This window comes from Passer montanus, unplaced genomic scaffold, assembly GCF_014805655.1.
Source record: "Passer montanus isolate IOZ18808 unplaced genomic scaffold, ASM1480565v1 scaffold47, whole genome shotgun sequence".
NCBI classification, from domain to species: domain Eukaryota; kingdom Metazoa; phylum Chordata; class Aves; order Passeriformes; family Passeridae; genus Passer; species Passer montanus.
The window spans coordinates 2007271-2148144 of record NW_024369596.1 but is presented as its reverse complement, the minus strand read 5'-3'; the positions used below and the strand labels follow the sequence as shown (position 1 = coordinate 2148144).

Here is a 140874-nt window from a genome sequence, read left to right as displayed (position 1 = left end):
TCCCGAGTTCTGCATTCAGCTGAGGCACAGATGGAATAAGAACCTGCAAAAATGCAGCGGTGCTGCCTGTTTTGGGGCAGAATTTCAGAGATTTATTTAGTTTATCATCACGTTGATCAGGGAGACAACAGAAGATTTTCTTCCCTTTTGTTTGCTCCCCACACAAATGAGAGAAAAAGGAATGGCTGCATTTACACCCGGAGCCAATCTTTAAGGCACTGGTGTGGAAAATTGCATTGATACTTCCTCACTAAAATCATCAACTTTATTGAACAGCAGCAAAAGCTGCACATTTGCACGAGGCTTTTAAAAAGAAATCTTCATCTCCCCTCCCTGAGAAGCCAAACAGGACCTACAACAATTTTACCTGGATGTTTCCCAAGGATTTAATTGGAGGCCAATTTATTTGTTGGGGGCAGAGAAAAACTGATTGACCAAGGGGGTTTAAAACTGGAGGCAAGTTGAGTTTTGGAGGAAGGGATTTGATGGTTTACAGGGCTGGGTTTACAGGTGGGGTGTGGTGCTTTCCAAGCTGCCAAATTGAACTAAATAAACTAGAATGGAGTTAAACTTAACTTGATGGGAACCGTGAGACTGAAGCAGGTGTGAAAATTCAGAAGAAATTCAGATTGCTGTGGTGAGCTCACCTTGTTGTGCAGCGTCCCTCTGAGTGACCAAATCAATGGGAAATGGGATTTCCAATCCATCACGACAAAGAAACAGAATCTGGGAAATTAATCAGATCACAGGACAGGCATAACAGCAGCTGAAGCATTTTTATTGCCAATATTTCTTCGCTGCCAGCAGAAGAAGATCTCATCCCTTATCACAAAGTGTCTGGGCTTTTTAAAGGCCCAACAAGTTCCTTGAAAGCCACCCCTCATTCTCCTGCATTAATTCCGTGTTTCCCAGAGGTTTTCTGCTCTCCTCAGCCTTCTCCTCTAATGCTGTACATCAAGGCTTTAAGAGTTATTTATTTACAAATAATTCCACTTTCCTCTAAGTGGAATTATTTTAATTCACCCTAATTAAAATCCTAACCCTGGCAGGCTTTGCCTTTAGTTTTTAAATTAAAAGAAAATTCCTGAATCACTCCAGAACAGCCTTTTTTTTTTTTTTTTTCCCTTATCCGCACAGGTTTCTCCACTCAGGTAATCCTTAAAAAAAAAAAAATCATATGGCTTTGGCAATGCCTCTGCTCCAAAAAGTTCCCTTTCCTTCCGTGGGTTTCATGGGCTCAGAGGGATTTCTTCACCAAGAAGAGTCTTCTTGATGTAAAGGGGGGGAAAAGTGATGAAAAAGGAGAAAAGGGGAGCTCCTAGAAAGGCACAGCTCTGGCAGGGCTTTCATTTCAAGTCCAAGGGAGAACTCCCTGAGAGGGCTCCAGGAGCACCAGAGAGAGGGGCTGAGCCCAGGGAAGGGTGACAAATAATCCACGGGTCACGATGCCTCAGGTTTTGGCAGGGTGCAGCCCTGGCTGGGCTCTTGCACTGCCCAAGGTGCATGCATGGAGAAGATCCTTTGAATAAATCCCTGCTTTATTCTTTAGCTCTGTCCAGCCTCTCTTCTAGCTCAGCCTTCACAGGGCATCAGTCACAGCCTTCACTGAGCCCAGGTAAGTGTGAGAAATAACCCACTGCTCACCCCAACCTGCTAAACTGGAATTTCCCAGCTCCCCCTTCAGAGGGGCAGCAGCCACCCTGCACATCCAGTGGGAAAATTGTCTTTGTTCCCAGCCTGAAAGTGCCACATCCCACTCCTGCCCCCTCTCACCTGCCTCGGTGATTTCATTATTCACAGAGCGGAGCTCCAGCACTCCAATTAATCTCTGGGATTCTTTTCCTCCCAGTTCAGGCAAGTTACACCAGCACCATTGATTACGGTATTGATCACTGCATTCAGCACCTCACCCCAGCTCAGCCAGACCCAGCTCTGCTCTGCCTGCAGAGCCAGGGGCACAGGGCACCTCCAGCAGGGAGGTTTTTAATGCCCTCACAGTCTGGTCCTTCCTCATCCCCCTGAAAATGCACAAATCTGTGTTCTTTTCTCTCTTCTCTTTTCCCTTTTTTCTCTCTCCTCTCCTCTCCTCTCCTCTCCTCTCCTCTCCTCTCCCCCCTCACTTCCAGCTCTCCTCAGAGAACAGAGCAGGCACAAAGGCAGCTCGGGAAGGGCAGGACACATCCTTGTCAGAATCCTTGGTGTCAAAAATAGCTGCCTGCCCGTTCCTCCTCCCGCTTTGAGCTCGGTGACGATCACAGCTCGCTGTCCTCGGGATTTTCAGCGCCGTGTCCTTCCCTGCACAGCAGCTGGGGTGCTCCAGGGCCAGCCCCTTCCTCTCCCTCAGCCATCAGAGGGGATGCAGCAGTGCCCGGGCTGCAGATCAAAGAGCCCTTCATGGACCTGGCACCAGAGCCTTCCTTAGTGCCGGCCTTGCAGGGCTCGGGGAGCTCCTTGCAGCAGGGCAGGGGGAGTGAGGGGTGGCTGCTGCTGGAGGAGAGGGGTCAGGGCTCTTTGTGGGGTGCAGCTGAGCCCCTCACAAGTGAATTTGTGTTCATTTATGTTCTTTTATGTTCATTTTAGGGCAGAGCTGGTGGTTGGCTTTGCAGCTGTCCCTCCCTCCCTTTCCATCTTCTGCGCCTCCTTAAATCTGGGGGGTGAGCTCTGCCCAAACTTGCTCCTGTTTTATCCTCCCCTTTCTGAATCAAAAGCTGGATTTGCAGACCCTCAGGTGCTTATTTTTTCTGTTCTGTTCTTATTTTTTCCTTTGCTCCTCTGCACAATTCTGCTCCTGACTCACAGCAAGAGCCCCAGGTCACACCGTGGGGAGGTGACACAGGTGAGGTCACCTGGATTATCCTCCTGGTGGATCCCTGCCATTGATGCCGAGTTCCCAAGCAGCATTTGGAGCCTGAGGATTTGTTCCCCTCTCTAACCAGCCCTGCTGGCCCTGCAGACACAGCGTGGGTGCTCTGCAGCAGCCCCTGCTCAGAGCTTTGTCCTCTCTCTGCACGTGCTGCCCTCAAAAGCAGCAGCAGCCTCCCAGCTGAGCCCTGGCCTGTGCCTGCAGCCTGCCCAGGTGCAGGGAACACTTTTGGGACAAAATCTCAGCAGGCACCTGTTGAACATCCCTGATTCTTATGCTGAGGGCAGCAGAAGGGGTCAAAACCTGCAGCAGCTCCAGCTGGAAGGAGACAACCCCGGTGTTCTGCTGCCCTGAAAAGCTTCCAGCTCCTTCCTGACTGAAAATCCAGATTAATCCACACCCCCCGCAAGCTTTTTGGTCATTTGTCAACATCAGAAGGCAGGAGAGCCCTGAGGTGCTTTTCAGGTTCCCCCCGGTTTACTTTCTAAAGGGATCCCTCCCCTTGCCAGGCTCCTGCGTGGCAAATCCCCCCTTTGCCAGCTGCACTCGGAATTCTGGGCTTCAAAGCGATCCCAACACACTTTATTAAAAAATTGTCATCAAGGAAAACCCTCAGACCTGGGGGCACGGCAGATTCATAACATCAGTGACAATTTCTTGTTTCTTCAGTCTCTCATCTCGGGCTGTGTTGCCCACAGGGCTGACATCAGGTCTCTGGCGTGTACATAGATTTTCATTTAATCACTGCTGAAAAACAGCAAGGCTTTTCACACACTTTTAATGAAAACCACTCATCCTGGTGGCCAGCCAGGCACTATCTCTTCATCTCCCCTTGCTTTCAAGGGCAGGGGGGTGCAGTGCCAGAATTCTGGAGAGGCTCAGCCAGTCTGGGCCTCCTCACCTGGGGAGGACTACAGGTAATGCCCCAAAAGCATCACAAAATATCCCAATTTTGTAGAAAATCCCGCTCTTGGGGCAGCACAGATAAATTCCCGATAAAGAATTTAAATTGAATTCGAGAATTCTTTATTCTGGATAAAGAAATATATCCCTGCTGCTGGGATGTGGATGGAGGGAGCAGCACATGGCTGGGGGGGTTATAGGGAGCCCAGTCCTGCCAGCTGACCCCACAAAATAACCCCTCATTTTTTAGATATTTTATCCAGGTCTGTTCATGCCTCACATCTCAGGACAGGACAAAATCCCTGCACTTCCCAAAATGCCCCAGTGGCTTCCTGGTGCCTGTTGAATTCTGCACTGGACTTTGGCAGGAGCTGATTCCCATTTCAGCAGAAAAATTCCTACAGAATGCAGTAGGCAAAAAGTGCTGTAAATAATCACAAACCATAGAGCCTGTCAGAGGGGGAAAGGAGCAGAAATGAGAGGTAAAAAGCAAATGGGGGAGGTTGGGAACTGGAGAGCTTCAAGGTGGAAATCCAGGTCCAGGAGCTGCCAAGGAGGAGGTTAAATCCATAAACCCAGGCTCCCACTGAGGGAATCCAGCCCAGGGGAAGAGCAGGACACTGGGGAAAAAGAACAAAGAGAAATTCAAGATTCCCCTGATCTCTGAGCATTGATTTATCTGACCATAATTGTGAGGATAATTGCATTACAATTATTAAGACTCCAACTAAGACTTGGACCATTGAGCATCAGCTCAGCCAAATTATTTTTGCTTCTGTCCAGCTCTGTGTGCCATCATTTGCTGAGGTAAATGATCATGAATTCAGCAGCTCTGCAGGTTTTGGGAACATTCCTTCATCCAGAGGGCAGCCCTGGAGCCAGGAAAAGAACATCTCCTGGGATTAAAACACTGTTACCCCCCACCCAAATATTTTACAGCTTCATGCCTGACAGAAAAGACAAAAAAAGCCTGGGATGTCCTTCCAAGTGACACTGCAGGAGAGAGGGGAAACAGCAGGGACACGAGCCAAAACACTGACCAAATGTTTCCACTTTGTGTCAGGAAACAAAAACAAGTGTTGACAAATAAAAGCACAAGAGCTGGGCCGGGCAAGAGATTCTTCAACGTTTCCCTGTCTGGTTTTTGCTTTCTAATGTTGACACATGCAGAAAACAAACAAACAAAATAAAAAATCCTCCCTGCTGTGCCTGGATCTGGGAACACATCCCAGAGCCATGGAAGGAGCCAGCCCTTGGCTGTCACCAGGCACCAGCAGGGACACTGGGGACACTGGGGACGAGGCAGAGAGCTCTGCAGGGTCACTCTGACACCTCCAAGAGCCCCTTGTCACAGCTGTCCTGGCACCCTGGAAGGGGACAAGGGGTGCTGGGGACAGGGTGACCTCGCTGTGCCCTGGGGCAGTCAGGTCCCTCTGGCCCAAATTTGACTCAATCAGGAGCAAAAAGAGCTGAACTCGCCCTCAGCAGGAGGACAAACCCCTGGCAGTGACAGCAAAGCTGCCTTTTTTTGTGTTTGGGACACAAAAATGGGTCCTTTTCCCCCAAACCACTGCACTCTGGGTGCACACCATGCCAAGAAGTTGCCCCCATGCCCCAGCAGGGATGATTTCCCCATTTTCCAGTGTTCTCTTCACTGCACAATCACAGCAGATGGATCCACACTCTGCTCATAACTCATTAAAATGCCCCAAGAGCAGGAGAAGGTGTTAATGTGAGCTCGTTATCCAGACTGGCTCCCCGGCTAACCAAGAGGAGGTGAGGAGCAATCCCCATCCCAGAGCAGAGCTTTCCTCTCCTGTTCTTTCCTCTCCTGTTATCTCCTCTCCTTTCTTTCCTCTCCTGTCCTTCCCCTCCTCACCCAGCTGAGCAGATCACAGCCATCAGAGCAGAGGTGTGGAAAACATTAAATCTCAACCCAAAACGTTCATTTGGGCAGAGGATTTGGCCAATCCAGAGGAGCAGGAGCTGTCCCTCAGCCTCCATCCAGGGCAGAGCTGAGGGGGAAGGTTCAGACTCCTCTGCCTGGCAAAGTGAGATTGCTTTTGGCTGCGAGCACAGTAAAACATTTGCAGAACCAGCACAACCACCCCGAGCTGCCATCTGACTGTCTGGGGGGAACTGGGACAGCAAAATAGGAAGAGGAGAGGATGAGCAACAGCTCTTCCTCCTCAGAGCTGGCTCCAGCTCAGTCTGAGGGAGGAGTTTGTGGGGCTGCTGGAGCTTTAAATTACCGGGAATAAAATTGTGGTCCCAGAAATCAGCCCTGGGGGTGTGCTGTGATGGGCTTTGCTATTTGAGAGCTTTCCTTTCCAGGAGAAGCACGTTCAGCCACCCCATTCCACAGGTAATTCCACGTTTTAGCAGGATAATGACACCTGCAGCCTCTCCCTCAGCACAGGCTCTCCCTGAGCACCCAAACCCCTCCTGTGCTGGGCTAGACACGGCTGGAGTGAGCTAATGGTGCAGAAGTGATGGATACAGACACTGCTTATGTAAGGCTCATTTCTGGAGGAAACTCGGCTAAAAACAGCACTGAGGAGCTGTGTCTCCTTCCACACGCTCTGAGGTTAAATCAGCCCTGCTATAAAACATCCCTGGAACCCTTTTTCCTTCCCCAGGCTCAGCAGCACTACAGCCTCTCATCTCCAAGAGGAAAACATCTGGAGTGGAGAAACGATTCCCTCACGCCTCCCAAAGGACACTGCGACAGCAGCTCTTTATTCCAGGATAAAAACCCTCTCCAAAGTAATTAGCATGCCTCCAAAGTGGAGTAATTACTCTCCGGTGAAGTCACTTGTGTTGCAGAGGAGTGTGGCCGCGCTGTTCTGCGGGAGATGTTTGTCACCCCACGGAATGCCAAGCAGCTCCTTCCCCCTTGGAGGGAGGGCAGGTGGAATTAGGAAACCAGAGTTCTCCAGGAGATGCTGGAGCCCATTTCAGCCATCCACCACTTTCAAGGAAAATTCATTTTTCTGCTGTTTTATAACCGCTGGCGGGAATTCAAGGAGAAAGGTCAAATTCTTTCCCTGCCCCCTGAAGGAGAGACAACAGCTGGGCCCAGCTCAGGGAGCACCCAGAGGGAAGAGGATTTTTATGAACTCCCAACCATGCCCAGAGCCTCAGAAGAGCAGAATTTTACGAGGCACCAGAGACTCCACCAATAAATCCAATAAATCAGAAGGCTGAAGGAAAGCTGGCTGGGACTCTGCAGCTCCTGGAACTGCTTGTTCTCCAATAAAAGGACATGAAAGACAAAGTGATTCCTGAACACACAGCCCTGTGTGTGCTCCTGTGCAGAACAGCCACACCACGGGAGCTGCACAGCTTCTCCCTGCCAAAAAAAACCCCAAATCAGTGAAGGCAGAAGGGTTAACACAGAGCAAAACAGCCTGGGATGCTTTTCCTTTGGGCTGGGCATGTGCTGAAGCGTCCTGATCTATCTTTGGAGCTCCTCAGCATATTTGCTCAGCCGATTTGCATAGGCAAATATAAACTGTGCTCTCAAAAAATTGCTCAAGCAGAGTCGGGAGCAAATTAAACACTCAGGCTGAGGGGGAGGGAGAGGGAGTGAAAGAAAGTTGTAGCTCTCGTGTGCTCTGTTCCTGGAGCTGATCTGAAAGCAGAGAGACTTGCAAACATCAAGTACTGGGGGAAAACATGACAGGAGAGGCAGGCTCGGGGAAGGAGATGCACGAGTGGTTTATTCCTGCATATTTCCCAGCTAATGTGGAGAGCTGCAGCTGTCAGCACTGACAGGGATTGCATCTCGCTGAGGAGAAGCTCAAGGCATCAAAGCAGACACAGATCTTCCCAGGGCAGGGCATTCTGCTGATTTCCAGCCCAGCTTTGGCCGGCAGGGAGAATAAACTGTGCTGGTGCCAGCCTCAGAGGGCAGAGCTGTGTGGGCAGATGTGGAAACCCAGGGCACTGGGAATATTTCCCTGCCTGCTCTGGGGTGCCCTGACCCCCAGGGGAGCACTGACTTTTACCTTCATTCATTTAGTGTTGGGAAGGATGAAAGTTTGACAAGAAAGTCTCACTGATATGGGTCCTTGGCAGAAAGATTTTTGAATGTAGAAGCTGAAGAAGGAATAGAGATGGAAGCAAGTTTTGATATAGAAGGAAAGAATTGCTGAGCCAGTCTTACTGGCTAACCAAGGAGGCAAAGGGTATGTTAGTTAGGAGGGGTTTTTATCACTAGGGCAAAGGATAAACCCACCTCAATCACTTGGTGAGAAATTGAGGGTTCAGGATTCTTAGTATGCTGTGGATGGAGGGCACAGGTCCTGGGTTTCTTCTTCATGCTTCTTCTTCCTTCTTCTTCTTGGGTTTTGGGTGCATTTTGTAATTGGGCAGAAAAATCCACATTGCAGCTCTTTGGGATCAGTTATTGGGTTAAAAGGGAAAATAATCCAGGTGCCAGCACTTCCAGAGGAGCAGAGTGAGGAATCCTTTTTGTTCTGGGCATGTAACATTAGGAAACCTGTCAGCTTCCATTCCACTTGATGACTCGAGTAAATCTCTCTGTCTTTTTGTCTATTCCTGCTTTTCTTTCCTTTCTTTTATTGTGGTTTTTTTTTTTCCCTCTCCCCGAGAAGAAGTTGAGTGAAAAACGAGAAGCAAGGATTGCATTGTCAGACAGAAACACACACATGTAATGAATTGTAAGCTGCTTGACCCTTCCTGGGTATCGATTCTGCTCTTTAAGCATGGGCTGCTTTGCAGGAGCTGATAAAAGGCAAAAAAAAAGAAATCTGCCAAATAAAAATTGAACCCAGGATTTTCTTATTTGGAGCTGAAGCTTGTCACTGGCAGAGCTGCCTGAAACACCATAATACACTGCAATTTCTTCCCTCTCCCCAAACACCATTTTCTGTGTGCATGAGAAACTTGCCTGCTTTCATTTATCACACTTTTTTATCAGCAGGGAAAATGTAAATAATTGAGACCGTGAACAAAAAAAAACCACAAAAAAACCCCAACCCAGCATTCTAAAAAAAGTGTTTTGCTTTCTGGGATCCCATCTCCCATCAAAACCTTAAAGATGCTCATGAAATATTTTCACACACCAAAGAAGCATTTTTATGAGAAGACATATTTCGTGGAGAGAAAAAAAATAGAAAAAATTTGCATTTCTCCAACAGCTGCAGTAAATCCTTATCTTGCAGGGAGGAGAGGAGCACTAAGCTTTAAGCAGTTTCAGAAACACATCTTCATCTGCCATAAATCAACTTATTTCCACTGAAACAACAGATTTTGAGCCCAAATTCTGCTCCAGAAAGGAGTTCCAGGTGGCAATTTGGCTCCCTAATTTTGCAGAAATAAAGGAAGTTTTATAAGGGAAGTTTTCCTTGAAGCAAGCAGTGTTTTAAATCACCCTGGATAAACCCAGCAGCTCACACTCAAACCTGTCAGAGTTTCCATCAGTTATTCCCAAGAATTCCAAATGATTTGGAGCAGGTGAGGGAGCGTTTCTGGAACTCCTGTTTGGTGGATGGGGTTTGCAGCAGCAGGGAAGGACAGGTGCTCAAAAGAAAATAAAGGTGCTGAAAAGAAAATAAAGGTGCTCAAACAAAAGCCTTTCCAGGGAATTTTCCACATAGAGAAACATCATTTTTCCTCACAAACTCACCAGGCCAGATGAAAAAAAGACCAAAAAAACCCCCCAAAACCAACCAAAACCAAACCAAATCAGACGAGCAAACAAACAAAAACAAAACAAAACATTAAAAAAAAAAAAAATCACCAAACCCTTTATTTGGGAGTCTTGGGGCTGATGGGGACCAAGAAAACCCGCAGATTTATTTATTTGTTTTTTTATTTATTTATTCCAGCTTTATTCAGGAATCCTGGGGCTGATGGGGACCAGGAAAAGCTGCAGATTTATTTATTTATTTATTTATTTATTTATTTATTCCAGCTTTATTCGGGAATCCCGGGGCTGAAGGGGACCAGGAATACCCTCAGGGATGGGAAGGGAGCTCTCGGTCCTGCTGTGCCTCGGAGCCCCCAGCTGTACGAGGCATGGAATGACATTCCTGCTGCTCACCCCTCACCTGCCTGCCCCTCTGGGCACCCCGGGCACCCCTGGGTGCCTGCACAGCACCCTGGGCCACGGGGCACGGTGCAGAATTTAGATAAACCCCTCAATATTATCTATACAGAGCATGAGTTACCCCCATAAAACCCCCAGGGCGTTCAAAACCCAACAGCTGAATGTCACCTGAATGTCACCTGAATGTCACCTGAAGACACCTGAATGTCACCTGAAGAGGCTGGCACCCAAAGGGACAGACTGTCCTGCCTCCCCAGCATCCACAGCAAGCAGAGCCTGGCTAAAACTTAATCACTCTTATCAGGGAAATGGATCAAAACTTGGATAATGGCTCTCCTCAGACTCAGGAGCGAGATATTTTACAGAAGTGATTTGAAAATGCTCCTCATGATACAATTAAGGGATCAAGAACAAGTTAAGCTGGACTTTAATGGCTCTGAAGCAGTATCAGATGCATTAAGGCACCGAAATAATTCTGCATTGCGGCATCCTCGGGAGGTTCTGGCACACAGGGCCGGGTTCTGTCTGGTCAGTGTTTTAAAACAGGGCTGAAATTCCCTCAGCCAGGGATTTTACACCCTGTCAGGGTCTCCACAAGTCGCTGCCACCGTGGTTTTAGTGGTGACAAAGCTCTCACCTTCATTTGCAGGCCCCACAAATCCACCAGCAGCCTGGTGGCAAATTAAAGGGTGATATCAGTGAGCTTTGCTTTCCTTAATCCCTCTGAAAGATCCTTTAAAAGGACCTCGGGCATTAAATTCCTGGTTTAAATCAATCCTGGAATTTTTCAGCCTGCACCAAGCAAGGTAAAAGTTAAATATCCCAAAAAATTAAAAGTTTTTTTTTGTGGGGAACCTGGTGAAATTCTTCAGAAAAAGTGAGCAATATTGGCTGTCTTCATTTGTGGGGTGCTGGAATTTAAGAAAACTGGGATTAAACCTAAAAATCGGAGGCATCCCAAATTCCTCTGCTGCTTCCCAAAGCTCCTCCCTCCAACAGCAGCTGAAGATGCAGCATTTGGAGACCAGAGTGATTTAGAAATTGCCCCCATTTTTTATCTCTCTGATTCCTGAGCATAAGTCACATCCTGATTGAGGAGCGGATCAGATCTCAAATTATTTGTATTTTTTTCCCTGATTGAGGGTACATTTGTGGTGAAAGGAGCGCTGTGTGTTTTATTTACAACGCCGTGCCTGGCTCTGAGATTGCCCAAACCCAGTGATAAATTCCTGCTTTGTTCTCCTCACAGCATTTTCCTGCCTCTTTAGTGGGAGCTTTATGACTTTTTTTTTGGTGCAATATGAATTCGCCAGCCTATATATATGTATTCTTTTAATAATAAATACAATGTTTACAAGAATAAAACCTCCATCCCAGACAGAATTATGTTCCTGCACACGGATGGCAGAGCCAGAGGCTCCCAGCTCTTCCCAGGGGTGAGAACAGCAGCTCCAGGAATAAAAGCTGCCCTTTGGAGCTCACCCGGGAGCAGGTTTTGTTCTTAAAACACCTCCCAGGAGGAGAAGGGGGCACAGACAGGTCTCAAACACGAGGTTGGATGCATTAAAGCGTTCCTTGAGCTCTGACCTAAGAGTTTCTTTCCCAGTTTTGGTGCCAGATAAATTCCTGGTGAGAGCAGTTTTCCTTCAGTTTTGGTGTCAGATAAATTCCAGATGAGAGCAGGTTTTTGTGCCAGATAAATTCCAGGTGAGAGCAGGTTTTTTCCCCAAGTTTTGGTGCCAGATAAAATTCCAGGTGAGAGCAGTTTTCCTTCAGTTTTGGTGGCAGATAAATTCCAGGTGAAAGCAGGTTTTTATCCCAGTTTTGGTACCAGATAAATTCCCGGTGAGAGCAGGTTTTTTCCCCCAGTTTTGGTACCAGATAAAATTCCAGGTGAGAGCAGGTTTTTATCCCAGTTTTGGTGTCAGATAAATTCCAGGTGAGAGCAGGTTTTGGTGCCAGATAAATTCCTGGTGAGAGCAGGTTTTGCCCCAGTTTTGGTGGCAGATAAATTCCTGGTGAGAGCAGGTTTTATCCCAGTTTTGGTGGCAGATAAATTCCTGGTGAGAGCAGGTTTTGCCCCAGTTTTGGTGCCAGATAAATTCCTGGTGAGAGCAGGTTTTACCCCAGTTTTGGTGGCAGATAAATTCCAGTGTTCTTGGGGGCAGAGGGACACGTCCCTGCCAGGTGCAGAGCTCAGGGGCTGTTCCCTGTGCTGAAACCCAGCCAGGCTGCAGCCCCCAGAGCAGACAAAACCTCGACAACACTGTCACCCAGAGGGATCTCCAGCTCATCCAGCCCACAGCATTTCCATCCAGGAATTACCAGGCTGGGCAGATCTGAGCTCTCCTGAGTCACCATGGATTCCTCCAGATCTCTCACTGTGCAGTTCCACAGATCAAAAACCCCCAAAGCTTCTCCTTCTTACCATGTGGTTTGTGATTATTCACTTGGGGGTCAAATTAAATCCAGCTAATCCTCAGGGCTCCCAGGGTATTTTGCCATCAGCAACTCAGCACAGGGGAGGGGAGCAAAATGATTCCTTTTCTTTGTCCCTGGTCCTCCCAGAAATATCACAGCACTGAAGGGGATCAATGAGAATGTGCTGCTACACTTCCTTAGTGCTTTATTACAGGCACCAGGGTCCTGCTAAACAGCATAATAAAATATCAATAAACAGACTCTTTGCTGTAAAAGCTCCTTCTGCTGCTGCAGTTTCTCCACCTCGAGCAGGATTTCTGCAGCTGGGGACGTCTCAGGGCTGCTCTGGAAGGATGGGAGTGGGGAGATGGATGGATGGATGGATGAACTGATGGACTCAGGGCTGTGGGTTTTAGAGGCTGAAAGAGGAGAGGAAAAAATCACATCACCAGAGGAACGCTGATGCCCATGAAAATTGTTCTGGTTTCAGCCTCCAGCAGAAAGAGAAATCCCAAAATGTTCATTTGAGAGCAAGACAGATTCTCCTCACTCAACAGCAATCACAGAGAAAAAGAAACACAGCAACACCTTGGTTCCAGCTTTGAAACTGGGATTTTGGGGACTGTAGGTACAAAGGGAAGGGAATACATGTGCAGAAGTAGGGGGGGAAAAAAATATAAAAAGGCCCAAATGAATCATTGTGATCAAGCCCGGATAAAAGTGGGTTTTGATGATTGATGAAAAACGCCAGAATTTTCATTTTGGTAAAAAAGAAAGGCTTTGACCTTCCCCCAGAGCAGGAAATCCTCCCTCCATCCTGCTGCAGTTTTGATATCACCTTTCCTTCAGTGACGAGAATACCTGAGCAAAGCTGCTCTGCTGTGGGACGTGCAGGTACAGCACAGATCTGCTTTTTTAGGAGCAGCTTTTGGCTCAGGCAGGGCTGTGTGCCTGAACAATCCCTGCTGACCACGCTCTGTCCTCCAGCTTCCCCCGGGGCTCTGGCAGGGCACCTGATGAAGATGTCGTGTCTGACACGCAGCTATTATGCTGTTTACAAGAGATCTGTCACAGACAAGCGCCTGCTGTACAGGAGCCATCTCCTCCCCAGGCAGGGAGCAGAGGATGTCCCAAATTAGCTCCTGAGGATGGAGGAATTCCAACACCCCCAGCCACAAACTCAGCCAGGGAGCCGCGTCCCACAGCGAGTTTGGCTTGTGACCTGGACATTTTCTCTCCTTTCTGCTCCCCTTCCTTCTTTGTTTGGCTTCTGTGCCTTGCAGTTTATCCAATAATTCAGCTGGAGAGATGGCGAAATTCGGAGGGGAGGGGCAGGGGATGGCGAGGCTGAGAAATACCTGCTGGGAATGCTTTGGAAATCACCCAGAAGTGGGAATACATCATTATGGAGGGGACTGTTGGCGTGGAACGAGCAGACAGCAGCCTGATGGAGCGGCTGCAGTGCCAGCTCTCAGCTCTGTGGGCAGATCCCGGGAACTTTGGATGCCCAGCTTCCCATGGAACCCTTTCCCTGATCCCTTCATGCCAGGGCAGCAGCAATCCTGCAGGAATTCGGGTCATCCCTGGGGCCTCTCAGAATGCTGCAGAGGTGCCCACAGAAGGGGCTGGGGGGAGGCACGGGGTGGCACGAAGGGTTAATTCCTCTCATCATAAATTCAGCCTCCCGTAAATTCAATTCCGTGATGCTGCGCCTGTGACGTGAGTAAATCACAGCCATAAAGCAGGGCAGGGAGGCAGGAGCAGCGTGTGGAGGGAATGCCAATGCCCAGGGAGGCAGGGCCTTGTGCTGCTCCCCTCAGCAGGACAGGCACCCCGGGGTTGAGGGGCTCACAGGTCCCAGGACGAGGGAAGAAATGAATCTGACTCCATATTTTTTAGAAGGCTGTTTATATTATACTATATTATATTATATTATATTATATTAGTATTATGTTATATTATATTATGTTAATATTTATATTATATTATATTATATTTATATTATATTTAAATTATGTTATATTATGTTATATTTATTATATTATATTACATTATATTACGTTATATTATTTATATTATTTATATATTGTATTAATTATATCATATTGTACCATATATTAATTATATATCATATCATATCTCATATAATATCTTTTTACATTATTTTACATTCTATTATATTACATGATATTATATTATGCTATACTAAAGCTATACTAAACTATAGAGAGAAAGGAATGCATCAGAAGGCCAGGAAAGGAAAGAATTAATAATAAAAACTTGTGCCTGCTCAGAGCCTCACACAGCTGGACCATGATTTGTCATCAAGTAAAAACAATTCACGTGAGGCCAATCAAAGATGGACCTGTTGGTAAACCACCTCCAGAGCCCATTCTAGAGCCATAAGATTGTTTACATTTCTTTTCTGAGGCTTCTCAGGAGAAAATCCTACTGAAAGAATGTTCATGAAATATCACAGTAACACCGCTGGATCCACCAGCCTCACCCAAGGAAGTGGGCTCGGCTGAACGGGTTCAGTGGAAGAAACCAGCATGTCTCTCTCTTTCTCTCCATAAAAGCTGATGTTCCTCTTGTTTTCCTGACTGGATTTTCCCCAGAAGAGCCTGGACGCCTGCTGTACCTGGGTTGATGTTCCTCTTGTTTTCCTGACTGGATTTTCCCAGAAGAAGAGCATGGACACCTGCAATACTGGGCCTTCTTAATAAAGGCATTAAAAAGGAGAAAGATCTCCTGCCCATTTGTTTCATTCCCCACCCAGGTGACCTCCTCCAGGGCCACCTCCCCGTGGCCAGGGCGCTGCCTGGCCACCTCGTGTGTGGCTGCTGGCAGCACAACGTGACTCTGACCTGAGCTCACCTCCCTGTGCTGAGCAGAGGCTGAGCCAGCAGCGCCTTCTGGCAGCCCTGCAGGGAGCCTGGCAGCAGGGACAGCCTGCCCTGCCCTCTGTGCCCACTGCACCCCCTCTCTGGGTGCCCGCTTTGGGGTGTGACCCCTGTGCGTGGCCGTGCTGCTCCCCTGTCCCCTCCCAGGGTGGCTCTGTGGTCGCTGGTGCTGTCACTGCGCCTTGGCCCTGCTGCAAGTGAAGCTAATGCTGTGTGACACCGCACTCCCAGCACATCACACAGCCCAGACAGCACCAGCTGAGGCAGCTCCCTGCTCCCCAGCCTGGAAACTTCCAGCACCAGACACCTTTGTGTCCCTGCAAAGAGCTTTTCCAGCAGCGCAGGGGTTTTGTGAGGCAGCTGAAATCCTGTCACAGCCGTCGCCGCCTCTCTTTCTCCCCGGAGCAGGGTGACTAACACAGCTGCAGCCTGGGTCACAGGCTGATCCCTGCTCTGATCCAACAAACCACGAGTGGCAATGTTAGAGGAGATTCAGGAGCTCACTGCTTCCCCTTTGGGTGTGCGTGGCAAAAGCCATCAATAAGGTCTGGGTAAAAAATTCTGCCCTCCCCTCCTGCTTCTGTAGAAAAACTCATTTCAGCCCTGCAGGCTTCCTTTGGCTGTCTCCATCCCTCCTGTGCGCACAGAGACACGGAGCCACAGCCAGGCAGGGGCCCTTTCTATTTGCAGCCACTCAGTGACAAAATTCACCTCACCCAGAAACAGGGAGCAGCTCCTAAAACAACCCTTCCCCTCCAAAGCGGGCTCCCTGTCTGACTGACAGCTTGGGAAAGCTCCTAATTATGTCCCCTGGACACTTTGGAGGCCACCCACCCCAGAGCGTGCCGCGATGGCTCAGCGGCTGCACGGCCTCGTTTGTACTGATTTATATTGCAGAGCCAGCTCCAGCCTCATCAGCCTGGCCTGACCTAGATTTCCCTCTTGCATAGGTCAATAAAAACACAGCAAATAGAGCTAATCAGACGCCCAGGATGCACAGTTAATCCAGGCTGGCCCCGGCTGAACAGGAACACTGCAAACTCTGCTGTCAGAGAAAGGAGAGGATAAATCTTCCCCTAAACAGTCAAAGGGAATTGTAAAAAGAACATTCTGTTTCCAGGACAGATAATTCAGGAGGTTTGGTTTTGTTTTTTTTTTCTCTCTCTCAGCTTGCTTCCCTCTTGGTCTGGCTGCCTCTGGTGGATGCAGCACGAGCCTCCTTCCCCTGCAAGCAGCGAGCATCACTCCCTTCTCCACGCCGAGTTTATAAGCAATCACCAAAAGGGCATGAAGTCAGACAAAAAGCAAATGAAAAAAATGTGTGCAGCTGGCTCTGGAGTGTCCAAATAAACCCTGGGTAAATGCCAGGCTGCCTTAGTCACTGCAGGGAGCAGGGCGAGCTCCTTCCAGCCGTGCAGGGAGCGGGGCCGTGGCCACATCCAGGGGCTGGACATGCCATGGGCAGCACCCAGGGACACCCAGTGTCCCCCAGGAGCCACGTGTGTCCCCCACTGTCACCCCAGTCAGGACCCAGCACTGAATTTTGGCACAAGCAGTGTGTCAGGCGTGGTTTGTCTGGGCTCTGTGGTGACACACGGCTGTGAGGGCGACAGGGAGCTGACAGTGTCACCCACTGACAGCCACCCCTCCTCAGAGGTGACATCTGTGCTCAGACAGCCCCGTCACCGTGTGTGCCACCCCCGTTGTGGGGTGTGCAGGGAGCCCTGGCTGTGCCTGAACGTTGTGTCCCTCTGTGATCCCACTGGAAGTGTTCTGTGGGGAGGGATGTCCCTGGGATGTCACACTCCGGCGTCCTCACAGCTGGCCTGTGCTCTCCTCTTGTGGGAATAACAGCGGGATGTTATCCAGGCCATACAGAATGTGGGAATAACAGGGGGTATTATCCAGGCCATACAGACCATGGCAATAACAGGGATGTGCTATCCTGGCCATATAGATCATGACAAGAACAGGTATGTGCTATCCAGGCCATACAGACCATGGCAATAACAGGGATGTGCTATCCAGGCCATACAAATTATGGGAATAACAGGGATGTGCTCTCCAGACCAAATAACACCAATAAAATGCACCCAGCACACCCCTGTACAATAACACACAGTCTACAACCTCCTGAAAGGCTCTCCCTGAGCATTTCCAGCACTTTTCCCTCCCCAAAGCAGCCAAAATGTAGCACCAACCACAGAGCACACCTGCCAAGAGCTCCAGCCTTTTCCCTCTGCGGTTTAAATGCCAGCCTTGCTTTTATCCCTCTTTTCTCCTGGCTCTTTTTCGTGCCTGGAGTGAAGGAGCCCAGCCCTGAGTGATACAAGGGCATCTCTCATCAACGTGCTGATGCCACCTCTACCTGCTGATGATCACCACTGACAGTGGAACCTGCCAGAGCTCAGGGCTGGCTCTGCCTCGGGCTGAGGTCAAGTGCACATTTCCCCGGGAAAATTAATATTTGCTTTCTCCTGGCAGAGCGGGCAGGAGCTGGTGCCTCTGCCAGGGCTGTTCCCTTGCAGGGAGAGCCCAGCCTCCCTCCTGCAGCCACCACTGCTGGCCCCAGGCAGTCACTGCGGCGCTGCAGGCTCTTGGGAGCAGCCTCAGGAGGGCAGGCAAGGGGGCCAAGGTCACCCCGAGCAGGCTGGCACTGCGGTGCCAGCAGCCAGTGCCACTCCCAGGGGGATCAAAGCTGGCATGGACACACCAGCAGCGGTGAGGTCTCCGCTTGTGGACAGAGCTGTGATGCTCAAAGTGACCTCAAACCACCCTGGGAGAGAGCAGGGATCCCTGCAGGCACTGAGCAGCTGAAAAAGGAAACTCGTGGGGGAGAAACAGGGGAGAGACTGGGCTGGGCTGGGCTGGGCTGTATGGGGCCATGGGCTGTATGGGGCTGGGGGCTCTGTGGGGGCTCTGTGGGGCCATNNNNGGATGGGATGGGATGGGATGGGATGGGATGGGCTGGGATGGGCTGGGATGGGATGGGATGGGATGGGATGGGATGGGATGGGATGGGATGGGATGGGATGGGATGGGATGGGATGGGATGGGATGGGATGGGATGGGATGGGATGGGATGGGATGGGATGGGATGGGATGGGCTGAGCTGCCCCACGAGGGACTGTGGGGCAGTGTGGCTGGGTTTGAGTCACCCACGGAGCACTGCAGAACAGAGAGGGCTCAGCTGCACATTCTCTGAGCCCGGACCCACGGGACAGAACCACTCCCTGTGGGGACAGCCCGTACCTGTCACCAGACCTGCACGGAGGAGCAGCAGCTCTGCCTGCCCTCAGGAGATGCTCCCGAGTTTGAGCAGGGGAAAAGGCAGCTGCCCAAAGCTCCTCCTGGGAAATGAGCACCGAGAGAAGGCTGGGATGGCTGTGCTGCACTGCACCCATGTCCTGCTGAGCTGCTGCCAGGGCAGGGGGAAGGAGCAGGGATGGACACACAGAAATATGCTCATGTGTGTGTGTGTGAGCTCCCAGCACTCTCTGTGCAGCATGTGAGGGAATTTCCATGTAGGATCCCGGGAAACTGCAGCTCTGAGAGCTGGCCCTCGGCCTTTTGGGAAGAGCTGGGCACTCTCAGAGTCCCAGACTCCAGAGAGGGAGCGGTGCCATCCCAGCTGCGTGCAGGGACACGGCTTTCTCCAAAGAACTGTTTATTCAAAAGATTACAGCTCTTAATCTCAGCTGGGTAAGGCGAGGCTTATCAGCAAGGCTGTGCTCCTAAGCCAGCTGACGCACAAGCGAGTGGGACATGCCCGTGCAGAAAAGCTACAATGGAGCAGTGCTTGAGGTCACCGAGATACCTGGAGTTTATTTTTCCCCATGGGAAAGCAGAGCAAGGCCAGGCTCGGCGGCTCCCAGAGCCGAGTGACATCGCCGGGCGATTCCAGCACCCACCAGAGACCTGCCCTGCTCTCCTGCCCCGGGGAAACCCTGCTGGGGTGGACTCCAGCAAGGAATCAGCGTTCCCAGAGCCAGCTCCTCCCGCTGCCTGCTGGCCCTCCCCATCCCCGCGTCTCGGGCGCCGCAGCATGAGCGTGATGTGATGTGACACCTTCCCCCACACTTTGTTATAAATATCGTGTTTCACTGTAACTGTGTCTGACACCCCCTTGGAGGCATTTGCTCATGCTCGCAGCCGGGGTGCGGGCACGTGTGGAGCGGCCCTGGGGAGCGGCGGGGATGAGCTGCCCACCACCCATCCCTGTTCCCACCATCCCCTCCCTGTTCCCACCACCCATCCCTGGCCGTGCCCACCACCCCTCCCTGTTCCCATCACCCATCCCTGGCTGTGCTCACCATCCATCCATCCCTCTGCTCACCACTCGTGCCGCATGCCCACCATCCATCCATCCATCCATCCATCCATCCATCCATCCATCCATCCCTGTGCCCACCATCTATCCATCCTCGTGCCCACCATCCATCCATCCATCCATCCATCCATCCATCCATCCATCCATCCATCCCTGTGCCCACCATCTATCCATCCTCGTGCCCACCATCCATCCATCCATCCATCCATCCATCCATCCATCCATCCATCATCCATCCATCCATCCATCCATCCATCCATCCATCCATCCATCCATCCATCCATCCCCTCCCGTGCCCACCACGCCCAGCCCGTTCCCGGCCCAGCCGCCGCTCTCGGTGGTACCAGGCTGGTGCAGGGTGAGCCTGCAGTGGCCCAGCCCTGCTGGAGCACGGATTTCTCCCTTTCCTGGCTCCGGAGCAGAGGATGGAGCTCAGAGCTGCCCAGCCCGATGGCCGATGTTGATTTCGGTATTGCCCCGTCCCCCCCCGGCCCTGGCACCCCTGGGCAGCCTGGCAGTGCCTGTAGTTATAGGAAATGCCACTAGATGTCTGTCAGGGCCCTGCACATCGCCTGATGGGGACAGCCTGGCTAGGAGGGGACAGGGTACAAGCTGTGCCCATGTCGGTATCAGTGTCCCAGACAGGATTCCTGAGATTTTTTTGGTGGGAAAAACCTCGGTTTGCCATTTCACAAACTCTCGGAATGGGTTGGGTTGGGAGAGAGCTTAAAGATCATTGTGTTCCACCCCTGCCATGGGCAGGGACACCTTCCACTGTCCCAGGTTGCTCCAAGCTCAGTCCAGCCTGGATTTGAACACCTCCAGAGCATCCAGAACTTCTCTGGGCATTCATTTCCTTCTAAGAGGACATGCAAGCATGAACCTGTTCATTCCCTGGCAGGGTTCTCCTCCCTGCAAGGCACAGCAATCCCACTGGGATCCCGTGGCTCTGCTCCTGGAACTGCCCACGGCTCTGGGAGCAGAGGCCAAGCCTTGGATGTGCTGCCCAAAAACATCACCGAGGCTCCTTCCAGCCAAAGGGCAGCTGCAGCTTCATGGCCTCACCCCTCGGGTGTCTCTGCAGCAGATGCAGGGAAATTACCAGCACTGCTGCGAGGCAATTACTGCTCGAGCTGCTTGAGAAATGCCAGCTCTTTTTCAGAGGAAATTTGGGATGGAAATCATCTCTTTTTGTGTTTTGGGGAATTTGAGCTTCTTTGGTGCTCAAAAGAAAAGGATGGCAAACGTGCTTTTCTTAATACTGTTGATGTAAAAACACATTAAGGAAGCGCAAGGATAAAAAGAGGAGACTGTATTTTTGAGCATAAAGGAGAGTATTTTACATATTTTACTATTTTTTTATCTACAATTTTTTTTTTCTATTATGAAGGTATTTACGTTGCTCTGTAATAGAGGTTGAATAAAATCCTACCCAGTTTAGGTCCAGGTCTCTCCTGCAGAGGTCAGGATAGCACAGGAGCCTCTGCATTCAGGGCTGTCCCTCCCCACAGCCCAGCTCCAGACCAAAGGAATTGTGACAGTAATGGAGCACAAAAGCAAATTTCTTTCCCTTTTGCTTCACAGCTGACGGCCCAGGATGGGACCAAAGAGAAAACCCTGCTAAAACCTCCCGGAGAGGAGCTGGCTGAGTGCTGGAGGGGGAAAAAAGGCAAAAGGCAGTTAAAAAGTAATGGAGAGGACAGAAGGGAGAGATTCTTGGCTCCAAGAATCGGGGGTGTAAGGAGCACAAAGCATCTGGAAAGGCTCAGAAGTTGCGTCTGAAAAGCTCCCCTGGCTGATGTGTCAAGGAGCTTCCAATCGCCTTTCCAAAGCTCCCCTTCCCTGCGCCGCCTTTGTAATGGGTGGCTGTTCCTAATTATCTGTAAATGTTAAACGTTCTCTAATTCAATCAGAACAACTTGTTCGCAGATGGCAAACCCTTCATCTGCTCGGCTTTCGGCGGAGTCTCTGCCTCAAGAGCCATCGATGTCTCTTCCTTCCCGGAGGGGCTGGAGACACGCAGGAGAGGAGGGTGAGGGTTCCTGTTGGGGTGCAGGAGGAACCCCAGGTCTGTCCCGTCCCCCTGGCAGCTCTCACACCACCCCGAGCTCCTGTGGCACCCATCCTCCCTCCTGGGCAGGGCACTGCGGCCGCGAGGAAAGGATTGGGATGAAGGATGAGGGATGAGGGATGAGGGGGTGAGGGATTTGGGGTGAGGAATGAGGGACGAGGGATTCAGGGTGAGGGATGAGGGATTCGGGGTGAAGGATTTGGGATTTGGGGTGAGGAATGAGGGACGAGGGATTCAGGGTGAGGAATGAGGGATGAGGGGTGAGGGATGAGGGATTTGGGTGAAGGATTTGGGATTTGGGGTGAGGAATGAGGGATGAGGGATTCAGGGTGAGGGATTCGGGGTGAAGGATTTGGGATTTGGGGTGAGGAATGAGGGACGAGGGATTCAGGGTGAGGGATGAGGGATTCAGGGTGAGGAATGAGGGATGAGGGGTGAGGGGTGAGGGACTTGGCATTCAGGATTTGGGATTCAGGGTGATGGATGAGGAGTGAGGGATTCGGGGTGAGGGATGAGAATGAGGAATTCAGGGACTTGGGATTCAGGATTTGGGATTCAGGATGAAGGATTCAGGGTGAGGGATTTGGGGGTGAGGGATTTGGGATTTGGGATTCAGGGATTCAGGATTCGGGTGAGGGGTTCAGGGATTCAGAATTCAGGATTCAGGGTGAGGGATTTCGGGATTTGGGATTCGGGATCCTCCTCTCCCCGCTGCTGTGCTGCTCCTGGTCTCGTTCCCACCCTGCCACAGGTGCCCGGTGTGTCTTCCTGGATGCCGAGGCAGTTGTGGCACAGGCTGGCACTTCCCTCCCTCTGCCTGCCCGTGCTGTCCCCTCCAGGCCAGCTCCTGTCACGGCCGTGCCCCGCTGACGCTGATCCCCTCGGACTCCGCGTTCCTCCTCTCGTTTCTGCCGTGAGTGGCACATGCCAGCACTCTGTCCCTTCTCATTCCCTGCTCCTGGCCACAGTGCTTGTCCCCTTGCTGCTGTCCCAGTTTGATGGTCAGGGCAGCAAAGCCCTGCCCAGCACCCAGGAATGGCTGTGACAGGGACCCCAAATCAGGTGACAGGGATCCTAAATCAGATGTCCCCACTCCTGGCACTAAAATCTGTGATTTTCCCCACTCCTTACACTAAAATTCGTGATTTTTCCCACTCCTGACACTAAAATTTGTGATTTTTCCCACTCCTGACACTAGATTTTTCCCACTCCTGACACTAAAATTTATGATTGTCCCCACTCCTGACACTAAAATCTGTGATTTACGCCAGGGGCACGGGGACAAAGGAGGGGGCAGCCAGGTTTTCTCCTCACACCCAAGGGACACTCTTTGCTGCTGATTCCTAATGATTTATTGAAGCATCAACTCTTCCTCCCAGACCCAGAAAAGGGTCTCGCCTTTGATCAACCAGTGACTCACCATCTTGCAGCCGAGGTGATTTACGACAAGCGCGAGCTATTTCTGCTCATGCAAGGGGAGGAAAATAGGGCTCCTCATCAGCAGGAGGGTGGGAAGGAGGGAAAACAAGCCGCCCACGGGCCGTGAGGAGCCAGGGCTGGGCTGGGCTGCTCCCCCAGCAAAGGTGCTGTGGAAGGGAGGTGAGGGGGAGATTCTGACGTCTCACACAGATGGCTCCACGCCAGGATGGGAATAGAACAGCTCTGGGATGCTGGGTTGGATGCAGGGATGGGAGAGGGCTCTGTGAGCCGTGGGGCGCAGGGCCAGCATCGACAGACTGCTGAGCACAAGCCCTGAGCATCACTCCAGGCCTGAACCTGCTCTTTTCCATGCCTGTCTTTCCCTCCCTCACAATCTAATTGCTTCCAGATTAGCATTTTCTGGAAATTTTAAAAAAATTCATTTTTCCTTTGAAGATACGAAACTGAAATCCTTAAAGACCATTATACTTTTTCCATGGCAGTCCTAAAAGCTGGAGCATCACCTCCACCAACTCCCTGCCTCAAATTCCTATTTTTTTTTTTTTTAGCTAAAAGACCAGCCCCTTTCCAGGGAAGGAAGATGTCTGGTTGCTCAGGGTGCCAGCAGACTCACAGCTAACATTCAGCCACCGTGCAGAGCCACTGCTCCACCTCCTCCAACAACTGGCTGAGGAGAAGAAAAGTCATTAAAGTGTGTGTGATATTGGCTGGAAAAATCCTTGGGAAGGAGCTCCACGCAGAGCCCCAGTGGGCAGAGTGCTCGGCTGCTCAGGAGCAGTGATTAGGGAGAGTTTGTTAATGAAGCAGATTTTAGTGACTGAAGGCAAGTGGAGAGACAGGAGAGGGAGCAGAGTGTTCAGCACATGCTCTCATGTGGGCCTGCTGCAGCTGAGCTTCGGTGGCCATGAATCAGCCCAGTTCTGCCAGCTTTTATCCCCTGAGGTTGGACCCAGGGGATTTGGGGGTCCCTGAGGGCCACAGCACCATCCCACCCTCCTAAAACTGCCCAGCTCTGCCTGCTGCACATCCCAAAGCCCTGTGAGGGCATCCAGAGCTGCTTCCGAGCCAGAAAGGTTTGACTGACTTTTCCAAACTTGCCTTTTTATCCCTGCAATCCCTTTAAATGAGGGGGATCCCCGAGGCAGAGCAGAGGGATGCTGAGTGGAGCCCGGGCAGCCCTGCTGGGATGGAAATCAGCATCACCCCTGGGTACCGGTGGAACACGACCAATTCTCCCTGCCCGGGGCTCTGCTCCCAGCTCCCCGGGCCCTGTGGGAGAGATGGAAGGCTGGATCAGGGCTCTTAAAAAACCAAACACCATTTAATGCCAGTGTTTACAGGAGGATTGCACCCAAATGCAGCAAAAATGTGAGTTTTGTTCCCTCTTCTAACCTGTCATCCCTCCCCCATCTCGTTCCTTTCCTGCTCTTCAAAGTGTTGACACAGCCACCCAGGGAATTCCCATTTCCTGCAGCAGAATCCCAAATTTCCAGGTATGATTGTCTCCTTTTTTTTTTTTTTTCCCTAAGTGTTGCACAACAGGAAAAAGACTTCAGGGGAGTTTGTTAGCCCAAAAGCAAGACCAGGACGAGCCCTTCCCCCGAGATAACTCCCATCAGGTGATGAGAAACATTCCAAAGCCTTCAGACACTTCCCAGGGGATGCAGGCCCCCAGAGCTCAGCTTCCCAGACTTTATCTCCTGCCTTATCCCCATCTAATCTCCCTGCCCCTGCTGAATCAGCTGTGACAAGAGGAAATTAGATTTGCAGGGAGCAGGGCTGGGTGCTTTGGGAGAGACATCTCTCCTTCACGGAGGGGGAAATTGGGACACCCAAAGTTTCTGGGGTGAGGAGACCCCCGGAGCCAGGCGGTGCAGGAGCAGAAAACAGACACTGCAATCAGATCCTTCCCCGTGTCCTTCAGGCACCACCAGCTCGGCTTGGCAGGCTCTCCAAAATCCCTGCAGCGATTTCCCAGCGTTTTCCCAGCTATCCTCCATCAACCTGTGCCCACCCAGCCCCGCTGATCCCAGATAAAGCCCATTTAGCCAAGCCCCTTCCCATCCAGCCCTTCATCACCAGGGATCGATATCCTATATTGACTGAGCCGGGCCCAGCCATTAACGAGTTCATTTTCCATCACTTAGATGCAGATGGATTCCCTCAGGAGCCCCGGGGTCACCAAAGTTTCATTAACAGAGGCTGTAAAAGTATTTAAATACATTTAGAAGAATCACTTGACAAATGGAGTGAGCCCACAGCCCTGCTCCTCTCAGGTTATCTTGAAAGAGAAAAGAGACTTTTGCTGCCCACAGAAGGACAAAAAGCCCTTAACAGCTCGTCCCTGCCATTATCCATCCCCAACACTTCACCTCCACAAAGGTCCAATTTCCCCTTAATGCTCCAGATGGAAACCAGTTACTCATTTATCCCAGCACTGGGTTAAATGACTGGAAGGGTTTTGGCCTCCAAAATTCCCGTGTTTGGTGACAAACTGAGGCAGGAGGTGATGAAGGCTCAGCCTCTAATCTGGAGAGGTAGAATAGATACCATCGGCAGGCACTGGGAGATGTGAATTCTTGTCCCAAGTGTTTGTATCAGGGTAAAATAAAATGTAACCAAGCCCAACCTGGCCTTGAACACAGAAAATTCCATGAGAAAAAAAGGTATCAAAAATACAGGCTGAACTCAGGGGTCTCTTCCTGCTGCTAAAAGTTTTCTCCTTTCCACAAATCTGCAGAAAACATTGAATTTTAATCACCAAACTCTGTGGAGGTCCTGGCTTAGCTGTCCCCCCATGAGAACAGGATTTGGAACCCAGAAACGTCACCAAATTCCCACCAAAACCCCATGGAAATGCAGCCCTGCAGACAGTTTCCACTGTGAGCTCATTTTGTGTCAGAGAGCTGGAGCCACGCATTTGAAAAATTTGCAAACAGAAATTTAATGTGACATTTTTTGTCCCCGCTCGGGAGGAGATGACTCATTAAGTCACTTTGCAGCTCTTAGTGGGTGCCCACAGTGGCAGGGGCTCATGGCAAGTGGAAACAGAGTCACACTTAGGAGGGAGGGCAAATCAATCTGACTCCCCAAAATCCAAAACCTGCATGAATCCTTCTTCCTCATGGGAAGGGTCTAAAGTACCATTAATCCACTGATTTTATTTTTTCACCCCTTTTTTTATTACAAATAAACCCAAACTGCAGAGAGGAGTTAGGAGCAGAGGCTGGTGGAAAGTTTGCCATGAGGACTCATCCTCACTGCCAGGAAAAGCCACCCAGAGCTTCTGGAAAGGTCCCGTGATTTCCCTGGTGACCTCCTCCCTCCAGAACCTGCAGAAGAAAGCAGAAACTCATGGATGGAGAACAACGAGCCAGGAGGAGGGAGACGTTTGTCCCCTGGGACAGAGCAGCCACCCCATCCCACTGCCCCCCGTGCAGTCACTCCAGGCTGACAGAAACATTCCCCTTGGAGTCCCTCCAAATTCCCACTGCTAACTGCTCAGACTGCAGCAAAACCCCTCTGAATAGACACCAGGCAGGCCCAGTTGGCATTCACAAAACAAGCCTGGGAGGGGGATTAGTCTGGGCTCACCAGATAAAACCCCTTCCCTTCCTGGGGTGGAGGAGGAACGTGCACAGGAAACCCCCAGAGCCTCCCCACAGGAGATCCATGGGTGCTCCAAGGTAAACTCAGCCTTTAGCACTCATATCTCTGTTTATCAAGCATTAAAGCTGCCAGACTCGGGGATGATAAATCAGCATCTCTGGGATGTGCTGATTCCCACCTGGCCTGGTGGATGGGGGCAGAGGGTCCTGCTTTTTTGGGACAGCCAGAAATTAATGACGAGGCTGAAAGGAGGGAAGACAAAAGATAATCTTTGCTGGATGTATCTCAGAAACAATGGCAGGGGTTGAGTGGGGCAGTCCTTCCATGTCCCTGGGGCTGCTCTCTGTTCAGAGCAGTGATTGTGCTCAGCTCACTCCAGGATTACACCAAAAATTCCCACGTCTGGCATGGATTTGCTAAACTTAATGCATTGGAGCCGCTGCAGAATTACACCTCGCAAAGGATCTGCTCCAACTCCAAGGCCTCCAGAGGGTGGCAGTGGCTTTGCCCTGCTGATGGCAGTGTGCCCCTCACTTTCGGGATGGCTGCAGGGGCGCAGCTCCCTGAGCACAGCTCTGCTGTCACAGCATCACACTCCCCCTCTCGTGCCACTGTCGCGACAGCCTGCAAATGAGACAGACCCACAAACCTCCCTTGCGACCCAGAGATCAGGCCCCAGAAGAGCTTATGCAGGAAGAGAAGCCTATTTGTCCAACCACAAAAAGCAAAGGGCTTATTTCCACTTGTACATTTGCAGCAAGGGCTGATCCCAGTTCAAATCCGAAGCGGAGCGTGTCAGTGAATTTCCAGGGCAGGAGAAATCCTCTCTGGGAGCTCTCCCTCACGGATGGCTGCACAGCAGCTCCTAACACCCTCCGTCAGGAGGCTGCTCCCAGACTTGGTTGGGGACTCTGTGTCCTGCCTCACTTGCACGGGCACTGCCAAGGCCCTGGGGATGGCAGGGCACAGAGCTGCTCAATAATAAATGCTATTTTCTAATACAGTGGCTGCTGCCTCTGAACGAGCTGTGTCCGTTCAGATCTCGGAGCTGGGAGAGAGCTCCCCTTGCCCGACCTCATCAGCCATGCCCTTTGAAGTGTTCCTGCTGATTCCACTCCCTCTTTCTCTTCTGGTTTCCCTTTCCCTGGGGATGCTGTGCCTCATCTCCTGCCTCTGGCCCTCACGGACACGCACACACCATCCCCGGTGCTTTGTGTGCATGCAATCCCTTCCAATCCCTTCTTCCCCATCAGCTCCTTCTCGGAGGCATTTCATAGCTTTGATGAAGGAATTATTCTCTGCTGATGGGAACACAGAGCCCGCACGAGGCATTGGAGTGCCCAGCATTGCTGGCCAAACCTCGGCCCAGTGGTTGTTGTTTGCATCGCTCTTATCCATGCAAGATCCCAAATTCCAGCCCAAATCCCTCCCCTGGATTGAAAGCCCCTCACTCCAGGGCATTTCCAAGCCGTGGGTCCCCCCAAGCCCACCAGCCTTGCAATTCCAGCTGCTCTCCACTGGAAATCCGCAGCAGAACTCATCCTGCTCCCTGCAAGGCTGGGATTCCTAATCTCCCAGGGTTTCTTTTCTCCGTGTAAAATGAGGATTACGCTGTAATTCCTGCCTCACAAGGGGGTGCTGTGGGGATTGCCAGGGTTAAGGCACTCAGACAGCACCGAAAGGCTCTTACCAACCCTTCGGCAGAGGGGCTCAGAAAAAACCCCCACTGCTGTTTGCAGCCTGCTCGCATCAGCTCCCATTAACTGGGAGGCAATTTTCTCCCCAGTTTAGACTTAATTCCTCCTCTAACTGCTGGCCCTATCCAGAGAACAGCAGGGCAGCAGCGACTATCAGTGCTGAATTGCCTTTTAAAATAGGATGGTGCCCGGAGGTCTGAGGGAGTGTGAGCTGCCTGTGCAGTGCATGTGTGCTGTGTGGATGTGAGTTCATGTAGGAAGCTGCACCGGGAGAGCTCACAAGTGAAGCCAAGCACGGAATCAGCTCGGGAAGCCCTTTGCACCTCTGATCCCCCATTGTTGGCTGCGCCGCAGACGCATTATGTGTGTTTACAGATGAAAAAGCAAAAATAAAACCGATGCCGGCTTTCAAATTCCACCGAGCGCAGCCTTCTGCACTGATTCCAAATGTTTATAAACACGGGAGTTAATGTAATCAGCACTGCAGCAAATACACACCAGGTACACGGCAGAGACAGGAGTGTCAAACGCGCTCCCAGCTCGGAGTGACAGCTCTCTGCTGTGGGCTCTGCAGCAAACAAAAGCAGCTGAAAAACCCCACCGAGGAATGCTTTAAAGAGCAATCCCTTCCCCCCTCCTCCTCCCCTCCTTCCAAGACTTTCTGGTAGTCATAACTGCAAAAATCTCAGAGAAGGTGTCCATTCCCACTGAGCCTTTCAAGTGGCAGGGAGCCACTCTTGGGAAGAGGCTTGGGAAGGCACTTGAGGAATTCCTGGCTCCCCTGAGGGACATCCCTCAGCCCAGCCCCGGTTCTGTGCTCATTCCACAGCAGCCAGGAGCTGCTTTAGGAAGATTTGGACAAGTCTGACTCCAGGAACTGTTCCACCCTGGGGAAGGATGTGCATCAGCTCGCCAGGGAAGATCCCATCCAGAGGAGCTGTGCCAGTGCAGAACCATCACCAACTCCTCATCCAAAGGAGTGGTGCCAGTGCCAGCCCCATCCCAGCCCCATCCCAGCCCCTCCCCGCTGCCCACTGCCCACGTTTTCCAGTGGGAAGGGCTTGGGGAGGTCCCATTCCAGCAGGTTGCTGAGGAGACGTTACCTCACACGGCAGCATCAGCAGAAAACCCCGGTGCCAGCAGAACAGCCAAAATGCTGGGAGGACCATGAGCTGCAAGCCTCTTGTTTTTTTTTTCTTTTTTCTTTTTTCTTTTTTTTTTTTTTCCCCAGCCAAATGTTGTTTCATGCTCTAATGGCGATTTTCAAGAGCAATATTAGTGTGACAACTTATGTAAGTGTGGGCCAAGTTCCTACACCACTTCCAGGGTCTGTGCCTAGAGCAGATTTCACAGGGGTGCACAGGAAAGGCTTTGGATCTCTGTTTTGGTGGCTACTTGCCACCTAAAATGAGATTTTTACCACCCCTAAAACCCAAGAGAGGGTAAATATCGCACTTTTAGAAATTATTTTCCTTGGAGAAGGTGGGGTTCCTCACAGCCCAGCTCTATCTGAGGCACCAGGTGGGTTGGTTTTTTCTCTCTTTGTTTGTAGTGGAATACATTTAGAGATTTATAGGAAGGGATTTCTGAGTCTCACAGTGGTTCATGTGTTCCAGCAGTAGGAACCTTGAAATCCCCTGTCTTATCACTGTAGAGCTCCTTTTCCACATGTGTGGCTGGGATGAGTTTTAGGAACCCACTGTTGTGAGGGGTAGAACAAGGAAGTAAAAAATGGGCTTAAACCAGCTGATCTAGCAAAGCAGGAGGCAGCTCCCCCAGCCCCTCAGAGGCCACGCACACAGAGACCTCCCCAAATTAAAAACAATATAAAGTATGATGCAATTAAATATGTTACATATTATGATCTTCCTCCCCTAGAAATAACAAAAAAACTGCCAAACCAGAGCATTCTGCTGCTGCCTCTCCTGCTCATGCCCGAGTCCCCTTGGGCTTCACGGAAATTTTGGACTCACAAAATGCTGCAGAACAGGGGCCCCCATGGCACTGTGTAATAAATCTTAGAAGTTAACAGCCAGAACTGTGCCAAATGTGATGGGTTTTGCTTTGTGCAGGATCATGAAAATAATACATTCTGGCTCAGTAAGTCAGGCCTCATGCACCAGGGCTAATGGTCCACTGCTGCTGCTGCTGCTGCTGCTAAATGGATTTACATTTTTGTCTCACATGGTTGAGGTCTGTGATGTGGGAAGCCAAGGCCCCAAGGCTCTATTGAATCTCCCCAGATTCTTGGAGGGAAATGCGAATTTTTCCCCACCTGAAATGCAGGAAGCTCAGAGGAGAGTTGAGGTGCGGCTGCCCCACAGATCTCAGGGACATCAGCTGAGGTGCAGTGACAACAGAATATGTGGGAGAAAGGGGAATGTAACACCGGGAATCATGTGAGCTGGAGCATTGTTAATGTGGGGAACTCCATGGTAACTCGGAGAGACCTGCCCAGGGGAACAATGTCTCATCGGAGGTATCTCTTTAATGGAGTTGGGAAAGGAAATAATGAGATTTTATGGATTAAAACTGAAATTAGACAGATAAACACTCCACAGGCAGGAAAACCAACCAGCAACAAGGATGCTGGGAACCCCCCACGGTCTGCCTGTCCACAAGGATGGGGGGTTGCCCTCTTGAGCTCAGGTCTGCAGCTTCAGAGAAGAGGCAGGAGGCAGAAACCATCCATTCAGCAGCCTCAGCTCCACAGGCAGGATGGCCAAAGGAATCCCAGCGGCCTTACAGTCTGCGAATCTATTAACTAAACCTCATTACTACGTAATAACTTTTGTTATTTCGGAACAAACCTTGTATCTGCCTAATCCGCTTTGTTACAGAGCTGCCCATTCTTCCCTTGAACAGGAATTAACTTCTAAAGGAATTAAAAGGAGGAGGAGACTGCTGAAGGGGGTCCTTAGGGGTATCTTTTTATAGCTGCTGGCTGCCCCCCCCTTTCCCTTTCCCACTATGTGTGGTATCCTTCCCCACTGATTCCATCCTTTTCTGCCTGCCAGGCATTGATTTGTTCCTGTGTTGTTCTAATGGAGCTTGAAATCAACATGACTTTGTTGTTGGTTGTTGTCATTGTTGTTCACATCTTTGTTTGGGGTTCAGCATCCTCGCAGAGGCCGGGGCAGCTCAGGAGCCGGCATTAGCAGGCTGAACACCTCCTTAGCGAGAGATCCACAAAGGCTGCCTCTGTGTCCACATAATAAAGGCTGCTACAAAGCGCAGCGAAACCGCTGCCCCCTCCTCCCGCGCATCAGCTCCTGTGCCAGCTCCGAATCCCCTCGCTCATCAGAGGGTGGCCACAACAGGCTCCTTCCCGCAGCAGGCCCCAGGAAAACGCTGTGGTGTCCACATCCCCGGCGTTCCGGATCGCCGGCTTCGCTTCCACGTATCCCACCCTCACCGCGCGGGGTGAAAAATGCGCTCAGTCGGGGCCCCCGGTGGGCGCCGGGCACCGCCAGAGCGGCGACCCGGGCGCTCCGGCGTGCCGAGGGAATTCGGGAACAGCCTCGAGTGCCCAAGCCCCGCGTGGCGAGGCAGCAGCACCTCCGCCAGCCCACGGCGAGGCGCGGCGCGGCCGGACACGGCGAACAAAGCCCAGCTGCCGCCAGCTGCCAACATCCGGAGGGGCGGGCGGCCAGCCCGGCCACCCGTCCCGCCCTCGCCGCGCATCCCCGGGAGCCGCCGGGCGAAGGGTTAACGCTGCGCCCTCCTTCCGCCGAGCGCTGACATCACGGGCCAGGCTCCTCCCGCCAGTGTGTGCGTGAGTGCGAGCGCGGCCGCCGAGCCCCGCACCGGGCACCGCACCCGGGCACCGTGAGCGCCGCCGGGGCCCCAGCGCAGGGCGGGCAGCGGGCGGGGGCTGCCGAGCCCCTCCGCCGGAGCCACGGCACCGCCGCAGCCCGCCGAGGGCTCTGCCTCGCCGCTCTTTATTTGTTTTGCCTCCCCCCTCGCTTTTTTGTTTGGGGTTTCTTTGGGGTGATTTTTTTTTTTCCTCCCAAAAAAAAAATTTTTTTTTTTTTTTTTTTTTTAAATCGCGTTTTCCACCCCCCCCTTCCTTCTCCTCGTCACTCGCCCGGGCTCTGCGGAAGGAAGAGCCCGCTCTGCCCCGCGGCCGGAGCGCCCCGCGCCCGCCCAGAGGGGCCCCGCGGATGTGCGGAGCTCCCCCCGGAGCCCTCCCGCCCTCTCTTTGTCCTCACCCACCTACGATCTTTTATTTTTATTTTTTTTGAATTTTAATTTTTTTTTTCAAGCAGACCTGAGCATCACCGGGGGCTGGGAGGGTGGGGGGCCCCGCGGCGCTGCCAGACCGACCCCTGCCCATCGCTCTTAAGGAACTCTCATGGCTTCACGGCTGCAGACAAGTTGCCGTGCATCGTGCTGGACTATCGGAGTTTGCATCCTGGCAGCCGCGCTCCTACCAGGTGAGCCGGTCCCCGGAGGGCGCTGGGCTCCGCTGGACGCAGCCCCGGCGGGGTTTGCGGGGTGCCCGTGGGGGACAGGGGGTGCGGGGAGTGCTGCGGAGCGGCGGGGAAGGCTGGGATCGGCGTTTTGGGGTGCGCGCCCGGGTCTGGAGCAGGTGTGGGAGCATCTGTGCGAGGGTGGGAGAGAGCCGGGGCCGGGTTCAGCGCCGGCTCGGCTCGGAACAGCACGCTCGTTTGTTTTGGAAGCAGCTGCAGGCAGCGGGCTCCGGAGCCCGGCGAGCCGAGGCCGTTTGTTTGCTTTTTGGATCGAGCAGCGTCTAGCGAGGCGCAGCAGCCAGGCTTCCCCGGAAAGGCAGCCACGAGGCTGGGCACGGAGCGCAGATGTTTCGGGAGGAGAGACGGAGGGTTTCGGCTCTCCAGCATCCCAAAAATCCCAGCTCCCCTCCGCGCACACTTCCCACGGGCTCTTTTGCGGAGGGGCTGGACCGCTCCCAGCTTTCAGCGCTTCCTTTCGCTGCCTTGGAGCTTGGCTGCCTGATGGCATCTTATTCATCCCTTTGGTTCCGATCCATCCCTTGGGTTCTGATCCGTCTCTGGAACGGAGGAGATGGGCAAAGACGCGCATCGGCTGCTCTCCAGCTCGCTGGAGCCACCCGGGCGGTGGCAGAGCAGTCCGAGTGTCCCTTCGCTGGGCTGGGACCTGCCCCGGGCTCAGCACAGCGCTGGCCAGCGGGCGAGTGACCCACTTCGGCCAGTGCCCTGCGGGGACTCATTTATTCTGCTCCAGCGCAGAACGGGTTAATGCCATCCTGGAGGGCTTTCCGGGAGCCGGAGCCATGGAAAGGGGATCGGCAGTCTGCGTTCACAGCTTGTGAATGAGCTGAGAGATGCAAACAGAGCCGGTGTTTTGCCTCTTGGGTGGCTGGGGCTGGAGCGCTGGCAGCGGGCACAGGAGCGGGTCCAGCCCGTGCCCGCAGCAGCGCTGGCATCCGCAGCTGGAGAGAAGTTGCGGTGAAAGCAGGGTGGAATTGCGCCCACTCCTCCGGTTTTGGGGCTGGGGCAGCGTCCCAGAGGAGCGGCCGGGCTGGCTGGGCTGGGACTCGGAGATGTGGCCGCAGTGAGCGAGGTGTGGGCCATCAGACCCTGGCAAAGACGGGGATGTGATAACATCGGGACGTGGGAGATCAACAGATCTCAGCTTGGTCTGCTTAAAATGGATGAGGACGGAGATGGAATGGGAGGGGGTGGTGATCCAGAAACCAGCGAGGCTGTGAGAGGGAAAAGGTTAACAGGGCGATGAGAAAGCAGGGCTGGGTGCACCTCGGTGTTCCCAGGACAAAGGGATCTGCTGTGCATTGCAAAAAGGGGTGATGGAAGGGACAGCCTGGGGCTCCCCGCGCTCCTCTGTGCTCGCAGGCAGGTGCCTGCCTGAGCTCTGGCTCCTCACAAGGAGTCTCAGAACTTTCCATGCCGTTCTTCTCCCGGCTTTCCCTCCTCATCCTCCCTCCCGGCAGCCCCGTGCAGGACCCGCTCCCCACAGCCCGGGGCGAAGGTACTGGAGGGGCAGCAATGCTGTGGTGGCTGTGCTGCCTAAACCCAAAGGACTTTGTGCTCCCCTGGGAATTGCTTTCACCAAGGAGACACGCAGTGACCCTGACACAGCCTGGCATCTCACCTTGTCCTGCCAAGAGTGACTTTTTCCTCCTATTTTTGGCTGTTCTCAGGGCTGTGCTGCCAGCAGCCAGGCGGGCTCGTCTCCTGCCACTGCAGTAGCGTGGCAGTTTGTCTTGCACTGTCCCGCTGACAGCTCTGCCAGGATAAGCCAGTGGTGCATCTCGTGGTGCCTTGCCAAGGCCAGGGTACAGCCAGCTCCGCAGTGTTCCAGGAGGATCATCCTCCCTCCAGGAGGATCATCCTGCCCAAACCCTGGCCCTGAGCAGCGGTGCCCTGCAGCCTGTGTGGGCGAGACTCTCGGCCCGACCAGTTTAGTGGTGGATGCACCACAGCTGCAGGAGTGTCTGATCCTGGATATTAAATATTTATTCATTTATTTCCTTCATTTGGGTGCTGTGCATGGACCCAGACACTGCTGCACAAAGCAGAGAGTCTTTACCAGACCCCACATACTTCCTTGAGTTCACACTGCATTTTGCCAAAATTATATCTATAAACATATAAAGCTGTATTTCAACTTTGAATACAGACAAGCTTGCTTAACAAGGGGAGGAAACTCAGGATTCTTTACTACAATGAATTAGTAGCTGTGGACTTGTTGGAAAATGTGGTTTTGTACCCAACACCTGAGAAGGATCAGAGCAGTGCCTGCTCTCTGGAAAACCTTCCATGTCCAGCTGATCAATGCCATTTCATTCTGTTCTCACCCACCTCCCCCTTCAGATAAATGTTAGCTTTTTTTCTTTGCTCTGATAAGGAAATAAAAGTTCCGTCACTGTAAAAGCTGTAAGGAGTCTCGTATAAAAATCTGCTTTACAAATTATCTTTAATGTGAGCGGTTCAATCGTCCAGAACGGATTCAATTCACGGTTCCTGCAGCCTTGCATGCCCATCCATTTGGAACCAGGTATCAACTCACGCTCCATTCAAGATATTGATATCAACAGGGGTTACAGAAAGCCGTGGGGGAAGGGGAGGAGAGATCCCAGGCAGCTGATCTGCAGAGGTTAGGAACGCTTGCAGTTCAATTTATGCTTTACAAGCCTTGACAATCTGTCTGTTTATCCCCACCGTGGAGCTCCTGCAGCTTGAGATGCAGCCACACAGAGCAGAGGCATCATCCGTGCCTGGTCCTGCCTCTGCACATCTGGGCCTCCAAATTCCTCTCTGCTATTGCTGGGCTACCTCCTGATCTCCCAGAGCGGCCTGGGAACACTTTCTGCCAAGTGCTTTGAGGTGCTCCACAGGGGAGAGCTGCAGAGGTGGCTGGGGCTGCTTTGACACGGGCTTTTTCCATCACGGTGCTTGAAAGGAGCATTGGCTGAGCCGTGGTGACCTGCAGGGCTGAGGTCAAACTCGGCTGCAGCTGGAGGGAGGGTTCATTTCGGGGAGGTACAACAGCTCTCTGGAGCGCTGGGAAGAGCCAGAGCATGTCACTGCAGGATCTGCTCCATCTTGTACTTTTAGAGCTGCTTTAATATCCCAAAGTAGCTTCCAAAATGAAAAAAAAAAAGCTGCCCAGAGTCTCCTTCAGCATTTGGATTGAGTTCTTGGCTGTTATTTTTTCTTCCCCCGCCACCTGCCTCCTCCCAAAACTCACAAACAGCAGCATCAGGCTATTTCAGGAAGCCAAAGCATGTCTTTGGCTGATTTTTTTCTCTTTAAACCTCACTTAAACCGACCTGTCGGGTTCTACCCTGTGTGAATGGAGGAGCTGCTGAGTGTGTCAGCGTGGGTGAGGCGCCAGGCTGGGGCAGAGGCAGCTCAGCCCACGAGCAGGGGGTGTCTGCCCCATGGCAGGGATGCTGTTTGCCCCCTGAACCAGCAGCGTTGGTCAGGCAGGAGCTCCCAGCCCACTCCCAGGGAGATTCCAGCAGCACTTCCAGTGCTTGGAACGAGCTGGTGGCTGAGGAGATGCTGGCACATCTCTCCTTGCATCACCCCTGCTCTGGGCTGCAGCTGGACCAGCCACAAAAGCCAAGCTTAAAGGGAGGCACCACAGGGCTCCTTTGAGCAGGGCTCACACCTCGGCTGAATCATGGAAGGAACCAGAAGAGCCGGTTGTCCATGACCTGCTTCCCAGGCCTGGCTGCCACTCGTGCCCTCTGCTAGTGCCACTCAGGTTGGGGACAGCCTGGGGGGACAGCAGCAAGTGGCCTTTTCCCACCTCTTCCCACCTGGGGAGTCACACAGAAGACAGGGATGGGGTAAGCACTGCAGGAAAAAGGGGTTTTAATCCCAGAATCCACAACGATTTGGATTGGAAGGCACCTTAAAGGTCATCTCCTTCCAACCCCCTGCCTTGGGCAGGGACACCTTCCACCAGACTAGATTGCTCCAAGCCAAACATTTTGGGAAGAGCTGGAGCTGGGCTGTGTGTGAGAGCTGCAGGGGTGAGTTGGTCAGAGCTCAGGATGGCCACAGTCCCCAGGGCTGCCAAGAAAGGGTTGAGTGTTGCAACATCCTTGCCCGAGGTGCTGATGGCTCTTGCTCTGTCCCTTTCACAGGCCAGGCTGGCTTATCAGTGCAAAAAAGCAGAAACAAATGAGGGAGGGACAAAGAAAGGTACTCCAGTCTCACAGCCCCTGGAGATCTTGCTTTTTCAAATAACGTCAGATTAAATCAGGGCAGCTCTGCTGAAGGGTGAGCTGGTGCCGCCAGCCACTGGAGCAGGGACCCACTTTGCACTGGAGACACCTCTCTGTGTTAATTGTGTTAATTACCAGAGCTCAGCCAGCCCAGCACGGAGCTTTCCCAGCTCTGAACCCACAGCAGCCTTCCAGGTGAAGGTTTGTTTAAGGAATGGGAGGTTCATACACGTTTCCTCCTGGCTGCTGTTAAGCCATGGATGTTCTCCCAGGTTTTGCCGGGCTTCTCCCAGTGCAGATTAGTCCAGGCTGGATTGAGGCACATCCCAGCACACACCCGGGGTTTTCAAGGGGAACCCCAGAGGGAGGAAGGAAGGAGAGGTTCCCCTCTGTCTCCATTCTGGGTTTAGAATCCCTTCTCTGTCACACGGGGAAATGGGAAGTGAAATTCGCAGCACGTGTTACTGTGCCCTGTGCTGCGTCCCTCCCTCCTTGTGGACACGTGGGGAGCCCAGCTCCTGCTCTCCACTGAGGGTTTGTCCTGCCTGGGCACTGCTTGCAGCCCTTCCCACAGACTGGCAGCAGAGCTGTGGCAGTTCCATCTCTGTGCAGTGCCAGGGCACACAAAGAGCAGCTCCTGGCCATGAGAAGGGGACACAGCTCCTGTCCCTTGCTGTCCCCAGCTCAGGGAGGCACTGGCCAGCGTGCTCTTGTCATGTCAGCAGCTTTGGGGTGCTGGGGATGGGTGGGAGGAACTGACCCAACCTGATGAACCATCTCTTCTCCATTCCCCCACCACAAAGCAGTCCCTGCAGGAGGTTTCTAATCCTGCCCCGACATTGCTGGGTGTGATGCAAGATAGAAGCATTTCTAAGCCTTATCCACCCAACTCTCCTCTCTCTGCTGCAGGCCTGCCCTCCCTGGCCCTGAGCCAGACCAGCTGGGGGCTGGTGGACAGCATTTCAGCCTCCAGGAGTGCAGGGAGAAGAGCCCAGCAGAGGCAGGAGCTGTGTGATTCTCCTCCCTGGGAATTACAGCACAATGAAGGAGTTTTCTGTCCTCCATCCCAGCCTATTTGCCTTTCTAGCTGCAGGAAACAGCAAAGTGCTTCCATCTGCTCCCAACCATGCAGGGATGCTCCAGATGTGGTCCAGGACCTGCAAATCACATCCCTGCCTCGGAGCAGAGGCAGGCACCAGATGGACCACCTGGCTGAGAGACAGCAGGTACTCCCAAGCCTGCTTAGGCAGGAGGACTCAGCCTCCACCTCTCTTCCCAGCAGTTCTCTGTCATCAGGCTGCTTGTGAGGTTTTGCTTCTCTTGTGGAAGGTCCATCCCTCCCTCCCCCTGAGAGGGGCACCAGGAGGCACAGCCAGCAGTGATGGAGGGTCCAGGGCTGACATCCAGCCTTCCTAGAGCCATCCCAGCACCAAGGGCTGTCTGTGAGGGACCCCGGGGGCTGCAATGGAGTGCTGGCCATGGAATGGAATGTGTGGCCACCTGAGAGCAGAGCCAGCCCCGAGCTCTGTGTGGCTCCAGGCAGTGAGGCTGCTGCAGTGCAGCTGTGTCATGTGGGTGCAGGGATTTCACCTGGTGGCTGCTCTCTGCTCGGAGGTTCCCACATGTGGCAAAACCAGGTTTCATTTCTTATTCCCTGGCAGGACACCCTCTGGACTGAGGGAAATGCTGCTGGAGCAGCTTTCCACTGACCATTTTCACAGCCCAAGGGCACAGTCTGGGGGCAGAGCTCTGGCTGTGGGCTCAGGGTCTGATGCTGATGGGTACAAGAGGTTGGTGTGACTCAAGAGCAGAGGGCTGTAATTAGAGGCTGTTGTGCTGAGTGCCCTGGCAATGCCAAGGGTTACAAATGATCCCTGACGGGCAGAAGTCACAGACCCAGGGGAGGAGAGAGGTCAGAGTTTCTACCTCTCTCCGTTCCTGATTTCTGTGCAGAGCAGCCTGACGTGGGGTGGTTTTGCTGCCCTGTGAGGAGCTCAGGGCAGGAGAGAGCAGCAAGGGAGGGATGAACCCTGCCCTGTCCTTGGGCAGCCCAGTGTGAGCCTGCTCAGCTCGAGCCTGGTGCCAGTTATCAGCTCTGAGTTATCAGTTCTGTGGAGTCATAACTCACCCAAACCCACGGCCCTGATGGAGGTTCCCCTTGCCTTGAAACTCTCCTGGAAATGACCTTACAAAGCCTGCAGTCAGGAGGACACTTCGCACTGGAGAATTACCTGCATCAAGCTCTGGCTACATTGTCCTTAGGAAGAGGCATCCAAGGGGCTTTACTCTGCCTTTTCTTGGGCTACACAATCAGCAGAAACCCCTTGGAGGCAACCCAGAATCTTGTTCCCACCAGTGCTGATGGCCTTCCTAACGTGGGGGTACTAAAACTAGAGGAAATGTTAGGGATGGATAATCCAGATGAGTTTAGGGGCTGTAAGAACACACAAGAAGAAGATCTCCCCCATTCTGGAGGGGTTGTATTTCCTTTTTCTTGCCTGTCTCCTCACTTAGCCAAGACAATGTTGTCCTAAGGGCTGGAACAGGAGGCAGCAGCGGATTTGATGGTGCACAACTGCACAAGCTGCTCATTGCTGGGCCTCTTTGGGCTCTTCCCCTGGTCACCTGCACCAAGAGGGGTGGTCTGGAGGAAGGGACATCTCTGATATGGGGCAGAACTGGGGCTGTGCCCATTTATGGCCGCTGAGGATCAGGGATGTGTTGCATAGCAGCATCCCTGCCATGCTGTAATTCATATCAGCTGCCAGTTTCCATTGGATACAGGACCCCTCTTGGCTCTGCCAGCCTCGATGGAGTGCTGGATCTTTGACTTGGGAATGCTGAGTTGATTTTGGTGTGCAGGGTGCTGAGGGGAAAGGATGGATCTCCCTCCTCCAGTCGTGGATCTCTTTCCTCCAGCTCAGCCCCTCAAAATCTGGGTGCTGTCTGAGAGGCCAGGAGCTCTCTGTGTGTGAGTTTTGTAACCAGTGATGGGGCTGAGCTTTGCCAAATTTACCTCGAGCTCAGATTCAGTGAGAACCCAGGGAAAGTGGGGGAGGTTTTGTGGGGATCTCCTCTCCCAGGGAGTGATTGCAGTGCTCTGATCTTCCCTGGAGGCTTCTTTGGGGTTTTGCTGGCTGCTGGGATGCCTGATGGGTGTGCTGTGAATCCCTTTGATAGGAGCTGGATGGGATCCTGTGGAGGATGGCAGCAGTCCTGGGCAGGGAGGGAGAAAGGCTTGGACAGAGCAGAGCTTGTAAAGGGGGGAATGTTCTCTGTGCCCAAGGAGGGAATGAGGAGCAGGACTGAGGAAAAGGAAGGCTGCAGGGAAAGGCAGTGCCCTGGCAGCTTTATCTGGGGTTCTCCAGGACAGCCAGGCTGGGAGCTCTCACATTCTGTCACCTGCAGCCTCATTCAGCCCCTGATCAGTCAGCTCTTGATGAGGTTTCCTGGATGTCCACCCAAAAACCAGCTCAGTGTGCCCACGCCAGCACTGCCCAACTGCAGCTCGAGGAAGGATCAGGAAGGAAACTGGCCTGACCATCCTGCCCGTGTTGATCCATGGATTCCCAGCTCCAGAGCTCAGGGGGCCTCACCAGGGCTGGGACACTCCCCTGGGACATCACCCCAGACACTGAGCAGGCAGGGACAGGGACAGGGACAGGGACAGGGACAGGGACAGAGACAGGGACAGGGACAGGGACAGGGACAGGGCAGGAGTCACCCCTCAGCATTCCAGGGACTTGCATTTGCTGCTGATTCACTTTGGAGCTGGAGTAGCAATTTGCCAGTGAAAGAACCTTTATCCCCTGACTCCCCCAGTCCTTCTGGGAGTTTGATTTCTCAGCTCACAACAGAATGATGGCAGTAGCAGTGAATTCTCTGGGGCTAATATTGCCAGCTAGCACACTATAGAAAGAAAATTCTTTATTTGTTGGCGTGGCAGGAACAGACTTTGGAAAATGTACCCTGATTTTTAAATACCCATTTCGCCTGTGGTGTAAATACTAAAATGTGTTTTTTCTCTCCCCCCCCCTCTCTCCTTCTCCCGGAGTTTAAAAATATCACCAGCCTGGGGAGGTGCATCTTTCACTGAGATTTATAACGGCTGCTCTCAAGTGATCTGGAAAATGAGCCTCCCTCTGCCCCATCCAGCCTGGCACCTTCCAAGAATTTATTTCCTATATTTGCGCAAGCCTAAGAATACTTAGAGGCTGCATCTCCACCCAAGCACTCTAATTATTTAAGTTTTGTTTATGGGCACTCTCAGGGGAGCTGGGTACGTCCAGGCTGCTGATCCCTCCCTCCTCTGGGTAATTCAGCCCTGCATTTCTGCTGGTTGATAATGGCCAACAAATCACAGATGCTGCACCATTTGCCCAGGATGGATCACCCAGGGTCTGTAAATTGGCCAAGCCCTCAGAGCAGGGGGGAGGAGGCGTGCAGGGGCTCCTGTGTGAGCACAGGGCTTTGCCTCTGAGTCCTGCTCAGTGCCAGGCTGCCTCCTCCAGTGATCCCTGCTCACTTCTGGCTCTGGCAGCCACTGGGAACCTGTGGCTGAGGTGAGGCAGGAGCCTGGGATGGCAGCAGGCAGCGAGGAAGAGGAGGGAGGCTCCTTCCCAACCAACCTGGGGCTGTTCCTGATCACATCTGGGGCTGCACCCCCTGCCCACACCCCCATCCCTTCCTCCCTTGGGGGGTTCAGGCCACCTCTCCTGTTATCCTCATCCCAAAGCTGGAGTTTTGGCAGTGAGGGGCTCTTTTCCCAGCCCTGTGGCAAAGCTCCCCAGCCCCAGTGAGATCTGGAGGAATCTGTAGTCCTGTGGCTGCCTCTGCTCCTGTCACGCTCGGTGATAAAGAGAGAGAGAGATTTTGATTACATTATGACAAGCGACAGAGAGATGGAGTGAAAGCTGCAGCCTGCCTGTTGTAATTCCAATTAGCAGGGGGAGTGTGGCCAGAGCCTGACAGCTGTATTGATCCCACCTTGGGATGGGAAAACCTTTCCAGGTGTCCCTGGGGCTGAGCACAGGGACAGCTGTGGGGCAGGCTGGGGAAGAAAAGCCTGTTTGTAATGGGGCACTTGAGCAGGCGACTGCATTTCGCCTTCCAAAATGCCACAGCCTGGTACTTGAGCTTTCTTCTGGATTTACCTCAAAATCTGTGCTGCCAACCCCCCTTGGGGTTTGTCTGTACCTGCAGGATGAAGCAGTCTTCTCGGTGTGCATGTGGAGTGAGTTTATCAAGACTCAGCTTCTTCCCTAGACAGAATGTACCCAAATTAAATAAATCAACATCCAGGGAACAAAAGCCCAGGGCTGCCAGGGAAGGGGGAGTTTTCCTCTCCCACTTGAAGGCAAGTCCTGAAGGTCAGAGCTGAGGCAGGCAGGCTGGCAGGGCTGTGGGCAGGCTGTTTGTGCAGATGCTGTCTCAGCTGTACCCTCTCTGTGGCAAAGGGGAGCACTCCAATTTGCAGTTTTGCAGGTATTGATCTGAGACCTTTCACTGCCTCTAAACTCACTTTGGAAATAAAAGGCTCAAATCATTCTCCTTAAGTACATATATTCTTTTGTGTTCTTGACATTTCAAATGCTGCCGTGCCCGTGGAGTACCTTACAGTACCTCAGTGGAAATGGGAATATCTGCTGCCTCACACCGACTCCTACCAGGCATGAATCAGCTTTTACTTACAGGGAAAGAATGGCCTGGAGGTGATGGCAAAGGCAGGCTGAGCTCAGAAGGGCTGGCAGCGTTTCCTGGCTTTGCCACGAGCTCCCTGGAACATCCTTGGCCAGCTCACTTCACCTCTGTGCGCCTTTCCTTGTCAGGAGCTGCTGGGAGCTGTCCCTCTCTGCCCTGCTCACGTTGCCCCGTGGCTGCAGGGTGCCTTGCACACCTGATCCTCCCCGATGCAGGCAGGAGACATTCGCAGAGCTCAGGGAAAGGTGACTCTGCTTTATTTGGTCATTTTTTCACGGCAGCCAGAAGCAGGCAGCTCCTTGCCCAGGGAGTTTGGAAGGCAGGAAACGTTTTTGCATGGATCCCAGTACAAATATTCTGTCAGGGCAATCACTGGGCTCAGTTTCTGGCTGCTCTGGGTGTGGGATGTGGGGCTGACATCATGGAATTGGGTGAACACGGCCCACTGGCTTCCCTGCCTGCTTGAATTCAGAGCTCTCTTGATTTCTTGCTCTGCTGGTTTTGTGTTCAGGTCACCTCTGGTTTCCAGGACAGGGGTTGCAGGAGGGTGAGAGGTGTGGGCTGGACACCTCAGCACTTCCTTCTCCTTCCCACCCACAGCCTGGCTGTGGACAGTGCACCAGGAATGGCTGGCAGGGTTCACAGTCTGCCCTGTCCTTGGGTCTGCTGTGGGTGCTGAGGCAGGGAGGATGTCCTGCCATGGCAGTGGGTGACAGTCATGGTGTCCTTGTCCTGCCATGGCCCTAGATGACAGTCATGGTGTCCCGCCATGGCAATAGGTGACAGTCATGGTGTCCTTGTCCTGCCATGGCCGTAGGTGACAGCCATGGTGTCCTGCCATGGCAATAAGTGAAAGTCATGGTGTCCTTGTCCTGCCATGGCCGTAGGTGACAGCCATGGTGTCCTGCCATGGCTGTAGGTGACATTCACGGTGTCATGTCATGGCCGTAGGTGACAGTCCTGGTGTCCTGCCATGACAGCAGTGGGAGCCTCCAGACCCCTGCAGCCAGTTTTGCTTTTCCCAAAAGCTCCCCACATGGCTCCCAGCAGGATTCCTGGCACCTGAGCTGCCCCGTGGTAGGGCACAGATAACAGAAATGCCCTTTGTTGCACGAGCAAGCACTTCCAAAACCCTGTGGTGCTTCCCCCAGGCAGGGATGGAACCCAGGCCCACTGAGCCACCCAGTTTGTCCCCGTGTGAGCCTGGCACTGACTGTGGCTGCCTCAGACAGCAGATGGGTTCAAACAAGTGTCTCTGTGCTAGAAAAGCTCTGAGTCTCTCTCCTGGGTGATGATGATTTCAGCCATATGCAGGAGCCTTTGGCATTCCAAGGCTGGGAGAAACTTCTCTGGGAAGAGCCACAAAGAATCTCTTCATTCTGAGGCCAAAGGAGCTGCAGGATTCACTGGAGGAAGGAAGGGAGGTTCACTTCCAAGCTCAGTGGAGAAGCAGGGAAGCAGCAGAGTCAGCAGCTGCCTCCTGCCTGCCCACGGAGTCTGTCTGCATCCTCCTCCTCCTCCTCACCCTGCAGCCCCAGTGCACCCCAGCACCCCGGGCTGGGAGTGTTCCAGACTGGGGGAGTTATTACAAAATCCTGGTCAGGACACAGAGAGAGAGAGATGGAGGGTTTAAAGTTCGATAATTGTTAATTATTAGCCAGGCTTCCCAGGAGACTTCCTGGGAAAAAGACGTGGCTCTCTTCTGCAAAGGTGTTTTGTGGAACATTAGTCTGTCCTGGCCACACTAAAGCCTTTCACTCTGCTTCTTTCTGCCTCCTGTGGGATTAATAAAGTGCTGCTGGAGAGCTTCTTATCTCAGAGCTGAATAATGTTTGCAATACAGGGAGGGGAGGCAGCTCTGATCCGGGAAAGGGAGCAGAGGCAAGGGAAGAGGGGCAGGGGGAGGGTGTGGGGCAGCCTGGGCTGTGCAGAGAAAAACCCTGGCGACAACGAGCAGTAACCCAGGCTGGTGGTACCAGGAAGACAACTGATTTCTGCAGGGTTTAATATGAGGGTCTTCCACTGACGCTGCAGCTTTGGACATAGATTACAGTAAACTTTGGATAAAGTCATAAAGGACATGAGGGATTATCGGAATTTTGCAAGCATTCCAGACACCAGCAGAAAAAAAAATCAGTATATATTTTTATATACAATATATTAGTGCAAGCATTCCAGACACCAGCAGAAAAAAAATCAGTATGTATTTTTATATACAATATATTATATATATATATATATTTTTAAATATATATATATATATATAAATATATAAAAATGTATATATAAATATATAAAAATATATAAATATAAAAAAAAATATATCAACCTCCTGTGAAGGAAAAAAAGGCCCAAAAAAGGCTGCTGGTGCTGCACCCAGGAGGCTCTGCTGCCCTTCCCAGTCTCCCCTCCCAAGCTGGCAGCCGAGCTCTCCGGGCGGGAGCCCGCGGGCCAAGGGCCACACCTGAGAGGCAGGACGGGCTCTGAGCTTCCCACGGGTGTGGGCTGGAGCCGGTTGGGCCGGGCTGGGCCCCCAGGCCAGCACCCAGCACCCCTGAGAGCGTGCCAGGGCCGCGGGGAGGGAGCAGCCTGGCAGGGAAAGGCAGGGCAGGAAAGGGAAGGAAGGAGGGGTTCAGCCCCCTCAGCACCATCATTTCCCATCCTGCTGCCCCTCCTCAGCCCCTTCTGAGCCCTGAGGAATGCTGATTCCCAAACCCAGCATCTCCCAGGGCTCCATGGGCAAGGAAAGCCCAGGGCCACATGGAGGGAGCAGCCTGGAAGGGAAAGGCAAGGAAGGGAAGGGAAGGCAGGAGGGGTTCAGATCCCTCAGCACCATCATTTCCCATCCTGCTGCCCCTCCTCAGCCCCTTCTGAGCCCTGAGGAATGCTGCTTCCCAAACCCAGCATCTCCAAGGGCAGGGAAAGCCCACGCGTGGCCCTGTGGGATGGGGACAGGGCTGCAGAACTCCACCATGATCCATGTGTGGAGCCAAGGAGGTTGGGATAATGGGAACAGCTCCAAAACTGGCTCTGGAGTGGTAATATTGCTGTGGATTTTTCAGGAGAAAACAGGCTCCAGCAGCTGGGACAGCCTGTGCTAAAGATCCTAAAGAACAGCCATTTCTTTTTTTTTATTTTTCCTTTTCTTGCAGCAGAGTTTCTTGCTGCCTTCAGCCCAGAGAAAACAGGCTCCAGCAGCTGGGACAGCCTGTGCTAAAGATCCTAAAGAACAGCCATTTCTTTTTTTTTATTTTTCCTTTTCTTGCTGCCTTCAGCCCGTGTTTCCCCACAGAGTCCCTCACCTGTGCAGGCCCAGACAGCTTTGGAGGCTTTGAAGTGCAGCTTCACACTTGCTGTTTTCCCCCCCAAAAAAAAGGAAAATATACTGTTAATTCAGTTCTGGGGCTGAGCACAACAAGCTGCAAAGAGGGCGAGGAAAGAGGAGGTGAAGGATGAGGTGAAAGAGGAGGTGAAAGATGAGGAGAAAGAGCACCCTCTTCTCTCCGGGTGGCCAGGACAGGCCTGGCTGCTCCTCCCAGACACTGCAGAGGAGCTCTGGGATCTCCAGGAGGCTTCAGCTGCTCCAAAGCCCCACACACGGCCCCACGTGGATGGTTAATCCCCAGGGAGATTAGTGCCTGAGTTTTATATTCACCCACCCCGCTCCTCATCCCAGTCTGGTCGGGTGAATCCGTCTGAGAAAGCCGGCAAGGCTCACCAAAAACACCTCAAAACACCCCCAGAAACACCCTGAAAACACCCAAAACCACCCCAGAACACCCCCAAAACATGCCCAAAAAACCCCACCAAAAACATCCCAAAAACACCTTGAAAAAACCCTAAAATATCCCCAAAACCCACCAAAAACACCTCTAGAAAGACCCAAAACACCCCCAAACAATCCCTGAAACCTTCTCAAAAATAATCCGAAAACACCCCCAGAAACACCCCTGAAATGTCCCCAAAAACATCCCCAGAAACATCCCACAATACCCCGAGACATCGCCAAAAAAAACACCAAAACCACCCTGAAAACATCCTCAAACATACCCCAAAAAAACCATGCCCAAACACCTCTAAAATATCCCCCAAAAACCCTCCAAAAACACCCTGAGAACATCCCCAAAAATACCCCAAAAACACACCTAAAATGTCCCAAAACCACCCAAAACACCCCCAAAACACCAACCCACTCCCTGCAGGGGTGGCAGCTCCGTCCCCTGTGCCCTCCTGTGTGCAGTGCCCTGCTTTAGGGGTGAGGCTTGCTGCAGACAGGCAGGGACATGCTCCAGATGTCTGAGAAAATGCGGATTTTCCCCCAGCCAGGTGGATCTCAGGCCCCTTGTGAGGGGACAATCCCTGTCCCTTCTCCCTGCAGAGCCACCCCGAGGTGCCACCGAGGCCTGGCCAGGGCGGGAGGACGAGGGGAGGGTGCCAGGGGGTGGTGACCTCCCTGTCCCCAGGGCTGTGGCCCTGAGCATCCCCCTCCAAGGGGGATTTGCCCATCTGTTCCTTAGGCCCGTTGCTATGGCGATGGGGTGGCTTGAGATGGGACGCTGGGAAAAAGAATCCAGGCAGGAAAATATTCCTTTTTTTTTTTTTTAAATCCTGTAGGGGAGAGGGAGGGGATCCTTCTGGCTCCTCCCTGTGTCCCCCTTTAGGGCTGTGCTGTCCCCAGGCTCCTCCTGCTCTCTGCATTTCCCTTCCCCTCCAGGCTGGGTGTCCCATCCAGGTGTGTGGCAGAGGCCAGGTGAGGGTTTGGGCTGTGCAGGTGAGGTCTGGATCTCTTCAGGTGAGGGCTGGGGTTGTGCAGGTGAGCTCAGGATCTCTTCAGGTGACGGTTGAAGCTCTTCAGGTGAGGTCTGGATCTCTTCAGGTGAGGGCTGGGGTTGTGCAGGTGAGCTCAGGATCTCTTCAGGTGACGGTTGAAGCTCTTCAGGTGAGGTCTGGATCTCTTCAGGTGAGGGCTGGGGTTGTGCAGATGAGGGTTTGGGCTGTGCAGGTGAGGTCTGGATCTCTTCAGGTGAGGTCTGGGAGCTCTCTTGCCCCCCTGGCATGGCCACAAGCAGTGAGGATGCTCTGACAGGGGGCTCTGCCTGGAGCCTGGAGCCATTCCCATGGAATCCCAGCCTGGTTTGGGTTGGAAGGACCTTAAAGATCATCTCTGCCCAGCCTAGATCCCCTCACCTTGCCCAGGTGTGTGGCCAAGAGGAGCCTGGCAGCTTGGTTTAATGCAAAGAGTCACTTGTCAGAGCGAGTTACTCCCAGTCTTTCCAGTGAAAAAAGCCTGGAATGGAGTGAAAATGGTGCCCTGCTGTTTGTGTGCGTGTGACTCTGCCTGCCTGGGTGCATCTCAAGTGGAAATGGCCTGGAAAAAGAAGCAAACAAAAGAGGAAACAACAAATAAATATCTGCTTGTTGACAGTGAGATCTGGGCTAATGTTTGACAGACTAAAGTGAAGCGAATGCAAAGTGACAGATTGACAGAAAGACAGACATGTTTTTGTGCTACTTTAGCATCCTGATAGAAACAGAAGATAATTCAGGTTTGCAGGGGACCTTGAGGTGTCACCTACCTGCCTGCTGAGGTGGGTGGGAGTGCTAAACACCCACTGGCAAGAGCTCAACACCCCTGGCACCAGAAGGGGCTCTGAGGAGCAGGGCTGGCAGGAGCTGGTTCCAAACTGGTGGTACTGGGGCTGGGGGGCAACAGGAGCAGGCTGTGTGGTTTAGTGATGAGGGGGTGTTTGGGCAGATTGCCCTCGATGATCTTGGAGGGTTTTCCCAACCCTAATGATCCTGTGATCCTAAAGCCAGGGCTCCTCTTGGGGAGGACACATGCTGCAGAGGCAGGTTGGGGTTTGATGATGAGGCTTTTTATTTGTTCCTCCTAAATCCAGGGAAGTGGGATCGATGGGATGCATTTTGTGCTGGAGTCTGGCTGGGCCTGCTGCAGTCCCAGCTGGAGATTTTCCCATCTCTGGCTTTCCCCCTGCCCTGGACACATCTGCTCCCAGGGCAGGAGGCAATGGGAGGCATTTCGGGTTGGATAGGGCTTGAAGCAACCTGGAAAATGTCCCTGTCCATGGCAGGGGAGTGGGAAGTTGACCTTAAGTTCCCTTCCAACCCATTCCATGATTTTAGGCTTTGGGGCCGGGGTCAAGCGTTGAAGACAAGCTCTGTTTTCCCAGCATCAGACCTGAGGCATGTGCTGGGAGCTGAGCTGAGGAACCAGGTGCTCACATGGCCCTGGTGAGTGCAGGGCTGGCTTAAAGTCACCTTTGTGTTCCCCTTTATCCCAGATCTGAGTGCAGCAGGGCTGAATGTCACCTGTTCCCTTGTGAGCAGCGATTTACAAGCGCTCATCCTGCTCCTTGTTTGCAGAGCAAATGCCCTTTTCCTGTTGGCTCTGCCCTCCCTGCAGTGGGGAATCAGCAGATTCTGGGCTGGAAGCTTCTCCCAGATTTATGAGCTTGCTCTTCACCTTGAGAGTGAGGCTCCCTCGCCCTGAGAAAGCTTTGAAACCCAAAACACCAATTGCTGACTTCAGCAAACACCATTGATCCTCCTGCAAATAAAAGTTCTTTCTTTTTCCTTTTTAGGACATGGCTTGTGGGGATTTTGTTGTTGTCTTCTTTTTGTTTCTCTTTTTCCTCTGGAGACACGAATCCCAAATGGTTCTGAGCAAAATCAATGTGATCTGAAAAGAACGCATCAATAGTCCTTATGGGGGATATTTCCTACCAGCCAGACACCAACAAAAACCCCTCCTCTCATCCTCCTCTCTCCTTGAAAAGCACGGTTCTTTAATTGGCTTTTAATCCTGGGAAGAGCAGAGCTGTTTGCATGGAATTGGTAATAGGGGATCATATCTTGCCCTGAGTGATGGGTTATTTGATCCTGTCAGAAACCTGAGCCCTGCCTGGGAAATCAGGTGGGGAGGGGGATCCCAGCCTGGCTCAGAGCCCAAACACAGGCACAGCTGCTTTGTGACTTCCAGGAAGGATTAGGAGCGAAATGGGGAATAATCCCCTTTTGTGCTGTTGCTCCAGGGGATGGAGTGATGCTGGGGAAAAGCCTTGCTGGATCTATGGGGTGTACAAAGGGGGGGCACACTGGGCAGTTTGGGGGTTTTCACCTCGCTTCCAGTGGTGTCCCACACCTAGCTGTGACTCACAGGGACAAACATTGACCCCTTTGTGGGCTCAGTGCCTCCTGTATGCCCTCATCTCATCTCTGTGTCCCTAAATGTCTCTGCCAGCACCAAACTGGGCTTGGAAACGGGGATGAAAGGCTGATAAATCCAGCCAGTCACTGGTCACCCTCACCGAGCTCTTCAGGCATCACAGGGGCTTTGCAGTGAGGTCCAAAGTGGGGACCACTGCCATCACCAGCACATGGAGCTCCAGAAAGGGGAGCTGGGAGGAACCTGGAGCTGGGAGAGCTCCAACAGCACCAGGTCCCCAAGCTCTGAGCCCAGTGAAACGTGCTTGAAATGCCCCCTGGCTCCGAGCTGACTCAAAGGAAACTTGTTGATGTGGATGACACTGTTCATTCCTGGCTGGTTTTTGTTTGTTTTGTTCTGTGTTTCTTGCTGCAGCTGCCTTTGGAGCAATAAATAGCTGTGGAGCTTGCTTGTGGTCTGTGCTAAGTTGTTAATATTTAATCAGAGGTCTGAAGCTGGATTTGTTTGGTTGGTAAAAGATAAAAATGGCTTTTTGGGGTTTAGAGCTAGGGACAGACCTTCAGAAAAAAAGCTCAGGGTCAGCTTTTAATTAATCAATTATTTTAAGAGTGGAGCACACTGGTCAGTGACAGATTTTCTGAACACCTCAGCTCCCAGCAAATCTAATATGTGCCAAAGCACCTGAAGTGACTGGCACTCAGCATGCCATGGTGTGAAATGTTATTTACAGAGGAAGCCCTGCTGACATGTGCCAGCAAAGCGTTCCCTGGATCCACTCCCTCTCCTCCTGCTCCTTCTCGGGGCTTGGATTCTGCTCTCCAAGGAAGCCAAGGAGAGAAGGATGTCCTTCCTACACCAGGATCCAACTTCCCTCTGGCCTTGTTGGGATTCGGGATCCAGGCCCTGGACAACTGCTCCTGTAGAAACCTGCAAACTGCTGAGGGAGGGAAGTTGAGCTTTTATTCCCCCATTAGCAATTCTTGCCACGTACAGAAACCTCTCCAGCAGCTAGACTCCGTGACCAGGCTACCTGCAAAACCACTGGCACACAGCCCTAGGAGCTGGCTGTTCCCCTCTTGGCAGGGAGTGAATTCTGGGTGTCCCCAGAGCCAGCCAGACCCCACAGCTCAACCCCAACAGCTCGAGGGATCCCGTCCCAGCTCCTGGCCTCCATCCCAGATGCTCCCATTTGCAGCATTTCCATGTTGGCTCTGGCTTGGTGCAGGCATTTGGCAATCCCCAGGGCTCTCCAGTGGATTCTGTAGTGCCAGGTCTGTGGATTATTATCCCTTGGGACTGAGCGCTGGGATGGCCACGGCTTGGCCAGCTGGTGTCTGCCTTGTGGAGGAGGGCACGGCTTGTTTGTGAGCAGGACCAAAGCTTGTCAGCCCTGGAGCCTGATCCCAACATCCTGCCTGTTAAATCCCAGCCTTGGGATGAGCTCCTGGGGTCCAGCTGTCCACTCCAGGGCCAGAGCCTTGCCAGGGCTGTTCTGAGGAGCTGGGCTTTGTGTGCTGCTCAGCTGTGCACAGGATGAGTGTGCTGACCTGCTGACTGAAGCACTCCCTGCCTGGGGACAGCTTCTCCAGGCTCACCTGTGCAGTGGCACATTGTCACCGTGCTGGTGGCACTCAGTGCAGGATCCAGGGAGGGATCACAACCCAGAGACCTGGCACTGCAGGATGGGGATGTGAAGGATCCAGGCTGGGGATGCAGATTTGAAGGATGAGGATGGAAGGGATGCGAGATGGGGGTGCAGGGGTTGAAGGGTGGGGATGTGAGGAATGAAGGATGGGGATTCAGGGGTTGAAGATGGGGATTTGAGGGGTGCAGGATGAGGATGTGAGGAATGAAGGATGGGGATTCAGGGGTTGAAGGGTGGGGATTTGAGGGGTGCAGGATGAGGATGTGAGGAATGAAGGATGAGGATGTGAGGAATGCAAGATGGGGATACAAATTTTGCAAAATGGGGATTTGAGAGACACAGGATGGGGTGTTGGGGGTGTAGGATGGGGATGTGAGAGGTGCAGAATGGGGATGTGAGGATTGCAAGATGGAGATGTAGATTTTGCAAAATGGGGATTTGAGAGATGCAGGATGGGGTGTTGTGGGTGCTGGATGGAGATATAAGAGGATATAGGATGGGGATGTGAGTGGTACAGGATGGGGACATGAGGAATGCAGGATGCAGAGGCTGGGGATGCAGGAATTGGGATGCAAAGATTGCAGTTTGGGGATATAGGGGTAGCAGGATGGGGATGTGAGAGATACAGGATGATCAAGGGCTGCAGGATGGGGATGTGAGGAATGCAGGATGGGGATGCAAGATGGGGACACAGATTTTGCAAAATGGGGATTTGAGAGATGCAGAGTGGGGTGTTAGGGGTGCAGGATGGGGATATAAGAGGATGTTGGATGGGGATGTGGGAAGTGCAGGATGAGGATATCATGGGGTACAGGATGAGAACATCAGGAGGGCAGGATGGGGACACGAGGGATGCCGGCTGAGAATGCAGAGGTTTCAGGATGGAATGCGAGGCTTTCCGAGTGGAATGTGAGGGTTGCGAGGATGGGGATTGGGAGGTTCCAGGATGGGGTTAATGCTCTGCACCAAGGCATCCTTTGTTCTGGGCGGGCTGCTGAGGTTTGGAAATGGAGCGAACACCGCAAAATAGAAACGTCCGCACTTTCTGCTGCTGATTTTCAGTTTCAACAGCTGCTCCATTTGGAACGGATGAAAATGCACTCCGGCTTAGTAGGAGTCAATTAAAAATAAACCGAGGGATAGGATTGGTGTTGGAGCCCGGCGACGCTCATCGGACATAAAAGTTGCATCCTCTCAAGCCTGGATTCTCGCTCCAATTTGCCACGGGCGGCAGGATGGAGCGGGGAGCGCTCATTAGCATGGAAATGCTGCTGGTTGCGCTGAATTCCCGGCCCCGGCGCTTTGTTCCTGCTCCCGGCGGAGCGGGGACGAGCAGCCCCCGGCCCCGCTGACCCCCCCTTTGTGGGGGGCGCCGGGGAGGGGACAGTGCTGTCCCCCCCGGGGTGACACTGCTGCCTGCCTGCCCGGGCGGATTAGGCAGCAGCCAGCGGACATCTGCAGGGAGGGGGCAGGGAGCCGCTGCTGCTGCCTTTTGTTCTGGCTTTTTTTTTTTCCTTTTTTTTTTTTTTTTACCTTCTGTGCCCAGAATGTGGCCATGGGGCGCAGCGATCCTTGGGGATTTGCCTTCTGCCTTCCCAAAAACAGCAAGAAAAAGCGCTGGTTTAGCCCTGCACCTGCACAGGTGAGCGTGCTGCTGGCTGGGATGCTCAGGAGAGGAATTCTTTGAGCAGGAGAGGTTGATTCTGTTGGCTTCTCTGCTCCTATTCCTCCTCTGACCACCTATTTTTTTGCACGAAGCCTCTCATCCTCCTGCCTGTGTGCTTGCCAGCAAGAAATTGCAAGCAAGGCAGGGAATCCAGGGTCATCCAGGGATGTTTGACTGGGAAGGGAATGGAAAAGACCTGATGGCCCACAGTAGGATCCTAATTTTCCTCCCCTTCCTATTATTTCTACATGGACGCTCCACTTGAGCTCTGCTGAGCTGGGAAACAGGGGCAGGTCCTTGCAGTGCCTCCTCCCCTGCAAGAAACCCACTGGGTTTTGCACTGCTGTGCCTCAGGCTGCTCCAGGAGGGCAGGAGGAGGTGGCACCAAGCATCATTTTACCCAGGCTGGACTGAGCACTGGGCCAAAACTGGGCATCATCTTTAAGTGATGAGCCTGAAATCCGACCCACAGCCTTGGTGTTGCTTTTCTCAGAGGGGGAATTCACAAAGGGAGAAGGGGAAAGACAAGTTCTGCTCAGAAATTTGGGCAAAAAAAAACAAACAGTGGTGCCAAGGAGAAGAACACAGGCTCGGCTGATGTTCCCCTTGTGGCTGTGCTGGTTAAGACCCACTAAGGGGAGCAGCACTTCAGAAGTCATTTCTGAAGAGAAAAGGCTCTCCTGAAATGGGTTCTCCAGCTCAGCACCTCCTTGAAGCAACAGAGGCTCCTCTACAAGAGATTTCAGCAGTGGCTGGGGAGGTCTCTGGATGAGCAGAGCTCTCCCTCTTGTCCAGGTCAGTGAGAAAGGCTCAGTTTCACTGAGTTCCCTGCAAGACCCTGCTTTGAAACAAAAGGGAAAAATGGAGCAAATTATCCAGACTCCCTCGTGTCCAAGGGAAAAAATAGGCACTTCCAGATTTATCCAGCCCAAGGTAGATTTCGTATGCAGAGTGCCTGAATTGAGAATTTCTCCTCCCTGGCTTTGCAGCGAGTGCAGACAGAGAGCCAAGATGATGTCTGCACTGGGAGCTGGGTTTTTCCACCAAGGGGGGCTGCTCGTTGTGCAGGCAGAGTTTCTCCTCCTCCTCTCACCTTTCTGCAACTTTAGGAGCCCTTTCAGAGGCTTGGAGATGCTTAACAGCTTCACAGTGGGGAAGGTGACCCTTTTTGGAGCTTCTTACTCCCCTTTCCTGCTTCTCCTGTGCCTTCCCATATCTCTCTGTGGTGTGTTTGCATGGCAGGAAGAGAAAATGCAAGGACTGGAAATTAAATCTGGAGAATAAATGGAGATTTATTAATTTATTAATCTGACAGAAGTAATTACTGTCTCTCCAAGATTCATCTCCTTGCCTGGGTTCCCACACGGCCCCAGGAGCCACAGAATTGTGACAGCAAGGCTGGGAAGAGCTTCCTGAGGGGAAAGGAGAGCAGAACACACAGCCAGGATGGGCAGGGCACAAGGGCAGGGCTCCAGGACATCCCAAAACTGGGGATGAGACAGGGCAGGATGGCTGGGCTGATGCTGGACCATCATTCCTGTGCTCACTGCAGGGAATCCCTGTCCCCTGGGACAGCTGTGGCATTGCAGGGACAATCCAAGGCAAAGGAGCTGGCTGGGAGCTGCTGCCTGCACTGCAGGAGCTGCTCTCCATGGGTGGACTCTGAGAGATGAATTCTGGCAGCAGCTTCTGGGGTTCTTGGAGCTGCTGGGAGTCCTTGCACTCTTCTTGCACTCCTGCTCCTGTTAATGTGTCATTTAACACAAGTGTGGGCAGAATCCCGCAGTCCTGAGAGGTGCCAAAACATTGCTGATGAATCCCCTGGCTCCAGCTCCTGGCATTATCAATTAAAAAGCCATTTTTCCTCAGTGTGTGCATTGAAAAGCTCTCAGCTCGTTTTATTCTTCATCACCCTCAGTGCAGGAAGGCCTGGGACTCCATTTAAAATCTATTTCAGCACTGGTTCCGAGGTTTCTCAGTGACCTGGCGAGGTTTTGTAGGCTGTGCTTGCAGCCAGGGGCTTCTCTGCCTCCTTCAGGATCCTTTGCTCTGTTTCCACCTCTGTAAAAAAAACAAAGGGAGTGGATCAAGAGGAGTTTTCAGACAACATCTTCATGCTTTGGCCTGATCCTTCCTTCTCTGCCTCCCTGAAGATCCTTTGCTCTGTTTCCACCCCTGTAAGAAAACAAAGGGAGTGGATCAAGAGGAGTTTTCACACAATCTCTTCATTCTTTGGCCTGATCCTTCCTCATCTGGCAGCACCAAGCAAGGACAGTAGGGCCTTTTTGCTGTTTTGTGGCTGAAAACTCCTATTGTGGTGCACTCCTGTGTGTGAAGTGCAGAGCTTTCAAGGCAGGGGTGACAGAGAAGTGTTTCTGCAGTGTGACAGGGCCAAGTGGGTCCCCCCTGCCTCCCCTTCCCGCAGCCCTGGCTCCCTGTACACTGAATTTCGCTGCTGTGAATTTGTCAGGCTGCTCCCCCTGGCACGGCAGAGCGATGCTGCTGTGTGCAGGGGTGCCAGAAAGGCAGAGCCAGAGGTGCTGGGGAGGGTGGGAGGAAGGGAAAACACACGGGAAGTGTGAGTCAGGTGCCTGTGTGCTGTCTCTGAGCCTGTCACTCTCCCTCTTCCTCTTCCTCCTGGGAAGGCAGAGCTGAGACACAGCCAGTGTTTTGCTGGCTGCCCTCACAGAGAGGGAAATCACCCCTGAGCAGCTCCAGCATGGGACAAGGCACCCCAGGCAGGCTGAGCAGCTCCAGGGACAGCTCCAGCTCCCCTTGGGCTGAGGGAGAGCACCCCAAAACAGCCAGAGGGGACCTGGTGCACTCAGGGTATCAAAGGGGGGCCCAGCCCCTGCTCCTCAGGGTGTCCCAGCTCTGTGCATGCTGAAACTGCCCAGCCTCTCCTCCAGTGCAGGCCACAATGGCTGGGGACAGTGGGACAGCCTGCAGTGCCTCTGGGGGGTCCCAGCTGAGGCTGCTCACCCAGCCAGGCTGCAGACAGGGGTGGAATCTCAGAACATCCCAAGGCAGGCTGCAAACAGGGGTGGAATCACAGGACATCCCAAGGCAGGCTGCAGACAGGGGTGGAATCACAGAACATCCCAAGGCAGGCTGCAGACAGGGGTGGAATCTCAGAACATCCCAAGGCAGGCTGCAAACAGTGGTGGAATCACAGAACATCCCAAGGCAGGCTGCAAACAGTGGTGGAATCACAGAACAGCCAAGGCAGGCTGCAGACAGGGATGGAATCTCAGAACATCCCAAGGCAGGCTGCAAACAGTGATGGAATCACAGGACATCCCAAACCAGGCTGCAGACAGGGGTGGAATCACAGAACATCCCCAGCTGGAAGGGAGGCACAGGAACCTTGGGGTCCTGCATCCCCACAGCAGCGTGAGAGCTGTTGGATATAACACAACCCCTGGGAGCAGGCAGCAGGATTTGAGCCCCACTGCTGCAGATTTGGGGTTTGGACCTCGGGCCTGCCGTTCAGCCCAGGGAAAGCTCTTGGTAGTGGCAGCAGGGAAGAAGGGACAGCAGGGAACATGCCTGGAAGGGGCAGCTCCTCCTGCCCTCAAGCTCCAGGGCTGGCTGTGTTCTCCTCCAGGTGCTTTTTTGGGGGTGCTGTGGGGCAGGATGGAGCCAGCAGGGGTCTTTGCCAGCTGTAGTGATGTTGCTGTGCCTCCAGCCCGAGTGAGGTCAGGCTGGGGAGCCTCACCCCTGCTCTGCTCCTCCTGCCTGGCCCAGCTGTGTCTCCAGGAAGGTTTCTCATTTCTGGGCTGGGTTTCTCCTCTGGCTGCTTTGTTTATGGGGGAATAAATGACACAATCAGGCGGCCTGATCTGGTGTGCTGGGAGGGAGGAGAGGCTTGATGCAGATCTCCGGGGCTGTTGCAATCAGCTTAGCCATTCCCAGCAGCAGGGGCTGTGGAGATCAGCCCTGGGAGGGAGGCTGGACCCTGCTCTGCCAGCATGAAGGTTTTGTGGGCTAGTACCAACGTTAGCACCTAAGTTTGGAAGCCTTTTCCAAGGTCTCAGATCAAATCCTGTGTTTAGTTCTAAGCTTTGTCTTGCAGGCCCGAAGTTCTGAGAGTTCCCTGCATTTCAGATTCCAACATCCCCCCCTTCTCCTCTTCCCAGCACCTGTAGCCAGGCTTCCCCAATCTGCCAGCCCCCATTCCCCACTGCAGTGCCCCTTTTCAAGGCCCATCCCTGTGGACAGTCCTGTGACCTCCTCTCCTCCTGTCCCCTCCGTTCTGGCTCACTCCATGTCCCCATTTTTGGGTGTCACTCCTAGGGGCAGCACCTGAGCTGTGCCAGCTCCTGGAGGCTCCAGCTGCCACAGGAGCCACAGCTGGACGTGGGGTGGAGAAGGTGGATGGGGAGGGAGCGTGGGAGAAAGAAGGGCCTGTGCATGAAATAATCCAAGTGGGGAAAACTGGCAGGGTTGCTAATGCTCTAAAGGAGGAGGCAGGCTCTCTCAAGCCCTGGGGCAGATCAGGAGGCAATAAAGGAGAAGAAAACACCAGAAATGAGATCCGCCAAGCTGACGGCCCAAGCAAGCTGAAACCTGCCTGGGAAGGCAGCTCATTCCAGAGTGGGAAGGGGCAGATTCCCAGTCAGGACTGGCTGTGTGCAGTGCCTTTCCCATGGTCACAGAGCCCCAGGTTTGCAGGAAGAGCTGGGCTTTAAGTACCAGGAGGGGAGCTCTGACCCCAACCCTTAACCCTGACTCGAGGAGCTCAGTTTGTGGACAGCTGGAATTGTCAGCCCAGCCCAACAACTCCTCTGTGCAAGTCCCAGCTCACAGAACTTACTGGGCCCAATCTGGGGCTCATTCACAGGGCCAGAACAAAAGCCGGTCCCATGGTAACACAGCCCCAGGTTTGCAGGAAGAGCTGGGTTTTCAGTATCTGGAGGGGAACTCTGCCCCCAACCCTTAATCCTGGCTCAGGCTGCCCCTCTCTCGAAGCTCAGTTTGTGGGCAGCTGGAAATGTCAGCCCAACAACTCCTCTGTGCAAGTCCCAGCAGCTCACAGAGCTTATCTGGGGCTCATTCCCAGGGACAGAATAAAAACAGGCTCATGCAGCACCACACCAGGACCTTTCACACATGCTCTAGCACCAGAACGGGAATGACAAGGGGGATCTGCTGTGCAGCTGGATTTTTCCTTTGGGGAGGACTCGTGCAGTCCCAAATATCACCCCAGTACCAGGCTGCAGTGCTTTGTGTGCAATTTGTGCAACTGTCCTGCCCTCAGCCTCGCTGGGGCTGGAGGAGGGGAGGGCAGTGCCTTTCCTGGGCTGAGCTGTCCCTGGTCACTGGGGCTGGGAGCCAGGGGACATTCCCCAGCAAGCCAGCACAGCCCCCTCCAGCACACATCCCTGTGTTCAGGACAGCTCCGATGCAGGGGCTGATTCCACGTCCCTGCTGCTGCTTTGCCTGTGACATTTCTCACTAAATCTGCCTTTCTGGGGCAAGTTGGAGCAGGCAGCCCCGATTCTGGTTGGACAGGCTCTGTTTGTGCTCTGGGAGAAGCGGAGGGGTTGGCAGCAGGGATGGGAGGTGCAGGGTTTGTGGCCGGGAGAGAGGGGACATGCTGGGACTTGCTGCCCATCACTCCCCCTCTCCACTGTTCCAGCTCAAGGTTTTGAACTTTGGGAACATCTCCCTGAGAAAAAAGGGGTGTGAAACGGTGCCAGAGGGAGGGAAGGAGTGGAGAAGGGGAGCAGCAGGAGCTGGTGGTTGTCTCGTGGGAGTTGTCTGAGTCAAGGCTGTCCAGTGTGGGGACACAGGGAACAACCAGCCATCCCCCCTGGGCCAACACTCCAGGCTCTGGAATTGGATAGCTCCTGTCTGTGAGGAGAAGGAATGGCGTTGTTTCCCTTTCCCTGCTTCCCTCTCTTCTCCTCAGCTCCTTCTCCATTTCCAATGTGCTTTTCCCCCCAATCCCTTCTCTCCCCACTGCTCTCCTCTCTCTTCCATCCTTTTGTCTGGCTCTGTGTGAACCCGTCTCCTCCTGCCTGCAGAATTCCTGTGCCCAGACACAGCAGATGCTAAAGGGCAAGACTGGAACTACTCTAGATGCAATCTCCATTTTGCTCAAGGATCATTAATTACCTCGATGATTAAATACAATTAAAGATCCGTAAGACCTTTCTAATATCAGGGCCTTTAGTAAGGGCAGCTTTTAGGAACCTGCACCAGCAGTGAAACAAAAGGAGGAGATAGACTGGCAAATCGGGGAATCCCAATTAAAATCCGTGCTTAGCTCATTAACCTAATTACACATTGTGTCTTGCTGGCCTCAGCTGGGCTGAGGGGGAGGCGAGGCAGCAGTGGGGGCAGGCTGGGTATCCATGTGCTGATCCTATGGGATTGTTTATGTCAAGTCCCATTGTCCCTTTGGCTGAGCAAATGGCCTTGGTGGGGGATTCGGAGCCGGGGCTGCGGAAATCCAGGAGGGTTTTGTTCCCTGTGTCCTTGGAACACGTGTTTCCTCTCCCCTGAAATGTTCCCTGAGCACACACCCTGCTCTGTGCCCTGCCTGTCAGGTGGCTCAATCCCACACCCAGCTCACCCTCACCCGCTGCGGGGAGCACTGGGGGAGAAGGAGAGCGGGGGAACGGGATGGGAGTGGGTTTGAGGGGGACAGGGGCTCCCTGGAAGGGGGAAATGGCTCAGTGCTGAGCACAGAGAACCCCCCAAGCAGGCAGATTCCTTTGCTGAGGCTGAAGAACACCAGAGCCCCCTGACTTGGGGCTTGCCCTGCAGGGAGCCATCTGCTCTGGCTCTCTGCTGTGGCACCAGGAGTCCCTGTCCCCTTCCCCCTTCTCACAGCAGGCTGCACAAAAGACCCCCCTTCTCCCATCCTGAATCCAAAATCCTGCACAAAGAACCCCCCTTCTCCCATTCTGAATCCAAAATCCTGTACTAAGGTGTCCCCTTCTCCCACTTTGAGGTCAAAAATCCTGCACAAAAGACCCCCCCTTCTCCCATCCTGAGTCCAAAATCCTGCACAAAGGACCACCATTCTATCCTGAGGTCCAAAAACCTGTAGTAAGGTGTTCCCTTCTCCCATCCTGAATCCAAAATCCTGCACAAAGGCCCCCCTTCTATCCCGAGGTACAAAATCCTGTACTGAGATCTCTCCTTCTCCCACTTTGAGGTCCAAAATCCTGCACAAAATTCTCCCTTCTCCCATCCTGAGTCCAAAATCCTGCACAAAGGCCCCACTTCTATCCTGAGGTACAAAATCCTGTACTGAGATCTCTCCTTCTCCCACTTTGAGGTCCAAAATCCTGCACAAAATTCTCCCTTCTCCCATCCTGAGTCCAAAACCCTGCTCCCAAGCCTGGCACAGGATCCTGCCTTCCCAGGAGTTCTTGGGAAGGGAGTCCTGCTGTCCTGGGCCTGTCTGTCCCACCGAGAGAGGGAACAGGAGCCTTCACAGGCTGGAGGCAGGTGACTCAGGGATTTGTGGCTTTTCCACACGAAAGTCTGCGGGGTGCAGCTGCCTACGTGGCTGCCTTCAAAGGCTTGGGGAGGAGGTGGCAGGTCCGGGCACGTCCTGCCCAAAACCGGCCCAATTTGGGAAAGCAAGTCGGAGCTGGAAGAGGTCAGGGCGCGGCTTCCCATGCACCAGGGCAAGGGAAACGGCCGGAATGGGGACCCTGAGTCCCGTGGGAGCAGCTGTGGCTTTCCCAGTACCTGCAGGCATGGGGGAGAAGGGATGGAGGCAGGGAAGCAAGAAGGTCTGTGCAGCTGGAAGGGGACAGCGTTCCCTGGACCAGCTTGAGCTGCCCTGTGGAGAGTTTGGGAAGGAGGCAGAGGGGGTTTAGGCACAGTTTGCCACATTCCTGCTGGGAAGGAGCCCTGCCATAGCCTCAGAGGCCTTCACACAAAGCCAGGATGGCCAAAAGGCCATCCCTGGTTGGGGAGAGCTGCTGCTCAGCCCTGGCTCCCATCTGAGCCCCTTGGGAAAGATCTGTTCCTTCCCTCTGCCCACACAGAAACACACCCAAACACCATTTTCCTTCCCTTGGGTTTGCTGTGGGCATCTGAGGAAGATGAAGGGATATGAGGGGACCACGGGGAACTGCTGGGAGCTGGGAAGGGCTTGGTGGGATGGGGACAGATAGAGAGGAGGGATCTGCGTCTCTGCTGTGTTAGGAATGGAAAAACAACAGCTTCAAACCCTGCTGGAGTTCCTTGGGTTTGGCAGTGGGGTGAGGTTTGCAGTTGCACAGCTCTGGGAGCACAGGCACTGCCCCAGCCCAAACATGGGTGCAGGGAGCTCATCCCCACCGCCATAATAAAACCTTAGGGCAGCTCTCAGCCAAGAATTTAATCTAACAGAGGATCAGCAGGAGCCTGGTGAGACATCCCAGCCCCGCTGGGACAGCAGGGCTTGCTTTGCACATTGGCCATTCCTTGGCTGGTGCTGTTTGCAGGTAATTAAAATGGCTTAACCCTGCAGCCCCAGCAGCTGCCTGCAGCTCGTTTGTCTCCATGCCCAAGGGACCCTGCCCTCAGTGTCTGCTCCAGAGATCCCCCTCTCTGCAAGGCAGGTTTGGAGGATAAAATATTTCATTACACGGGCAGAGAGGGAAGGCAGAAACTCAAAAGCCTTTTTCTAAAATCACTGCAGTGGAAAGAAGGAAGGGAGAAGAGAAAATGTAAAGAAAGAGGGGGTTTGTAGATCCTACAAGGAGAGAATTCTGAGTGTTCCTCTGTTATGCCAAGTGTATCTGGAGTATTCCCAGAGCAAACAGTGCAATTACTTTGGATTCACACTTTGCCACGGAGTTGTCAGGCCCGAGGTTCCAGCTCCCAAAGGGCTCTGTGCAGACTTGCAGATGAGTTGTTGTGCTTTCCCAGGGGATGTGGAAGCTCTGAGAGGAAAGGCCACGCTGACTTTTCTGAGGACAGCTGTAAACTTCCTCTTCCTCTTGGGCTTTGTGCTGCTTCCCTGTCTGAGTCCTTCCCTTGGGGACATCCACAGCATGTCCCCATCCTTGCCTGGGTGTTTGTGGGGCCTGGATAGCCCCCAGGGCTGGGAACAGCCTTGAGGATCTCACTGGGTTCCCTCTCAGCTCGCCCTGAGAAGAGCCTGTTATTTTCCTTTTCAGGGCTGTTGTTTGTCCCTGATGGGATCTCTCCCGAGGAAGGTGTGTCCCTCCCCTCGAGGAAGGCTCTTCCCTTCCCTTTGGGGCACATCCTTCTCGTCCTCTGTGCTCTGTTTGCTGCCTCTGTTTACCCCAGAGGCAGAACCCACCTTGGCACACTTGGATTGATCTCCTCTCCCCCTTCTTGGTCTGCTGTCACAGCCCTGGTGTTGTGACACCATCACAAACAGGAGGCTCCCAAGCCTGCAAGAAACTTTTGGTTTATTCAGCTGCCTCCTCTCAGAGTTTTTACTGACATCCAGACAATTCCTGTGACCTCCATCCTTCACTGCAGATTGAGCCTTTGAACTCTCTGAGCCCTGCACTAACAGGGGTTAATGACATTTATCTGCATACTTATCTTCCTTGTCCACTGCCTCTTGTCACTCTGAAGTTACTTCCAGTAACTGGAGGGTTTGTGGCACCCAGGTGACATAAACTCTTTTTCCAAGATGGGACAATTACTCTTCAAACAGGTTCAGAATCTCCTTTTGGTCTCTTTTCCCTGTCTTCTCTTTTAATTCATTTTCCATTCATTTAATCCCCACATGCTTATTTCTGGAAGTCTTCCTCCGCTACTATTCTGGTCAGTTTTTTTACCAGATTGGAAACGGGACTTTTTGTCCTCTTTCCTCTTCCATTAGCTATTTATATCCTCCCATCCATCTCTTCAGGTAGCCAAGCATCCAGCTGTGTTCTCTCTGCCACTCTGCTCCCTAAGCAACAAGTAAAGGTGGTTCTGAGCAGTCCTTAGCTCAAGCAGGGGTGACAAACAAGTGACACTGCAGCCTGGGAACCACCCCAGCCCAGCTGCCACGTCCAGAGGTGGTGGAGCACCGAGGGGAGCCACGGCCAGGCTGGTCCCACCCTTCTGAGGAGGAGTTCTCGTGTCCCTCCTTGGGATTCCTTCTGCACAGTTCCTCCTCCTCCTGGCATGGGAGGTCAAGGCATGGAGTCACAGCATGCTTTGGGTTGGAAGGGACCTTAAAACCCATTTAATTCCACCGCCTGCCACAGGCAGGGACAGCTTCCCCCAAGTCCCACCCAACCTCGCCCTGGACATTTCCAGGGATGGAGAGTCCACAACCTCAAAGCCCAGCCCAGCTCCCATCCAGGCCTCCAGTGTTTGTCTCCAGAGCCATTTCCCCCACCCTGGGCACTCCCCTGAGGGAGGACAGAACTGCTCCTGTGGGAAATGGGGTGTTTTGGAGCACCTCTCCTCGCTCCAGCCCTTGGGAAGCAGCACGCTGTGCTGGGGAAGGTGCTCAGGAGTTTCCAGCTTTCCCAAGATAAAAGTTCTGCTGGAAACCTGGAGGACCCTTTCATTCCTTCATTCTTCCTCCCACCAGGAGAGCTGGCTGACATTTTTGGGGTAAAGTCTGTCTTAAAATATGCACAATGTTCTGGAGGAACTGTGTCCATATTGTCATGTCTGCTCAAAAACGTAATAGCCTGGTTTGTGTTCCCTCTCTCCCTCTCTCCCCCTCTTTTTTGCCCCCAAATGTGAAAGGAACAGGAGTTCTCTCAACCAGCCTCCCCTGGAGTTGCTAGAGAGTGGAAAGGCACAAGCAGCAGACGGAGGAGGAGGAGGAGGAGGAGGAGGGCACAGCAGGCAGGTGCAGGGTGGGAGCAAATCCGTCTGTCAGGAAGGAGGAGCAGACAGGGAATGCACAGGGAGAGGGGATGGAGCGGGGCTGTGGGTCCCACACAGCTTGCAGGGCTGGCCCAAGCCCCCAGAAAACTCCTGACCCAGGGCCAGGGTGGGATGAGAGCCGGGAGAGGATGAACCCAGATGGATCAGAGCCTGAAGGTGGGGAGAGGCACAGGGAGGTGATTTGTGTTTGGGGGGGAGAGCTGTTGGAAAGGTCACCCGTGGGGATGACTAAGGCACGATGGGCTGGCAGAGTGGGCATGTTGGGAGTTTCAGAGGGAGGTCTCCTTCTGCTTTGTGGCTGTCATTTGAAACCTTCCACAGAAGGGAAATTTCAAAAGAAAACTTTGCCCTGGCTTCATCCAAAATGCCCCCAATTCCATGGCAACCAAAGCATCCCATCCTGGCTGCACTCCTGGTCGCTGTTTTACCATAATGCCATTTCAAAGAAATGGGATTCCACAAGGAAAAACCATTTCAAACTTATCAAAAGGGCTTTTTTTTTTTTTTTTTGATAGACTTTTGCCAAAATCAGCACGTTCCAGTAGATGGTTTTGGCTTGGACTAAGTGACACTTTTCCATCAGAAAAATATGCTGTGCTGGAAAATTTTCCACCAGCTCTGGTTATTTTTTTATAGCATGCTTTCCATTTTTGTGGCAGCCTCCAGTCTGAGCTGAGACAAAGCACACAGGAGTCCCCTGAGAGCAGTTGACCTCCTGGTCTTTGGAAGAGCAGGATGACTCCCTGGAGCTCTCCCCAGTGGCACAGCAAAATCCATCTGGCTTCCACATCCTTCTGCACATGGCTTGCTGCTCCCTGAGAAGGAAACAGGGAGTCTGGTGCTGATGGAGTTGAACAAAAGTCAATGAAATCACCATGAAAGTCAATAAAATCTGACAATTAAGGCCAGCTGAGCTGTTTAACCCTGAGAATCCAGGCCTGGTTTCTCCAGCAGCAGGCTGGGAATGGGGAGCTGGCTCTTGGCTTGCTCCATCCTGCTGCCTGTGCGTGGATCTCCACCAGGAGCTGATTGCTCTTGGTCTTGCCTTGTCTCTCATGGATCAGGACTGGGGGAACAGTTTTAGGGTAAATGTGTGATTCCAGCCTGCCACGGGGATTGAGGCCTGCCAGAGCTGTGGGGATCCCAATCTTCCTGGAATTAAAGTGAAACACTCTGAGAGAGGCCCCCAAAGGTGTTGAAGGTCGTGTTTGAAGGAACACCCTTGTCCCTGGGCACTGAGGCACTCAGCACTGGTGTCACTCCACCTCCTGAGGGACATTTGTCATCAAATTCCCCTAAGTGTTGTAGCACAGCCCAGCTCCTCCCTGGGGCTACCTGGAAGCACAAAGCCACCCTGCTGGAGAGTGGGATAATCAGGCGTGGAGAAGTCTTTAATTTCTCTTCCTGGAAGCTCACCTGTGTCCCTCACTGCATTACAATCACTAAGGAGATACAACTTTTGTGTCTAAGTCCCCGCTTAACTCAGCAGAAGGAGCAAAGCCCCCACTGAGAGGTGTCCAGAGGGAAATGGGAGTTTGTGAACTCCTCTCTGCAGGACAAATAATCTTTTTTTTTATACAGAATTCTTTGCTCCTCCTGCCTTGCCCTCTGCTCTGGTCTCTCTGAGCCCTTGCTGACAGCCCTCACCTTTCAGGGCAGGGAAGAGGGGCTGTACCTGTGTTGGTCTCCCAGGAAAGCAAAGCCCAGGCACCCCAGAGGATGGGGCAGGGAGCATGACCCGTGCTGGGAGGTCTCCCTGCTGGGCTCTGACCCTCCCTCCCTGCTTTCCTCCCCCTCCCCATGCTCGGCCTGCCTTTAATGGGTGGTCTTGTCACTTGTTTACAGTCCTGGCCCTTGCAGGCCCCTCTAAGCCCAGCAATCATTCCTCAGACAGCCTGGATGGAGTCTGGGATGGGAGAGCTGCATCTCCACCCAGCACGGGGGTCACGGAATGGTTTGGGTTAAAAGGACCTCAAAGTTCATCCCATTTCACCCCAGGGACACTTCTCCGTCTCCCAGGTTGTTCAGAGCTCCATCCAGCCTGGCCCTGGGCACTTCCAGGGATGGGGCAGCCACAGATTCTCTGACAAACCTCAGTCCCTCACAGTAGGGAATTTCTTCCTAAAATCCAATCTAACCCCCCTCCTTCTCAGCATGTGGGATATTTCAGAAAAGTGGGGCTGGCTTTGCTCAGAGGGTGAATGGCACACTCACCCCCAGCCTCAGTCTCTCCTAATTTCTGGCATGTCCTTAGCACAAAATCTCCAAGATTTGGTTACAGGCAAAAACCGTGAGCCACATTTTGAGAACCTTTAGTGCAGCTCTTACCTGGGCAATGTTTAGGTTTCCACACTCTGCCTACTAAATGGATTTTCCACTTCATCTCCCTCGCTTTCCTCAGCCATGGAAATGAGGGTGACTCTGCCATTTGCATCAGGGGTGGCTGGGGTGCGGGGCCTCCCCACAAAAAAAAAACCTCCATCCCTGCTTCCTCAGGTGAGAATTGCCACCATCCTCTGCACATCCTCTGCACCTCCAGCCGGGTGAGATTGCCGGTGCTTGCCTGGGTGGCCCTGGGCACATCTCTTTGTCATTCAGCACCTCTGATTTCCCCACCCCTGAAAGCAGGGGTAATAAGGCTTTCCTGCCTCTCAGGGTGTTGGAGGATTAATTAGTTGCTGTTTGAAAAGCCTTTTGAAGATGCAAAGCTTTTCTCCATAAATATGCAGAGTGATTCCTGCGGATGGGGCCCAGGTAGGGCTGGAGCTGGGTCTGCCTCTGCTCTGTGGAGACCATAAAATTTGAAATTTGTAGGAATTCCTTACACAGGGGCTTGATGATAAGAAAGCTGAGCAGCAGCAGGCTGGAAATCAAGCAGAGCGCTGAATTTGGGGTTATTTGTGCTCGCTGTTCTTTCTGGGCTGTTGTTCATGTGCAGGAATCTTTAAACAACCCAGACAAAGTTGGGAGGTCTGAGTCTTTCCCATTTCCCTGCAGAGATATCTCTAGGGCAAGATAAAAGCACATTAAAAGAGAAATCACAGGCAGGGAGCCAGCGAAGGGTGTCTGTCCATTGCATCTGTTGGTGCCATGTTTGCATTTGTCTTGTTTGCAAAGCTTTTCCCTACTTGTCAGCCACCAGAACATATATCACATTCTCCTGGTTACAAAAAAACTTGCTTGTTTCTGTCTTTTGAAACAAATTACAGAAGAACAGAGAGTGGCATTCCTGCTTGCGAGAGGAGGAAACATTTCTTTTTAACTTGGGGAGATACTGAGATATCAACAATATGTTATATCCTGAGAGATAATGGGAGGAAAGCAAAACCACAGGCAGAAAGCTGTGACTGTTAAACATACATTTCAACTATAAGAAAGTCAGAGTTTTGATCTTCTCCATGAGAATTACAGGGCTGGCCAGCACCAGCGGGGTTTGGCAGGGCTGCATTTCTCACCACGTTTTGGACACAAGACCAGCGTTTGGATCTTTGATAATTTCCTGTGACCGGGCATCTATGCTGATGAAAGAGGCTTGGTTTGAGTGGGGACAGAGGGAATTGGCTGCTGGGGCCAGCCAGAGGAGGCTGCCAGTTATTAACCCCGGGCTGAAGTCACGCCTGAGTCAGCAGAGTTTCGGCTTTGTCCCGTTCCCATTGTGGAGGCGAGTGAGTCATTCCCTGCTCCAGCCCTGAGAGCTCCCCCATTTCCTGCTCCTGCTCCAGCTCCGAGCCCACAGACCAGCGAGGGGAGGAAGGAGCTGATGTTCTCCCGTTTTTCTGTGCCATCAAGTTTATTTTTGTTTTTATTGAATCTCTTCAGTCTCAAGTTCCCTCATTTCGGAAATGAGGCTCTCCATGGGTTACTATCTTGATCCCCTCTTCACAGCTCCTCATTAAATCCCTCCTCCTTAGCACCTGGAGAGCTCTAATAGCGAGGAGATTTAGCACTGGACCAGTACTCCTTGAACAATATCCAAGGCAACAAGGAAGTCCAAGAAAGAGGCAGAGCAGAGAAAACACTCGTGTGCATTTGGGGACTTAGCCCATCAAGATAACGTCTCAGGACAGTCTCAGCTTAATTAGCTTCCCTCTTCTCAAAGCTCCAGCTTCTTTCCCTTCCTCCACACTTGATTTTCCAGCTTTTCTTCCCCACCCAACCACCAAATAAGCATTGGCTCTGCTTGTGGTCCTCTTTCTTTTGCTTACAGGTTAGAATTGGTAAGCAAAACGACCTTGGTTTTTTTCCTTGCTGGCAGGCAGTGAGATGATTCCAGAGAGAAGAGTCTTGGATTTTTGGTTCTTTGTCTTTGCCTGGCCAGCTGCCTGCTTTTCTTAGTGCAGAATGTCATCCTGGACATATCCACTGGTGGAAAAGTGGCTGGGGATGAGCAGAGGCAAGCGAGTGGCCTGGGGTGTGGTGGTGGAGACACAAAAGGGATGGGAAGATGTTTAAGGCTACAATGGAAGGAGGGCACATCAAAGAACGGCACAAGCATTGACCAGCTGGAGAGGCAAGCCCAGAGACAGTAGTGAACAAAACACGCCGTGTTCTATCACAGCAGTGGGGAGGGAAGGAGATGCGATGTGGAAATTGCAGGACAAAGGAGATTGGAGTTGTGAAACAAGGCGCTGGACAGGTGGGAGCAAGAACACACAGCAGGAAAAGAGCTGAGGAAGGAGCTGGAGTCACATCCAGCCCAGAAGGAGAGGGGGAATGAGCCAAGTGGCCAGGCTGGGGCACGGGGCAGGCTGAGTGTGCTCAGGTGTGTGGGAGCTGGCGCTGGATTAGCTGAGCGCGCCGGGGCGGGCGACCGAGCCTTTGTGCTTTGTTGCTGAGCATGGGCTTTGGGAGCTTTATTGCAGGAAGGCCTTTCCCAGTGCTGTGTCAGCTCTTTCTGCAGCAGCCCTGCTCTGCCAGCCTCCCTGCTTTTGCCATGGGGCATGTTCCCCTCCCCGTGACTTGGGGGGTGAAGCAAAGCAGCTGTGAGAAAGCCAGGGAAGGAACGGCAGGGAGTGAGAGCTGGGAGCAGAGGCAGGTTGCTGTTCCCATCCCACTCCTCTGCTTCGCAGCCCTTTTCCTGGCTGGAGCTTTGCAAAGTTGAAAAACTCGTGGTCTAGTCTGGTGGTCGTCCCTGTCTCTTCAATCCATGGCCCATCCCACCCTGGCCTCTGCTTTTCTTTTATCTCTTTCTACAAGAGCACTGGGACAAGCATGGCCTTGCTCTTGCTTGGGGCCTGTGTGTGAATCCCAGCCGTGGCTCAGTGACCAGATTTCCCAAAGTGTAACAGGGAAGAAGTGGAGCATCGATGGATGAGGCCCTTTGGGGAAGAGCTTTCATTCAAGGGGCTCCTGAGGCTGCTTTGTGCTCCATTTATCCAGAGAGAAAATCCTGCACAGGCAGGAGAAGGCTTTATCCCAAAGGCAGCCAGTGATGGCCTGGCTGGAGACCTCGCTCGATGCAAGCCATTGACTGGTGCTGGGATAAAATCATCTCTGCCCTGCTGCCATGGGCTGGATCTGGGTCTGAACCAGTGACCTCGAGGAGAGGACCCCGTGTTTCCCATTTACAAGCCAAAGCCCAGCCCAGTCCTTTCTTTTGAGAGGGATTTATTTGGCTGAGGGCCAGGCAGGCCATTGTACAATGATGCCATTTCCCGACAGCTCCCGTAAATCTCTCCCAGCTCCCTCTGGGAAGGGGGAAGGGATGCCTGGGCGTGCAGTTTCTCTCTTGGGGTGCCCCCACCCCATCCCCATGTTATCTCAGGCCTTTCATGTGCAGCCATGTCACCTGGAGCTATAATCTTGCCACATCTCTCTCATCTTCCTTCTAAGGCTCCCCCTCCCCTTGTGTTGGAAACTCAAGTTTTACAATCCCTGTGGTGCTCAGGCTCTGCAGGAGTGAATCAGTGGATGACAGAGAGGCCTCCAGTGCTGCCACAGGAAGGGCCTGGGGTGACTCACTGGAGCCCACTGACTCACTGGAGCCCACTCCTTCACTGCAATGGGCTCCCAGCAGGGCGAGGCAGGCCCTGTGCTCTTGGAAGAGCAGCACAATCCTGATTTAAATGCCTGGCAATCAATGCAAAGGCTCCCTGGCAAGAGCAGAGGTACTAACCCCAACCTCTTGGCCAAGCGCCACTTCACACCTTTGCTTCTTGCCACCTGAAATTCCCCTGCTGGGATTTAGGATCTTTTCTCCTGTGTTTCCCACCCTGCCTGACACACCTGGGATGTTCCTTTGGGCTGCTGGAGGCTCTGCCCCACAGGAGTTGTGTTTCAGACCTTTGGAAAGATTCAGCGTTCAGAAACACCAGGAGAGAAATATTGAAATGCCACCAAGTGGAAAGTTTTGGGCTCCTGTTCCATCCCACTTTTCCTTCATGGAAAATTTGCAGTGTCTGTGAGAGATACAGGACCACGGATGGGACATGATTGCCATGGCCACGGTGCTGTCCCAAAATCAGGTCCTTTTGTGGGACTTTGTGCAGGTTGAAGTGTGATGCATTGGTTTATCCTTCTGTAAGATCCCAGCTGCTGTGACTAAGAATCAGGAGCGATCCCTGTGACAACTGCATCAGTCATGATATTGCCACACCGAAGGGTGGCTCATCACACTCTGCCAAGGGCTGTTTCAGTGCCCTGGGGGGGAGATGAGTATCAGGGAACAGGAGGGAGAGAAATTGGTGAGAGGCTCAGCAGAGGCGAGGTTGTGCAAAGCAGAGTGGAGTTCACATGGCTCTTAACAAAGAGGCATTGAGTGAGGTTGTGACAGAGCTCACCCAGAGCCTGGAGATCATTTCCAGAGCTTTCTGTACGGGGGAGCAAGAACCTGATTTGCAAGTGTGGGAGCCTGGCTGGAACAGCACCTCCTGGGCTTTTAGGAAAAAGGGTTTCCAGCTCCAAGAGCCACCACCTGCCACTTCTGCTGTGTCCCAATGCCCCTGACACCCAGGGAGTGCAGACCTTCCTTCCAGCCCTCGTGCCTCAGGGCACCCCGAGCTGTGCACGGAGCCCCTGAGGCCTCGGTGAATATCTGGGCTTGGGATCGTGGGGAAAGGCATCAACACAAACCACTTCAGAGGCCAAGGTGGAGGAGTAGGATCTCCGAGGCCTGCACTAATGAGGTCTTGGCACCAACACGTCTTTGGCACACGGCTGAGCCCTTTTTGGTCCATGACAAAAAATAACACCACAAAACTAATGAATAAAATTCAAATGGGCAAGCTGCAACCCATCCAGCTAATCCTTGCTCGGGTGCTGGCTGCCCCTGGGAGGTGCCAGCATGGATTGGTGGGCACCGGGAGATCTGGGCTGTGAAAATGGCAGGATTCATCCCAAGCTTTCTCCCTGCCCTTCCAACCACGCGGATCGTTCAGCAAAGGAGAAACGCGGCCAATCCCAGCACTTCACACACACACACATCCAGCTGAATATGTTCAAACCTCTCCAGAGGCTGATTAGTGATTTTATTTTCTCCTCCTCTGCCGGCCGTGCGTGCTCATTGCCATCAATTATCTATGCATTTGCCCTGATGAATTATTGAGTGTGTAACGGGGCGAGGGAAGGCCCGCCAGCCCAGCTCAGTCACCTTGCAAACAAGCGCTCTCCAGAGCATGGCAGCAGCCAAGTTTGCCCTCTGGCTTCTGATTTAGGATGGGAAGCTGATCCAGCAACCTCCCAAACCCCTCTCCCCCATCTGTCCCCCTTCCTCATCTCTGCATCGAGGTGTGGGTGCTCCTGGAGCAGAATGGGTGCGTTGTTTTCCTGATTTAAAGCTTGGATGAGTGGAACAGAGAGAGTTTTTCCTGTCTTGCAAAAGAGTTGTTCAGTCACCTGGAAAGGAAACGCGATTTCCGCGCTGTGTTTGGGGTTTTTCAGGGTGTTTTTTTGTTTGTTTTGTTTTGTTATTTCTTCTGCCGGGTGTTATTTTTTTGTTTTCCCTTTTCCCCTGGAGCCTCGAGAAAGTTTGGAATGTGTTTTTGTCAAGGCTGCTGCGTGTAAGGGCCTGAATCCCAGCCTTGGCAACATTTGGCTGTTGGCAGGCTGTCCTCACTCAACTGGCACCAGCTTTTTCCCTGGCCAGGAGTCTGGCTCTTGACACCTGGGTACAGGAGGGTTCTGCAGGACCATTGTGGGCTCAAGATCAGGTTTATCATCTCCAAAATCCACTTTTTCTCCAGTTTATGTCCAAGCCCAGCCCGTTTTGATGCATGGGTCCCATGGCAGGGGGAGGGTAGAACTGGGAATTGTTGCTGCTGCTCAAGGTCAAGATAAATAACTTGATTTTTAAAAGGGTCAGTTCATTAATTTGCAGGGAAATCACAGCATAAAGGAAGGGCACAGTGATGATGGATGAAGTGAGGGACTGGGCTGACCTCCCCTGTGCTATCCATCAGATTCCCTGCTGGAATGGCTGCAGCTTGATTGACTTTATCTTCATTCGAGAGGCACATCTTTGTTGCCCATCAGTGACGGCCTTCAGCAGTGCTCACGCCAAGAGGGACTGCCAGCCCTGCAGGGGTGACTCTGAGGAGAATCTGGTGGCTTCCACCCTCTCCTGTCTGCAGTTTGGCTCCTCCGCTGCTCGCGGGCACCAGAGCAGACGCTGAGCCGTGACTTCCTGCGCTGGCGGACGGGGCCGCTTTGTTGGGGCGTGGAAATGCCGGTTCAAAGGGCCCCGCTGGGCCCCGTGGGGGGTCAGGGAGCTTGTGGGGAGCACAGCCAGCTCTTGTGGGGAGCAGAGCCAGCTGTGCCAGCGCCCCAGCCCCGGGCAGGCCCCGCTGGGGGCACGAGCCCTTGGTGCAAGAGGCGCTGATGACTCCGCGCTCCCCCGGCCCTGGGAGCTGAGGGAGTGCTGAGCACACCCACCCAGGCTGGGCCGTTCCCAAGGCCCTGGCTACGTGATTGAAGTGCTCCCCAGCAAGCTCCCACACGCTCCTGGGAGGCTCTGGAGCCTTCCGAGCCAGACTGCTTGGCAAAGCTGCTCCTCACCTCGGCGGGTGTGGGCAACGCTGCAAGAGGCTCGCTCACCTCCGGGGTGGAAGGAGCAGCATATGCTGCACAGCATGGTGGAGACATCTCCCCCTCCCCTGTGCACCCATTCTTCCCTCAGATCCCAGCGTGGCCTCATCTAAACCCAGCCTGTGCCCTCGTTTCATCAAGGAGGATGTTTTGGGAGCTGGTGGCAAAAAAGTCCTCCACTGTGTCCTGCTGCTTGGGACATCCTTCTCCAGAGGGGAAACATGGTCCAGATGTCTTTCTCAGAGTGGGGACATCCCTACCCTCTGCTTTGTGGAGGGAAAACTGTGGGGGAGATGGCCCTGGCTGTGCTGGGAGGGGAAGGGTGCACCCTGCCAGCCCCAGAGGACACAGTGGCTTCGTGCGTGCAGGCACTTGAGGGCACCAGCGCTTTGCTGTGGCTGTAAGAAGCTCTGGAAAACATTCCTGAGCACCCAGCTGCAGTGCTGGGGTGTGGGGCTTGGCTCGGGGAGCAGGGGGCAAGTTCACACAAAGCTCTGGAGGCCGAGTTTCGGTTGGAACTGCTGATGGCTGTGGTCAGCTGGTGGCGTCTCGTGGCCAGGCTGGGTTGTTGGGGCTTGTCCTCAGGGTCACAGGAAGGAGAAGGGAGAAAGAAGAGGTGTGGATGAGATGTGGGGATTAGGATAAGGCTGGGAACAGCAGGCAGGGAGCAAGGGGGCAACGTGGAGTGTGGGTGGAGAAGAGTTTTGTCTGCCTGCACTCGTGTGTGTGTCTGTGAAACTGCAGGAAGGAGACTCTTGGAGAAGTCCCAGGGCACATCTGCCACGGGGACCAACACTGAGGAGTTTATTTTAGCCTTGGACAGGGAGCCATTCATCCCTGGAAGAACAGAGTAGGGTGACATTTCTGTTAGGAGGTGCTGTCTTGTTTCTCTTGCTCTGCATTTTTCTTTCCCCAGCCCCTCTCTCTGTTCCATTACTCTTTCATGTTCATCACTCTCTGTACAGAACATGAAAGAGTTGTCTATCTTTCTTTTTTTATTATTATTCCTTTCTTTCCTTTCCTGCCCAGCTCCCAGAATCCATCCAATTGCAGATTCTCCCAGAAGCTGGGAGCAAAACCCGCTTTTCTCGTTCTTCCCACCTTGCCTCTCTGTTGTATTTATCATACAAATACTGGCTGTATAATTACCAGGGCATTATCTCTAAACACACAGATCAGAAAAAGACACAGTGGCAGCAAAGATGAATTTCAGGGTCAGTCTGGTGGGAGATACTTTTCTCCATCTGTCAGGGGAGGAATCAACTGAGACAGAAGAGCTGTCATGGACTGCAGCTCCCACTTTTCATGACCACCTTCACAGAATCAGGGTGGAAGGTTCCTAAATTCAGCCATCTCTGGGGTTACAAAAAGGCCACAGAAACAATTGGATGATAGAGGGAGATCATGCAAGGTGTAGAGGCAGTGCCTTAACGTTGTTCTCGTATGGGAATTACTGCTGCCCTGAAATGAGGGCTGAGTCTTTGCAGCTCCTTTAATTACTGCTGCAGCTCCAATGGGATTAAATGGATGTCTGAGTGTGTGTTAGCATATGTTGGGATGTGCTGTGCTGATAAACATCAGGCCTTTCACATGCCTGCGGACACACATGCCCTGCATATTTACCACAACTGACTCAGTGTCACCCCGAGCTGAAGACAAAAGCGAGGAAGGTGTTATTGATCCAGCCTTGTGCCTTTGGGTGATGATGATGATGAGCCCTAGGCTGGGCTGGTCGTAGTGGGAGGAAGGTGTTATTGATCCAGCCTTGTGCCTTTGGGTGATGATGATGAGCTGGGCTGGTCATAGTGGGAGGAAGGTGTTTATGGCCAAGAATGAAGCTGAGGGTGGATGCAGAAGGTGCCTGTAGCCACAAATTGCTCTTGTATCAGCCATGCCAATAGGAAACACAAGTCCTGTGAGGAATGACTGAGGGAGCTGGGGGTGCTCAGCCTGGAGAAAAGGAGACTCAGAGATGCCCTAATCATTCTGCACAGCTCCTGAGAGGTGGCTGTGCTCAGCTGGGGTTGGGCTCTTTCTCCAGGCACTGACAGAACCAGAGCACACAGCCTGCAGCTGCACCAAGGGAAATACAGGTTGAATATTAGGAAAAAAGTTTTTCCCAGAAAGGTGATAAAGTTCTGGAATGGCTGCCCGGGGAGGTGGTGCAGTCACCATCCCTGGGTGTGTTTAACAAAGCCTGGATGTGGCACTGGGTGCCAGGGTTGAGTTGAGGTGTTGGGGCTGGGTTGGACTCGATGATCTTGAAGTTCTGTTGCAACCTGGTCATTCTGTGAATTCTGTGAAACAAGTGGAGTGAATAGAGGAATTCCTGACCCTGATGCCCAATAACCACAGTGCTTCTGAGAGCACTCACAAGCTGTCATTTCGTTGCAGGGCTGCAAGCTCAGAGTGTCTTGGTCAATGACACCGTCTCGGGGTTCATCGGCACGGACGTGGTGCTGCACTGCAGCTTCACCAACCCGCTGCCCATCGTGAAGATCACGCAGGTGACGTGGCAGAAGGCCACCAACGGCACCAAGCAGAATGTGGCCATCTACAACCCCGCCATGGGCGTGTCCATCCTGTCCCCCTACAAGGAGCGGGTGACTTTCCGGAACCCTTCCTTCAAGGATGGCACCATCCAGCTGTCCCGGCTGGAGCTGGAGGATGAGGGGGTTTACATCTGTGAGTTTGCCACTTTCCCAACCGGCAACCGGGAAGGGCAGCTGAACCTCACCGTGCTGGGTAAGGCTCTGGGCAGGCTCTGCAGGGTGAACCTCCAGTCCAACAGAGCTGGAGGAAGCTGAGATTCACGTCCTGGGAGATCAGGGTGAATTTGGGGTGTAAATTGTAGCTGGGATTGATTTTTAAGGTGACTGGGAAGAGGTGAGGAGCAGGGAGAACAAAGCAAGTGGTTCTGAGACAGCTGAGCTGTCACACCTCTTGTTCTTTCCAAGCCTCAGTTCCCCTTTTCCCTCCACCTACACTCCTAATGGAGGTGCAGTAACAGTGACCAGGTCCCTGTGGGAGTGGTGAGTTTTAATGAGCTGGGGCTGTCAAGAGAGAAGAAGCCACAGATTGATCCTAAACTCAAGCAGAGCTTGTCCCTGGAGCTCAGGGCTGTGAGTGAACAGACCCCACCCAAGGTCTACATGAGTTGTTTTCTCTCCGATTTCAGTTCCTTTCTAACACAGGGATGAAAACCTCTGGGAGGAAAGGATTGACTTTCCATTATCTGTGCATTTAGGGCACCTCCACCATTGTTTCCCCATAAATGATGCAGGAAGACGGTGCAAGGCACTTATAGGCACTGCCATAAAGCAATTATTACATGGGAATTATTGCTGGCAAATTGCACACTCTGGACTCACCACAAGCCCTGTCACAGCCTCAGTGGTGTTAGATGGCTCTTGGGATGTAGCAAACAGAGCAGCATTGCTTTTCTAACCATCCCTTTGCACCCTTTTCTCCTCTTTCTCCTCCTCCTCCTTTCTGCACTCCCCTGCAGCCAAGCCCACCAACTGGATGGAGGGCACCAAGAGGCCGCTAATTGCCAAGTCTGGCAGGACAGAAAAGATCCTGGTAGCCACCTGCACCTCCTCCAACGGGAAACCCCCCAGCACGGTCACCTGGGACACGAAGCTGAAGGGGGAGGCGGAGTTCCAGGAGATCCGCAACAGCAACGGCACCATCACGGTGATCAGCCGCTACCGGCTGGTGCCCAGCCGCGAGGCGCACCGCCAGCAGCTCATGTGCGTGGTCAACTACCAGCTGGAGAGGTTCACCGACAGCATCACCCTCAACGTGCAGTGTAAGGGGCCTGGCACAGCTTGGGGGGGGCTCCCTGCTCAGGGATGGCTGGGGGATAGGCTCTGGGGAGAGGGGGGTGTGTGTGGGGCTGTGGTTTTGGTTTTGAGAGTGAAAGGTGAGAGGATGCTTTGGAATAATTGTGGGTTTTCTCTTTTTCTTACCTTCTTTCTCTGCCTCTGTTATGTCCCTTTTGCTCCCCTTCTCTCTCTCTTTTGGACTCCCTCACGTTCCTTGTCCCATCATTTTTCCCTCCTCGTGTTCTCTCTCCTTCTCCCACTCCTTCCCCCTCATCTCTTCCTATTTAATTTTCTCCCCTTTCCCACAATCCTTTCCTTTCCTTTCCTTTCCTTTCCTTTCCTTTCCTTTCCTTTCCTTTCCTTTCCTTTCCTTTCCTTTCCTTTCCTTTCCTTTCCTTTCCTTTCTCTCCTTTCCCCCCCTGCTCTCCTCCCTTTCCCCTCACCCCTGCAGATGAGCCAGAAGTCACCATCGAGGGCTTTGATGGCAACTGGTTCCTGAACCGCAAGGATGTGAAGCTGATCTGCAAGTCTGATGCCAACCCCCCAGCTCACACCTACGAGTGGAAGCTGTAAGTGTCCCCAGAGCCCCGCTGCCAGCAGCAAATGTCACCTCCCAGCAGGGACAAGGAGTCTCTGCAGACACCTCGCTCCCCCTCTGGTCACTTAGGGCCCAGTCCCATTAGTGTCACTGGTGTCACCCCAAGTACCCCCCGTGCCTGTGGTGAAGGTGGCTGCCAGCTCAGTGCAGCCTCAATATCCAGGGAGAACTTCCCCTTCTCACCTCGCTGGGGTCATATTCTGCCCTGGTGACGTGAGGCAGCTGAGATGTGACAAGGTGATTAACGTCACCAGCACCACCAAGAGCCTCCACAGCAGAGCTGGGAGAGAACCCAGGATTTCCCTACTTTGAAAAGGCACAAATGACACAAAATTTGTCTGTGTGTGAACAACCTTTCCCTGGAATCAGCCCCTCACGTGACTGACATTAAACAGCAGCAATTCCTTGTCCTCAGGTTTCCAGCTTTTGGCTGAACACACGAAAGGGACTTGAAAAGTGAGTGAGGGGTGTCTGGGCAGTCAGGTGGGAATTGCTACAACCTGATGTGGTTCTCTCTGCTGCTCTTTATTCTCTGTAAGCACTCATGTAGCTTTAAAAGAAGAAGATCAAATGGATCCTTTCTTCTTTTCAGCTGGCATTTGTCATCAGGAGAGAGGCTCTCAACATGGCTTTGCAAGGAGCACATTCTCTCTCATTCCACTTCCCAGATCAAACTGTTCAAAGTGAAAGTCTGAAGAGGATTGTTTTTCTTGCCTTTTTTCCTAGTTCTCCATCCCCAGCTCTCTCCATCTGTTGGTTCTGCCAGTCTGACTTAAACTCCAAGAGGCTCTCTGGGTTCCTCACAACATTTCCAGGAAAGCCTCAGAGGCAAAAACGCACCCAAGGCAGAAGAGATGCCACTTGAGGCTATTTCTGTGCCTGGGGTGTAAAACCCAGCAGTGCTTTTGCTCTCCTCCCATTTGGATGGTGATGAGCAGCACTCAGGGCAGCTGGCAGAGGAGGCAGCAGCCTCCTGGAGCATCCCACACCACCCTTCTGAGCACCCTGTGCTCTTGTTTTTGTAGGTTCAGGGCTCTATAGGACCATGGTTAAGGTGTTTTTCCATCAGCTTGGGGATTGTTGGCTTGATGCAGCTGGAAAAGCTGTGTTTTCTGTACATATGTGTACAGGTAGACATGCAGAATACATGCTTTTAGGCACTTCTTTACAATCCCAATTATACCCCCGTTATTCCCTTTTGTTTCTTATAAATTGCTGACAATATGTGCACATTTGGGTTGGGAGGAGGGGAAGGAATTACTTGAGTAATTTTTAATTGCCTAAGAGGAGTAATTACTTTACTTTGCTTCAATAATTAAGAATAACCAGGCCATGTGTGTCTTTTCCTAACACACAGGGTTGTTTCTTTTTTTAAATTTTTTCATCTGCCTTTGTCAATTTATTTTCTGTATCTCCGGGTTTAGTTTTGCATTATTCCAGTTTCACACTTACCTGATTTCCAACATGGGCAGGGCTCTAAACCAACACTGAGTTCGAGTTGAAATTAACACTGGCTGATCAGGAGAGTTAAATGGACAGGAAATTGGGCTAAAACAGGGTCAGGTTGTGTCCCTTCCCTGCCTACATTAATGGGGATTTTCCAGCCAGCACCTCCAGCTTCCACACTTACCCAAGGGCAAGCACAGACCCAGAACGCTGGTGTCACCTCTGGGTGTCACCTGTGGGGTCAAACATGGTTTATGTCACCCCCAGGCCGAACGGGACCCTGCCAGGGAGCGTGGAAATCCAGAACAACACCATCTACTTCAAGGGGCCCGTGTCCTACAGCGTGGCTGGCACCTACGTCTGCGAGGCCACCAACGCCATCGGGACACGCTCGGGCTTGGTGGAAGTCAATGTCACAGGTAGGACAGCACCTGGGCTGCTCTGCAACGTGGAAAAAACGGTGGGGAGGGAGACAAAGGTGGGAGCAGCTCCATCTCCTCAATCACCACCGTCGCCTTTTGGGGGTGGGAGTCTCCTGAGGGAAATGGGGCAGAGGAGTTTTGGCTTGGTACTGGTGTTGCACTGGTTTGTTTTGGATTTTCTCCTTTCCTCCTGTGGTCTTTTTTCTTTCTTACACCAATTCGAGTTGTTCCCTCCTTGTCTTCTGCTTTGGATTCAGAGAGATTGTTGTACATGTTTACAGCAGAGGCACGTCAGGGAGATATTGATCAGAACAAGGGGCAGGATGAGGATGTGGACTGCCAGAGAGGCAGGAGATGGATGAGTCACTTGGTCAGGAGGGTGTTTGGTGTTCCTGGTGTTGGGCAATTCTCATGATTCTTCATCTGAGCTCCTTGCAGTGCTGCTGTGAACTCACTCACCTGGATCCCTGTGGGTGCTGGAGCTTTGTCTGCGCTCCAGGGAGGAACACCATCCCAGGGTGCAGGCAGTGGGAAGTGATGCTGTGATGTCACAGGAGACAGAAGGAATCTGATGGCCTGCAGAGCCCTGTGGCCACAGGAGGGAGGGAAAGACACGTGGGCAAGCTTGGGTAGTGTCAGGGAGAGAAAGTTGTGTCAAGAAATAGCTTCGAGAGAAGAAATAACATATGGCACTAACCTGATTTCTGAAAGTCAGACTGACATTGTGAGACATCACCAAGTGGGATAAGTGGCTGTGGGTGCTTTGAGAGGAGGAAAGGGACAATTATCCCATTCCTTTGGGGCAAAAGGAGCCATTTGGGTTATCAGGCAGTGAGTGGTGGGTCTCAGGAGGGCTGGAAGTGCCTCTTGGAGCAGTGAGATGGGGCACAGCCACACTGCAGTGACCTCTGGGCTGCAAACAGCCTGAACAGGATGGGCAATGAGGTGAACGAGGAGCACTGGGGGCTTCCAAGGCACGGGGAACACAGGACAGGCTCCCAGGGCTGTCACCTCTTCCTCTGCCCAGCCCGAGGCAGTCAGAGCCTCTCCTGCCACCCCAGTCCTTGGGGAGTTGTCTGACCCGAGGGTGATGAAACCCCAGCCCCCTCCACAGCTTTCTCTGGTGGTAAATGCTGAGCAAGCACAGAGCCGAGTCTTGGGCAGCTAAAATTAGCAATAACTCCGTGTTTGGCTAAAATTAGCAATAACTCCGTGTTTGGCACCTCAGCTCCCCTCTCTGTAACTTGGGCAAACCAGGCTAAATCTTCCTCTAGCCAAGTGCTTGGAGGTCAATGGATGGGATGTGCTAATTAGATGCTAATTACCCGGTATTTATTTATGATCGTTATCACTGGAGCAGGCCTTTCATTCACACCTCCTGCCCTGGATCCCTGCCTGCTGAGCTCTTCCTGGTACAGCCATTTCTCTGGGGGCTCTTTCTTGTGCCAGGGAAAGGCACTGGAAGAACAAAGCCCTTTGTGCCCAGCCTTGCCCAACCACCCAGAACCAGGGCAAGGCCAAAATCAGCTGCTGGCCATTCCAGGGGAGTTGTCACCTCGGTGTTCCTGGGGCAGAGCCTGGTACAAACTGAGCTGACTCCCTTTGGCAGCAGAAATCCATCCCACGCAGTGTCCAGAAGGTTGGGGCACGTTTGAAACAGTGAGCAGAGCTTAAAAACCCCCAGGCTCAGCCCTCAGACACAGAAGGAGGTGGAGCAGGGACTGAAGAAGACTTTGAGAGTAACAGGCCCTCACTTTCCATCCCTCCATAGCCTCTGTGTCCATTTCTTGCTGTCATTCTGCCTGTCCAGCCTCCCCACATCCTTTGGGGTGTCGGGGCACCAGGCACAGCCCTCTCCTCATGGTTCCTGCCCGTTTGGATGTGTCTCAGCACCACAGTGGCACTGAGGGTGGCTGCACCAGCTCACCTGCACGGGCTCCTCCAGAGGTGAGGGGCTGTGGGCTCCCCCTCTGGGGTTTGGAATTGTCTCTTTTCCTGGTGTTTTTTTCAGAGGACTGGAAAAGAGCATCGTTCTCAGGCTCCACCAGCCCTGGGCTGGCAGAGGAAGCGGGGGCTGGCAGGATTTTTTGGGGTTGGGTTGGTGTCTGCCTGCCTGCAATCTCAGCTGGTTCCCAAAGGTCTGGGTTATGGGGTTGAGGTTAAATGAGAGGGAATGAAGGGCACACCCACAGCTGCCCTTCAAGGAGGGATTAACAGCCAACCCCACAGGCCAGGCCTGCACCACATTAAAAAAAAAAAGCCTTTAATAATTCATGGGATCTGAATATGTTTATCCAGCTCTCCCTGAGGAGCGATTAGCCGGTGCTGGGGAGGGCTCAGCCCTCCTCGCTCAGCTATTACAGGTACATTTGTTTGGGTCTTGCAGGCAATTTAGGGATTGTCAGTGGACCACGAAACCTCTTTCAAGAGCTGCATGCAATAAATGGAGTTCAATCTAGTGAGCAGCCAGCCTTGGGAGAAAAAAAAAAAAAAAAACAACACAGAAGGCTGATGCAGAGTAAACCCTGCAGCAGCTTTTCCTCTTTCTGTCTCCCTGTTCTCCCCGCTTTTGCCACCCAAAATCTTCCCTCCAGGCCCCAGAGAGGAAAAGTACAGGGTTGGTCCAGCCCCCTGATGGGGAGGGCAATTTGTTCAGAGGGAGAAGGCTGAATGCTTCCATGAGAGTTATGGCGCATTAAAGAGATTGATAAGTGGAAATTTAATATTTTATTCCAGCAATCTGTTCCCCTAATAGCTTCTCCTGCCTTGCAGGACCTTTGTCAGTCGCAGGCAAGCCATGTAGTGTGACATGTAACTATTTATTACAGGCAGTGGGTGATAGAATAAAAGGCTGTGCTTATGGACTGCACGTGTGTGGTGGTCCTGCACAGAGAACTGGCCATGGATATTCACCTGTGTGATCCCAGTCTGCATCCTGGCTGTGGATATTCACCTGTGTGATCCCAGTCTGCATCCTGGCCATGGATATTCACCTGTGTGATCCCACTCTGCATCCTGGCTGTGGATACTCACACCTGTGTGATCCCATTTCTGTCTTCCCCATGGATTTAAGCACCTGTGTGACCCCATTGGACATTCACATGTGTGTGATCCCATTTTTGTCCTGCCCATGGACTTACACACCTGTGTGATCCCATTTTCATCTTGGCCATGGATATTCCCACCTGAGACCCCCAGCTTTCATCCTGGCCATGGAAATGTTTTTCCCAAAGCTGCATGCACAGGGACAGGGCAGGAACAAAGCATTTTCAGGTGGGAATGTCCGTGGATTCACGAACATGGGCTCTTCTGGGTGCAGCAGGGCATGGACACCCCCTGGCCCTGTGCAGGAGACATTCACCCACTTGTGCACTGGCTCCAGCCAGAGGAAGCACAAGGAGAAAGGGGAAAAAATGGCAAATGGAGCTTTGAAGGAGACTCACAGAGCTGGGGCATCAGGGAGAGCCTGTGCCAGCAGCTTTGCAGCCCTGGCCTTGGATGTGCTACAGGCTGGGGGGTGAGGAAAAGCTGGCAGGGGTTTCTGACCCCCCCTGCCTGCTTGGCTTCCAGCAGGGAGTTATTTACACACCAGCAGCGCTCTCGTCCCAGCAAGGTCACTGCAGACAGCCCCTGGGGCTCGCTGGAGCTGCTGCCACGCTGCACTGGGCTGGGAAAAGCCCTTGCTGGGAAGTCCTAAATCCCAGCTCCTGCAGCAGGTGCTCCCAAAGCCAGGCAGATTTAGGTGGGAGGATGTAGGGCCGGGGGGGGCAAAGAGGAGCAAGCCCCGAGGGGGCTCTGGCTGATGCTAATCTTCCAGAGTGGCTGTGCATCCTGTCTGGTGGCATCTGTGCCAGCACCCCCGCGGGAGCAGGGCCTGACTGACAGGGGATAGGTGACCTGAGAGGGAGATTAAAACCTAAGACACGTTTGGCATGTGGCCCGAAAGCCGTCACACTCTGAAAGGCCAGCGGCAGCTGCTGAACTGCTGGATTAGCTGCCAGTGGTTTTTCCATCCCCACCCTCCCTGCAGGAACCCCTGGGAGGGAGGGGGAAGCTTGGAAAGCTGGAGATGGACATGCAGAGGTGCAGGGGGGAGGGAGAAGGTCAGCAGTGCTCTGGGCTTCTCAAATGGCAGCTTTGTCCTGAGGTTTCTCCTTATCTTCCCTCGTGTACATAACACACGAGCAAAGTCCTGGGATAATTTGGCGTGGGCTGTTCCGGCAGGGAAAATTTGCCATCAGCAATCTGGCTCCTGAACAAACCCTACAGGGTCATTTCTGTGTTTGCTGAGGCCATCTGGGAACTGGGAAGCCCCGTGAATATGCTGGAATTCAGGTTCCTGTTCCTCCCCGGAGCTGCTGTTCGTGTTGTGTGGATGTTTGGTTTCCCAAGGTAGAAGGAAATCCAGAGTCTTCCTCTGGAAGAGCTTGGGCTGACACATGTCCAACAGCTCATGGAGTTTGACATTTTCTTCCATGCCTGTGGCTACAGGGAGAATTTGGGCTGGTGCTGGCTTTTTCCTTGGTCTTTAGGATTGAGGGGAAAAGGATGGTAATAGGACTTAAAGGAAAACCATGTCCACAGGAAGCAGTCTTTTAAAATATCCCAGCAGATGAGCAGAAGAGCTTTTGAAAGCTGATTTCCAGTGGATCTGCATATCACAGAAGAATTGCTGGGTGTCTAAAAATACCCTTTTTCTGATCTGGGCCCTTCCTGCTCCTGTCCCTCTGGGTTCTGTGATGTCTAATGAGGTTTGGCTCCCACCTCTGCCAAGGATCCCAATCCAGCCGTCTCCAGGAGCTTTCTGATAGGGATAATTTCAGCTCCTTCTCTCACACAGCACTAAAATTGGCCAGCAGGTTCAAAAAAAGCAGCAGATAAAGGATTGATGGACAGGTGGGATGATTTGCATGTGCCTCATTTTTATTGAAAAACAGCCACTAAGAGAAAGATTCTTTAAAACCTGTACTTTTGAAGCCACTCTTGCTATGGGGAAGGTTTGGGGAAGTTTGTGGCCTCATTGCTGAACCCTGGGCTGCTGCAGGAAGAGGGCAGGAGATGCCTGGAGCCTTGCAAAGGGATCAAAGAGAACCTGTGGGCTGGGCCAGGTGCCAGGCTGAGCCCGGGGTGACCTCCTGTCCCTGTCCCTGCTCTCCCAGCTGCTGTCCCAGAGGTCTGGCTGCTGGCACAGGGACAGGAAGCTGGGCTGAATGCAACAGCTGGCAGAGGCGGGCACGGGCAGATAGTGTTGCTGCTTTAATTCCTATTCATACAGCACTCCCTCTTTTTATAAGGGCTGGGGGGTGGCAGGCGGGGGGAGGCTTTTCATGCTGGCATTAAAGCCTGGCTTGTTCCCCCTCCCTCGGCTCCGCTGTCTCCTGTTTCTCCAGGCTGCTTTTCACAGGGGCTTTAATTCTCTCCAGACTCTTCCTAATGGATTTTTCACGTGGGGCCCCCGAGCACGCTCAGGCATCGCACCGGGTTCCAGAAATTTCACGCCCCCCTCCTCGGACACAAAAAAAGGGGATCCTTTTCCCACACTTCCCCCTCTCCCCTTGGTGCTGCTCTGTTTGAAACGGGGCGGGCAGAGGGGTGGATCCCAGTTTGTGGGATTGGCGGTCGTAAATGGATCTGGATGAGGGGACAGGTGACGCGCTGGTCCCCGCTCGCCACCTGCCATGCCGAGCCCTTCCTTCCTTCCCGGGAACACCACTCCCATCCCTTGAGTGCCCACCTGGCTCCAGAGCTAGCACGGGTCTGTGCCGCCATCCAGTGGCAGTGCCGGGCTCTGGAGTGGCCCGACCCCCTCCTCCCACACCGACCCCACCCCAGGGTCACCCAGGAACCCCCAGAGCCCCCCTTGTCCCGGTACCGGAGGGAGGATGAGGAGGGAGGAAGCTCTGGGGGTGATTTGGGGCTGCTGGTGGGTGATCTTCCCCCTTCCTTCCTTCTTTCTTTCTCCCTTCCCTGTTTTCTCTGGCGTGGGAATGGAAGATGGGGATGGGATGAGGGGAGAAAATAGTTCCTTGACTGAATGATGTGTGAAATCCACCAGGGATGGATGAATGGATGGAGTGGATGGATGGATGGATGGATGGATGGATGGATGGATGGATGGAGGCATGGATATGTTCCTGCTCATGTCCATGGCATTGGCAGTGCCACGGGGGTGGCACAAGGGTGCCAAGTGCTACATCAGAGGTGGGCAGCACAAAGGGCAGGGGAAAAACAAATATCTCCTGAGAAAGGTAGGAAAACATCGCTCCTTTTCTCTGCACACATCCAACCTGGACTGTTAATGAGGCTTGTAGCAGGAAAGTGGGCCAAGCTCCTTTAGAAATCAGGCACCGCCTTCCGCTCTCAGATCTGTTCTCCAGAGCTGCGAGGCAGAGGGGTCTGTGTGGTTTGGGGGATCTGCACACCATGTCTGGGGTTTTTTTGGGTGGGTTTTGGGACCTGTGGGGCCATGCAGAGAGTCAGCCTTGCTGTAGGGAACAGCAGGGTGTGAGAAGGCTTCAGGGCTGTGCGAAAATGAAAGATTGAGCCCCTGGGGACTGCTGGGCTTCCCCTGCTCCCACTCAGCCTCCAGGTCTCCCCTGCTCCGTGCACAGCTTTGGGAACTGGGCACCACAAAGGCTGGCACAGCAAGGAGCAGCCTGGAGGGTGGCTTGGGCAGGGGTAGAGAGAACAGTGTGGATGTTGTGTGGTTGAATCTGAGCCCTCAGCAGGCAGGACCACGAGGGGATGGACGTGACTGTCCCTGGTGTCCCTGCAGAGAGGTTCTGCATTAAGCCGCTGGCTGGGACAGGCCTTCTATTGATGCAACATGTGGCTTTGGCTTTCCACAGCCCAGCCCCAGCTCCCCGTGCTGCAAGACATGTCCTTGCTGCTTCTCTAAGGCTGTCTTTGGGGAAAAATGCTGGCTCCTGCCTGCACAGCATCTTGCTCCTCATTCTGGCTGCAGCAGGGACCCTCCATCTGTCCCCCAGCCCACTCTGCCCAGTGGGCTGCTCTCTGTGTGGGTTCAGCCTCAGGAGGCTCTGCTCCAGGCAAGTCAGCACTGCAGAAATCAAGACGCTGTTGTCAGATTGATGTTTCAGGAAAGGCAGGAATTAATCATCTTCCAGGCACAAAAAAACTGAAAACATTTATGGCTCAGGCCAGACATTGCTTGAATTCAGTGCCCTGGTCCAAAACCTGCAGCTGTTGCAGTGCCTTCACTTGGGGGAAGCTCCTTTGTCCCCTCTCCCTCAGTGGCTGGACTGAGCTGTGCCAGCAGGGACGTGGAGGGGGGTAGGCAGCAGTCACTGCCTCTCATCCCTTTGGATTCTGCCCCTCTGAGCCCCTCTTTGCCCACCAGCCCACCCTGGCTGTGCTCAGGGATGCTGACTTTGCTGCTGGGTCTGCGCCTCTCCGTGGCTGCCGGGGGAAAAGTGAAGGCTGGGAGGCTCCAGGGTTGGCAGAGAGGCCTTGGAGGTGGGAAAAGCACTGGGAGAGGTCTCATGTGCAAAAACAAGGCTGCCACAGGGCATTAACAGGGCGCCTGCTGCCTGGATTGGGAGGCAGGTGAAGGGCTGAGACAAGCGTGTGGAGTTTAATGCCTGCTGGACCCGGGTGTTCAACAGGCTCTGAGCTCAGCCAGGGGCTGTAACTCTGCCCAGGAAGGTTGATTGAAGTCCTGGCTCAAACTTTATCTGTGCCAAAGTGTAGGTGTTGAACTGCATGAAAGAGAAGAGAGCTGCCTTCTCATCTCTTTCCTCTGTTCCTCTGCCTCTTTTCGAATTATTTATTTTTTTTTTAAATAGGTCAGGGTAGGAGCAAGATTAGCAGGAGGAGTGGCACTGTGCTGGCCAGGGAAGGGGAAGAAGCAGAGGGAGGACTGTGTCCTCATGCTGCAGGGGCAGCACGAGGGGTCAGGAGCCAGCAGGGCTCTGAGCAGCTCTGTGCAGCCACAGGGCCCCTGCGGGTGGGGGATCACAAGGCGCTGCTGCCTTGGTTCTGAGCCGGGCTGGGATGTGAGGAGAGGGATGCAGAGCTGGTGGCACCTCTGAGCAGCTCGGTGCCCACCCTCGGGTGGGGTTTGGGGTCTCGCTCCCTGTCAGGAGCAGTCTCTGGGAAACTGGAACTGGAATTCTGTCAGCCAGTAAAACGGAGCGCGTCCGGACTCAAGGCTCGGGGCTGGTGGGATCCGAGCACGCCTGGAGACACCAGGAGGGCTGGGGAGGGCAAATCACTGCTTCCAGCCTGCTGGGCTCCTGCATGAGGCTTGGCCAGCTTGGCACGGCACCTTCCCCTCGCTGAGGCAGAGCTGACCCTGTGAGGACACCCCTCTTCCCCTTTCCCCAGTTTTTCCCTTCCCTGTTCCTTACCCTCATCTTCCCACCCCCTCACCCCCAAACTGGCAATGAGAGCGTGGAGGGAGGGCGCGTTTCCGCATGGTTTGACACTGTTCCCCCTTCCATCTGTCTTTTCCTACCCAGAATTTCCCTACACCCCGTCTCCAATCGATGATCACAAATCCATGGTGCAGCCGAACATCCCCACACCGGTGATTGGGGGCATAGTGGGAGGCGTCTCGCTGGTCCTGCTGGTGGCCGTGGTGCTCTTTGTGGTACTCCGGCGCCGGCGTCACACCTTCAAGGGTGACTACAGCACAAAGAAGCACGTGTACGGCAACGGCTACAGCAAGGCTGGCATCCCACAGCACCACCCCCCCATGGCCCAGAACCTCCAGTACCCCGACGACTCGGACGACGAGAAGAAGCCGGGCCCCTTGGGCGGCAGCACCTACGAGGACGAGGATGAGGATGCGGGAGGCGAGCGCAAGCTGGGCGGCCCCAAAGCCTACGAGGAGGATGCCAAGAGGCCTTACTTCACCGTCGACGAGGGCGAGGCCCACCCCGAACCTTACGACGAGAGGACACTCGGCTTCCAGTACGACCCCGAGCAGCTCGACCTGGCCGACAACATGGTGTCGCAGAACGACGGGTCTTTTATTTCCAAAAAGGAGTGGTACGTGTAGCTCCACGCCCCTCTGCTACACTCACGCACTCACACTCAAACACACGCTCACAAACGCGCTCACGAGCGATGCCCTCCCTGCCCTGCGTCCCTCCGAGCACACCCACGCGCGCCCCGGCCCCGCACAGACTTTTTGGATGCTGGGGGCCAGCGGGGAGGGAGGGAGGGCGGCTTTGCTTACGGATCATTTTTTTTGGGGAGGGGGGGCGGGGCTCGTGCGGGAGGGCGGGAGGTCGGGTAATTATTTTCTCTCGGTTTTGGTTTGGCTTTTTAATTTCTCTCTTCGACGACTTTCGTCCCCTTCTGTGGTGTTTGTATTGGTCGGTGGCTTAGGTGTTACTCTTTGCTTTAACGACTGTTGCCCAGCCTGTATATTACACTCTGTTTGTGTCTTCATGTCTCAGAGTGCCCTTCCCTCCCCGAGGCTTCCTCCTCCCACTCCCACCCCCCTGAAACACTGGAAATTTGTTTGTATGTTGTCTTCTTTGTTTGTTTTTTAACCTTGGGAGGGGGGCAGGTGGGCTGTCCGTAGGACGGAGGCCAGGAGAGTTTTATGGCAATGGAAACATAGGTGCCATTATCAGGTGAATGGATTTTGGTGTTTTTTTTCCCCTAATCACTTTTTTTTTTTTTTTTTTTTTTTGGTGGGGTCTGGGTGACATTCCCATTGCCTGCTGCACACCTGGAGAGAACCACACTCAGTTTTTAATGACTCAATAAAAGGAAAATGAGAGAAAGGGGGAAAAAACGCCCTTGACCAAACCCCATGTGTAGGGGCTGATAGCAGAGCAGGGAAACAAAACTGCCATTTTCCTCCTACAATTTATTATCGCCTGACTTTTCATTTTTCTGTCTTTGTTTGAGTGTTCTTTGAAACGAAAGAAAAGGAGTATTTATTGCTGACACTTTTCCCCCCGTGATGGCTCAAAGAAAGGCTGGCTCTTTTTTGTTCTTGTTGCTGTTGTTGTCTCTGGTAGCAGCCACAGAGCAGTTCACTGGGGCACCACTGTGCCGGGCACATCCACTGGGGAAGGGACCAACTGAGGACACTTTGCTTGCACACATTCACTGCCTTCAGCTCTGCCCTGCACACCAGGCAGGGCAGGACCAGCCCCTGAGGTTTATTTTATTATACCACTAAGACTTAATTGTCATGTGTTTACACTTTGTTTTTTATTTTGATCAGAGCTTGGGGGTGCTCCTCTCTCTCTCTCTTCTCTCTTTCTCTTTCTCTCTCTCTCCTAGCAACAACCCCAGCCCGTGGCTGCACCACGTAGGTGGCATTGATTGCCACTTTTCCGATATCACATCCCTCTCCTGAGCACAGGCTTGGCAGACAGGGTAGGAGGGATTGAGCCTGGGGTATTGATCTTTCCCTCCTTGCCTTGAGCCACGGCGTTGTGCTGGGGAGGTTTGGATTGCTGCTATCTCTGCTCTGTGAATAAATGGGATTCCAGACTTCAGGGCCCTCTGTCTCACACCGACCATCTCCAAATTAGATTCATTGGGTTGGGGCTTATTTTTCTTCTTGTGGGTTATATTTTATTTTTTTTTAATTTGATGTATAAATAAATCTTTTGTTTGAAAAGAAATCCCCAGTTTTCTGAGCTGTATTATCATGCACATCTAAAAATAGCAGGACTAATTCTCCTCCTGCCTTACCCGCTGGGTTTTGTTCCACAGCGGTTATCCTGCTGCAAAAAGGGAGGAGGGTGGAGAGGCAGACCCACACAGATGAGCCAAGGTCAGATCTCTGATCCAGCAGCCTCCAAAGCTTTCCTTTCCTGTGAGGTGCTCGGTGCAGAGCACAGCCCGAGCCATCCCCAGCGTGCTCTGATTGCATTAGTGGGGTAGGGCAGTGGGCAATCCAATTGTAGGGCTGTAATGTCTCTGCTGTTCCTGCCAGCCCCTCAGGCTTCCTGGCTTCTGGCATGACAGCCACATGCCACAGGAAGGCTGCTGTGTGCTCTCAGAGCCAGGGCAGGCAGAGATTCCCTCGGGGTCCCTCAGGCTGAACCGCCCCAGCTCCGTCCACTGCCACCAGGAGCACCCTGCTAGCAGGAAAGCCCCCAGTAAAGGGAATAAAACATCCTAATATCTCTCCAAAGCTCTGATTAGTGATGATTAGGGGTGGGAATGACTTCCCTCCAGTGCCTCGGGAGAGCAGCACACACAGGGCTTTGATTCCCCCAGAGGGAGAGCCTGTAATCTGGCTCAGTGTGTGGTGCAGGGAGAATTCCCAACAAAGTCCAGCTCTGGAGTGAATAATCCTTTAGATGTGAGCCCCACAGCCAGGCTGGAACAGGAGGGTGACAGTGCCTCAACAGCAAGCTCTGGGCAGGCACCAGCAGGCACCTGTGAGATCCTGCCCTGCAGATTTCCCCAGCCCAGGCACACCCTGTGAGGGGCTGGCTTTGCAAGAAAACAATCTTTTACAAAATCTGCAGGGTCCAGCAGTGATTCTTCACGTTGAGGCCACTGCTCAGGTCTGGCCAATTGCCACCACAGCTCTGTGTCCTAAAGAACAAAGGTGCAAAGGCTGGCAAGTGGGGCACAAGGGCCTGGGAGAGGTCAGAGCAAAGGAACCCTAAGAAATCAGCTTTGGGAGTTATTAGCTTGCCTTTGAAGGTGTCATTTTTGGAGCTGTAGCCTCCTTGGATTATTTATTGCCCATTCACACACTGAGTGAGGGCTCAAAAACCCACTGGGAGCCAGGGAAAGGAAAGGAGGGAGTGGAGCAATGTGGGATTTCCAAACTAGAGCCTCTACACCCTGCTGCAGCACCTTTTCCTGCCCTTTATGCACCAGCCCAAATTTAGGACTTAGCTCAGCCACTTACCTCCTCAGAGTGGTTCAGAAAAGGGGTCAAATGAGCATTTTTCATCCAGAACCTGGAGTGGAAGATCCTTAGACAGCGTTGCCTGGCACAGCAGCGAGGCACCCTGCGAGTCCAAGGCTCGGTGCTGCATTTCTCTCATCCTTGAGCTCTTCAGCATTGCTCCCCTGGTGCAATTACCACCACAGCCGTGGAGAAATGCCACCTCTGTGCTGTCATTTGCTTCTTGCTGTCCCTTGCAAGGTCAGCTAGATGGCCAAGAGACTCTTGGGGTGGTAATTAGCCGGGTGATTAGCCATTAATCCATAGCAAGGTGGAAGAAAAAAGAAGTGTGGGGGAAGAAAATCAGATTGATGCTTCATCTGAGAGCTGTTTTGGTCCAGTAATAGCATCACTGCCTTTTCTGGGTTAAATTGCTCTGGGGGGACCCTTGAAGGGAATTAGATGAGTTTTTCCAGCATCATCAAGCAGAAAGTGATCCCTGTTCCCACCTGAGTGCAGGGGTGAGCTCAGGAGAGAGGTCAGAGTGAAGAACCACGGGGAGGGGATGAGCTGGGACTGTGCAGGGCCAGCCTGGGCTGCTCTTTGCCCTGGTGGCAGTGTCACCTGTCCCTTTGTGCCCCAGTTTCCCTCAGAGGGCAGATTCTGTCGGGCTGGAGTGCCACACAGGCTGCCTCAAGTGAAAAATCCCCTGCTTCTCTCACCCCCCTTTCATCAGAGGTGCTAAGGAGGCAGAAATGCCTGGCAAGGATCGAGAGGGAGCTTCCAGCTGGGAGAGGGAAGCTGTCCACGGGATGGATTCCTCCTTTCCAGGTGCTAGGGAGCAGGAAATGTCCCATTTCACACCAGTCCCGAGCTGGTGTGGCCCCCTGGGCTGGGTTTCTGCCCTGTCAGTGCCTCCTCCCCTCCCCTGGCAGGGATCCCTGCCAGGGAACAGGGGCATCAGCCTGGTGCTTCTCCCTTTTCCCAGCCTCACCCTGGATAATAACAAAGCTCGTGGTACCTCAGGGTGGGTGGGGAAGCTGAGCAGGCAGCAAGAGGGGTCAGGGACCCAAAATTCAGGTGAATTTGGGCCAATCCCCCATTTCCTTCCCTGTGAATTCAGGGAGCTGTGCAAGCAAACAGATCTGTGTCACAACCCACAACGAGCCTGTGCTTTATGTACAAAGACACCCCAGCTGTTTCCCTGCTGGGGCTTTTCTCTAGGATTATTCATTGCAATTCACCCTAGTGATGTTATTTTCCCTTATTTAATTACCAGGTTTGTTGAGTTTTTTTCCCATGTTAAATCATTTTCATTCAAGCGGGAAAAAAAAATAAGAAAAAAAAAAAAACAACCTGAAGATTTCCTCATGAAATAAATCAACAAACTGAGATGGTTGTACCAAATTGACTGCAAAGACATGAGGGACAAAGGGAGCCATTTTCCTGATGTTGAGTCAAAAAGAAACACAACAACAGTTCAGCAAAAATCAGGGAGGGTTAGGGAGAGAGAGACTCCAAAGATTGATCTCGAGGCAATTAGAGAAGGGAGTGAGATTGGAGCAGGGCTGCTGCTCTGCTGGGCTCTTTCCCTTTGCCATGCACAAGCACACGCACACACACGCTGACTTTTGGGGTTTGGGGAGCAGATTAGGTGGAGGGAAAAACCCCACTGCCCTTGTGGGGCTCAGCTGTGCCATTCCTGCAGGCTCTGAGCTTCCCGGGGTGGAAATGGGGGGATCCCAGGTTCCCAGCGGGTTAAAATCCACTTTTAGCTTTCCCTGCACTGAGGTTTGGGGTGTGTGCAGGTGTGGGGACAGGGGACACTGCCTGTTCCTTACTGATGAGGTGTGAAACAGCCCCTCACCCTCCCCACCCCATGCCCTTCACCCCAAGGGAATCTGCTCCAGTTTGGGCTTTTCCCTGGGAATCCTTGGCACAGGGAAGGTCCTGGCTCCTTCCCATCAATCCCAAACCCAGCCCAGAGCGGGGCCAAGGGCAGAGGGGCTGCGGGAGAGCAGGGGGGGCTCAGCCCATCAGCAAGGGAAGGAAAGCCAAGCCTAAGGCTGAGCTTGGATTTGGGACCAGGGGGTTTCCCTGTGTGACTCCCCCGGGGTGAATTAAGGAGCACACGGAGTCAGAGCCTCTGCTCTTGGTGGAGGGACTCTCCTTGAGGAGCTGGATGTGCTTTCCTTTGGCCTTTCTCTTTTTTAAAACATGATTCCTCAGCTCCAGTGATTTTTATCTCTCTTTTTTTTCGTCCTCTGGCTGTAATGATCATTGTGGAATTAAAACTGCAGACAGACAAACAAACAACCCCAACCCCACTTTTTTTGTTCTTTTATTTCTTTTTTTTTCTTTTTTTTTTATTTTGTAATCTGTGTTGTAAGTGCTTTTGTACAAAATAAAAAATAAAAATAATAATAATAATAATAATGTAATGGACTTTCATGATTTCGGTTTGGGGTTTTTTCTTTTTTTTGTTTTCTTTTATGAGGTTTTTTTATTTGTTTTGGGGTTTTTTGTTTTATTTTGTTTGGTTTTGTTTTCCATCCTTTGTAATTTGTTAATTTTGAGTCCTGGGTTGGGGAGGGAGGGTATTTTCATGGTTATAATTTGTGTGGGCGGGGTGTTGCATCACCCTTCCTTTTACTTGTATAAAAAACCAATAGTGGCTGAGCTGTGGAAAAAAAATGTACTTTTTTATAAATAAAGAATTTTAAAAAAAGAGACCTTCTCCTTCTTTTGGGGGCATCTGTGGCTGCGTCGTTTTGCACTCAGTGACTGGGAGCTGTGAGGGGAATCTCATGGCACCTGTTTGCCAATGGTTTGGGTTGGAAATATCCCAGGATGTGCAGTGTTTTTTGGAAATTCCAATTATTTGTATTTGTATTTTAGAAGGGGAGTTGCTTGCAGCTGAAGGCTGAAGGTTAAGGGTTAAGAAAGTTCCAAAATAGCAATGGGCTGGAGAAGGTGATTGGGGATGACTGGGTTTGCCACTGGCATGGTGGTTTTGTGTGGAATTCCTGGACAGCAGAGCCAGTGCAGGCTGAACAAGGCTGGGAGAGCTTCCCTTTGTTGATGTAAACAGTGAAATTCCTTGGCTGAGGCCCAAAGTTAACCTGAGCTTAAAAATAAACAGCTAGGAAAAACACAGGGCAGAAAAATCCATCGAAAAATCTGTGAAAAGTTAGGACAAGTGTCTGTGGCTGAGGAAGTTCTCACTGCCGGCTGCAGCAGATGGGACAGGCTATTGGAAAAATGTCAATATTTCCCTAGAAATGTGGCAGGGCCAGGAGGCAGAGACACTGGAGGATGTTTTATAGAGCCACACGTGCCTGCCATGGCAATGGGGCTTCAAAACTCTCTGCAGGCTCAGGGTGAGCTCAGGGCAAATTGAAACCTTGAGAAGGATGACCCAGAACAGAGACTAGATGGAGCTAAAGAATAATGTAGGGATTTATTAAGAGGCCTCAATGGATCCACCTTGGGCAGCACAACCCAAAATGGTCCCAAAGTGGACACGAGGTCATGGGGTCTCTCCCTGGGATCAGCTCTGCTCCATGTGCACATTGCAGTTCAGTGTCCAACCCCAGCTGCAGCCCCTGCACTCCCATCCTTGTTTTTCTCTCTCCAGCCCACGGGGTTTGTGCTCCTGGGCTGAGATTTGGATCATTTGTCCTTGGTGCCCAGCTGGAGCAGGAATTGTTTTGTCTCCCTGCTCTGTGCAGAGCTCACCATCCCCTGACATGAACCCAGACCCAGACACTGAAGCGGCACAGAACCTGAAAATAAAAAAGCTGAAACCTGAGACATCAATGTCCCCATGTCCTGCCTTGGGAAGGACACTGTGTGTGACAGGAGGCCACAAAAGAAGCTTTGTTCCCAAAGACTGAGGCCAGGCTTTGGCCAGGGAAGGAGGCAGATCAGAGGAAACATTTCTGCTGTCCTTGCACTGGTACCAGCAGCTCCTCTGCCATCCTCTGGGAAAGTGGGATACTCCCTGGGAAGGGCTTTTTGCACCCACCTCAGCACGTGGATGATGTGCTGGAAGCCTGAATCCAAATCTGAGCCAAAGCCCAGAGCTGCCCAGCACAGAGGGAGAGGGACGCTGACCCAAATTCAGACTGGAGCTGGAGGGAGAGGGCAATGCTCAGGACGAGGCTGGGAAGGAGTGGTTTGGTGCCTGGGGCTGGTGCCAGGCTGGTGCCCTGTGTGCAGCCTGGCAGAACCCTCCAAACTCCTGTGCTGCTCACAGGGCTCAGCCACTCTGCTTTGGGGGGGATTAGAGACATCCCTGGGAGTGCTTTCCTTGTGGAAGAGGAGGAAGAGCCAGGCTCCAGGGTGACCCAGGGGGTTTGTGACCACTCTCTGGGCTGTGTCTCTCTCTCCCCCCATTTTCCCCCTCTCATTTTGCCCCGTTAGCCGTGGCACCTGCTGGAGGTGCAGCTTTCCTTCAGGACTGACCACAGCTGCCTCAGCCACCTCAGCCAGCTCTGGGGGTGGGGAGGAACAAAAGCAGCCCTGCAGAGCTGGGAAGAAGGACAGGAGGGGCTGTCTTGGCTGGGATGAGCCCCTGGGAAATGCTGAGAGTTCAGCGATGATGGATAAAACCCACGGCCTGGGGCCTCTCCTCAGCAGCTCGGGTTGCAGAGGGCTGAAGGCAGCAGGGCCAGCCCCCCAGGCAGTGCCCCCAAGGATTGGGTTTCTTTGGAACCGAGCAGAAACACGCTGGGGGTGGGAGCACCAGCAGTGCCTGCTGGAATAAAAAGTGCCTTGGATCCCTTTTCCAAGGCACGGATCTGCAGGAGAGCCCTGCTGGCCCCAAAAGGGGCTGCAGAGCCCTGAGGAGCTGCATCAGGGCAGGAGGGGATTTGTGAGCCTGGTGGATGCCCCTCCCTGCTGAATGCAAGTGGAATTTGGGGCTGGAACGTCCCTGGTGGAGGTGCAGAGCCAGGTTCCCCTCCTGTGCATTCCCTCACCATTCCTGGCCACCCTGGGGGTTTATTTCTGCCCAAATAAAGGAGTTGGAGTGGGATTTGTGGTGAGATGCAGCTCGGGGTAATCAGGGAATTTCCAGGGAACCTGCCCGCTATCCCTGGAACAGCAGCTGGGATGAGAACCTTGCACAAGACCCAAAACCAGGGGGATCTCCCAGGATCCACAGAACCAGAGCTGGAAGTGCAGGAGCCAAAGGGCTCCAGCAGACAGAGGAGGAGGTGGGGACTGGGAGATGTTAAACCAGTGAGGGGGCACTGGAAACTGGTCAGGTCGCTGAAATCTGTGACCCTCAATCCCAAATTCCTCGTGAGGTGAGAGGCAAGCCCTGCTGCAGCTCAGCTCGGAGCACTCAAGGTCACACAGAGCCCATTAAATCTCCTCCAGCCACCGCTGGGTAAATGCAACCACGAGAAACTCACTGAATTACTTGTAGCAACAAATATGTTTGATTAGGGTTGGGTTTGTTTTTTGATTCTTTTTTTTTTTTTCACTTTCAAATTATTTGCAATCTCCAGTTTGATTTGTATGAACATATTTGTTGGAGGAAATTGCTTTATGCAAATGGATTCCAGCTGAGGGACCTGTGACACCAGAAGTGCTGTTGAGCCTCAGATGCCCTCAGTGGTGCCTGGCAGAAGCAGAGGGGGGCTGCTTCTCTCCTCCTCCTCCTCCTCCTCCTTCAAACAAGGCATTTCACAGCCTTCCCAGACGTGTTTAGATGCAGCCTGGATTTAGAGAGCATTTGCAGAGCAAGGCTCAGCCTGTTAAAAAAAAAAAAAAAAAAAGAATAAAAAATGGATGCGTGTTGCACTGCTGGAATTTCACATGCTGGCGAGCAGAAATCAGAGAGCCAGGCTGATGTTTTCACCTGAAATGTAGGGTAAAAATGTTGTGTCACCCTCCAGGGGCTGAATTATTGAAAGGCAGTGATTTATGGATATCTGCCATCCGAGCTGCTCCCTTCACCTCGGCAGCTGAGGTGAACGTGGCCTCATCTGACTAAGCCAGGCTCAAGGTGAGCTAAGGATGCTCCCTCCTCCACAGATTTCACAACTGCTGGACCAAACCCAGGTCCTGGTAGGAAGCAGGGAGAGGGTTTTGTCTGAATGGTTGGGAATTTTGGGAGGAGAACGGTTTGAATGTGAACAGTAAATGATCTTTTTCTGCCTCTGTGCAGAAGACACTGTCCTGTGGTTTGCTGGGGAGCTCAGCACTGGATAAATCCCTGGAGGTGATTAGGGATCAAATCCTAAGGGAGCTGTGAGAGGAGGGGGGGTTCTGATTTTTGTGGTTTTCAAGTTCTTTTCCAGCCTCACCCTGAGCCCCAGGTGCACCTTCCCTCCCTCCAGCCAGCCTGAGCCACCCCTCACCCCACGGAGGGAGGGTGTGGGAATGTTTCCCTCTCTCCCTCATCTCCCTGAACACCCCAAACTCCTGCCAGCCTGTTTTCCTCAGGGCTTGGAAGAGAAATTTGCCAACTTCACACCTGTCAGGTTTAACTGATTGCCCGTGGAGGGAGGGGAGGAGGGAGGGAGTCCATGCGTATGGCTCTGCTCACCAGGGGAAACAAATCCCTCCATTCCCCGAGGAATAAACGCTTCATTGCCAGCCTCGCCCCACTGCTGCACTCCCAGCCCTTCCAGTGTCACCAGAACAACGCACAGTGGCTTGGTGCTGGCACACAGATCTGTCCACCAGGGAGCTGAGCCCAGCCCGAAGTGCTCGTCCCCAGGCCCATAATTCCCCCAGTGTGCCCAGTCCAGCTGCTGCCAGCTGTGCTCTGAAGGCTGCAGCTGTCTGGGCTTGTGGATGGAATGGGAATGGGCTGGGAATGCCAAGCTGGAGTAAACACTGCCCAGCAAGGATGGCGTGGGGGGCTTTGCAACGGGGAGGAATGGTAATTAAATAGAAATTAGTTACTTAAATGGTCACTTCCTGGGGTTTCGTTGACGTCCGATTAACTGAACTTTTAATTTGCATAAGCAATAAATGTTTAATTATGTTATTAATATATTTGAGTTGAGGAGCTTATGGGGTTTTATAATTGGCATTTAACTAGATAGTTCCAGCGTATTAACTGATGTTTTATAGCTCCGTGTGAGCTTCTCCAATTATAACTGACCTAAAAATTTGCTTGGAGGACCTGCCTTGAAAGTGTTACCTGAGCAACAGAAAGGGGGGAGGCGAGGAGGAGGCTGCTGGAGCCTGTCCCCAAAAGGAGGGACGTGCACAGGCAGCTCTGCACCCTCCACAGAGGCTCTGAGAGCCCTGTCCCTTGCCTGGAATGTCCTTTCCTCAAGGCCCTGTGTCACAGAGGGGTCACCTCCCCTCTCCTGGCATCCAGCTGAGCCCAGAGGCTGGCCCCCAGCAGGGGATTGGGGTGGGACAGGGAGATTTGGAGGTGGGGAGGGCTTGTCCTGGGTGAGGGGGTGACCTTGTGACTGACCAGCTCTGGCAGCCTCTGTGTTCAACTCCCAAATCCTGTCAGTCATCCTAAATCTATTTTCCATCCCGTTTCTACACTTGTTTTGATGACATGACTGGTTTAGTAGGCAAAAAAATGACATTGTGTTTGACTGACAAGGCCCATTTCCCCTGACCCTCACAGACTGGCATTGATTATATTCCTGCCTTTTAATTCTTTATTACCTGGAGCCTGTGTTTCCTTTTTCTGTGATGCCAGGAAACCACCGTGCAGGATTTGAGTTGCTCTCTGAGCCCTCCTCCATTCTGCTGGAATTTAACCTTCTCAAATTTAACTATTCTAACAAATAGTAAAAATCCAACAGCAGAGAGTGAGGAATCTCCTCAGCTGAGTCTTCCAACCCCTCTGTTTGCTTATAATAAGTGGAATATCCAAGGAGATGCTGTCCAGCAAGCTCCTCAGCTTTGCCACCCTCAAACACGGGGAAATTGTTTTCTCAGAAGCCACAAACAAAAGTCTGCCAGTCTCTGGAGACAGACCATGAGCAGCTTTTCAAATCTTGTGCCTTTTCTGGGTCATTTCGGCCCTCTTGGCCACATCCACCTGCTGTGGAACGGTGCAGGGGTGCTCTTTACTCCTGTTGTGTCCCCAGGGTAAGCCTGGCTTTGGTACCCATGGCCTTCAGCTCTCTGTGCTGCTCACTGGTTGCTCCCTTTCCTGCTTTTCCATGATGAAGAAGAGGGAAGCTCTCTGTGTCCAAGCTGAGAAACTCCCTGCTCAATGAGGCTGCGTGGCTAATTATTGGTGCTTTTGTCATTTGGGAAGTTAGGTGAGGGGGAAGGTGTGTGAGAAGCCTTGCAGTGCCATTAACAGGAGGGAGAAATCAGGAAAAGGGTCAGGAATGTGAAGCCTGAGTTGTTTTCTTCACTAGGGCCTCTCCTGGAGCAGGATTGGGTGGGGACAGCTGGGGACACCGGGACAGGGACGTCCTGTTGTGTCCCCAGGGTAAGCCTGGCTTTGGTACCCATGGCCTTCAGCTCTCTGTGCTGCTCACTGGTTGCTCCCTTTCCTGCTTTTCCATGATGAAGAAGAGGGAAGCTCTCTGTGTCCAAGCTGAGAAACTCCCTGCTCAATGAGGCTGCGTGGCTAATTATTGGTGCTTTTGTCATTTGGGAAGTTAGGTGAGGGGGAAGGTGTGTGAGAAGCCATTAAGGGGAGGGAAAAATCAGGAAAAGGGTCAGGAATGTGAAGTATGAATTGTTTTCTGCACCAGGGCCCTCTCCTGGAGCAGGATTGGGTGGGAACAGCTGGGGACACCAGGACAGGGACAGTGACAGTCCTGGAAGGTGTGTGAGGGGCAGGAGGGGAGGCAGCAGCACCAGGGCCACCACCAGGAGCATCCAGCAGCTCCATCACACACATCCAGCAGCTCCATCCTCACATCCTCACACATCCAGCAGTTCCATCCTCACACGTCCAGCAGCTCCCTCCCTGCTCCAGGAGGCTGGAGAGTCACCTTCTGCTCTGGGTTGCTGCAGCTCTCAGGGTTTTTGGGAGAGGACAGAAGGAAGGGGTGTGAGGTGCAGCTGCCCAGGCACAGGAGAGGACTGTCCCCCTTTCCCTGCCCGTGCCCTTCTGGCCAGGTGGCAGGGGAGCAGAGCAGCTCCTCCTCACCCTGCCGGGCATCCCCTGGGTCCGGGTGCAAACGGGAGGTGAGCTCATCCTTTGGAGACATGCAGGACACAGCTGCCCGCTGCTGTAAACACCCCCACGGCAACAGGAGACAAACACGGCCCGGGGCACACGGCCAGGCAGAGTGAGACATTCCCAGGAGTGCTGCTGGGGATCGTTGAGCAAATTAACTCTATTAACACAAATGATGAGAGTCTGAGCTGCAGTTCCTGTGCCTTCTATCTGACAGAATTCATCTGGTGGCTGCTTGTAATAGCGTGACCTTAATGGACTCATCAAGGGAGCAGGGCTGTATCTCTGCCTGAACATGGGTTTGGGAGCACGCTGTGCTCTGGGCAGGCTGCTGAGAGCAGGACAGGAATGTTCTGGTGTAATGGGCTGCAGGATCCAGCCCCTCCATCCCTCCAGGAGAGGCAATTTCAAGTGTCATCACCTCCTCGAAACTGTGCGGCAGAAGAAATAAATTACTAAAGGGATTTGATTGTTCATTACTCTGCCAAGCTGCAAGGAAATGAAGCAGAACTAAAATTAAGGGCTGCGAGGCAGAGGAAATGCCAGAGAACATTTCCCTTCTTCTCCAGGGCTCATCTCCTTCCCTAAAACGGGCTGGAGTGCTTCTCATCCTGCAAGTCCTGGGTGTGGGAGGCAGGGGGTCTGTGGGGCTGGCAGGTGAGTTTGGGGTGGATTGGTGGCACCAGGGTTGTGTTTGCCCCCTCTTTGCTGGAGTGGCACAGAGAAGAAAAACCAGCCCAGGAAGAGGAATCTGTGGTGTTCCCACCAGAGTTCTGCAGAATCCTCATCCCTGCTGGACACCAGGGGTTAACACCCTGCTCCCACTGCTGCATCCAAACCCCGTCCTTGTCAGTGGCCACTGGCAGCATAAAAGGGGAGGTCACCAAGGGCTAGGGCCACATTCCAGACATGTTTTTGCGGCCAGCAGCTCTTTAACCAGATGTTATTTAACCAAGGATGGTGTTTCCTGCAGGGGAAGGGAGCAGAGGGACAAACTGGTCATTACTGGAGAGAGCCTTGCATGGCAAAGCCATTCCCTGCTGGAATGTGTGTGAAATCCCCACGAAAACCCAGCACATCCCAGTGTCCACTTCAAAGCAGGCACCCCAGGGAGGGCTGGATCCACTCACTGCACTTGCAGGCTCTCCTAAAACCTCATCAGAGGCTGGGGAGAGGCTTGCAAAGCCTCAAAGTGCCAGTTGGGCTGGCAAAAAAGACAGAGGGGAGGAAAGTGGTCAGGGATCTTGAAGGGATGCTGGGATCAGTGCCCAGACAGGAGGATGGCCGTGCTGGGAACGAGCTGAGCACCCAGGGGATACCCAGATTCTGGGCTTCAGTGGAAGGAAATTAGAGAGAGACAGAGGGATTCCCACTTGTGGGAAGAGAAGGAAGGACAATGCAGAGGGGTCGGGGCATTTGTTTGTCTAACCACCCTTGAGGACTCTGGTTTTGCCCCCATCACACACACACAGTAAAAGCAGGACACTCCCAGCACCCCTCTGCAGGGACCAGCAGCGCCGTGTGGGAGGTGAGCAGCACATTTTGGGGGCCCAGCCTGTGCAGAGGGGGATTTCCAGGGAAATGAGGCATTGTCAGGATCGCAGCCATGCCTTGGCACTCGCCTGTGTGGTGGCTGATTGTGTAAGTGAGAGTTACATCAACAAACACCCCGATGGGAGAGGCTGTGATGGCTCTGAAAATTCCATCTGACTTATATCAGGGCACGGAGGCAGAGGAGCAGCTCTGCCTTCATTTTGGAGTTTAACCTTTAGCTGGCTGTGCTGCAAAATGTGGAATAGGTCAAGATTATCTCGAGTCAGGATGTTCCCTGCTGTCAGATCTTTGTAGGCTTTCAAACCTAATCAGGAAGAAAGGAGACCTAATCAGGGGAGCAGGCAGCATCCCTCAGCCAAGGACATCCTGGAACTAACAAGTTTTAAGCATGGGGTAAATGAAGATGTTGTCTATCAGTGGAACAGACAGCAGATCTCACTCCAGGACCTCCTGGAACCAACAAGCCTTAAGGATGTGTTAAATCAAGACGTTGATGGATGTCTGTGTGGCAAAACATTCAAGGTCCATGCATCCTGTAGCTGAGCTATCTTCATTACAATATTGAAAATCTCATCACAAAGGCCCTGCCCAGGTGAAAACTCTTCCCCTGAGCATGTGCAGAGGTTTGCTGGGTTTACATAACTGGCATGGGAATTACTAACATGGTGCTTTTGTCTCCAAGTGAAGCCCAGACACTCTTCCTGCTCAGAAAAGCCTTTCCTAACCAAATCACTCCTGTTCCCTGAGCTGAGATCCAGCTGCTCCTGTTCCTCTCCCTGCATGAGCAGCCCCTGGTGACAGAGCTGGGTCTGGATCCTGCCAGGGGTTAAGTGGTGCTGCAGACCATGAACTGACGTGGAACGTGGGTTTGTGTTTGCACAGGACAGGATTTCACTGTGAAGTGCAGCCTGGTCCCTCCACCTGCAGCGAGGGAAGGGTCTGAGGTGGGGCAGGGTCTGAGGGGACCTGGGTGGGAGCAGAGTGAGCTGCTGTGCTCCCTTTCTCCTCTCCCCTTCAAACCAGGACCAAAGCAAGGGCTCTGAAGGGTTTGGACACAGGGGATGAAGGGCTGAAGGCACTTCAGCCTCACACACTCCTGGTCCAGTGCTGCTGGTGCAGCTTTCCCAGCATTTTCTTGCCCTCCTGAATCCCTTTCATCCTCTGGGTGCTTGGCTGTCCCTGGAAGGGATTCACTGAACGCACACGTCCCAGAGAGCAGCCCCCAGAGAAACCCTCCCCACTCCCCTCCCTCAGACTGCAGATCCCTTTAAAACCCCCAGTGCCTCTCTGTTTATCCTCCCCTTTGCCCTGTCAGCTCCTGGGAGCAGCTTTCCATTAACCCTTTGCAAACAAAAGGCACCACAACAAGGCTGGGAACCAGCTTGTGCCTGGGGGTGTGTGCTCTACTGGAGCGTGTCTCAAATTAGCCAATCCTGCTCCTGCCTTCAGAACCAAGCCAGGGAAGTGTTTGTTCTGCCAAGCTTTTCAACTCGGTTTAATTTAGCTCTGTGAACTTGTCTCAGGCTCCCTGGAATGTGTCAGGTGGGGTGTATTATAAATATGCATCGTCTGAGCTCATTGTCTTGCTCAAAGGACCAGCAGGCAGAAAGAGTCCGGCAAATCTCTCCTTGCACCAGGTCACGGTGACAATCCAGGCTGGGGACAGGCTTGGTTTGGGCTGGCACGGGCTGGGCACAGGGTGCTCTGCTGTAAATGCTGTGAAAAGGCTGCATGGAGCACTGAGGTTGCATTAAATCCAACCAGGCTGGCTGCTGCAGGAGCTCCAGAGCTGCCAGCACAGAAGAGAAGGATCCCAATCCCTTCCCAAGGCTGTGAGCATGGCTGAGCCCCTTGGCCAGCCAGCCATGAAATAGAGGGGGAATTGCTCACTCTGGGGAGGTGATAAATGGAAAGGGAACCCTGCTTTGGAGCTGGTTATGGGTGCAGAGGGTTTAGCAGAGATGTTGTGCGTTGTTGTGGTGGTTTGCTGGGAAGGAAAGAGGGATCAGGCTGGATTTAGGAGTGGGCAGACAGGAGAAGAGTGTGCAGCGCTCTTGGAACAAATTAGCTCCACTCAGAGCTGCTGTAAACCAGCCCTGAGACTGGCCCAGCTTCCAGATTCACCTGGGGATGCAGTCAGTGCCTCAGCAGTGAGGTGGGGCTCAGGCTCCCCTTGGGGCAGCTGAACTCAGGGCAGACAGTCAGAACAGGAAAAAAAACAGGGTGAGACCCAGTCATCCCCCCCAGGAGAAACCCTCCTGCCTGCCCAGACTGCACCCACAGCTCTGCTCCTCCCCAGGGCATGGCTAGAGGGACACACAGACATGGCTAGAGGGACACACAGACATGGCTGAGAGGAAGGACACACATCCATGGCTAGAGGGACACACATCCATGGCTAGAAGGACAGACATCCATGGCTAGAGGGACACAGACATGGCTGAGAGGAGGGACACACATCCATGGCTAGAGGGACAGACATCCATGGCTAGAGGGACACACAGACATGGCTGACAGGACACACAGCCATGGCTAGAGGGACAGACATCCATGGCTAGAGGGACAGACATCCATGGCTGACAGGACACACATCCATGGCTGACAGGACACACAGCCATGGCTAACATGAGGGACACACATCCATGGCTGACAGGACACACATGCACGGCTGGCGGCATTCCTCCTTCATTGGAGCAGCTGTCAGGGTTTGGAGCGTGGTTCAGCGGGCTCTGGGCAGGGGAGGTGGCTGTCAGCAGCTCAGGATGGTGTCACTGGCCCGGCTGGCACAAGGATCTCCCCACATCCATGGCTAGAGGGACAGACATCCATGGCTAGAGGGACAGACATCCATGGCTAGAGGGACAGACATCCATGGCTGACAGGACACACATCCATGGCTGACAGGACACACAGCCATGGCTAACATGAGGGACACACATCCATGGCTGACAGGACACACATGCACGGCTGGCGGCATTCCTCCTTCGCTGGGAGCAGCTGTCAGGGTTTGGGGTGTGGTTCAGCGGGCTCTGGGCAGGGGAGGTGGCTGTCAGCAGCTCAGGATGGTGTCACTGGCCCGGCTGGCACAAGGATCTCCCCTGCTGGCGGCTCCTCTGGAAAGGCGCGCACGCGCCCTGCCTGGCTGGGAATGATGTTTTATGGAGAGATAACCATTCCCTCCCTTCCCTGGGTCTGCCTCCGACTCCAGGAGAGCCGTGGGAGAACAAAGTAATGAACAAAACAGCTCTGAAAGAGACTGGGGGTGGGACGCCCTTCTTTTCTCCTTAATTGTAATACTGTGAATTAATTCAGCTTCCAGCAGGAATGAGGAGTTTCCCAGCAGCCCTCAGACATCCAGATAAGGCTGAGCTGTTTGTTGAGCCCCTCTGGGTTCTCTGGTACCTGCCTCACTGCCAACTGCTTCACACAAACTTTGTATTCTTTTTTTTTTCCTTTTGTTTTTTAATTTGGTTCTTTTTTTGGAGAGTTTTAAATTGTTCAAGCATGACAGAGCACGGGGGTTTGCATTCTTAATTGGCACAGACTTTTCCCACTCCTGTCTGGAGGCCCCTGAGCTGTCCTGCCAATTTATTCTGATCCTGATTCACAAACCTTGCAAACATCTTCCCAGGGCTGCCCAAAAGCCCTGCCAGTGGAACTGAATCCTCATCTGGCCCTTCTGGGCCTCTCCTGAAGCTCTTCTGGTGTTCTCCTCTTGACTTGAGATGTCCCTTTTTGCACATTCCCCTACAGAAAGGCCCTGGTGGTGCCCTCCAAACTGTGCCAACCACAACTCCTCCCCAGGGAGAAATATGGATTAAAAAAAAAGTGGATAGAGATGAAAAAATAAGTTTAAAAGGGGGAAAAAAAAACAAAAGTAAGAGGGAAGAGGAAGTGTAAATGAAGGTTTCTCTCTAATTCTCATTTTCCTCTATCCTGGGCACTTTCCTGCTCTCTCAGGACCTTCTTTTCTCATTTATCTTCCTCACCTCCTGGGGTTTGCTCTTCTTGCCAGCAATTAGCGCTGTCACCTCTGCCATCTCCCTGCCTGGACCCCTGCAAAGCCGTGACCAGCACTTTGGAGCGGCTCAGATTGTCCCCAGCAAGGCGAGCTGCACGTGTAGGGGCAGGGTTTGTTGTCACAGGGCTGTGCCATGCTTTGGTGCTTGTCCCTGCAAGGCCACACAGCCCTGGGATGGGCTCTGACCCCGGGATGTTCATACAGAGAGCCTGGGAAGGAGGAAGCACCCTCATAAAAACCCCAAATATCTGCAATTCTCCTTGTGCTCCTCCATTCTTTCACTCCCCTGCTCCCCTTACTGGCCTGTATTCACCTCTCCCTCCTCTGCTGTATTTCCCTCCCCTCATAATTTCCCCATTCCCTTCCTGCTGTCACCCAGCCTCACCTGAGCTCCTGGAGATCCATTTTATTTATTTATTTCCTTTTCCTCTTTCTCCTTCCACCCTTTTTCCCCAAACACACTCCTGATTTACAGCAGCAGCAGGAGGCTGATGTTCTCTGCCATCCCCAGAGCCATCAGGGGCCAATTCATCACAGGAATGCCCCAGCCAAAGTGACTGGGACATTCTTTACAGCCACAACCCCGAATTCTGGCCTGGTGGGGGCTCCATGGCGAGATGTCAGCCGTGAGAGAGCTGTCTGGAGGCACAAATATTATTTATGAGGTGTCGTGGCTTATGGAGGAGGGAAGAGGAGGAAAAGTGGCTGCCACCACAGGTTGTGATGGCTTCAGCATCCTGCCACCACAGACAGAGCTCAGAGCTCTTCGTCAAGGAGCAGCGGAAGGCAGGGGGAGGGTGGGATGCTGACCCTGCCAAAGTTTGGCAGGGGAAAAGCAGGATTTTGTGGGAAGGGGAATGGGGCATCGGCGTCAGAGCAATTCCCAGGGTGAATTCCCAGCGTGGGGCTGGGAGCTCAAGTGCTTTGTGCAGTTTGGGATGGGCTCCCAGGGAGATGTTTGCACACCTCAGTTCACTTCTGGATGACAGCAGCAAATCTGAGAGCTGGGGAAGGCTGGCTGGGAGGAGAGATCTGGGAATACTCTCTTGGAAATGATCCAGCACAGCCCGTTTCAGACTGCACCTGGCACAAGGGGTTTCAGGAGGAGCAAGTGCTGGATCCATGGAGATGAAGTGGGAGTAAAAAGCAGGATTTTCACCCTGAAAAGTCCTGGATTTGTCGTCCTGTGTGGTTTGGGAATGTGTGCAGATGTTTTATAGCCACATACATTTCGTTTTACTACTTTGCACATGGAAAGTGGGCCTAATTCCGAGGCCTTGGGGATGGGTAGTTTAGGGGAGATTGTGGTACCCAAAGCCAAAATTGTTGCAGAACAAGATCCATTAGCCCAATCTGGCCTCTAAGAGCAGCCAATAGCCAGGGCATTAAGAAAAGTACAAAAATTAGATGTGACAGACAAGTCCTACAGAGCCCCTTGTTCCCTCATCCCTGTCTTGCCCCCCTCCCCTAAATATCTTTTTCTCCTCCTCCTCCTCCTTCTTCCTCCATCCCAATTATCTCCTCCTTTCATCACTGCCTGAGTTGTAAGTACAAAGTACCAATTAGCTAGTTTTCAAGTTTAATTAGGTTGGAAGGTAGAGCAAATTAAATCCTTTTATCGCAGGTTTCAAAGCGCTTTCCCATCGGGATGGGTTTCCTTTGGATGAGGCCCGTGTTTGTCACCAAGGAGCTGGCCCAGGTCACAGAGCAGGGGATGAAATGCAAGATTGGGTCTATCTCCCTCCTGCCCCTAAATTCTACACTCAGGACATCTTTTTTTTGGATTGATTTGGGGTGCACAAACCTCTGCTCCACCTCAACCTATTGAGCATTGCTCCTTAGCTCGTTTTAAGAACATTCCAGCAGCACCAGGAATTCAGTGAGGACGCTGGGACAAAGCCCAGCAGAAGGCTTTCAAAACACTTCAACAGTATCAAGCAGCAGGTCCACATGAATGCTTGGAAGCACCTTTATTCCCTAAACCCTCCTTCCTTTGAGGCCTGAACAAAGGCAGGGAAGCGGATCCAGGAATAAATATTCCTGGGCACCTCTGCCCAGGAATAAACACCTGAAGATGAAACTGCAGAGCGGAGTGGGGAAGTGTTTAACTCTTGGAGACACAACTGTAGCCACAATTTCTGCTCCTCTTGAGCTCTGAGCAGTGCATTTCAATAGGATCTGGCTCCCTCCATGGAGCTGCTGGACAGGGAAAACCTCGGGAAAACCTTGGGATTCACCCTCACCTTTGCTCCCGGAATCCCTGCTGGTGCCAGCGCCCCCCCAGCTGTGTTTTCAGTGTTCTAACCCTGTCCCCTGTGCTTCCCTGTGTGTTGCAGACAAGCCACTACCTCAGAGTGCCCCGGGAGGCATCATCGGGATCGTGGGAGGCGTCATCGCCGCCGTCTTCATCATCGGCGTGGCCGTCACCGTCATCATCGTCTACCGGCGGCAGCAGAAGAGCCGCTCCGGCACGGACAACGACCTGTGAGTAGCACAGCCACTGCCCACCCGGGGTGAGGCTGCTGTGGGCACGGGGGACCCCACCTCTGGCCCTTCCTCTACCTGCACGATGGGAAAATTTGGCAGGAAAATGTTTTCCTGCTGTTTCTGTCCCGTTTCTCTGATCGGCTTCCCTTCCTTGGGGCTTCCTGGTGCTTCCCGTGCTGCTCTCTCCTGTTTCTGAGGTCTTGGCACAAGCCTGAAGTGGGAGCTGGAGGACAGGGATGCTCCACCAGGTGCTGGCATTGCTGTGGCATGTCCTTGGGGCAGAGGCTGAGTGCCACTGTCCCCCTCTGTGGGTCCTATTCCTCCTTTCCCAATGGCTTCAGGCTCCTGCATGAGACTGAACCCCATCCTGCCATCAGAGAGGGGTTTCTGATAGACCCTGAGCACCTCTGAATGCATCCCAAAGAGTCTGGAAAGGGTTCACATCCACAGCAATGCAGGTTTGGACGTGTGGGTGACGTAAACTCTGTCAACAGCAGCGACAGAGGCCACCACAGCGGCTCCTCTTTGGAGCTGGGCTTTGCTCTGCCCAGCACAGGGCAGCAGAGATGCCAGGCAGGGAATGGAGTGGTGTGGAGGTCGCTTTGTGCAGCAGGAACCTCTCCAGGAGCATTTAGCCTGGGCTCTGCTGAACAGCTCTATCTTGTCACCAGCTCTTCACCCCCTCCCTCCCTCCCTCCCTCCCTCTGTTCCCACCTTGGCACGGAAAGCCCAGCACCCAGAGGTTGCTTTTATGTTCCCCCAGCCCCCACCTCATTGTTGTTACACCTTGGGCACATTTTGTGCTCCATTTAATCCCATTTGAGAGAGGGCACTGGAGGATAGCGGGAGAGGAGCGGGGGAAGCGGCAGGAGAGGCAGAAAGGCACACAAACAACAAAGCCCAGCACCACAAGGTGAAATTGCATCAACAGCAGCGGGCCTGTGATCGAGATGCATTCTGACAATCCACTTCCCACAATGGCCCTCCACCAGGCTCAGGGAAGAGCCACTTTAGCTGAGAATAGAAACACAGCCCTGCCCAGCCCTGCCGAGGTGCTGCCTCTATTGTGGAGGCTGATCCCCAAGGTAATAGCATTTCTTTTCTGGAGAGCCATGAAGTCAATGTTTTACAGAGCCCCGGGGACCTGCTCTGCCCTCCCTGCCACCAGCACATTCCAGTCCCACGCTGGAATCCAAGGGAAGGCGCCCATCTCCATCAGATCTGTGGAGTCTGCACGGAGAGAAGGGAGCGGGGCAGCCAGCTAATTAGTGGATCAGAGTTTTAATAAGTTTTGTAAAAGGATTAGACACATCTGTGCATGTGAACAGAATGTGCAGAGACAGTCTCTGGGCTGGGATTATCGTGGCTGCCAATCCCTGTGCTCTGGGGTAGGAGCTGATCCTTGGCGAGGGTCAGGGATAAATGTCCCTGCCTGGCAGAGCTCGTCCATGAGGAGGATTCAGATTCCTCATGGGAAGCCGTGGCAGGGCTACCATCCCAGAGAAATGCCAGGCTGGGGCTGGCATTACCTCGTTATCACTTTCTGGTACCTCACAGCCATGACACAAACACCTCCCCACCAAGGGATGGTGTGCAGGTATCCCAGCTGCTCCCTGGGCACCTGCACCCTGACACTGGGATTTGCCTGGAATAAGGACAGAACGCTAGGAGGGAGTTTATTCCCATTAACAATTCTAATTGGGGTGAGACAAAGGGCACGGGGGAGTTCCTGAGGATAATCTATGTGATTGTATTGGCAGTTTGGTGACAAACACAATCAAATCCTTGGGCACATCAAAGCAGCAGAACCTTTTCTCCTGCTTTCTACTCAGCAGCCTCCTCTTTCCCTGCAGGATTGACCTCCCTCCATCCCACAAACCTGCCCCTCCACCAAAGAGGAAACAGGACATGAAAAGCCACCTGACTCCAGAAGACATCCAGGTAAAAACCTGCAAATTCCTGCCTCTGGCATGGAAAGCTGATCCCAAGCAGGGTCCACAGTGCCTGGATTTTGGGAAATTAGGATTGCAAGAGCAAAGATGTCCCTGGATTGAGGTTGAGGGGCAGAAAGAGAGGATTTTTCAAGGCAAGGTTGGATGGGGATCTGAGAAATTTGGTCTAGTGGAAGGTTTGAACTGAAATATCTTTAACATCCCTTCCAACTCAAACTGTTCTATAACTCTATGATTCTGTGACTCTGTGACTTGTCCCCCAGAATTCTCAGAATCTAGCATTAATTAAAAGTATAATTTGGGTTCTGCTCTGCCCCTTTGGTGGATATTGAAGTCTGAAGGGGTCTGAAGGTGTTTGGTTGTGGTGCCACCTGAAGCAGAGCTTGCCAGAGGATAACCCTTCTCTTCTCATCCCTCTTCTGTCCCCTCTGCTCCAGGTTGTTCACTTGGACAACATGAAACACGAGGAGGAGATCCAGAAGTTCCCTCTGCAGACTCCCTACTATGACATGGCAGCCCCCGAGCCCTCTCCCTACAGTGACAAACTGGTAAGGAGCACAGGGTGACAGTGGTAAGGGTGACAGTGGCACTGCCTGGCACCTCAGCCCAGCCTCACCTGGCACCCAGGACCCCAAAAAAGCAGGATCCCCACCATCCCCAGCCCAGGATTATCCCATCCTGGAGGAAAACAACCTCCAGACTGTGATCTCAGCTCACCTTCATTCAGCTGTCTGTAGGTCCCAGAGCCTTTATGGGTAAAATGCCCTGCCCACCCCAAATTCTGTACCTGTAACCCACCCACCCCCCCTGGGCACTCCTCAGCTCCTGCAAGGAGCTCCTGTTAGGGTTTGCAGCTGAGGGAAGCAGCAGTGAGAGCTTCACAAAGCAATTTTCTGCAGGGCAGAGCGTGCCAGCGTTTGACTCTCACTTGACAACAACAAGTTATTTAAACCCTTTTTTTTTTTTTTTCTGGAGTGTGGATTTGTTCTGCCTCAGATGGGGAGATGTTAATGTGAGGCAGCAGCAGCGGGGAGAGATTAAGGGTCAGGAGGAGATGCTGGCAGTCACATGGGAAAGGCTGGTTTGCAAGGAGTGTGGAAATGTTAGATGTGAAGGTGCAGGGAACAGGAAACAGGTAAGATTAGAGTGAGTTTTTGATGAGAAAACAGAAAACCATCCCCCTCCCAGGCCTTGGACAGCATCCTTTCCCTCCCTCACCCCCTGGCATGGGGATGCTCTGCCTTTTTATCCATAGCAGACAAGACATCCCAACGTAAATCCTTCAGGTCCCTCCCAGGAGCAGTTCAGAGCACTGCACACCCGGCCCGGTGCTGCAGCAGAGTGAACTCCCTGCCTGGAGAAAGGTGTAAAAATATCAGCCCAGACTGGAGTAATTTTTTATGAACACCACTAATTACAGCCCAGTTCATTCCAGTGTGACCCTGCCACGTGCAGATAATGGAAGGACAGGGCCCAGTGACCTTTAGCTGGCACAAGTCTGAAGCCAGGCAGATGCCAAGGGCGTTGGAAATCAAAAGCCACAGTTCTGATCCTATTTACTTCATCCCTAAAGGAAAACTTCCCCTTGGAGCCCTCCCTCAGTCCTGGGGCTGGTCCCCAGCTCTTTCTACTCCTTGCTGAGTTTCAAATGAAACACAGGACGTTGAAGCGAGGCCGCTGCTTGAAAAGCATCTGAAAGCTGAATTTCAGGCAAGCAGGAGGACGGAGGAGCTCATTTTGGGAAATAACGAGCAGTCAGTTAATTAAGTGGCAGAGTTAGTGATGTGAGATGGGGCCTGATGGGTTGCTGCTCCGTAACCATGGCAACGGAGTTTGCTGCTCTCAATCCTGGCCGGAGAAGATGCATTTCCATGTCCCACGCCTGGCACCGGCTGCTCCACACCCGCGGATCCAGCCAGGAGGTGACGGGCTGCGGAGCTCTCCTTCCACTTGGCCCACCAAGAACTGCCTCTGCAGCAAGGACGGGGTGTGTGGGGGACTCCAGCTCTTGGCACAGGCCTGGCACAGCTGTGGCAGAGCCCTGTCCCTGGCCAGCCTGCCTGGCAGTCCCTGGCAGCGGCGCCAGGCTCGCCCAGCACGTACCTGCGCCGTGCCCTGGCTCCCTGCCCCAGCAGCAGGATGCAGCCTGCTCCCATTCCTTGCTAAATGGCTGCATCCTTTGGGCAGGCAGCTGGCTGATGGAGTTGGGGGCTGGCAAGGCAGAGAAGGGTGGCCTTGGCTGCCAAGGAGTGCTGATTTTGCTGGATTCTTCCCAGATCTCCCAGGCAGGACGTGCTGCTTCAGCCAGGACAGGTTGTCCGGCCACGCTTTGCAAAGGGACAAGCTTTGCCTTCCTCCCTGCAGGGAAAAAAGTGACTTGCATCACTTTTTTCACCCTTGAAGCACTGCAGAAGCCTCCTTTTCAGGTCACAGTGGGATTCTGAGGAGTGGGAAGCCCCAGGGAACAGCAGTGCTTTCCAAAACCACCCTGGGATGGAGCAAGACCTGCCCAATCCCTCCCCTGAGGGCTGGCTCAGCTGGAGGATGAGGAGGGAAGCACATCCCTGCTCCCTGCCAGCCTGCCTTTGGCACAGCCCTGCTCCCACCTGCTCAAGATGCAGATGCAGGAGGCTCTGGGGTATCCGTGGTTCTGGGATCCCTGAGAGGGAAAGGCACAGCAGAAAGGCAGGATATTCTTGTTCTGCCTGTACCTCATCTGCAAATTTGGCCTGGGAGGGGAGTGAAGAAGATGAGAGCGGAAGGGAGCAGATTCTGCAGGAAAATGGGGCGGGTGCATTCAGCTTTGAATGAATTGTGCAAAACCTCGTAATTTGGGATAAACCAGATTTATCAGGAGGCGGCATGAAAGGCACTGCCTGGGGTTGGCGATTTCACAGCGCTAGAATGGGAGGCAGGGAGTGATTAGAGATGGCAAACAATGAGGGAGGGGGGAATGGGAGACGTGCCAGGAGAAAATAAAAGAGGGAGGTGGAGGAGGAACCTCCAAGAGGGTGTGCAGGGCCGTGCGTGTGGACGTGTGCTGGCAGGGGACCAGGACACAGGGAGAGGCTGGGGCACGTCTGCAGGGTCAGGATACCTGCAGGAGGGAGCAGAGCTATGAATGAACCTGTGGTTTTAGGGTTGCAGGCTGTGGGAAAGCCAGCACAGCCCCAAAATGCCCAAGGACAGCGGTGTGGACACTTGAAGCTGCAGGGGTGGGTGTAGGGGTGTGGGTGCTGCCTGCAGTGCTTTTCTCTGAGCAGTTTTGGGGTAAAAGTGAGGGTATCAAAGCAGGAGAGTGCTTTTCAGGTGTGTGGGTGAGGGCAGGTGTGCTCTGCCAGTGCTTTTGTGCCAGATGGATGCTCCGTGCGTGTGTGAGAGGCAGCAGGAGCCAGACAGAGGTGGAGGCACGAGGCAGTGCAGGAGCAGAGCTGTGATTAGTGTCCGTGTCATCAGGGCCCATTTGCACAGGTAGAAGGGGAAGTTTCATTGCTGCAGACAGCAAAATAATTTCTCTGGGTTTGCAGGGCAATTACCGGGGTGCCGACGGTGATGATTTACACCCAGCGCTTGCGTGAGGCAGTGCTGGGCCTTGTATACAAGGCACATTATTGATATTGTAATAAATTCTGCTCCAAACGGGCAGAAAGGAGCAGGAACGAGCCCAGGAGTGGGAGAAAGGAAGGGAAATCCATGGAGAAAACACCTCCTGTGGGAAGGAAGCAGGAGAGGGGTGAGGTAAATAGGCAGGATAGGAACGAGGAGGTAAAATTTAGTCTGGCTTCCTCCAGGAGTAGGGGAGGTGCTGAGACACAAAATTCTGAGGGAAAGAGCTCTGCAAGGTCTAGATTTAGGTCGAAGGCTGGAGTTGGCATTGCTAATTTTCCTAAATGTCCAAACTCCAGTTCCAGACACGAAGCAGAGGCTCCACAGGATGCCCAGCTTTCATGCCAACAACTCGCCGCTGCCATCTGGCCACCAAGGGCAGGACAGAGGTGACCTGCAGCCCTCTGCTCCTCCAGCCCCCAGCTTTGCTGAGCCCTGGAAATGCTGCTGCAGCCCCGTTCCCCTTCATTCCCCTCATCCCTGGGGCTGAGGGGCAGATCGGGGAGCCAAGCCTGGCACAGGCCAGCGCAGCAGGCAGAGATAATCACGGAGCCAACAACCCCTTCCAGCAACAGGCACTCAACCAGCTCATTACGGGGCTATAAACTTCTGAAAGCGGCTCAGCCACAGCTGCTAGGTGGCTGAGGACGCTTCCAAACAGAGAGGAGAGGAACACTTTCAAATTAAACACCTTTTGCACCACTGCCATGCGGTGCAGCCATTTTGGAAAGGGGAGAGAGAGACTGGAAAGCTGTTTTGTTTGGAAGAGACACCTCTCTCCTCTCAGAGAGGCTCAGCAGATGCCTGGCTAATGCTGGCACTGAAACCAGCCCCAAAAGTGAGGATTAAAGAAACTCCATGGGGCAAGGAGCCAGGATTCCCCTCACACCATGGCTGCTGGCACCAAGGCTCTCCTGGTGATCCTTCTTCCCCCCTGAGCCACAAGCTCTGGGCTGTCCTGCCTTCCAGGCTTCTCCCATTATCATCTGCATGAAAGATGCCTGGGTAGGAGTGATCAGACAAATTGGATAATATTCCATTCATGCAGTCCTTGCTGATAAGCCTGCTTAGTGAAGGAATGCCCATAAATATTTCCATGCCAAAGGAGATGCTTTTAGCATCTCTTAGACCGTGTTACGATGACAAAGTCGTGCTGCAGAGGTAATCTGCAGTGCCAAGCTGTGCAGCCAAGCCTCGTGTTAAACCAGGCTCTTCAGCACTCCACAGTCCCCACACCAGGGCAGAACAACAGTGACATTCCCCTGTGGCCATGCCTTTGGAGTTTTGGCTTTAAAGCCATTCCTTCTGGGTATCTCCTTCCCAAAACCCCAAATTTCAAACCAAGGATTTTCACTTGTGTTCCCCAAACCTGGGTTTGCAACAAATCCCAAACACTTGGGTTAAAACAGAGAGCTCAGGTGCATTGTAAGGTTTGAACTCACAGACCCAGCCCCAGCTGAGGGAAATGCTGGTCCCAGAGGGGTTCAGTGGAAGATCAGAGCAGTGAGATGCTGCTGGGAGCAGCCCCAGTGAAAGGGGCAGTGCCTGGGAGTGCTGCCAGCCAGGGCTGGGTCACTCAGCTCTGCTTTTGGGGGCTCAGCGCCTTGGGGACTTTTGCTTTGATTTGGGATTTTACCTGACTGATTATTTCATTACCCCCCTACCTCCTTCTTTTTAACTGTTTTTTCTTACTCCCCCCCTGTTTTCTTACTCCCCTCTTGGGGCAGAACAGCAAGTGGCAGTTTTTTGTGTTATGCCACAGCTAGACCCTGAAGTTTGACATGTGGTAAGCAGAGGCACTGCTGGACAACAGGACAGAGATGACATCTGAGCTAGAATACATCTTTTTCAGCTCAGATAGATTGTAGGAGCTCATGGCAGAGTGCTGAAAAAGGCTACCTGTGCATGTGTTTGGTGCTGCATGTGCTTGCCTGTGGCCTTAAACCCTTGCTGGTCTGGTGCATCTTCTGTCCATCCCCTCCCTCCTCCCCCTTTTCTTCTTTCTCCCCCCTTCACCCGCCGTGTCCCTGTCTCACCCCTCACCATCTGCACGGACCCCCCGTCCTCACCCCGACTCCTCCCTGGTGTCCCCCCACCGCCTTGCTGCTCTCTTCTCTCCAGAGCCCTGCCAACAAGGACTGTGATGTCCAGTATGCAGAGCTGGACACGTCGGCTCTGGCCGCGTCACCCAGCCCTCGGAGCTCCATCCATGCTGGCGGAGACCTAGTCGAGTATGCAACCATCCAGCCCAACTTACGCTAGCGCATGTCACTCTAGGCCCTTTCCCCTCAGATTCTGGCCTCAAGGTACTCACCACAGCACTCTGCCGTCCTCACTGCACCCCTCAAAGTCACCTCTGCCCCCTCCCTGCATTCCTGCCTCCCTCCGGAGCGCTGCCTCTGCCTCTGTCTGTCCCTCCCTGCCTGCTCTCTCTCTGTCTCTCCGCTGCCCTGGTTTGTTTTTATTTTTGGGGGTGCTGCCCAGAATGCTTTTGCCTTGCCTCGCCTCTCTGCATGCTCTTTTTGCTGTGTTTCCCTTTGCTTCCTGCAGCCAGGCATGTGGGACAGGGGGAGAGGGTTCATGGCTTGGTGGCAGAGCTGGGGTTTGGCCCCCTGCTCCAGGTGGGTTTGAAGTTCCTGCTCTGGTTCAGGGAATTTCTGCAGCACCTGTGAGGAATCAGAAGTCAGAGATGCTAAGAGGGCTTTTCCAGGCCAGGACAAGGAGGGGAGGGAAAGGGAAAGGGAATGATTGAAAGGGAAATTTAAAAAAGAAAGGCTTGTGTGCATGTGGAAGTAACTCTAGAGAAGAAGGAGCATATGTGCATGTGTGAAAGAACAAGGTGGGAGAGGATGTGACAGAATATGGGAACACCTAAAGGCTCCCACGGCTGAAAGACTCCAGGGATAAGAGACAGGCAGAGAGGGACTGTGCATGTGACAGTGACAGGGCTGGCGTGGCGTGGGGCTGGTGCAGGTGGCCTGGGAGAGAGGGAGAGATTATTTTCCTTGGTGTTCTCCTTCTCAAAACTAGACACAGACTGAGCCCTGTTCTCTGGACTTTTTCAAGTGTCACCAAACTCTTTCAAGCTCAGGTCCTGTGGCAGGGAGTGATTTGGACTCAGTTGCTTGTTCTGGACCATCTCAGTCTGAATGATGATTTTTTAAATGTAAAAAGCACTAAAACTGGGGTGACTTCAGCGCTTCCTATGTTCCTTTGCCCCATAACCACAGCTTTTTCTCAGTTATTAAAGCCACCAGGTCCCTGAAAGGGAGAGATCTCTCCTTTCCCACCTTTGCTGGAGGATTCCAAGGGTTTTTGGCTGAGGAAATGCCACTGGTGCCCCTCTCCTTGGCTCCAGCTCTCCCTCACTGCTGCGTATTCCTGAGGTTGTGGTGACTCCAGGCTCCTTCCCGTTTGTTTCACTGCCTTTCCAGCAGCAGGAAGGATCTGTGGGTGGAAGGAAGGAAGGAAGGAAGGAAGGAAGGGAGGAAGGAAGGAAGGAAGGGAGGAAGGAAGGAAGGAAGGGAGGAAGGAAGGAAGGAAGGGAGGAAGGAAGGAAGGAAGGGAGGAAGGAAGGAAGGAAGGGAGGAAGGAAGGAAGGAAGGGAGGAAGGAAGGAAGGAAGGGAGGAAGGAAGGAAGGAAGGGAGGAAGGAAGGAAGGAAGGGAGGAAGGAAGGAAGGAAGGGAGGAAGGAAGGAAGGAAGGGAGGAAGGAAGGAAGGAAGGGAGGAAGGAAGGAAGGAAGGGAGGAAGGAAGGAAGGAAGGAAGGATAAACAGGAGAAAAATGGGATTTTTTACTGGGATTTTTTGTCCCCCTGGACAATCCTGATCAGCCGAGGAGCTCCGTGGGTGAGGGTGCAGCACCCACTCCTGGGTGCGAGGTGTGCGGGGGCTGCTCCGGTTTGCTCTCTCCCTGTGCTCCCTGGTGTTCCCGTGCTGGAAGCAGCCCTGTAGCCCCCTGGTGTAGCCAAAGCCCTCCTAGGTGAGTGTCTGCAGCAGCCTGGGCCGGAGCAGATCCGTAACCTCTCTCTCTTGCGGTGTCTCACCCACTCCTGCTCCCAGAATGAGGATCAAGGTCTTCGTAGACGTAACGAGCGAGAGTGGACAGTAAGTTTTGGTTGGGTCTGGTTCTCCCTTTCCTCTGTCTCCTTGTGGGCATCTGTTTGTCACTGCGCTCCCAGGCACTTCCAGCCTCTCCTGGATGAGAATTCCAGCCCTGAGGAAGGGGTGGTTGAAACCAGCCACTCTCCCTCGTGGCTTCACCTCCATTCCCAACAGATTCTTGGGCTGCTCCCACTGCTCCAAACAAGGCAAGGGCTCCCTAATCCATCTTGGGAGGTCTCGCCTCGTCCTCCCCAGGGTGGGGAATTTTATTGTCAGCAAAAGGACAGTAATCCTCCAAATCCAAATTTGGAAATCCTCCCAGTCTCTCTGAAGTAAAAATAAAGCCAGTCATATGGTGCTTTGAAGGTGTAATCTCCCTGCTAAGACACACCACACATCAGGGCAATTTAAATTTTTTTTTATGCTTTTTTAATGATTTCCTCCCCCTTCACCTCCCCACACTCCAGCTCTCTGTTTTGCTTGGGAATTTCTTGTCCCTGTTGCATCAGGAATAGCTGGAAACCATCAGACTTGGAATCAAGAACACGACAAATCAGTGACCAGGGATCAGATTCCCATTTCCAGATTGCAGGAGAAATAAAGAGGTCACTCCTTATTAGCTTCCCATTTTTAAATGAGGATATCAGCCCTGCCTTACTCCAGAAGGGTGGAGAGGAGGATTTGGGAGAGAAACAGCCAGGAGGGAAATGTTTGGGATGATTGATGGTGTGAGGTGCTGTAGGAACATGGACCAGGTAGGTACCAGAGGCAGCAGGGGAAAAGCATGCTCGAGGAGGAATGCAACGTTCTGAGCAAGTTTTCTGCATAATTAATACTTGCATGTGTCTGAATGCATCCCTCACCACAGGTCCTTGCTCTGTATTTTGGGAATTTCAGCTCAATCTTTTTATTTCCTGAACCCAGGGGCGAGTCCCTCTGTCCCTCCTGCCCTCAGTTCTGTCCCCTCAGGAGCCCACGCTCAGGTTCCTGCTCATCCCTGACACATCAGTGCTCATTCTTTACTCAGCACAGGGATTATCCAAGAACTCCCTCACAGATAAAGCACCAAACAGAGCAGGAACCTGCCCACAGATCCCTAAAGTCATGGCCATACTTGGAAGTGGAATACCCCGAATACCCCAAGTAGGGAGTTCAGACCCAGGGGAGGAGAGGATGTGAGGGTCCTAACACCAGGAGGAAATATTTCTTTTTTTGGTTCCCGGTGTATTTTCTGTCCCCCAACACCCTCAGCCTCTGCCCTGGCTGGTGCACAGAGTGACAGCAGCTTTGTGATTCTGCTGCTCCTTCCTGGCCATCAGCCTGTGCTGCAGCCCAAAATTCCAAACCGACAGATGAGCAGGGTCAGGGTAGTGGCAATCCAAAATTTCAGGAGTTTTGAGCAGCAGGGGCTTTTTCCCAGCCAGGAAAACACAGGTGAACACATTCCATAAGTGCAAAAATATGTTTGCCATGAGCTTGGCCAAGCAGAGAAAACCATTACCCGTCCAACTCTCACCTGTAAAATCTTCAGATTTCCCAAAAACTGTAGCAGAGGAACCCTCAGGTCACTGAGAAGGAGTTTTTCACTTTCAGACCAGTGGGAACTCATTATTCCAAGATGATTAAAAGTACAGGACATGGTCAGCTGCCTCACACCTCCTGCTACCCAAAGAGATGTTCTGCAAATAGAAGAAAAGATGGAATTGGGTGTGGAGGGATGCAGAAGGGTTGAGTTGAAGTCATGGCAGAAATGAAAGCTCCCTAATTCAATCAAATAAAGCCTGTTTGAAGGTAATCTGCCAGGCTGTCTGAAATGGATAGATTGCTGACATCCCCTTTAATCAAGCTTTTGGAAATAAAACTGAGAGGGGAGGATGTAACCCAGATAATGAAGAATCGCATGGAGTCATGCTGGAGACAAAGGCAAGTGGGAGAAGCCAGGTGGGGGAAGGTGGTAGAATCATGTGCCAGTTCAATTTAATTAGTTCATTATCCCTAATTTAATTTCAAACTTCGTTAAAGATAAATTAGACTGGGGAAAAGTCACAGTGGGACTGGGGAAGGAAGTCAAAGGGCACCGGCTGCGAAATGTGTTAAAAACCACCAGGCTGGTTTTGTTCTCCTCCCTTTTGCCACGCTACAAATGAGTTCAGGGAACAAAGCAGGAGCAAAGCAGCTCCCAGCTCAGGTGCTGAGGAAAGCTAAAAGGAGACAGGGAATTCTCTTCCTTTGGCCCTGACATTCTCCAGCTGCCCTGCCCTGACCCCACCTGTGAGGAGCGAGCACAAAAGAGGGGCCAGCAAGAAAAGAAGGATTTGTTTGCACTCACCTGTGCAAACAGAAGTGCTGACAAAAGACACTGGGTGTCTTTGGCAATGCCTCGTGGGCGCCTGTCTCACAGCCACATTAACTGGGAGATAAGCAGGAAGAAAAATGCTCTGCTGACCCCGTGTATTGTCACAGCCAGCCTGTAAAAGTGTCTCACAGCCCCTTCTGCTGCCACCTGATCACACCCGGCTCAGCTTCCACTTAGGTTAACTGAGGATCTCTCCTCGGAGACCTTTCTGTCCATCAGGCCTGCACACAGCACTAGCAAATCCTCTGCTTTTCTCAGAGAGCACAGAAACTTCCCCTCCCACTTAATTGATAACAAATTACAAGAAACCCCCTTGCTTGCTTTGTCTTCCTAAATTTCTGTAATTAAGACAACTTCCCTTTCAGGTTAGCTTAACCCAGAAAATTAAAGCAGGAGGAGAGCATGGCTAAATACAGATTTTTCCCCCTTCCAGGTGTGGAAAGGGATTCTGTTGAGTGTGACAGTTCTTAAGAGTAGATTGTACAGGGAGGGGACTTTACACGTCCCATGTTCCCAATCCGTGAGCCCCTTTTTACCTCTTTTTATCAGCAGAACAGCAAACATTTATTTAAGGTTAGGGTAGAGTTAGTGAGGCTTTTTCATGGCTCCTGGCTGGGGCTCCTCTGGTTAAAGAGCTCTAATGCTGCACTTATCCACATTTTCACTTGGCAATTAAAAGGCTTAAGTGGATAAAAACTGTGGGAACGGCCCACCCAAATTTAGGATCCCAGCACAGCAACTCCACTACTGACTTTTAAAAGCTCAATCTGTTGGATAAACAGTTTTGCCAGTGGAAGGGAGATGAAAATGAGGCTGACCTCAGCACTGCTGCTGTTTTCCTGGGGCTCAGGCAAACTTTCCCTCACTGGGCTCAGCCAGACTGTTCCCAAAATTGCCTCTGTGCCACTCCCAGTGGTATAAGCCATCAATAAATTATTGTCAACACCTTGTTTTCCATAGGATTTTGGTTTTTTAAAGCATCCTGGTGAAATATTCATCCAGGAGCTGGCAGCAGATGAGCCATGAGTGGATTGTTGTGTTCCTTCAGGCGTTTTCTCCTGAGGGCCAAACCCTTGTCCTTCCCACTAAACTGACTGTTCCTGGGATTTTGAAAGGGAACAAGGAAGGGCTCAAGGGCAAGTTGCTTGCTTCAAACCACAAGCATCAAAACGCTTTGCAGCGCTGTTTGCTCCCTCTTGGAGAAGAAATTATCTCCTGGTGAGCGCCCCTGAGCGCAGGTTGGTTTAAAAACAAATGTCCGTCCTGCTTGGGTCATCCTGCAGGGTTTCCAAAGCAGGAAAGGGTCTGGGAGCAGGGAGGAATCCTTCCCATCTGCTGCCACCCTCTGGGGAGCCACAGCCCTGGGATGTGGGAGAGATTCTCCCTCGACCCCAGCAGAGCAAAGCATCCACACACAGAGGGAAGAGCACGGGAAGCAGAGCAGCCTCGGGTTTGGAAGTGATTTTATGTTCTCTGTAGTTGATTTGACTCACAAAACCCACCCTGAGGCTTCCTGGGGAGCTGTTCACACAGGTAAAGCCCAGCACTCCTGTCTTCCACATAAACAACAGGCACAGTAAGCTTATTGTGCATCCCAAGCCCCAGGTAGGACACATGTGCCCTTTAAATGGAAGAGCACAGGCCTGGCTTGGATTAATGATGCCTTCAAGCACTGCTTTTCCAAAACTCAGGTTAGAAAGCGTGGAAATAAACTGCCCTTCCTCTGGCTGGCTGCTTGTTTAGTCCAGAGAGCAGAGTATTTACAGACAAGGGACACACCATGCCCAATCCATCCATATTCATCAACGATCTGGGTATTTCAGGCAGAGAGACAGAAACTTTGCAGCGTGAGGATTTATCACCTGGGTTTCCATTTTCCTGAAGCAGCCAGCTCGGTAAACTAGTTAATATTCCATCCTGCTTGCTCTCTGTGTGTCTCAGCAAGGAGCTGAAGAGCTGTGTGTGTTTTCTGGCTGTGGATCCCGGAGTTTTCACCCGTTGACTTTTGTCTCTACTTGCAGAACTTTGGAAAGTGTCACTCAGAGATATCGAATGCGAGTGATTACCTGACCCGCTGTTACTCACATGAAGATCGATATCTGGAGAAGATCCCTCATGTCTATGCCCCCTTGTCAGACCTCCCACAAGATCTTTATCCTCACCATTCCGACATCTCCTTCTGCTGCCCACCTCCCGGCTCCCGGGCTCCTTACATCTGTCCTAAGGAACAGTATGTTTAAAGTGTCAACACTGCAAAAAAAAAAATGAAGAAACTCATGGTTTTCACCTCTCCTGTCGCTCAACAACCAAGGCCTTCCAGCCCTCCCTTCCCTTTGCCATTGCTCATTTTATTGATTGGTTTTTAAATCCGGGTGCAATTGCCATGATTAGTTCCAAGTGTCTGCCTGGCTTGCTAACGCTCAAGGGAACACTCTGCCTTCTCCCACGTCCTCTCCAGCACCTGCATCTTTCTTTTCTCCTCCCGGCTCTGTGTGTGCATGTGTCTGTGGGTGACAGCTGCCCTGTGGTGGATGGGATGTGCCCAGCCCAGTCCAGTGTCCGTAGCTTTTCCCCTGTGTCCATTCCTGCACTCTCCACACGTGTGGGTCATTCCCAGCCCTCGCTGCAGCTTCTGTGAGGTTTTACAGCACAGCCAGTGCTCCAAGCTGAGCCTGTGGCTTTTTTTCTTTTTTTTCCTGCTCCTTTTCCCCCTTGGAAGTGGGGATAGCAAATCCCCGTTTGTGAAGAGCTGAACAGCCAAGATTGCTGAACCAAATCATAAGATGCTTATAATGAAAGATGCTCAAAACCAACCCAAAAATAGAGATCAGGACTTGGTTTAGGCAGTTTGTTTCTGTCCTTTTCCCTTCCTGCTCCCACTCCCAATCTCTTGGATTGACTCTTTTAAAGGGGACATATTTTGGAGTCAACACATTTGGAGAAAGCATCCTTTAAATAACAGGTCTGATAACCTGAAACCCAAAGGAGAAAATAATTACAAAGGAAAACATTCTCTCTAATTTTCCTTCCAAAGCCTAACGTGGCCCCCCACGAGCTTTTCCCCCTTCTCTTCCTCGCATCTGTTGATTGGAATTTTAAAATTAACTCAGGCAGAATATGAAGAATAAATCAGGATTTCAGGTAATCTCCTTGCTCTTAATGAAGGATAAAAGCCAATAGAGGAATTTGGCCTTTTAACTTTTATAAAAGCATCTTAGTTTTGGGACGACTTTTTTTGATATTGGAATGTGTGTGGGTGTGTAAATCCAAATGTGTACATTCCTGTGACCACAAAGTGTTTTAGAAAAGGGAACTTATCTCCACATCACATTTGTGTTCACTTGTATTAGAGAAAAAAAATAAATATCGTTATACACTTCAATGTATATAAAAGCAAAGAAGAGGAAGAGGAGGACAAGGAATGAACATCCTGCCTCAGAGCTTGGTTTCAGGGATAACTCCCACCTGTTTCACCCATGGCATGGAAGAGGTGAGGCTGGGATGGTTCTGAACAAAGGGATAAAGCTTTGTGGCCAGAGGGCATTTCCTTGGCTTTGGCCCAGGGAATTTCCTTTGCTTTGCGAATCTGGCATTCTGCAGACACTCAAATCCCTCTGGAAAACGTGAGGATGCTCGAGCTGAGGCATGTGGGAGGGAGAGGTGGGCACCACACCTCACCCTGCTGCCCGGGCACCCAAAACCTGTCAGCGCAGGTGAGGAATGAAACTCCCAGCAGGTGACAGCTCCTGGCAGGGGACGTGTGACCACAGAGGTGTCCCAGCCCAGCTCCTGCCCCGAGGCACCCATTTATCTCTGCCTGGCTGGATCTCAGCAGCTCTGCCCTTGCTGTGTCCCTGTCACCTCGTCCTGCCTGTCCCTGCTCCTCCCCACATCTGGGTCACTCTGCTTCCCTGCAGGCTGACGAACACCTCTGGGTGTGGGAGAGGGGGTTTACACCCTGCTCAGCCCTGTGGGGGTGACACCACGTGCATGGATCCCCCTGAGTGGCAAAAACACCCCCAGCCCTTCCCAGCCCTTCCCCAGTGCACGCTGCCACTCTGTGCCAGAGCAGGACAAGGTTTGGGGGGGAATTGCTGCTCCTGCAGAGGTGTGTTCCTCCTGGGAGGTGGCCTCACACTGAGTGACATCAGCTGAGCCAGATGGAGGTGCCTGGCTGCATGAGGAGCGGATGAAGGGGAATTTTTGATGCATTTTTTGGCCAAGCTGGGATGGGCAGCAGCAGCCCTGCCACGTGCTGGTGCGTGGAGCACCCTCGTTCCCAAAGGATGAGGGGAGGATCATCAGGACACAGCCTTAGAGCACTCCACACAACTTTTCAATCCCATCCTGCCAGTCCTGACTGATGCAAAGCTTTCTGGAATCATTTGTAGTCACATTTCCTCTGCCAGTCTCCAGAGGATTCAGCCGGTCGTTCCCTCACACCAAGGGACTGCAGTGCTCCGGGTCTCTGTTCAGAAAATGCATTTTTCCCTCTGGTTTCCTCCCCAACACACCTTGGGTTGCCACAGAGCTGGAAACTGGGTGTGCTCTGAACTGAAGGCACAGCCACCACATTCACCCCATCTGCCAAATCTGCCTTTGCTCCCTGTCTTTGGAAAGGTCAGGAGGTGCTGGAAGCCCCACGGGTCTCTGATGTCCTGGAATCAACCCAGCACCACTGACCATGAGGAAAAAGCAAGCAAAAATCCATTCCAAGCTTCCCTACCTGCATGCCTGGAAGAGCAGAGCGCTGCCTGCACTGTGGTTTGATTTTCACCTGATGTGGTTTCAGACAGATCCAGGAATTTAAATGAGAAGTGGAATACGTTCAGGTCTTCAGATACAAGAGGAAAGAAGCCAGACAAAATGATTGCTTGCCAGAGGAGGCTGAGAACACGTTGCTGGTGGTTTTCTCTGCTGCCCATGTCTGGGACAAAGATGCTTTGATGAGCAAGGGGAAGGCAGGGATACAAACTGCAGCATTAGAGAAAAACTCTGCTTGCCGTGAGCAGCTTTGGATCTGAGCTGCCCACAGAAGTCTGCCACAAAGGGTTTTACTGGGCTTGCAGCAAAGCAAAAGGATTTAAATCCTTCTTGAAAAGGTAAAAGGCAGGAGAAGCCTCAGTTCAAAGCACTGGTTTGACTTAGGCCAGCACAAGTATTTAGTCTAGGAATGTCTTGGTTTTCTCTGCCTCTCCTGAAGAGCTAGTTTGATCTCAAAAAATGGCAAGAGGGGCTCGCCACAGGCCACCAAATTCCTCTGCATCCTAGGAAAGGGGGGGAAACCCTGAAGGACAGCCCTGAAGTAAGAAATAGTGAGTCCACTGCTTTGGTTTTACAAATCTGTGCTCGGAAATGGTTCTGATTCAGGGCTCTTGTTCCTCTCTCCCTTTCCCTGCTGTCACACAGAGGTTGCCCAGTGGCTCTTCCAGGCTAAATCCTCACTCTGCTCCACGATAAGGCTGCCCAGGCCTGGGGGGAGCTTGCAGGTGCTGGAATCAGGGCCAGGGGGAGGTGTTCTCCTGCTGACACGGTGCCAATTGACTTTACAAGATCCCTGCTCTGGAGACTGAGCCATCCAGCAGCGCTGTTGGGTGTGGATCACCGAACAAGTCCAGCTGGAAACTGCTGGAGTGGGATCCAGTGGGCTGGGAGGAACTGGTGTTGTAGAATAGAGAATCATTTAGGTTGGAAAGACCTCTAGGATGGAGCTGTTCTTCCTGTCACCAGGGTGAAATGTCACGGGTTCTGTTCCATGTGTTGGTGGCACTGACACCAGAGCTCTTGCAGATGGAAAAGACTGATCACAGAACTTAAATAAAAGTGAGCTGAAGAGTTACAGCAACTTCTGTCCTGCCTGTGGGGCTGTGGGGGGTGTTTGATGTCTGCCTCGCTCCCAGGGCTGCCTCCTTGCTGAGTCGTCCTCCACATCCCTCACCCCTTGCACTGCACCCCCCAAAATGCACCCACAGGCACTCCTGCCTTCTCCCAGGAGATCCTGCCCATTCCAGAGGCTCCTCAGGACTGGAATATCCCACTTTTCCTGCTGCCCCCCTCCCTGCCTGCAGCACAGGACCCAAAGGTAAGCAGAGGAGCAGAGGTCAGTGACCTGCAGGGCGATGGCTGCTGCCCTTCCCTGCCCTGGCTCTGCCCCCCGAGCAATCAGGCTGCCCAAGAAATGCCAGCCTCGCTCCACTTTGTTGGAAATCCTCCTCCCAGCCTCCCCCTGCACGTGGGAGGGACAGATCCAGTCACAAACAGCCAGTCCTCGGGGCCAGCAGCTATTTAGGGAAAGAAAAGGGGGGTTCTCCTCCTCCTCAGCCCACCTCTCATGCCATGCTGATTTCCTGGTGCAGGCACAGGGTGCTGGTTCCAGAGGCAGGGAGACAACAGGGTGTGAGCCCAATCCAGCTGAACACTCAGCACTTCCTCAGGAGCCTCCCTATCAGACACAGCTGATCAATAAACCATTTATTGATGGCATTTTTTTAGCACTGACTCTGAGAATGGAAAAGCCCCAGGGTATTTCTTGCCAGCAAAGCTGCACTGCACAAGAATGGAGCCTCTGCTTCTGGGTAAAAGCCCTTTGGAACAATTTAGCCACAGATTTGGGGCTAAATTGAGGGATGGGACACAGAGGGAGGGTGGAGGGTCTGAATGCTCCTGCACCAGCAGCAGCCAAAGCTGGCCATGACTGGGAAGGGTTCATTGGGTTGTGGGAGAGGAGCTGACACAATTCTGCTGAGAACTCCAGAGTTTCTCTGGGCTGCTTCTCAGAAATATCAAGGAGAGAGAAAATCCTCCTCAGGGCCAGGATATCACAGGGTGGTGGGAGCAGAGTGCTGGCAATGCTCTCCTCAGTCTGCACACAGACAGGTTTATCCTGCATTTCTGGGTCCTGGCATCTCCCCCCAGGACCGCGTTTACTTCCCAGGGAGGGGAGAAGAATCTGGATGTACCTCCTGCATGGCAGTTTTTAAAACATTTGCCCGCAGACTGCCACCAATGCCCATCTGAACGTGGTCCATGGGAGCTGAAAATTCCCACCAACACCCAGTGTGGCATCGGATATTCCTTGCACAGGTGAAAGCTGCCCACTCCAACTGGAAAACACATCCACACCAGCTCGTTTTTTATTTCCTCGTGGCTGGCAGGGTCAGCACTGAGTTTTGTGGTCCCTTTCTCCAGTGCTGAATGTCTGATCAGTGCCACAGTCAGAACAGAAAACTTCCTGCTGGGCCATTTTATGGCTCTGCAGAAATTTATGCATCTATTCATATGTATAAAACTAAAATACAGCTCTTGGACTGCACTAAATATATCAAACCCATCAAAACACTTACACGGGATAAGTAAATTGATACTTATGTAGTGTAAGGTGAAAAGCTGTTGTTTTACCATCTAATTACCTTTATAAAGATATTTTCTCCTAGAACTAAAAAAAAAAAAGGCCCCATGGAGGGTGGAGGATGTTCAAATTCAAGGAGGAGCTGCAAATCCAAGGCCAGCACAGGAAAGGGCTGCACTGAAGATTTCACATCCCTGCTGCAAGCAGGGCAGGCTGAGCTCTTCTTTTTATTTTTTTAATTTTTTTTTTCTCTCTACTGTCATGCTCTATTTTCTTCCCCTTTATGGCAGATGGGAGGTGAGGTTTTAAAGGCTGCCAAGAATGCATCCAGCCCTGCTCCTCTGGCGGAGCAGCACCATAGAGGGAATGAACTTTTTCTCCAAGCTTCCTCCCACCCCCAGCCTCCCCTCCCCCTCGTCATCCAGGCTGGAGTGCCATCATTTTCATATCAGCACTAATTACATTAATTATTCTCCTCAGCATAAAACTCATTACGCTGGAATTTACGGTTCATTAAGTCAGAGGCAGGGCTCTTCCTCGGCGCGGTTTTGTGGGGTCAGGATTATTTCTGTCCTGGCTGGGGGCAGCTTCTAACCCGTGTCTCCCTTGAAAGTGTGACCACAGCCGTGTGTGCCACCTCAGGGCTGTCACAGCGGGCTGGGGGTGGCTCTGAACCCCGGGAGGACTGGAAAGGGCAGCAGGGCTGCTGTGAAATGTGGTTTGTTCCAGCCCAGGTGTGAGGAGCAGAGCGGAGCAGCCGGGGCAGGGCGAGCCAAGGTGCAGCAGGATGTGCTTGGTGCTGTGGGAAGAGCTTTGTTCACCAGGACATCCAGCTCCACACCGGCTGCAGAGCTGCCCTCAGCCTCTGGAAGTTGCTCCCAGAGGATTTTCTGTCTGGGCCAAGGCAATGTGCTCAGGGGGGCTGAAATAGGAGGAGATTTGGGGGTGCCACGGGCTGGAAAGGCCATGCAGGCCGTGCCTTTGGGGTGACAGCAGTGCTGTGGGCCAGCTCCCCACGTCCCTTTGCCAGGCTGGAGGGTTTACCCAGCTGAGGGGTTTATCCACCTGCACCCCCCGAGAGCTGGAGGTGACCAGCACTCTCCTGGGGTGATGGTGTGGAAGTGCTCCACATCACCTGGATGTGGCGAGGGTGTCACCTCCTGCCCTCCCAGGGACACCTCTTGAATCACCCAGCACCTGCCCCTCTCCTGAAGAGCAGCCAGGAGTAAATTTCACTGATTTTGGAGAGTAAAACCCGAGCTGGGGATGGGAGGGAAGCTGCAGATGCCCTGCTGAGGTTCCCCAGTCTGGAAGCTGGGCAGCATCACTTCCCAAGGGACCTGACCCCGGGGAATCCTTTTCCTGAGTGCAATCCCTCCTTCCCACACGGCACAGGTTCCTACCACGCTCCCTAATTACTGTAATTAAGCAGTCACGCTGAGTGATGTTAGACACGGGGTTCAGAGTGGTTACAGCCCTGCAGAAGATGAAACCACCCCCAGCTCCAGGGTCTGAGCTCTTCCCCGTGCTGGTGATGATGGGTTAGAGCAGCAGGCAGAGCCCTGTGGCACAGGCTGTGTCATTTGTCATGGCTCTGGGGTCACAGCATCACTGCCTGTGGCCTCCACATCCCTGCAGCTCCCAGGGGTGCAGGGCTGGCTGCAACAGGAGATGGGAAGCCCTGGAAGGGCAAACTCCCTGTGACTGGCACAGGGGTGATGCCTCTGTGTCTGTTTTGTCACCTGCCAAGCATGAGGGTGTAAATATGCAGCTGGATTTGTGCAAGTGCAAAGTGCTCTGGACCCACTTTTGCTTTATTCACTCAGTACCCACCATTTTCTCTCTCTTCTGGTCCCCTTTGGGAAACAATTCTGAGATTAGGCAGTAACCAGGCATGAGCACGGAGCTCAAACCCATTTCCTCATGGTTTAACATCAGCCTGATCAGCTGGGAAATGGCCTTTCCTAAGGCTCAATAGCAGGGCACTAAACTGGAGACAACCTTTTCAATCCCACACCTGCATTCCCTCCCTCCCCAGCCTCTTCTTTCCTGGGGGCACCCAGCGTTTGCAGTTCTAGGCTCAGTTCGTACACAACTAATTCATTTCTCTGCGAATGTGAAAATCAATAGTGTTTATAGAACCCACAGAGGCCCTCCCATCGGTCACTGTCCTCGTTAGGTCCATTCCTGGCTGCCAAAAGATCCTTTCAGGAGGAGATTCCACCAGCTGCAGAAGGAAAATAATGATCCCCATGTCTTTAGTGAAGTCTCCAGGCTTCTGCTCTCGCCCACAGCAGAGGGAAAGAGTTTCTTGGTGATTTTATGGGATGGACTGGTTTTTCTCAGAATTTTGCCTGGATAGTCAAATTCTGGTGCTTGGTTCAGCTCCAATTAAGCTCGAAGTGCCTTCTCACACCTGCAAGGACATGCATTTCTCCAGCAGCTGTTCAATGGTTTCAGCCCTACTTGTGCTTGCAGATTTTGTGGGCACAACACTGAAAGCCAGGCTTGGGCTGTCCCACTGCACCAGAGCTCCACATCTTTATTATTATTATTATATTAATATTTTTTTCTATTTCCTGTGCCTCTAATTTTATCTCTAGGAAGTGTCCTCCAGCCAGTGTTGGATGTCTGTGTCGTGCCTGTGCTAGGAACAATTCCAGCCCCGTGGTCAGCTGCTCCATCTGGGGATGTTCCAGGGGTTTGTACAGCTGTTGACTGCCCCCCTTTCCCATCTGTTCCTCTCCTCCCTGCCCACTCCACCATTCCCAGCATGGCAGCACCACCTGGAGCTGTTGGAGAAGGGAGTTTAGCAGAGCAGGGAACCCAGGCTGAGCTCTCCAGTTTGCAACTGCTCTTTTTTTTTTTTTTATTTAAATATCTTTTTTTTTTTTTTTTCAGTGTTTGCCTTCCGAATCCCACGGAATAGTTACTAATATTCCATCCCTGCTTATTGATGGGAAACCAGCTGGAGTGTGATTGCTTGTTATATCTCAGGGCCTGCTGATAAATGTTGCTGCTGAGCTGGCCATTTCCCAGCTGCCCGGGCCCCAGATCCAGAAAACTTCATTTTTCTTTTCCCTAAAAAACCCTAAACGGATGGACAGCACATTCCTCTGGATTTACACCCATCCCAAATTGCCTCCTGTTCTGGAAGGGCTTTTAGGCACAGAGAGGGCTCAGCTGCACCTTGCTGGCTCTTCCAGGGCTTTTTCTGAGTAATTTCAGCTCCTCCACAGCTCCATCCCTCTCCCGAGGGCAGCAGCATCCTGACATATAAAGACAGCAAAAAATAAAACCAGAATTAACCCTTTTTGCTTGCTTTTACCACTCTTCAAGGCACGCTGAAGGCCTTAATGACACAGTTTTTAAGACTTTAATTCAATGTAGGATTTAATACATGAGTTCTTTGTCCTTCAGCTTCTTCTCTCTCTATTGATTAGGATTGGGTTGGGATAACCCTGGGGCGAGGAGCCCAAAAATGGCTCCAGACTCCCTGGAAAGAACGAGCTGATCCTCCCCTGGGCAGGTTTAAAGATGGGACTTGGCTTTTCATCACCAGGACCATCCACTTTTCCATCTGCTGGTCCTCAGGGAGCAGCACAAGATGTGAGCAATGCTCTGAGTCAAGCTCAAGGGTAGGAGAACCCCACAGGAATCAGCCTCTGTGCCATTCTCACTCATGGGGAGGAATTTATAAAGACAGCAAAAAAAAACCACAAAAAACTTCACAGCTTAAATTTATTCTTTTTCTTTCTTTTTTTTCCCCTCTCTTTTTGGATTTTTTTTTCCCCAACATGATATGAATACAGTCACAGAGCTCCTCTGAATATTTGAATATTTAGATTTTTTGTTTGAGCACCGGATTCCTCTGTTCCCATTCGCTCAGCTAATTACCCTTTTAGCTTGCTTTTGCTCTATTTTCACAGATCTCCTGGTTTATTTATATCTACCTATCTATAATGATTTCAGAGCCATTACTCACAGCAGCACCAGGAAACATTACATTTCCCAATTTACAATTGCAATTATGATATCCGTCAGAAACAAATGCAGCTGCCTTTAATTTTAAGCAATATTTTGATCATTGTAATTAAAAAAAGAACTTATGGCACTGCACACATTAGAGAAATTAATGTAATTTCCTGGCTGCCTTAAAAGGCATGCAAATAGTGGTCGTTGGATGAGAGATTTAGGGGAGAATTAACCCTTTTTGGTTGCTTTTACCACTCTTCAAGGCCCATTGAAGGCCTTAATGATACGGTTTTTAAGACTTAAATTCAATGTAGGAATTAATATGTGAGTTCTTTGTCCTTCAACTTCTTCTTTCTCCTACTATTCTCTTTCTGAAATTGCTGGTTATTAGAGGATTTATGTGCAAACAAGACCATTTTCCTGTCACTGCTCATTTCAGCTCGCCTGTTTCAATGTGTGGGGACAGATGAAATCCAGTTGCTGATATTATAATCATTGCCACAATTGCATATTACAAACTCAATAACAAACTCTGGCAGATCCCAGGTCTGTGTCTCGCTGTGCTTTACAACAAGGAGAATTTACAGCCCGAATTTGGATGCATGGCACAAAAAAAGCATCTCTGAGGGAAGCAGGATTCACATGAACAGACACAGAACATCCTTTTCATGGAACTTGAGGCTCATTCAATTAATTTTAATGTGCTGCTTTAGCCATGAAAGGTGCAAGTTTGACTTGTTGTTGTCTTAGCAGCAGGGGATTCATCAGTGCATGGCTTTTCTCCTTGTGTTATTTGCTGTCTCCTCTGTTCCTCTGGCCACTGGGTGCCTTTCCCAGCTTGGGGCTTGTTCTGCAGCAGTGAAATGTTAATAACAGGCACATTATTGCCAAAGTGGGCAAACCTGGGGTTCTCCCAACTTTCTGTCCTTTCTGAGAGTCTAAAATAAACGAGGACCACACAGCTCTTGTAGTGGACAGGGTTTAATTGTTGCTCTTATCACTGCTTGTGCTGTGATTTTCCCCTGCAGATCCTGTCTGGCTGGTGCTGTACCAGTGGGAAATGTCCCTGTTTTGAAGCTCCTAATGACAAAAATGTCAGGGAAAGGGACATTCCGTGGGATCAGCAAACACACAAACAGCCTGGGAAAGTGTGGGTGCTCCAGAATCACGTTGGATGAGCTGGGGGAGAGCAAAATGACACCAAACCAAATGATCTCATCACAATTCCCTCTGCTCTGCTTCTTACTTCTGCAATCTGGTAACTGGTCTGACCACAGATTTCTATCAAGTCCAGGATGATCTTGAGATAATTTGATGTCTGTCAGTAACAGGTCAGGAAGACAAAAAGCCTTTTTTTCCTCACTTTAGGCACCCAGAGCTGCAGAACAGAAAATTTAAGTGCAGGAGAGGAAGGACTGGCTCCTTTTAGGAATTTTCCTTCAGGTCAACACCTCATCAGGGCGATCACATTCTTAATTTCAGCCTGGAAAGATCAATCCAGCTGAAGGAAATCAAGCTGCAGTCAGTTGTCTGCACGTCAGTGCTCAGAGCATGGAGCAATAATCACTCCCTGATCAGAACTGGCTTTGCCATTATCTGCCTGGTGCTGGGCTATGATATATGAAGCAATTTTGGCTGCGACAGTTTCTGTTTTGTGTGCAAGCAGATCCTGACTGGTAAAAACTATACAGAATTGTTTTGGGCTTTTTTTTTTCTTTTCCCCTTTGTGCTTTCTTTTTTGCCTTACGAAGGAGTAATATTTTAAACTAAAAGGAGTTTTCAAACCACAGTCACTATCATTCATCTTTACAGTCCTGGGGTAGGAACAATCTCTTCATTAGACACTGGATTTTTCTCCATTACAGCACTATCTGAATGCATTTATTCGGTCATTTATTAGAAGTTACTTGATGGGGTGCAGGGAAGGAGAGGACTAAATTAAAGCAAAAGGGCTGTGTGCGTAAACACGCCTGTATATTCTAAGTGGAGAAGTCTATAAAAATATTCCAACTTAATAACAGCCATAACTCTGGGGCTCACAGTGAAAACACCTCACTTGCTGCAGTGATAAAGGGAAAAAAAAGGGGGTTGGCCCAAGCCCCATCTGCCCAGTGGGTTTTTATCCAGCTGGGGCTGAGGAAAAGTGATTTCTCTTTAAGTGTTGCATCAGCATCCAGCCCTTTTTTCAGGCACAGCCTCGTCTGTCTCAGGCCATGATTGTCTTGTTGGCTGCACTTTGTTTTGGGAGATGTGCAGGCAGCCAGGATTGAAGTGGAACAGGGTTTGATCAAGCCAGGCTTTTGCTTTTAGGATTCCCCAGGCCTGGCCTGTGCTTTGTGCTGCAGGAGTGCCTCGGGGCCGGCTGATCAGAGGCTGGATGTGGAAATTCAGCTCCCACCGGGATCCTGGGCAGGTGGAACTGGCACCGCCTCATCAGCATTGCAGGGTAACCCCCTCCTGAACCCACCCAGCAGAAGGGGCTCACTAATGGAACAGAATAAACCCCAGGAGATCCCGAATGGGAATGTGAGGCACCAACCAATTAACGCTGGGAAATTCAGGCTTTATGGGCAGGTCTGGTTGTTTTCTTTTTGTTCAGAAGCCGGGTGAGCTCACTTTACAAACCAGGATGTGCTGAAGATGGAGGACCTTGTTCTCCCACAACAAAACCTCCCTTCTGCACCCTGCCCATCTCCTCCAAGCCTGCTTTTCACCCACACTCCCCCTCCCACCCCTCTGGCTCCTTGTGTTTCTTCTCTTGGCTAAAGCTCAGTGCCCATTTCCCCCAGAGTGCAGGGGCTCCTTCATGGGCGTGCTGCAGGTTCTGCTCCCGGGAGTTCACACCTTTGACTCGAGTCAGAGCCTTGCTTTCCCACCCCACATCGTGCTTGGAGCTTGGCTGAGGAGATCAAAAAGCCTCTCCCCCATTTCTGTGCATGTCACACCATCATTCCCAAGTTAGTTCTCCTAGGATGCCTGTGAGGCTGCTAATTTTAGAGGATCTATCACTGTTTCTGGGTTTATTTTGATTCCCCTTCTCACTTTTATTAAAACAGACAAGTCTTCCCTGCATATTCCAGAAGGCTGCTATGGTTTCTCAGAGGAGATTTGTAAAAACTAAAAACCAAAAATGAAGGACCATTTCCATCCAAATACTCTTAAAAATTTAACAAAGCAACACAACAGCTCACAGCTCAACAGGAGCATTTAGTCTTTTATGCTTAATTTCCACTGTGAATCTCTCCCTCAGAAGTGTGCTCATGCAGCCAATTGCACAGTGAAAATGCCAGACTGAAAAACAAATGCAGCGCAGGCATTTGGCCTCTCCAAAAGATAGCAGGACATAAAGCAGGATTATGATCCCAGGATGCAATAAAAAGAGATAAAAAATTCAGAAGAGATCAAAGTAATTTTGGAAGCAAATGAAACATTTACATGGGAATCAGACCTCATAAATGGGAAGAGAGCAAATGGTATCAGCCTGGATTAGAGTCAAGGAGGTCTAAGGGCAGATGTGTCTCAGGAACCTTTTTAGGTGTTTGGAGCATCCTCAGAGCAAAATCAGGGCCAGGAGGAGGAGGAGAGCTGAGCTGTGGAGGTCACTGAGGTGCCCAGGGAAGGGGGAATGGGCTGTGAGTCGGTGAATAGCTGGGAAAGGTCAGGTTTGTGGGAATAGCAGGTATTTATCAGCAGCCACTTGTTTGTAGATAAACAGCCCTGAGAAGACCTTTAGCAGCCTAAAACTTGACAGACACACCCAGAGCAGGCAGATTTTGAGCTGGAAATAGTTTGTAACCCCACCCCAGTCAGGGAATCGCCCAGGATATAAAGCTGCAACTCACACTGGAGAGGGACTGGGAGAAAACAAACGGATTTCATGGTGGAAATTAAGGAAACAGCTGTTCAAGTGACACGGGTGAGCAAAGCCGAGCAGTTGGAGATGAAAATATTATTATAACCATCTTTCAGCCTTTCCTTTAGGAGCCCCAAGCAGATGGAAGGGTCAGCATTCCCCTTTTTAGAGGTGACAAAGCAATAGCTTGATCCTGAACCAACAGCAAAGGGAAAGGAGGGACAGAGTCTGTGTGGAGAGAGGGAATGAAAACAAAATGAACACAAAGCAGGCACAAAAGTGAGAGGAAATGCAAGTCTTTGGAGGAAGAGCAGCTCTGTGTGAGGGGTGGCTGGTCCAGCAGGAGGTTCAGCCTCTCCTCAGCACTGTCTGTGCACAGATAGGGCTGCTCAGCATTGATGGATGGGGGGTGCTGGCAGAGGCAGCCCAGCCTCTGAAACAAAGCCCTTTGACAAAGTTGTTAATTAGATCCACACCTTATCACCAGCATGGACTCTCCATCTATTTCCCTGCATGAATTGGGATCATTCCCAGAGGAGACACAAAGGGGAGAGCAGAACCTCGCCCCCAAAGCCGGCTGAGATCAATTCTCATTTGCCTGGGACACGTTCCATGGTTTTGTCTCACCTGACAAGGGCTTGGAGAAGCAATTTTTAAATGTCACAGCTCATGACCTCCACCTCTCCTGCCTGCTTGCAGGATTCATCCCTGCTCAGGCTGGGGAGTGAGGAAGGTGCAGCAGCCCTTGGGAGAAGGTTTCAGTTTAATGCCCAGCATGTTCAGCTTTGGATCTCCTATTGAAATCAGGGAATTTGTTAAGCTGATGAGGGAAGGCTGCAGCAGAGAAACACAATAGCAGAGTGGGATTAGGCCTGGAGTAAGTGTCTGTACTTTGGAGGATTAATGAGAAAACTGCAATGGATTTTACATGGTGAAAAGGATTCGCTGAATGCTTTAGGTGAAATGAAATTAGTCCCACTCATGCTCTCTGAGCCTCCAAGCAGGAGAGGAGACTGGCACCCTCCCATCACGTGGAATAGCCAGATCCCCTCCAGCTGCTCTTCTTGATGGAAAATTCCACTACAGCACTGCTGGCCATTTATTTCCATTTAGGATGGCAAGGCAGGCTCATCTCTGGGCACAGAGAAATCCCGACAAAGCCAACTCTGTGTCCAGGGACTCCGAGGCTCCCTGAGGCTGAAAGTGAGGAGAAACACTTGCCTCAGACACTTCAGATGCTCCAGATCCTTGCAGGAGAGAAGGCTCAGAAGGACAGGCCCTGAAATGGAGAGAAGGAACATTGGTTCTTCAACACAGGGGGAAAGGTAGATGGAATAAATCAACATGTGGATGGATGAAATCATCCCAGGGTCACACTGGCACAGGAGAGGTACCAGGGAGAGGCTTCCCAGACCCCTGATGGAGGGCACAGATGGGGAAAAAGAGACTTGCTGATGCTGGAGCATTTACACTGCCCAGAGCTGCTGCTCCTGGAAACAGAGGAGGCCACTGAGAGCAGCTTGGGCTGGCTCGTGCCTCTTGTGTGTTGCCTTCCAGTCCATCATTCTGTCTAATTAGGCACCTCTGACACACAATTAATCCTATTTGCCTGCCGGCTTTTTTTATCTTTCCTTCTGCTTTTATCAGGCAGAGAATTAGACCCTGCTGGCATGCAAAGTGCACTGCACAGACCTGGCTTTTCAGGGGGATTTGGAGACTTTTCAGGAGGCAGAACCCATGATCTTACAAGTTTGTTAGGAATAATTAATTTCTTTCTCTTCTCTCCTTTTTCTAATCACTGAGTGTTGATTTCACCTCTGCTCAGACAAGCAGAAAGGCAAAGATGTGAGCGTGGGTCAGAACTCAATTCAAGGCTGCAAAGTCCAATAAATCTCAGTTTTCAGCTGCTCCCTTCAACTTGTCCACGGCTCCATCCCAGGCTTCACCTGGAAATTCCACAGACCTTCAGAGCTGCACTTTCAGGCCACAATTTCTCTTCCCAGGAAAGGTTGTGGGGACTGAGATTTTCATGTCCCTTCTTCAACCCTGAAAGGATTGGTCTCACCAACCTCCAAGAAAGAGAAGGAAAAAAGAAATTAAAATTCTTAAACTCTCAGCACTATCACTTTGGCAATGAGACAAGTTAAATCTCACTCCTTCCTGGGATTTCCCCATGAACTGCCTTCCCCTTAGCTGGGAAAGAAGGAAAATCTGCCTTCATGGTGAAGATGGACTGCAGATAAGGTCTGGTGACCACAAATCTTCTTCCATGCACAGGTCAGAGGCAGAACAAAGCTTGCAGACAGCCCAGTGTCCTTATCCTGAGAATAGGGAACAGGGAATAGGGATACATTCCCTTTTCATGGATATTAAACTGCCTCCCAAATCCATCCTTCCAGACCCCTCTCTCTACCAGCCTCATACATCTCCAAATGTGTATTTGAATATGTATTTAAATATGAGCTTCACCCTCAGCCGTGTTTTTGTTCTCGCTGGGAGCAAGGCTGAGAGGATTGTAATAATAAGAGTCCTACACTTGTTTAGGAAATGAAGAGGCAGGAAAAGGTCACGCTGCTCCCCCTCCCTGTTACCTGCTCAGCAGGAGCTGGCTTCCCCAGCCAGCCCCAGTTCCAGCCCTGCACAGCCACCCTGGGGATCACTCCCTGTTAGTCCCTCTTTGTTCCAGCAGCTTTGTGATTCCTGTAAAACAATGATTAACAAGACACTTCTGACTGAGCAGGTACTGCAGAGAGCTGCACCTTCCCCAGCAGCTTCCTCTGCTGCCTTTTATATATCACACTGAAATGTAATTATCTTCACGGTGCAGGGTGTAAATCAGGGTGTGTGTCAAGACGATTTCCCTCAGGGTTTTATTTTATTGCGTAATAATATTTGACACAGGGCTTAGAGGTGCTGTTACCTGCCTAATCGTGTGAAACAATTTCATGTGCAAACAGCTGGTAAGTGTGAAAACTACCATAAACCAGCTCCAGGAAATGCTCTGATTCCCTTATCTACTCCTGGAGAATCCCCCCTGGCACTGGCGTTTCCCCATCAGGCTGGGAGGAGCTGCTCTGCCCTCACGCAGAAGAATCCAGCTCCATCCTCCCTCCTTGGTGTCCAGAGGGGAGCAGGGAATCAGGGTCTCCATCTGTGTCAAACCCCTCAGGCCAGAAGGGATGAAGCCAATTTGGAATAATTAATTGGTTGGGTTTGTTATCTCAGAGAGGAAACCCTCTGCATCAGGGATGATGTCCCAGCCTAATCTCTCACAAATAATACCCTGCTCAGGTACAGAATTTTACACTCAGTTTCCCTCAACATCCATCGTTTGGGGTTGGTGTTTCACTGCACTTTGTCCTAAAAGGGGACAGGGACAGGTCAGGCACAGGGGGACACATGGAAAAGCCCTGGGAGTCCAGCTGGGCACCCAAAGTGGAGCTGAGGCTCTCGGTCCTTATTTACAAACCCTGCTCAGGCACTTGTTTTCCTGAATGCTGAAATCCTCCTTCACCTGGGAGCACAGAGATGAACCCAGCCCAGGTGTGACATCACCATGGAAAAATTTAAGGGAAGAATCCATGCAGGAGGGAAGTGAAGATCCCCAAATCCGAGCCCCCCTTTCACTTCGGGAGCTTTGTGCTGCAGGAAAACCCAAGTGCACGGGGAGAGAAGCTCAGAGCAGAGAGGAGAGCTCAGAGCAGCCCTGCCCTGCTTCTCCTCAGCACAAATGGGAGACTCTGCCTCGGGGACAGGGGACAAAGGAGAGGCAGAGATGGCAATCTCGGGACAATGGTGGTTATTTATAAGGCTTTTTCCGTGCATTGGAGATCATAGCCAAAAGGCATCTGCCTGAGGTCTGAATTAGTCAGAGTGGGGTTGGGAGGGGAGGTGGGCAGCTGCTTGAAATCACCAGCCTCCAAGTCACTATTTTTTTTCTCCTCAGGGTAGCTGGCATTGTCAATGATGGTTTAACCTACTTACGATAACAATCCCTGTAATAAAGGCATTTTTTAAAAAAAATCCCTTAGCCCGAATGGGAGCTGCTGTGCAGGGAGGGTCTGTGTGGGGCCTGCCAGGGAAGAGTGGCGAGCCAGCTATGTTCTGTCAGTTTTTAATACACTCCCAGACCACCACCCCCTGCCAGGCAAGAAAATTCCTTTCCAGGAAAGGATCTGGCAGGGGCTGTCCCTTCCCCCCCAAAAAAAGACCTCCTCCCTGTGGATTAAGGCATTTCACATCTGGAGCAATATTAGATCATCGAGGTTTCTGCTGCATCCTGAAAAACCCCTAATCCTGGCCACCAGCTGGCCCCAAGCCCCTCTCCAGCTGGCCCTGTCCCTTTTGCACAGCCAGTGCCAAAATGTGTGCCCTGGTGGCAGCAGCAGCAGCCTGTCCTGCTGCCTCAGGTGCCAAGGCAGGCAGGTGTGGTGCCAGGGGTGTTGGGCATCCCTGGGGCCGGTTAATCTCAGGCTCGGCTGCCTGATCCCGAGGCGGGCAGAGTTCCTGGATAAAGCGTTCTGAGACTGGGAGCAGCCCTCTGGGATGGCTCATGGCTCTGTGGCCAAGGTCTCCCAGCTGTCTCAATTTCACAGAGACCTTCAGAGGCCACGGATAGAGCCAGCCTTGTTCTTTAGCTGTGTTTTGCTGCTTCTCCTCAATACAAAGCCCTTTCTCTCTGCTCCCAAGACTTCTCCTTCTCCTGTCCAGGCCTGTCCAGCAGCACCACCAGCACCATCCGACCTCCTAAATCCATTTATGAGGTGCAGAGCTCGCTGCTTCCCTGACTCCAGCTTTGATAAGGGCCTGGCTAAACCCTTCCCTGCTCACCCACTCAGAACGCTGAGGAAACCCGAGCTGCTGGAGCAAGGTCGGGAGGAATGGACTGGAACCTGCTCTCTCCCAGAGCTTTCCCCCAGGCTCAGGGTGACACAGGGACACAGGAGGGGTGTTTTTTTGTGTATTTACCAGATATCTGGGTAGTGAGTCACAGGGAACAGCACGAGCTGTGCTGGACGTGTTGGGAACAGCGGGAGAGCAGCAGGGCTGGCAGGGAAACATCTCAGGGCTGTGCCTGGCTGTGGGCAGGCAGAGAAGGTGGGCACTGGGGGCTGTGTCACCCTCCCTCTGCACCCTGTCATGAGCCTGGACATGTCACACACGCTGCCCTGCATCCCCGTGGGCTGCGTGAGGCTTTTCCACCCCAATCCCTGCTGAGGGTGGCAGGGACAGCAGAGGGATGCGGTGCCCTCAGCCCAGGGGCTGTGCCTGCTGCCCTGCCCGGGCAGATCACTTCCATACCGAGT

The 140874-nt window shown here is 52.4% G+C and overlaps 1 protein-coding gene across 2 annotated transcripts; it reads left to right on the top strand.

The window, feature by feature from the left end:
* The first annotated feature begins 32148 nt into the window (after window positions 1-32148).
* On the top strand, window positions 32149-126217 carry NECTIN1 (nectin cell adhesion molecule 1). Of its 2 annotated transcripts, XM_039722009.1 has the most exons (9): window positions 32149-32749; window positions 75445-75795; window positions 76559-76861; window positions 77329-77446; window positions 79189-79340; window positions 108224-108371; window positions 110228-110315; window positions 110764-110874; window positions 122414-126217. In XM_039722009.1, exons 1-9 carry the CDS (start codon window positions 32668-32670, stop codon window positions 122630-122632), a joined length of 1572 nt encoding a protein of 523 aa, XP_039577943.1. In that variant the 5' UTR covers window positions 32149-32667; the 3' UTR covers window positions 122633-126217. The 2 variants fall into 2 exon arrangements, with proteins under 2 accessions (XP_039577943.1, XP_039577944.1); XM_039722010.1 differs by lacking the exons at window positions 108224-108371; window positions 110228-110315; window positions 110764-110874; window positions 122414-126217 and adding an exon at window positions 87824-93610 and having other exon boundaries at window positions 32345-32749.
* Window positions 126218-140874: the final 14657 nt, after the last annotated feature.

Coding starts and splice junctions, on each gene's coding strand:
- NECTIN1 (XM_039722009.1), top strand. CDS start 32,668: ATGGCTTCACGGCTGCAGACAAGTTGCCGTGCATCGTGCTGGACTATC. Junction 77,447..79,188: donor CACACCTACGAGTGGAAGCT/GTAAGTGTCCCC, acceptor TGTCACCCCCAG/GCCGAACGGGACCCTGCCAG. Junction 110,316..110,763: donor TGACTCCAGAAGACATCCAG/GTAAAAACCTGC, acceptor CCTCTGCTCCAG/GTTGTTCACTTGGACAACAT.